We start from the raw sequence: 144,179 nt of genomic DNA, 5'->3' as shown, positions 1-144,179 counted from the left end.
ATCTGTGCACAAGGTACCTTCTTTGAGTTAATTGATTTTGTTCTTTAATCAAATTTTTTCATTTTGTAGATTACATTTCCCGACACTTACACAAATGCATGTTGCAGTCATCCATTATATGACATTGAATTGGAAAGGGAAGAGCCTAATGCGATTGGCGTACGGAGAGCAGCGCAACGACGACTCAACTATGAGCTTGGCATACCAACGGCACAAATTCAGCCAGAAAACTTTCACTTTTTGACGCGCATACATTATCAAAACACTGGAGATGGCGAGTGGGGCGAGCACGAAGTCGATTATATACTGTTCCTGCAGAAGGACGTCGATCTTCATCCAAATGAGAATGAAGTGAGTGAAGTGCGTTTCATTAAACGAAATGAAATTGACACCGCTGTAAACAAATTTGAGGCACCATTGACACCGTGGTTTAGGTTAATCTTAAAGCATAAACTCAAAGAGTGGTGGGATAACTTACATCAATTAGAGAGATTTGAAGATGACAAAACTATATATCGCTTCTCTTAAGCTATGATGCAATAACAATTGAGCATGCTCATAAGCAAAGGAGGAAATAATCTTTCATCAGCGAATGGAACAAGGGAATTACACCAAAGAAATTTTCAACGGCACTTTGACCGAAAGGGGTTTTGTTTTGTTATTTTGGTATAAGAAATGGGATTCACTTGTAGAATTTATAAAATCAGTCATTTTCAATTTTTTTTTCTGCTTTATTTTCGCTTTTTGTTTTTGGTTTATTTATGGTTGTAAGCATACATTTGTATATGTTTATTGGTATGTATATAAATAACAATAAAATATAGTAATGTAAAATGATCACATTTACTGTGTTAAGCTAGCCACTAACGTATGATATGTTCGCGCAAATTCGCGAAATTCCATAAACATGAAAAATGTGGGACGTTAGTGGCTGGCTTAATCATGCACATTACTTTTGGCTTACAGGCTATTCATACAGCTAGTGTTTTATGTATGCATGTATGTTATTAGTTGGCGAAGCACAATAAACATTTCGCAACACAACAAGAAATAACGAACAAAATGAATAATAAATATTTACAAGTTTTGGCGTAAAAAATCTTATGAAATAGTAAAACAAATAAATGAGAAACTATAATCAAATCAGCTGCAGCTTGACTTGGTTTTTCTATTTATTTAAAACTTCAAAGCATTTTGAATTGAATGCGTAATTTACTTCGTTCAATAGCTTTAAATGAACGTTTTGGTCCGTGCGCAAATTTGTTTTTTTTCTTTCTTTTTAATGAAAATACTCCATGGGACGAAATGAGATATTTCCATTTACTTTTTAAAGTACATACATAGCTTTTTCTTCACACAGAGGTTTTAGGAGAGACGGGGACAAGTTCCATACGCGGCATCACAATAGGCTATGAGCCTGAGTACGTCCCACAGGACAACCGCTTCAGCCTAACCTAACCTAGCTATTTCTTCTATCTTTGGATCAACATCCATATTCTGTTTCTAGTCTAGTCCATTATGCCACTTTATAATGTGTACTTTGTTTTAGTAATTATTCTAGGATATCTAGGATAGATTGTATGTAGTTGCAACTAACACTAAGGCGATTCGAATATTTGTATTCGAATCATTCAATTGATTCAATATGAGTATATTACAGATAGGCATGCGCTTTAAAAACACGTCGTTGTTAGTATTCATGTATATATATATGTGTATATAACAAATAGTAAGTGTCGATTTCGTAAAATATTTTCTCTTTAAGGATTTGTTTTTAAATCGTTTGTATAGTATTTGTCGATTTTCACACTTGATTTAAGGCACTTTGAAAGTCTTGTAGTTCATAGTGTATGTATATAGGAATTCACGTAAGACACTATATTACCACATAAAAAAATTTGGCACTTTCATATTGAATTCCTCTCTATGCATTCACTCCTTATTTTATGATTGAAAAGCATGTGCTTTAAGTGTTATTTGGTCGCACTAAGCAATTCTATGACAGTCTACAAAAGTAAAATCACAGCCATTGATTTTTAGGATAGCCCAAAGAGCTTCAATGCATTGAATGCGGTGGCTAGAGCTACTTCATCTGGTGTTTTCTTCATAAAAGCAGCTATCATTTCCACTATGGCGGGCAAACTACAAGGCTCGTTACGCTGAAAAGTGCAGTACCTGAAAGAATGAAGAATACAATGTTTTAAAAGTGCAAACAAATTTATACAATGTGCTAATGAATTTATGTCTACTGCACCCACCTATGTAAGTATAATAGCGAACGTTCTGTAATTCCAGTCTTAACATGTTGCGGCAGCTTAGAAGCTCTTGTATTTGGGTACATAAACGGCGAGTCCGTTTCGACCAGCAGTCTATCGATCGGAAGAGTTCCATTTTCTAAGAGTTTGCGTACTCCACTATCCGATTTGTCCTAAAATACATAGCCATGGGTAATATTACCATCATTTTTTTTTTACTATGTTTTCAATGGGCCCCACCTTGCATAAATAACCAGTTAAACTAATATAGAATCTTCTATTCAGATATTTGACTGCTTCGTCGGCCGTTCCCATGAATCCACGTATGATCACAGGCGGCAAATTCTCAAACCTGCAAGCATTTTATGTATACTTAGTAAATTTTCATATATGTTTTTATATAAAGCTTACTTGTCCAGTATGTCGAGAACATTCTGTTGCGCGGAACGTTCATGTATAAGCAGTGATTTGTTTAAATTACAAGCTAAATGCAACTGCTTTTCAAAAATCTCCTTTTGTGCCTCAGGGTCGGAGAAGTCCCGTTGATAATCTAAGCCACAGGGGCCAATAGCGACGCATTCCTGCGAAGCCGCAATATGTTCGAACTCGAACCAAGTATTTGGTTCCTCAATGATCGATTTGGAGTCGTGTGGATGGATGCCAGCAGTCGAATAAATTATATCGGGATAAATGCGTGATAAACGGAGCGCTTCTTTACTAGATTTTACTGAAGTACCTGGAACCATAATTTTCTGAACACCTGTCAGAATATTTGAAAAAAAAAAAAAAAAAATTAAAAAAATTAATAAAAGAATAAACTTAGTTGTACATAAAACACACTGCCTGTGTCATCAGGGAAAATCACACCACGCCTAGATACGATTTAGCTATAGCAACTTTGACTTGACTCAGGTCAAGTTATGCATTTACACAAAAATAATTATTTATTTGAATGTATGCGCATAATAATGGGTGTGAGAGCATTTTCGTACGTATGCACATAGATAAGAGTGTGAATAGTCAAAATAAGACAAGGCGTTGTCACATCCTTATCTAAGAAAATCGAAAAAGTTTTTCATCAAAGTACTATTGTGTCTTCAATTTTATGCGCATACATATGAAGTACATAAATTATATACACTTGTGCTCATATAAATAAGTTACGCTATAGTGCTACACTAAATTTGACAAAAATGCGAATTTGATTAAGGGACAACGGGAAAAAGTTGAAAAATTAAAGCAAAGCGATTTGTATACAACTTATTGCTATGAGTTTTTCTAGTTCAAGTTGATCAATAAACTTTTAAGAGTAAATCAATTTATTCAAATACAGATTTTCTTCTCATATAATTAAGTCATCTGAAAAAAAAATGGGAATTTGCAAAATCCTTTTGTACATGAATCCAGTTATTCTGTCTTGAATTTGTACCACCAAAACCCACACCATAACTGATGAGCTACCCTGCTTGGTGTTTTTTTTCTTTTAGTGTACTTGGGATTTACTTCTTGCAGTGGGTGTCTCACGTAGGGTATCCCATCATTCCTACACCAATTAAATTTGGACTCTTACCCATTAATTTAAAATTAAAAAATTATGCAGCGAATGTTGTAAAAGCACTGCAATCAAATAAATAAAGTTTTGAAACATAAAAAAAAACAAATTTACGATTTTCAAATAGGGCGACTCAATTATGTGACGTATTGATCTTTCGCGGAACACTCACTTTGCTACAAAACTTAGAAAATAGTAAAGCCTATTGCGTGCAGTATTGCTGTTAAAAAAATTAGGCCGTTATGTCAAATATGTTACTTATTTTTCAATTTTTACTTCCTAGCGACTTAATTTTATGAGCACAAGTGTAGGTATATTGCCCTTTCTTATATTGTCATCTGCCTTACCCGCATCTTTTGCTCGTTGTATTACAGATTCCAAGTCGCGACTATATTTTTTGTTTGTCAGATTAGCGCCTGCATCTATCACAATGAGATTTTCGAAGCAATGCTTCATATCTACTAAATCTATATCCACACCGACGTCCAAGCCTCCGCTAGTGCTTACTGGGATCGTTACACCAGCGCCAGCGCTACTGTTGCCGGAAGAGGCTGCACCAGCTAAAGATTGAGCCATATCGTAGTTGCTTGGTGTTTTGCTTAATTTCGGCAATTTGAAGAAATAGTTTTCGTTATCTGTATGTTGAGTGTGGCCTGCACGATTATTTATGACGAAAATAGGGATGACGAAATAACAATACCAATACACAGAAATCTTGCAAATGTAAATAGTGAACGTTGTTGACGGGTAGTCTAGCCGTAATTGCCACGCTATTGATATAAAGATCAAAATTACAACGCTAAGTCAAGCACCTTTAAAGCGTTAGTTTTGTATAAAACAAAAAATTAAAATGTTTTAGAAATTTTCCACGACTGCTGGCAGCTGGCGGTAAAGAAAATTAGTAAAATACTAGAATTACAGTGTTGCCGCTAAGCTGGGAAATATTTCAATAGTTGGAAAACTCGAAAATAGAATACACAGGGTGCAATGAAAACGAAAAATATGCGAAATATTAAGGTTGTTTTCTCAAGAATGATAGAATACAGATTGTGCCCTCCTTGCGTCGTAGAGCCCATTAATAAACAATCAAAAGGAAGGGCAATTACTTATTTGTGGAGAAGAAGAGTAGGCGAAAGCAAGGGAAAGAACCAAACACAAAAAATTATACGCCCACACACATATTTTTTTGTCACGGCGTCTTCCGCATAAAAACGTAAATGAACTGCGTTTGGAGGCTTTATATTAATTTATGCTTTCACAATTTAACACATGGCACATCGCTTTTATTAGTTTGTTGTAATTTAAATCTCACCATATTACCAAGGCATTCACTTTTTCCCATGCATGCATTTGCTCCTCCTTTTGTTTGTTTTGTATTGCAAAGGGAGCTGACGTCAGAATTGTCAAAATCGCGAAAAATGAAGTAACTGTTTTTTAAAGATGCCACTTAAGGTACCAATTCGCCTTGACGCATTATGGTAGAATACCAGTGAGGCGAATTGAGTGTCGAAGGTGGCGCCATTAAAAAACAGTTACTTTATTTTTCGCGATTTTGACAAGTCTGACGTCAGTTGCCTTCACAATACAAAACATACAAAACAAACAAAACGAGGACGCCGTAGCTAGAAAGTGTGTCTATGTGCCTATAATTTCTTGTGTTTGGTTGTTTCCCTTGCTTTCGCTCACTCTTCTTCTTCACAAACGAGTAATTCTCCTTCCTTTTGTTTGTTTATTCATGGACTCTTGCGATACAGTGAATTTGGAAGGCGCAATCTATTCCTCCATCATTCTCGATATCACGTCTTCCGAATTCGCTGCCATGTCATCGCTTACGAGTATTCAAGGCGAATTTATTACAGGTGACAGCAAACACATATAAGTAAAACCCTACATGTATTTGTTGTTGCGTTTGGTACAAGCATCACGTCAAAATCAGTAATCAAATGTAAACATACGAATGTAAACATACCAATCCATACAAACAAAGCATATCATTTTGACGTAAGCCATACCTACGGCGAAAAATTCAGCTGGGTGAATGCTGTCACCTTAATAAATCCACCTTGCGAGTATTCAAACAAAAGGAATGGAGATCAGTTGTTTATGTAGAGGAAGAGTAAGAAAGGGTACTCATTTTCCTGCTTTCTCCCTTTTTTGGACAAGAGAATCCCTCGTTTCTTAACGATACTTGAGCATGAGGAAAAAAAACAATAAAGCAAAGTTATTGAATTTATGTGCATAAATCTTTTTAGTCCTCGAACGTACACATGTTTCTCCATGATTCCGATCTTTTGCGACGAGCATTCTTCCTCTAATTATTTAGTGTGCTTAAAAAATACGACTTTATTTAGTGTTTGGCCCGACGGAAGGAATAGCACTATGCCCTGCAAACAGTTAAAGAAACTTGATTTTAGATAAACTTTGATTGAAGTACCATTTCTTTCATAAACTTATACCTGGTCTTTCATAATATAATATCTTGCATTTTTGTGGCGATAGCAATACGATGCTGTTTTGCAAAATTTCATCACATTCCCAAGATGTCAGCCATGTTATTTTAATGCTGCAAATTGAACGTAATTGCAATATAACTGCCTTCTTTTCTCGAACTATTTCTTATTTTTTAACTGCTTTGTATTTATCTTAAAGAGCCTTTCTCTTACTACAGACTACATTGAACTTATTTCCCTTATATATCTGTTTGTTAGTTTTCAGTTTTAAGTTTAAAATTTGTGTAACTTCCATTTTGAAAATGTATTATAGATGTATTATAATTTATACAATAATTCATTTAAATACAATATATAAATACATAAAGAAAGAAATGCATGGTTTTTTAATAAAACTGCTACCACCTTTTTTGGAATTAGTGTGTTACAAAATACTAGGAAACAAAAACAACATTTATAGTATAACAGAAGAATTTGCAAGCAGCGAGCATTTAAGAGCAACATCTAATCACTTTTTCCCTCACTCTATTTCCCCTTATGATTTGGAAGTTAACCGTTAATAACAATAACAAGTTTATTCATTTCGATAGATTTGTATTCGTTACTTTCTTTATTTTTCTGTTGCGTTGTGGTTTGCATTCGTTAAGGTTAATTTTGTGAGTAAAATTTTTATTTTGTGAAAAATGCGAAAAATTAATAATGAAAAAGTGGTAAAAGCTGGAGAATTAATTTTAGAAGGCAAATCAAAGAGACAAATTGCTTCTGAGCTACGGATATCTCAAGCTATGGTGATGAAAATTAAAAAAAATAAAAATTTGAAAGGGCCAAGTGCAAAAAATGGCCGCCCTCGTATCCTATCTGACCAAGATGCAAGGCACATGGCCAGAAGTTTAATGGCTGGAAAAACCAAAACACCAAAAAAAGCTGCTGAAAGCATAGAAAATAAGGCTCCTGCTTGGACCGCGCGTCGGGCACTAAAAAAAGTTGGATGTTTTGTCGCCCAAACTTTCTGTCAAAAACAGAAAGGCTCGAATGTTATTTGCCTTAGCTCATCAGCATTGGACTATAGAAGACTGGAAACGAGTGATATGGTCTGATGAATGCAAAATTAATCGGATTAACTCAGATGGCATACGATATTTTTGGTCTGACACAGGAAGAGCCACCCAGAGTCATCAGGTAATAGAAACGGTTAAACATGGTGGCGGATCACTGATGGTCTGGGGATGTTTTTCCTATTTCGGAGTAGGACCGTTAAAGCTTATTAGAGGAATCATGACGAAAGAGGTGTATCATCAAATTCTGTACGAAAATATGCCGGTAGCTTTGGGTCAAATGGAATTTCCAGAGAATGAAGTAATTTTCCAACAGGACAATGACCCCAAGCATTCCTCAAAGCTCGTCCGAAATTGTCTAAAAACCCATAATTACGAGACCATTGAGTGGCCATCTCAAAGCCCTGACCTCAATTTTATAGAAAACTTGTGGTCTATAGCGAAACGACGGTTAGGTAACTTTGATTAGGCCCCAAATAGCATTCATGAACTGTGGGAAAGAGTTCAAATAAGTTGGGAAGAAATACCGGTAGAAACGTGTCAAAACTTAATAGCAAGCATGCCGAAACGTGTGAGTGCAACAATAAAGGCAAAAGGAGGAATAACGAGTTAATAAAATTTTAACTATGTATATTTAAATTTCAATTTCGAAGCGAGTGCAATACTTAACACATGTACTTTTTTGGTTTTTATTAATTAATAATATAGAATGTAATGTTAAGTTTATAAGTATAATGTAATCAAGTTCATACACCTAAGTATAGTAATATAATATAAAAAATAAATAATGCTAAAAACTTAAAAGCGGTATTAAAATTTCTGCTGAATCTTTTTAAATATCTTTTTTGTGCTTTTTTTTGCTCCATAGTGTATATAAAGCAAGATAGTCTTTTCCAATTGTGGGCACTAAGTATATCTATTACTTCTGCTTCATTTATTTTATTTATTTATTTTTTATTTATTACGGTCTTATAGACCTAGATAATATTGGCAAAATTACATTAAAACTACTAAAAGATATAAAGTATATACTGAACAAACTTCAAGTATATAAGATGGGTATTATTGGCACAATAAATTTCAATTATATATTTCTAACTATCTAAATGCTATGGAAAGCTTAGAATACTCATATAAAAGTTTCTTAAATATTTCTGGACTCTCACTGTTTTTTAAGTGTACGGGTAATTCATTATATGCTCTAACTCCTCTACAGTACATATAAGCTCCTCCTGTCCAATTCATTTCTGGCTATTGGGACGTGAAAATTATTTCTGTTCCTTGTTTGGTAGTTGTGAATTTCACTATTGTATATCATTCTATTACTTAGATATCCAGGTAGATTGCCTAATTTTATATTATGTATGAATTTCAAAGTGTAGTATGTCACTAGTTGTTTCACACTGAGCCAATTCAATTCTCTAAGCATTTCTAGAATTGGCGTGTCGTATCGTTTTCTTAAAATAAAACGCATCGCTTTATTTTGTTTCTTTTGTAGATTCGAGATTTGAGTGTCGGTGAACGTAAATAGAATTGTCGGACAGTAAATGAAGTGAGGCTCAATCATTGATCTATACACCATAATTTTGTATTTCTTGCTGATAAATTTACATGAGCGGAACATAATATCTATTTTTTTACCTAGTTTCGCCTCTGTATATTTCAAGTGCTCATCGAATTTTAGCTTATCATCAATTATTATTCCCAAATACTTTATTTTATCAACTCTTTGCAAGGGATTATTTGCAATATTCAGTGTTATAATGTCTGGATCCACTGTTCTTCTTGTCATCAGCATATATTTTGTCTTATCGATGTTAATTTTCAGTTTGTTGTGGCACAGCCATATGTATATCATATTTAAATCTGTTTGCACTTTAGATATAGCTTCTTCCATTGTTGGAGCACTCAGAGTTAATAAGGCATCATCCGCGAATAGACGAATTTTACAAAATTTTAGGTATTTAATAACATCATTGATGTATACTATGAATAATATTGGTGCGAGCACAGAGCCCTGTTGCAATCCTATTGGAACATCTATTTCTGAAGAGACAGCATCTCCTATTACCGTTTTTTGTCTTCTACCGCTTAGATAACTTTCAAATCAATTTAAAGATTGGTTTTGTACGCCAACATTGTGTAGCTTCTTTATTAAATTTTCTGTGTCTACGGTTTCAAAAGCTCTTTTCAAGTCTAAAAAAACTGATATTGTGATCTCCTTCTTAGACAAATTTTCTTTCCACTCTGTAATTACCAAGTTTATTGCCGATTCACACGAGTGCTTAGATCTAAACCCAGATTGTTCCTGTATTATAATTTGATGGTCATCAAGATACTGTAGCAGTTGGTCTTTGGCTATTGTTTCAATTATTTTTTCATCACATTGCAATGTGTTTATAGGACGCAGTTCTTCTGGTTTTGTTGTTCCTCTAATTTTTTCCACTGGAATAACTACAGAGATTTTCCAGCACTCCGGGAAAATACCTTGAGAGAAGCTTTCATTGATTAGGCAGGCATATGTATATCCCAAGTACTCCATAGAGTCTTTTATTACACCTTCCGTTAACATTTTTTTACCACCATGTTTATTTTTTAATGACGAAACAGTTTTAATTATATCATCCGTGGTGACCTTCCTAAATTCAAATGTGTTTCTGTCCAAAACTTCACGCTCTTCATTCATTGCAATGTTTTCGATACTATTATGAATTGACATGATGCTTTCCACAAAATATTTATTAAGCTCATTTGCTATCTCATTTTCATCTTCGATCCACACGCCATTTAGTACCACTTTCTTTATTTTAGTTGTGTTGGTGGTCATATTAACAGTATCTTTGAGACATTTCCACATTAGTTTTTGGTTGTAGGAGTTCATAGATATTTTGCTTTCCATATATTGTGCTTTCTTTAGCTTTACCATTTTCTTATAGTGTCGTTTTAATAAATGATATTCACACCAGTCATTACTTCTTTCAGCCGTTTTAAAAAGTTCAAATTTTAATTTATTAAGCTCCGTAAGTTCTCTATCATACCATTTATTTATTAGTTTAATTTGAACTAGTTTGTCATATGTTAACTTTGACATGATATTAATCAGAATACTACTTAGCTCTTTAGTTCTAAGACAGATATCAAGATTATTCAGCCGAGCCAAGCTGTAGTTGCGCAGGTGTTCAACAAGATTTACTTTGGAATAATTTTCCCAACATTTTCGGATTTCAAGGATTCTCATCTTGTATTTTTTCTGCACAGGCAGTATGAACTGTATGGTTTCGTGATCGGATATTTTGTATTTATCTAAATTACATATTTGTATTTCGCTCCTATTAGAAAATAATAAGTCAATTTTTGTCTGAGCTGATTCAGTGATTCTTGTATTGAAGGAGATTCTTTGGTACATTGAGGAAGGTGGGAAAATACTAGTTAGATGGTTCGTATATGTTGATTGATTGTTCATATTTATATTAAAGTCACCAATTAAAACATTGTTCTTCGATTTAGCTTCGCTGCGTTTAGGTATCCTGTTCTGATCTCCTTCAGTACCGAACATCTTCCTAATAAGTGCTGCATATCTTCTTTCTCGTTTAAATTGCAGAGAGTGCATATTTTCTGGGTATTTCCATACGTGGTTGCATTTAGCTTTAGTAAACTACATCTTGCTTTGAAAATTGTTGTAATGTCAGCTAGTCGCATATATTCTATAATATTATATATGATTCCCCTTTTGAGTAGTCTAAATGTTTATAAATTCGCGTCGCCCTTGACTGTGCTTTTTGCCTGGCCATGTTGAGATCTTTTATTTTCATTTTGGTAAAAAGTTGCACAGTTGCGATCGCCAGTCTATAGCGGTGATGTTTTCTTCAAACTTCAGACCGAAAACTCCATTCCCATGTTGTTCAGATGCTTAAACCAAAACACATTTTTGACGTGATACCGTCTTATAATTCGATTTAGCCGGCTGCACGTACGAAAAAATGTGTCGTTACCTTGCTCATTAGTGTTACCTTGCTTATTTGTCGTTACCTTGCTCATTTGTCGTTACCTTGCTCATTGCCGTTACCTTGAATGAATTGCAAGCGAAAGCGCGGAGCGAACGACAAAGCAAACAAAGCAAACGAACGGCAACGTTCGACATCTTGCTCTCTCCTACTTAAGTGAGCGTATATATGTATGTATGTATATGCGCATATGTACATATATAAATTGACGTATTTGTATTTGCATATGCCTTTTTATTGATTATTATTAATTTGATTTACTTGAAGAATTTAAAATAAAACCAAGTTTGTTAATAATACCTGTTGTTTTAATGTTATTATTAATTTTTTTATTATATATGAAGGAAGAAATGTATGGTAATATTTACCATATACCTTATAAGATATGTTGTATACTAATATATGTATATAAACATGCATATACATATACAATTTCGCGCAATTTTCAAAAAGAACAACTCTATATGTAAAGATGCATACAAGTCATATGGACATATCAAATATACGAATCTATTCCGTACGCAAGCAAATGTAAGCTAATGTGCTTGAACTGCAAGCGAGAGCGCGGAACGAACAATAAAGAGCACAATCGGCCCCCGCGTTCGGCAACGTTCGACATCTGGCTCTGTCCTACTTGAGTGAGCGTATATATGTATGTAATATATATGCGCATATGTAGGTATATAAATTCACATACTTGTATTTGCATATGCCTTCTTCCTGTGTGCATGGTAATAAACCATTTCTCTGTTGAGAATAGGACGATGATAGAAAAAGTAGGAAGTGAAAGGGAGTGTTTCGAGTGTAAAGTGTCTTGAAGAAGGCAAATCGATGATAGTGCCTCTTAGTGTTGTTGACTTATTAACGTCTGATGCACAATCGAAATTGAAGATATCTTTCATGAATTTGATAAATTTTTCGTCATTTTTCACGTTTGTGTAAATGTAACTTGACCTATTCCATTGCGATTCCATTTACCTCCTCTTCTATATCCATACAAAATATCTATCAAACAAATAAAATTAAAATTTTGTTTTGAAAATTGCAACCATTCCATCAATATTTTCTTATGACGTTATCACGTTAAACTATCGTCAGTAAACCGACTTTACAGACAACCTCTGTTTTTTTACTTAAGATGCCTTGTGTTAGTTTGTGTGGGAGTCTGTTGCAATTGTATTTATAAATAGTTTTCCAGATATACTTCAAGAATACATGTGGCTATCTTCTAAATTAGTTTCTAGTGTTATTGCATAATTCGGAGAGAATTCGGGTAGTTTGAGGTTTCTTTTAATGAAGTAACGTTGAAGTTTATTTACTTCATCGAATAAGGCATACCCCTAAACTTGCGCTGCGTAGGTTTGCATCGCTCCGCATTCCGCTTGGAACAGCTTCCATTTTGATTTTAATGAAACGAATGGCTTCCCTAAAAAATCGTTCCATGTGCAATTAGTACTAGCTTTTGCTGAAGTACTATATTTCTGGCTTCTAAGTGCTTGCCGAATGCCATTTTGGGTGTGAGAATGACACCAAAATATTTATATTCGGCCACCAATTTAATTTCTTCACCTTCGTACCACAATTTTTCTGCCTGCGAAAGTCGTCCCCCTCTTCTAAAGACCATCATCTCCGATTTATTTGGGCCCTCTTCCATATTCCTTTCAGCGCAGTATTTTTCCAGGTTCTTAATCATGGATTGCATGACTTTAGGGTTATCCGCCAGGAGAACAATATCATCGGCATAAAGAAGAAGAAGTATATTCATGCCCTCAACCAATAGTCCACTTTCCAAATAGTCGGGCAAATCATTTAGGTATAAAGTGAACAATAATGGCGCTAACAACAAGGATGTCTTGTTTCACACCAGTGCAGGTTTCAAAATAGTCGAACACTTCTTTGCCCGTCCAAACCGCAAACCTATGTAGTATTCTCGTAGATATTTTCCATCAGGTTCGTTATTTTACTATCTGTCGAAGTTTTTAAATCAACGTTGATTTGGTTGGTGGTTGGTTGGTTTAAGGGTGACCCCGCATCGGAGTGCCACATAGACCGCAAGTTTGGTCCGTTGTGTTGCCCTAGAGCTCATTATGTTATATGATTTCCCCACCTAACCGAGATTTTTATTGTAGATTTTGGTCAAAGATATTAATTCGTTTCGAGAATTTGATGAGAGATTCGATTTTCAGGTCCGAGAGCACTGAAAGATTGTCAATTGTTGGAGAGCCTAGAAGAGCGAGTCGACTTCTGGCTAGACCGGGACAACTGCACAGCAAATGCCTGCTCGATACTTCCTCATCTTCATCCTCGCAGTATCTGCACAGGTCATTTTGAGGAACCCCGAGCCGACGTGCGTGAGTGCCCAAAAGGCAGTGGCCGGTGATAAGAGATATTATATGCCTTAGTTTGTGTTTCGAAAGACTTATAAGGGATTGTGGGTAAGTTACTAACATTTGATTGCGCAGCTCCAGCTCTTGCGAGCTCATCAGCTTTGCAGTTGACTTCGAATCCATTGTGACCCGGTATCCAGATAACTTGGACAGAATTCTGAACACTTATCTCGTTAAGAGATAAGAGACAGGATCGAACCACATCTGAGTGGGTATAAGAGGAGCTGAGTGCTCGAACGGCCGCTTGACTGTCGGTGAAAAAGCGGATATCCTCTAGTGATATTCTATTTTCTAAGAGAGTTTTCGCAGCATATCAGATAGCGCATACTTCCGCTTGGAATACGCTACAGTAGTCGGGTAATCTAAATGATAGATTGATGTGAGGGGAATTGAAAAAGATTCCAAATCCCATTTTGCCGTCTTGTTTTGAACCATCTGTATATATAATCAGAGGACGATCGATTTCGGTTAGATTTGTCTTCCATTCTTCCCTAGTTGGGAGTGAACAGGAGAATAGCAAGGGTGGTGATGGAAGACTTACATGATAGTCTATGTCGGAAGAGATAACAGTGTTCCAGTTCAGTATGGCCAAATGGCCAAGATTCTTATTCCATTTCGATATAGCATTCATGCGTGTCGCTGCTTTCGCTGCAATCGCTTTGCCAGCCAGATCGATAGGGAACAAGTGAAGCAACGTATTTAGAGCCTTAGTAGGTGTTGTACCTAAGCATCCTGTTATCAGGAGGCAGGCTGTTCTTTGAGCTCGATCAATGGTGGCTACTCTACACCGTTTTTCGAGTGCTGTCCACCAACGTTGATTTAGATTAAAGTTCTATATATACCCACATATCTTAAATAAATAAAATAAAAATAAAATATTCACGCATAAAGGGCAGTTAGAGTTTAGTAAATGAACCCACAGCCTTTCTTTCAGGATGGTAAAAACTGCTTTTTTTCTGCTCCTCAAGTTCTTCGCCTTCTCTCTCTACTTCTACTCAATAACCATTTTTTTAATATTCGTTTAAGAAAAAGTCAAAACCTTAACATTTCAATTATTTTTGATTTATTTGGGTATTTTTCTATTATCTATTTTAATGTAGTATGTACTTTGGAATATCTAACGATGATAACTTCTTGAATACAGCATGGCAATAAAATCGGTTATTTTTAGTATTGTACGTATGTTTTTATCTTTTATGTTTAATGTTTCATGTGGTTTTTGCGTTAACGCTTACATTGTATTTATGGCATAATCTGCTGCATATTACTTATGTAGGTATTTATTTGTTTAAATTCACCTCTTTTTGGTCAGCTCAAACTTAACGTTCTTCTTAGCAAAGTAATAAAAAAAATGTTCTGCACTCCCGCTCTCTTATTAGTAAAAATTATTGAGTACAAATGTGCCTGCACGCATATGAATTTGCTTGTGAGGTTTATATGCACAGACATACATACATATTTCTCTATATATTCATATTACTGCAAATTAATATAAATCATATACTCTATATTGTTCCAGGTGTGCATTTAGAAAATATTATGTTCTATATTCCTCGAAGTAAGTATGTAGTGCAATGTTTTGTTCTTTCACACATAACTTACATACATATGTACATATTTGACTGTACATATGTATGTGTATTTATAAATCCATAATTTTTTTTAAGTTTGTATGCACCTTAGGTTGTCTGGGTACATTTTTAAAATGTAATACTTTGTTGAATGCGTCATATGAACAACGGTTTATTATAGCAATTATCGATGCATACGAGGGTGAGCCAATAAGTCTCTCAAAATTAGTAACTATGGCAGGCTTTGCCATTTTTCTTATCAAGAATTATCTGCCTAATAGTTTTGTTTGATAGCGTTTTGAAATAGTTAGCAATAAGAATTTTCCTAAAAATTGGAAAAATTAATTTATATCATTACATTCCATCAAAACAGTAACGCAGAAGCAATCGAAACAGTGGACTTCTTGTGGTAAATGGGACGATGAAGGACAACGACAGTCGGTTCTACGTTAACGAAACGACCCGGACTTGTATCCGGCTAAGGACTGTAACTTCAGTAGCATTTCCTGTACATATGTACGTGGGGAATGTGTATGCTGCTACAACAACAACAACGAAGAACAACGTTATGGGTATATTCAGAAACGCATTATAATGCGCAACGTACTTTTGCAGTGTTGGCAATGCGTTCAGAAATGCAAATATGGCAGTACTGCAAATGCATCGCGTTCCAAAACGCCATTTTTGTATCAAACGTCACGCATTATTTGCAGGAAAAATTTTAATACTGCCGCTGATTACGCTAATATGATGTCTGATGAAAAGTGAGTATAAAACTAATTTTTTTAGCTTTTAATGCAAAGATATATTAAATAAATAAAACAATATTTTATTACATTTTTCTTGATTTTAGCGATTATCTAAGTCCATCGGAAGTAAAGTTGCTTCTCAGAGTCCGACTGAGCATGGAAAGTGAATTTGCTTCAGGGAGGAGGAAAAAGAGTGTTTTGTGGAATAAGGTGGCGGAAGAAATAAAAAAAGTGAATAAAGATTTGAAAATAGACGGGCAAATCGCGCAGCGAAAATTTTCTAATTGTTTCAAAAAAGGATTTTTTTTTTTTTTTTTTTTTTTTTTTGAAAATTGGAAAAGTAATGAATTACAATCACAATAAATTAAAAAGTATTAGCGACTAGGAAAAAAAGATTTATTTTTGGGAATGTTTCGTTTTAATGAACATCTTACTATATGTGATCTTCTTTTTAGCTTTACACGTCTTTTTTTTCTTAAATTTAGCAAAAAACTATCACTTTTTACTTCAAATATATCGTCAACAACTAAACTCAATAATACTTCCATTTTAGTGTAAAACGCGTTCATAAATGCAACAAATCTTTTTGCAAATCGTCAACAAATCTATCAATTGCATCACTTGTCACATTGGCAGTGTTGCCTGCGCATTTATAATGCGTTTCTGAATATACCCTATAGCGACAGTTTTTTAGAATTTGCGTTATATACAGTCTGGATCAGAAAAAAATAACCGGTTTTTTTCTTGTAATTTCAAGATATATTTCGTTTTCCTTTTTGCTGCATAATACTCGTAGTCCCATTCAAGGGTTACGACGCCAGTGCTAACTCAGGTTAGTGTCGTTCGAAACTTTCCCGTAAACGCAACCAAACAAAAATGAGTGAGAAGTACGCGAAGCGTTTTGAGGCGGTATTTTTATGCACGCATTCAAAAGGGCCGAAATTATCTTACGTCGCACCTGTGAAAGTGATTAAAAAAACAAAAAAGTTTATTGTGATGTGGAATCAGCGGTATAAGGTGTACAAAAATCTTGATGACTTGAAGCGAGTGACGATAAAAAATTGATCGCCCAACTTTTTAAGCGGGACCCTCCTTTGTGACTACCCCAAGCACGATCTGTTCATGCTAAAAAGGGAATAGATGCGAGTATCAACACCATCGAACGTCGACTGAAGGAGGCGAACATATCCTACCGTCTCACATCAACAAAACCACTGCTCTCAGAAAAACACATTGAGAAACAACAAAACGAGAAAATGGCGTCACAGTGTTGGACTCGTCTTCCCAGTCCCCAGATGCCAATCCCATTGAAAATGTGTAGGGAACCATGAAAACACATCTTACCGGAAGGCCAGTCTATGATTTAAAGCAACTCGTGTGTCAAGTTCGCAAAATCTAGTCCAGTTTGTCGACGAGCTACGCAGAAATCTGGTTCAAAGCATGAAGAAGATGCCAGGCTATATTCGACAACGATGAAGCCTACACGGCTTATTGCGTAATCGCGACTCGTAGTTTTGTACATACTTTCATGTGAAAAAAAAATTTAAATATATATTTTTTATACTTCATGAATAATCGCGGTTCCTTTTTTCTGACTCAGACTGTAATTAACATCGATTCCCTTGAAAAGGTAAGGCCATTTGACGAAGATTTCAAGCGCCATCGATTGCATTTGGGTAAAATTGCATGAATTAAGTTAAGAATTGCTTCTACATTCAGAAGAACTTCAGATTTAGCACTAACTTCAGATTCAGCACCTTGGGATTATTTGCTGTCTCCAAATATGAAGAAAAGATTGAATGACTCAATGAAAAAAAACGCCTATTTTCAGGGCGGAAAGAAATCTTATTATTTGGCGTGCAAAAAAGGTAGAGGAATTTCATGAAGTGTATCGAGCAAAAATAAAACCAATTTACAAAATAAAACACTTTGCTGTCGCGTAGAGAGGAGTGTTGCTTATATCAGTTTGTAGAGAAATATTGACCCATCATCGTACATTTAATTTTCTTGTATATGTTAGCTGATAAAGTTTTGATTTTAGCAATGAATTTAGTACACACATTTCCATGTATGTATGTAGGTATGTTATTGATGATTTTGTTATTGTATAATTAGTATATGTTGTTAACATCTAATAGTTAATATCATACTTTATGTATTAAATACGAACATACAAAAGCGGCTAAGTACATACATACATATTTATATGTATGTAAATATATGCAGTGTGTTGCCTTTTATTCAGTTGAATTTTCTTTCTTTTACTTTGATTAGTTCTATTAGTGTTTTACTATTTATAAATATTTACTATCCTCTAAGTAATCTTTGGTATTTATTTCAAGTATTTGTATTGTTTTCCTTGTTGCTTTTTCGGTTCAATGAACGGTTTGCAAACTATATATAAATATATATATAATATACACATACATACATATATAGGTATATTATATATATACTACATACATATATATTATATATACCTTTGTATGTATATACTTTGTTACTGCATTGATGCAATTACGTGCACATGAAGTCTAGTAACTTTTATAAAACTTTGAACATTTCGTTAGACTATTGTATTTTGTGCCGAATGACAACGACGATTGCGTTTGATGTCTTTAATTTATGATACTTAAATATATATTTTATATTAATGTATACTTCGTACATACATACATATGTACGTGCATGAGTACACTAAAGCACAATTGTGAGGCATATGCGCTTTCAAACATACTCGTACGTACACTCTCACACTAACGATGTGTGGCGAAGCATTCACGAATGGGTGTGATCGAGCTGGGGAATAATTACCGTTTGCTGAGCTGTTAGCTAATGCTGAAGTTATTTTGCATAGAACGAGATTTTTTATAAGATGAAAAAGAAGCTTGGAAAACCTATTTAATAAGTAAATTATAATAAAGTGATAATAAAATGAGATGTAGGGAAATGGTAGGACGAAGATGGAAATAATTTATTCTAGCGTGCGACCATGCTTAAACATTTTCTTTGAAGTTGCACCTTTCTAGTAGTAAAATCTTAAGTAACATGACCATTTCTTTTTCGGCAAAAGTGGGCAACTTTTTCTATTAAAATACAAGATGGCGCAAAATCAATCACTCTAAGAGAAAATTTATAATTTTTGCCAATTGTCGTACGCCAATAAATATTTGACACTTGTGAAGTAGACAGTTGTATTATACAAACAGAGAACCAATGAAGCGCGCAAAGCTCAAAAAGATTAAAGATGGAGATAAAGATTTCTAACACTCACAATATTTTTTATTTTTATTATAGTGGAAACGTTAAAAAAATAAAAAAAAGATTTATGTTACTCCACCTTGTAGTACACACAAATATTTTGAATGAAACAAAATAAACTTTCAAAACGAAAAAAGATGTATAATATATCACTTCAAATAAATTCTTAAATATTTGTTTGGGAAAATGGTTTACAACTATTTTGTGGTCGATCTTTAGCTTCTGGGCGATGCCATGACTACTAGCATGTCGTTCGACTTCGATTATTTCAGTTACATTATCGATATTTATAAAATGGCTTGCATTTTTGCCTTTATTAAGGGGTTACATACGTCCAGAAATAAAATTTTTTTTTTCTCGATATAGTATAGTATCTTAATAATTCCCTACAGCCCATTACCTAGGTAGACAGCGGTCCGCGCGCTCCTCTACCTCACATTTTAAACTCGTTTTTCTCGAAACTACTTTTTCCGGCACGGTCTGCATGATAACTCATACAGTTTTTAATATTTTTTGATGCGTTTTTTTTTAAATATTCGCAAGTGTTCTCGTTATAGACGTGATTTTTGATATTTTTATTAAACAATTTTATTTTATTAAAGTGTGACATTTATGACGTAAAACGTATACTTCTTTTAAAATAGCCGTAAATTGCAAAATTTTACGCAATTCAAAAATCCGCCTCGACAAAATATAACTACAATCTTATTTTACAAGAATTTTTAAACTTTTTACAGATTCATCAACATTTCAAGGAGGGTCACGTGATTTTTTATATAAAAAAATAAAATAAATATTTTTATAAAGTATAAGTACTAATAAACAATGCATATAACTTTTTTATATTTATTTCTATTCTTATTCCTTCTAAAAACAATTTTTCTTTTAGCGCATTTTTGGCGCTGCTGGACGAATGTAACCCTTCACAGAAAAACAGTAAAATGTACCTAATTTTCTCTTTGTTGACTTCCATTGTTACCACCCTGTAATTCACAACTGAATAGAGCAAACAAAAAACAGCAAACGAATTTTTTTAGTCTGAAGTGACACCTTGACAACGAGCATAAACTTTAAAATGTATGATTTATACTTTGCAAGATATCGATCATTACACAAAAAATAATGTATTTTTTTCCGCAACCTAATTTAATATAAAGAAAGAATTAGTTAATATACAAATTGTGCTTACTTTTCGTCCACCATCTGTAGTGTAGTGTTGTGTTATTAAAAAAATTTGATTTCAGAAGTATACCTACATCTTGGCAGAACGTCCGATCAGTCACGTACCAGTACATCTCACTGATCTGTTATAAAAGACTGGTACGTGAACGAAATCCAAAATAAGCAAGACTAGCGTCATAAAAATGTTTTTGATGGCGCCATCTTTTTAATGAGTTAGTGAGTTGGAGGTTACATCCCTAGCTGACATCCAGTGAAAATGAAAGAAATGAACAAAATCATTAATCACCCAAAACTCCATCGAAATTTTTAGGAAATTTATCAGAAATGAACCGAAATCATTGCTGAAATTCATGGAATCGGAGTTGAATATCTCCAAAAGATCGATTTATCGCATTTTAACTGATCATTTAGACTTACGATCCGCACAAGTGAACTGAGGAGCAAAATTTGCTCAGAATTCAACATTCGAAAGACCTCATTAACGAGGCGCGAAAAGACGAAAATTTCCTTTACAACATTGTAACTGGTGACGAAACGTCGTGTTTCCAACATGAACCTGAAACTAAGCGTCGAAGTGCCGAATGGAAGGCCCCAGACGAGCCACCATCCAAAAACTCACGTTTGGAGAAGTTAAAAATCAAGTCGATGCTCATTTATTTTTATGATTCCAAGGGAATTGTCCACAAGGAAATTTCTATCTTGGCGTTTTGAAGCATTTGTTGCATCCCATTCGTCGAATTCTCCCTGAATACCGCGAAGTAGGAGGCTGGCGCTTATTGCGTGATAGTGCACCATCTCATCGATCGACTCTTGTAATCGATTTTTTGACTAGAAATTGCATTTTAACCATCAATCACTCATTGTATTCGCGTGGTATGGCTCCTTGTGACTTCTACCTATTCGGAAAATTGCATTTGGCCATGAAAGGAAAACGCTTTGCGTCCGTAGAGGCCATACAAAAGGCTTGTAACGACATCCTGAAGAACATTCCGGAGTCCTGTCAATTATCTAAAAACCCCTTTCGATAAGCTTTTAGATCGCGCAAAACAATGCATCCATGCCAGAGGGGACTAAACTAGAAGTTATCAGAACAAAGCTCCTGTCGTTTCTGTTTTAACTTAGTCTTGTTTATGTTGGACTTCAGTTGCATTAATTTAAAAAACTTGCATTTTCCGCATAAATGATGAAGTAGGGGAGGGGGCCCAGTTGTGACGCAGCTAAATATTTTTGACATGCGGTATGAAAATGACAGTTTGAGCCCTGCCAATCATGTTCGTTTGACGTTCAGCAGTTTTTGTGCAGACACCAACGTTAGTAGTCGCATTGTGTATACATGCACCAAACATCGTGTTGAAAATCGTGCGAAAAAGTTATTTTGATTTTTTTCAAAGTACCAAAATTTTGTGAAATTAACAGTGAAAAGGCGAGTGTAATGCATCAAAATATTGTATTTGCCGTATATTTTGTGATTCTATATGGATTTATGTGATTATGTGGTGTCTATAAAAAACTTGCTTGTCATACACAAAATAGCATCGTGACCCGGTTGTGACTCATATCATCATTTGCTTAAAGCTGTTGCCGCTGAAATTGACCGCTGCCAACTCGATCAATTGCAACGTATGCAAGCGTCCAGTTCATTTGAAGTGCGCCAACATGCAGGCAAGTTATTTCACTTGCAAACACTGCGAAAGTGACGTGGACGACGACTAGGAATATTTAGATGACGATGATGAATAAAAATCGTTGTCATTTATGGCCATTGAAGGACATTTTCTTTTGTATTTTTCATTATTTTTGCCATTGAAAGCCTTCAAAATAAATAAATCATTAAATCACAACAATTGGTGTGACATTCCTTTCATATTTTCTCATTTCCAGTAAATTTCTTGAGGTGCGTCACAACTGGGCCACTTTTTTTTGTCCTAAAAAAAATTATACTGAAAAAATTTGTTCCAAAATTTTTTGAGTAACTCAAATAAACATACTTTCTTTGGAGAAAAGTTGCGTTTGGTTAATAGTTAAATGTTAAACTTCTTCATTTTTCAATTTGCGGAACTGAGGAAAAAATTTTAATTTTTTTCAAAACCCGCGTCACAACTGGGCCCCCTCCCCTACCTATTTTGAGGACTATATGTGTATATATGTATATATAAGGTGTGCGTCTTGATGTTCTTCCACAAATGGAGGGACCTACAGTTTTAAGGCGTACTACTTGTGCATGTGCCTCAAAAATGTGCATAGCATACTTGTACAGTGTACACATGTATGGGTGTGAATCTAATTCACTTTTATATATAAGTATATCTGAAAATACTAAATATATATTAACAAAACCTTATGCCAGCTTATTTCTTTCTTTTATATTACATACATGAATATGTCACTTTCAGTGAGGTTCTAAAGTAAGCTTAAATTTTTAATGATACAAAGTACATAACATACATAAACATATAATATAATACTTTTTCTCTAGCAATATTTATTTGTTTAACGATACTTGTAACAATTTATAAATGTAAAAGTAATAACAAGAAGTGTAACATGAAGTATAATGCAATATAAAACAACTACTATTAATGTAAAAATGTAGGTATGTATGTAAATAGGCATTATTAATAATGATTTCATCCAATGTTTCTATTCATGTGGGTATGTATGCATGTATGCATGTATGTAAGCAGTTAGCTATGAAATTGTTAGACAGAATTATTGCTTTCTTCCAAATCAATCATCAATATAAATATATAAATCTTAAGAACGTTCTTAATACAAATTTTCTGTTAGTAGGTACATTGCATTTAGACCTCGGTGTGATTCAAACATACATATGTGTGTGTATGTATGTATGCATATTGGACAGTTTTAATCCTTTTTCTATTCAGCGTGATTTCTGAACTCTGATATACTAGTATGTATGTTGGTTTGTGCTTGTGTGTGTGTGTGTGTGTGTTGAGTTAACATTGCCTATTTATTCTTCTTCGATTTTTTCCTGCCTCCTGTTACACATACGATTTACTTATATGCTTGTATGTATATTTTTGATTTGAAATTCCTTCAATATTCTTTACTAAAATACTCATAAAAATACAAATTTTAATTTTGCATCACTTTCATTATCAAACATTTCGTTTCAGTAAGTCTGCATCTACAGTATAGCAAATATCATAACAATCATTAAAACATTAAATTTGCATAGTTATACATATGTATGTACATATATCCGAAACTATCATATGAAACTCGTACAAAATTCATATCACCCATCATTACTTACCGTGTTTGGTGTGATGCCCGCCCCGAGAATTAAAAACAGTACTTAAGTTTATACGCACCCATAACTAAGCTAGACTTACGTACATACACATTTACAAACCTGTGTACATACACTACATACATACATATGTATGTACATATGTGTATTTGCGTACAATAGGCATGCTATGTGCAGTTACTATCCCTTATCCTTACTAACAACATACGCCCTTACATAAGTACGTATATCAAATGTGCGTCCTGATTACTGGCATTAGCTGCTTCACTTTTGCTCTTCGATCTGTCAAACTACCTATAAGATATGTTAGATACCACAATCAATAGCGTGGTTTCGTTACGCCTGTGTGCACATCTACATACTTACATATACATATGCATATGCATACGCAAGTATGTAGGTATGAGCACCATTGTCAAGTGTAATTAGTATAAATCTGTTTTCTTTTTTTTTGTAGATATAATGTATAGAAATTTGTATGAATAATCATTTATGAAATGGCTACTTTTGTTTGATTGATTATTTCGTATTTTCTCTTTTCATTTACTATAAGTATGTTGGTATTTAAAATTTGTTGTTGTTGTTTGTTAATTATTGTTAATTGGTATTATGCTTCTAAATTCAATTATTACTCAAATATTTCTATATTACGTCTGGGCGATGTAAGTGCATTGCCAAGCGAACTTTCAGTTTTCTTTAGTATTGAGACATGATGGCCGGTACCGTCGCCTGTGCGATTATGGCATGCAATTATGGAGTCTTGCTTGTTGAGCATACCTCTGCGTTGATCGGCGAAAGATATAACAGAATCCTGCTTTACCAACTGATGACGTTTGGGTTCTGCAAGAAAAAGAGTCATACTTAATGAGCGAAATTAACAGTTGTCTATTAAAATTTATTTGCTCTTTAAACACATTTTTACTTCCTCGGCTGCCGGTTATTATTTATTTACTTAGTTTCATTAAATTTTTAATTTAAGTATCACACAATTCCCAGAATATGATGCAATAACCTGAATTCTACAACATACATATTTATATTTACTAGGATCGCCCTTACGTCGAAATTTCGACGTTATATAAATACGGAGAGCAAATTCTAGTCATACCCTTTTTTTAGTATTTATAGTCATAGAAAAAAATTGAAACATACATATATAAATGGATAGCTTATGTTGAAACTTTTTACATGATATATGTGAATAGATGTAGTAAAATTAAATGTGAAAAATATCCCATTTTACCTGTATTAAGTGATCCTATATTTGTGTATTTCAAATATCATAATTTTTTTTTATTCATGAATTGGAAAAATTTAATTTCTTGTATTACTGAGAAAAAAAATTAATTTTGTTTGAAAAAGCATAATAAAAAACAATCATTAATTAATCCATGACCAAATTTATAATAGTATTGATTCACAATATATAAGTTTCCAGTTGTTTCATTAACTTTTATATCATGATACATATTATAGCATGATATATCATAATACAGGTAAAATAGTGTGATTAATTTACCTGCACCTATTCACTTATGTATTTATTTTAATACATTGTGCAAACATATGCACAAACATATGTATATACACATATGCTATCCATTGGTGTATGCTTCAACTTTTTTCTCTGACTATAAATACTAAAAAACGGTACGACAAAGTTTTGCTCTCCATATTAATATATAATTATCACAGATTTGTCTGTTATGTGTACAGACATACGTGGTGGAGAAATGTTAACAGCCAGTTTCTGCAGAGAATTTTAACATACTTTGGTTTCTGCACCGATTAACATTCCCTACTGTAACAGCGCCCTCTGCTTTGTTGGTAAACAGAAAATAGCTTATTGACAGGTTTATTTTTTTTCAATGGGAATATTTTAATACAATGAGTTGCATGGAACTCCTTTGTGCTCCTCATTCACAATTTTTCTACATGCATTCCATTTTACCATTTCTTATTTTTTTTATTTGAAAGCAATTTTATTTTTATTTTATTGGGTAGTTGTTCAAGAGTTATTCTGTTACGAATTCGACATTCACTACCCCGACAGAAGAGACTGGGAATCTTATATATGTTTAAGCGCTGAAAATTCACAGGACTGAAAACGTATCCGGGCTCTCTAAAATGAATATGTTAAAGCCTAAACAGATGGTGGCGTTAATCGCGGGATTAACGACTTAATTCGGAATTATGTCAGGAATTAAGTGCAACTAATGAGGATTGAAAACTATACTTAATTCTCATAATTTAAGCGGATTAAGGGAATTTTCAATGACCACATTGCCGAAAAACGACAGTTAATATCTATTGTGAAAGAAAAAGAATAAATCTCTTTAAGAGAAGAGCAAGAAAGACTGTATGCAATGCTAGTTTGCGCTAACACATTCAAAATTACATTAATTGCTTTGATATTTCAGAGCAGTTTGAGAAATTACAATTTAAGATTTTTTTGAATAAATAATTGTTTCTTAGTATCAGAGCAGCTATACCCGTATTTGTTGCCAGCGTTCCCTCTTTTAATGACAAAACTATCCCATAGGCAAATCAACTGTTCACTAATTGGAGTAACAACCGTCCGTCACGCAACAAGTTTATCATCAGAATTAAAGGCTCCGGTAAACCCGATTAATGCCACTGTCTGTCAGGTTATAAAATACTAACTACTAACAGGACTATTGGATATATTGTTAACATTGTCAGAGCTTCGCATAACGACTTCTGTAGGAGCTGTAGAGGCGAGTTAAAGTTAAAATCCATTCAACGCTTCCTGTACCGTTGCCCCGCTCTTTAACGAATACATATCCGATTTCTGAGAAATCAATTATTTGACAGAGTCTTGCTGGAGAGCTGATTGGACTTACCAAAAAATCGGGATGTTTTAATGACGAATCGAATTTGTCTGAAGCTAAAAATAATATGTAATGGACTTCATTTGGAGCTTTTGCATGATCCTAAGAATTTAATTACTTTACGACCTTTGAATTATTTAAATGTATTTTAAGACTCGCTTCGAGACCCTTGTTCTTTTCGTTTTGGTTAGATTCATTTCCTGTAGGAAAACATCTAGGAAAAACTCGTAGTAACGCCTCTAAGCCAAGGGTGCGCAGTACGTGATGAAACGCATTTAACAGAATAGTCTTTTTTAAAATTACCTACCAAAGGTTTGGTTTATGCTTTATATCTATGGCAAACCTTGAACCTAGGACGAATCGTGTGTGCGTCTTGATGTTGTTTCACAAATGAAAAGGTACAGTTTTATAGCACCACCGAAAGGCTTTTCATGCGAAGCTTTTTGATTGCATAAATATACTCGCAGGTTTGCCATTGCTTGCCGAGGGGCGTCTGCTGTCGATAAAAACTTTTTCTATCATTTGGTGTTTCATGACATTAAAGTGGGTTTCGAGAACAGGCCCTACCGGCCGAGCTCCTCCTCCTATTTGTGGCGTGCGTCTTCGTGTTGTTCCACAAATGGAGCCTACCGAATGATAATTCCGCTTAAATCTACATAGTACTCGGCCACTAAGAAAGTGTTTTACCAACCAACTACAGTAGTAACACATGGACTGAATAGTCCCGGACCAAACACATAGATGACACTAGTTTAATTGCATTCACCACTTTTTCACTTAGTACTAACCTTAAAAGACGGAGTAGGGGCAGGGATATATTGCGCAGAGCTAGGCATCAGGCAGCCATTTAAGCTTCCTAACCACAGCAGTATCTCTCAAGCAGAAGCCTTTGCTGTAGGTAAGGCTGCGGAAATAGCATTCGCAAAGACATCAAGCAACGCCAAAATAAATATATACGTTGACAGCCAAGCGGCGATAAAATCAATAAACTCATATGAAATTGTAGATGAGATTGCCAAAAGCGCTGTTTACAGACAATTCGATCAAGAAAACGACATACTGAAACCTTTAAATACGGTATAAACTGACATCGCTCCGGACATGAAAATACGGATAGATAGGCGGTGGAATAATCTAGCCACTTGCAAAACCGCGAAAATCATATGTACACAGAATGCAGATAAATACGTCCGATTCGTACTAACTCTGTCTAGAAAGGAAAGCAGAACTATCGTGGGTATACTGACAGGGCACAATCTGTTAGCGGCACACGCATACAAGATAGGAATTGCAAACAATTATAGCTGCAGATTTTGCAATGAACTAGAAGAGAGGGAAGCTCTTGAACACCTTCTATATTATGTTCTTGCCCTGCGTTAGCTACAACCAGATTAAAATGCTTAGGAGCTTTACATATGAGAAGTCAGAATGCCTCTCGGGGATAGAGCTCCAGAGTTTACTTAGATTCGCAAAAGACGCAGACGTATTACAAGATGTCTACTACAAAGAAACGTAAAGCTCTAGATCCAACTGGTAACACTAAGGATCAATAGGTCTATGTGAGGGCTTTCAGCCAGCCAGGTCAACCTAACTTAACCTTAAAAGACAACAAATTTCATATTCTATTCATTAGTCAATATTTATTTTTAAGTCCAGTGGTTTGGGAGGGGTCGAAGAGAATCGACTTGAAGACTCAGAATGGCATACCATTCATTTTTATTGTAATTTAGGAAAGTCGAAAGGATCGGACTGTCGGAAAGTGAATGGAGGCAATCGAATGCATCAAAACCAATCTTGACCCAAAGTGAGATCACCTCGAACTGATGCCTGATAAGTACAATGCAGAAGAGGAAAATTATATTCTACAATTCGTGGTTACTTACCAGGTCTTTGATCAACAAAAGAAATCACCGAATCTTGTTTAACAAACTTTTGTCGTTTATATTCCAACATGGCGGCACTTGTACTGGGCGAACCGTAGTTGTGTGGTGTGTCCAGTTTAAAACTTGTGCCTCGTCGCGAATCAATAGAGATTGTATCCTGTGTGGAGTACGCGTCCTGAGATTTATCCAACTGCCCGTTACGCCTTGCATCCATGTACGATACAATCGAATCCTGTTTGGTTAGCGAAACTTTCGAGCCGTTGCTATCCTGTTGACAAAGCATTCGACGCGATCCATCACTTGAGGCGCTCTCTTGCTTGATCAAAAATTGTCGAGAGCCATGAGAGTCCTGCTTCAAGAGCATCTGCTGTGATAAATTACTATCCTGTTTCAACATAGAATTTTGATGATGACGTCGAAGGGACTGGTGCTCATAAATATATGAAACAGCATTAGTTTTACGCAAACCGGGGCTGCTAGGGCTCTTGCGTGAGCTGTTGTGGTGATAATGCGAGGACTTACGGGTGCTGGTTGTAGAAGAGGCAATCGCTACATTGTCATAATATCTGTAAAATGTATTTGGAATTTTTTTATTTATTTATTTATTTATTTAAATTCCATAAATGTGCATCATAAATAACCTTAAGCGACCACAGCATGACCTGGATTGCATAATAGCGGCAAAACCGCGTCGGTACTTCTTGTTGAAAAAGGCGTATAAAATTGGGTTGATGCAAGAATTGGATGAACCCAGCCACTGAGCGAAGGGAGTTACTTTATTCAGTATCTCGCTTTCTTCCACCGAAATTTCTCCACCTAAAAAATATCAAAAGTTAATTTTCTATACATATAACTGTTTACATTTGTATGTACAAACCGAATTTAATTCTTGCAAAGATCACATAAAGCGGCAGCCATGACAATATAAATAGTATAACAACTGCTACCAACATTTTGATAACCTTCACCTTCGACTTCTGTTGCATACGATCCATTTGTGCATCCTTCGAATCGCCGGGGATTGAGCGTGTTGACACTTTAATCCAGATCAACACGTAACACAGCGTAATCAATGACATGGGCAGTAGATAGCAAGCCACTAGATGGGCTAGAAGAAAATATAAATTGCCATTCGTGCCAGGTGGCCACACCTCTTGGCATAGATAAAGATTTGGTGCCGCTGGGAAGGACTCAGCAGCCGGCACGAGTTCGAAGAAAAGCACCCACGGTATTGTTGAGCCCAAGGCAATCAGCCAAATGCATAAAATCATAAAACGTGCGCGACTTTTTGTCATCTGTTTAAGTGGCCACCAAATCGCTATGAATCTGAAAATATGCGAAAATTATGTACAGACAATGAGGTATCTATAAAAAATGCATTTAAGAGGCTATCATTGAAGTTTAGTAGAATATTTTTTATGACTAACCACTTTGCACTTTGCACTCTTCGCTCGTAGTGGCTGCGCTGTTTGCTCAAACAAGAAATTTGCATATTTCCCAATTGTATTTCATATTTTAGCACATGCTGAGACTTTCGCCAAACGCTTCCTCATGCCGTGCCCACAGTTTGCAAATGGTATTTATACATTGTGTCTAAAAGGCGCCCTAAATTTCAATAAATGAATTTTCGTCGATTATTAATTGATTCCCTTTAAAGTAATCTTCTTCGTACCCAACAGATCGACTTGCAAATTACCTCAGCGCTTTCAATTTCTTTTAAGAATTCACCTACGCTTTCCGCGTTGTGATAAGTGTTGAATTGTGGGAATCGGTAAAGGATGCATACTGGTGAATATGAAACTTATGGAAAGGTATTAAAGTGGGTTTTCTTCAAATAGTCACTTGTAAGATGATATGGGTGAGTCGGAGTGCGATGAAGAAATCACAATGCCGTCCTCTTCTGGCGCACATTTTCTCCCAAATACTTTCGTCCGCCCTACCACACTATTTCAATAAAAGAAAAGTGTCAAAACCGTAATCATTTATCGACTTTTGTTTGGGTTTTATGGATTTCACAAAGAAAATTGCTTCTATTGGGACAGTAGTGCAAAAATATTAGTACTCTCGACTCAAACCGCGAATCGGTTTATTTCATTCGCAAACATCGTCCATGAAGCTCTACACTGAGCAGCAAGAAACCAATATCGCCCGACATGTCGCTAACGCGCATTCGACAATCTTGGCGATATATTTTTTTCTTTTTTTTGGAATTTTTCGATGTTTTCTGCCTTCACACAGGGCAGAAGGTCGGAACGAGGTAAATCTTAAAATACAGATGGCCCCTTTGCACCCGTATGTAGGAACGTTTGAGTTTTCGTCGTTTATGTTTTTAAGGTTCCTACTGTCGTTCATATTTGTAAGGCTTTTGAAAATGATTTTCGTGAGAAACTCCAAAATTCGGATAAACTGATTGTTTGCTTAGCTGAATTCGGTATAGCAAAATATTCAGAATATACCAAGCCAATACTTAGAAAGCTTTAACACACACATTTTTTCATCTAGGGATGGCCTATAAACGACTGACACCTGTTTTAAACTAACAAAAAATGATTTTGATAATATCTCAAGTATAATTTTACACGAAAAATTCCGAGTACAATGACGGGAATAGAAGAAAATGGGATTTAATTTACGATCTTTATAAAGACATGTGCAAGGTGGCGCAAAATTAATCACCCCATAGGAAGATTTATAATTTTTGCAAATCGCGTTTTACGTCAATCGTATTTGAACTTATAAACAAGACAGATTCAGTATACCAACATACGTTTGTTTCCATTAAACATTTTTTTTTAATATATTTAGTAAAAAAGTTGTTGAAAAACAAAATTGGATGATTGATTTTGTGCCAGCTTCCACAATGTATGGATGAGTGGAAATTAAATTTAAGGGGCCTCCTTTAAGATTTTAAATAACTGGCGCAATGTAAGGAAGGAACTTTTTATTCATGGCCCAAAGCAACAACCGCCCGATTACCGACCGTGCGATAAAAATCAAGTTTTTTTGTTACCTAAGAAAATTTCATATGCACGTGAAACCCTAGATTTTGTATAGTAATGTTACAGATTCACAACTTTCAGGTATCAAAGGGAAAAACGTAAACAGAGGTACCCGTTGTGATCATTTATTTCGCAGGAGGAAAGTTCAACTTTTTTTTGACGTTTTTATAAAATAGTAAAAAGAACTGAAGTTCTTGCAGTATTGCATACCTCAACTTTCCATTTTTTTTTTTCAAAATAATATAACTCATTAGGAAATTTGGAGAATATTTAAGGACACAGTTTTCAAAGGACATTATTTGCTTTATTTGTTCTGGTGAAAAGTAAACAATTTTTTTTAAAAGCTGGATAAATTCTCTTTCGTTTGATATTCATAATAATATCATAGAATGAATAGATCAGATTAGATTTGTGGAGGGCTGGACAAGTCCAAGCACTCAGTAAGTAGACCATTGTACTACACCCGGACAGATATCAGTAGAAGGAATAGAGATAGGAAAGATAAACGGTGGATGGTAAAAACGGATAAATTAGTTTGAGGTCACTCTTCCACAAATCTCTTGGATTCATTGATGAATTTTTAGAGATCCGGTAGAGGAAGAGTATGAACTTTGTCCATACTCAGTGTATCGCAACCCAATATCCTAAGTCTGATTCTGGAAAATGCAGGACAGCTACAGAGAAAATGCTCTGCAGTGTCGTCATTCTCAAGACGGGATATGGATATCGGGCTGTCCACGACCCCCATGGTTGCCATATGCTGACCACAGACGTTGGGCCCTGTGATTACAACCACCATAATAAAGCATTTGGCTACTCTGCACGAGTTCAACTCCGACCAACGACCTCTGTGGGTAGACCTAATGAAGTCCTCAATCTAGGGTTGAATCGATGCGGAATTGACACCTAGAAAGGGAATTGACACCTAGTGGCATACTTGCAGAGCTTTCATTTGCCAATTTATCAGCTAACTCCTTCCCTGCAATACCACAATGTCCAGGCACCCAAATAAGGCTAACTTTGTTGTGTTTTGCAACTCTGTTCGGTTTTGTCTTACATATATAGAGGTATTCAAAATCATTTTTTGAAAATTTAGTACTTTGAAAATTTATCTTTACTTTAGTTGAAGCAATAATGTCAAAAGGGAGAAATTACACCCCAGCTCTACGAAAAGCAGTCATAGAGTTGCAGAAGACCGAATTATCCCAGAGTGCTATTTCAACACAGTTAAAAGTTTCATAAACAATGGATTTTAATGCTTTGAAATATGTTTCTGAGTGTCAAATAGCACAAAACGTTCTCAGAATAAAGAAAGCGCGAAAGGCTATTCCAGATTGATAGGGTGATGGTTAGATTGCCAAAACAGGAACCCATTGAGAAATTTTTGGTCACTTGGAAAAGCCAATAACGAAAAGAACAGTTGCGCTTCGATTGGCAAAAGCAGGGCTTCGCGGTCGACTGGCACGAAAGAAGCCATTGGTAACAGCATCACAACGACAGCGCTGAATTGAGTTTGCTTAACTCAAAATCAGTGGCCTTATATTTTATTTATTATTTCTCACATAGAGTTGGTCTAGATGGTAGGGCGTACATGCGGCCAAAATGTGCAGCATTCGACACCAAGTTCTTCTCCCCAATCAATAAGCACGGGGGAGGCTCAATAATGGTGAGGGGTAACTTTTCGCGGAACAGTGTCGGGCCAATTCATCGTATTGAAGGTAATATGGATGCGAGCAAGTACAGATACAGGGTGGCTGATGAAAGCCGCTACCAAAAAAAAATTGAATAACTTTTTTTCTTTTTAAGTTATCTGTTCCATTTTTATTTTAATTTGCAGATTGATCTTTAAAATTTATTAAAATGGATAACTGGGACACGCAAACAAGAATTTGGATAGTCCGCCGCTATCACGCACTGGAGTCCGTAGTTTTGGTACAGAGAGAGTACAGGCGGATGTTTGGCGGCGATCCCCCGAGCAGATGGATCATAATGAGACTGGTGAATAATTTTGCTGAGCAAGGAACAGTCGCAAGAAGGCCTTATCATCGAAACCCACCAGTTCGGACGGAGGAAACGATCGCTGCTGTAGCTGCAGCTATACAAAGCAATCCAAGGGTTTCAACAAGAAGCTTATCTGCTCAACTTGGTGTCAGCCGACAGTCTTTGCAAACAATAATGCACAAAGATTTAGACTTATTTCCCTACAAAATTCAAATGGTTAACAAACTGAATGCAGCAGACTTGCCGATTCGCTTGGAATTTTGCCAGAAGATCCTGCAAATGGTGGAAGAAGACCAAAACATGTTAAACTGCCTTTTCATGGCTGATGAGGCCCATTTCGATATAAACGGCAATGTGAACAAACAAAATTGTCGAATATGGAGCACTTCTAACCCACAGATACTCCACGAGACGGAATTGCATTCTCTTCGCGTGACAGTGTGGTGTGCGGTTTCTTCACGCTGTATTGTCGGGCCTTATTTTTTTGAAGAAAATGGTCACACCGTTACGGTTACTGGAGACCGTTATTTGAAAATGCTGAAAGAATTTTTCTATCCAGAACTACGCCGAAAGAGAATTCCTTTCAACTCTGTGTGGTTTCAACAAGATGGGGCAACGTCTCACATAGCCCAGACTGTTATGACAGAGTTGCGACGAAAATTTCCCAATAAACTGATTTCAAGAAACTCCGAATTTCGTTGGCCCCCCAGGTCGCCTGACCTTACTGCACCTTACTTTTTCTTGTGGGGTTTATGTAAACAAGAAGTTTATAAAACAAAGCCAACAAATTTGGATGAACTAAAACAATCCATTCGGGCAACAATTGCGGCTATTCCTGTCGCAACTCTCAAGGCAGCAATGAACAACTTTTTACTAAGATGCCGCACTTGTGTCAACGAGCATGGGGGCATTTAAATTCAATTATTTTTAAAACTAGTTAAGCTACATTTAATAAAATTTAATGACCTTCAACTTGAAAAAAAAATAAATGAATTCCATACACTAAAAAAAAAGTTATTTGAGTTTCTTAATGTAGCAAAATTCATCAGCCACCCTTCGAAATGTAATGCTTCCTTATACGCACGAAAATTTAACGGTAATTTAGAAATTTCAACAAGACAATGATCCGGAGCACACTGCTCGTGTGGCAAAAAAGTTTTTCGAAGGCAATTCGATCACTGTTCTGGAGTGGGTAATTTCGAGAGCCGACTTAAATCCAATAGAATATTTTTTGAGTGACATAAAAATGCACACAGGAATCCAGTCCTGTTTACCATTGTAGAGGTTTAATAATGTCGATGCGCAGGCGCTGTATAGCAGTAATAAAGCAGGAAAGATTTGCAACAAAATTTTAATGTACAATTTTCCCTTTCACCTGCATTTTTTATGGTTTGGCTATTATAAGGTTGTCATAAAAGTCTTGCGGTATTTTTATTGAATTTTCAATTGTTCATAAAATTGGTTATAATAATGCGGTTTAAGTCAAATATGCGCCGTTTTGTTCGATGACGAGTTCCCAACGAGATGCCAACTTCATAATGCCCCTCTTATAGAAGCTCGCTTCCCTATTGTCAAAAAACTCGGAGAGCCAATTTTCACAGGACTCTCTTGTGGACAACTTCCGACTACCAAGCTCGTTCGCCATGGACAGAAATAGGTGGTAATCACTTGGTGCGAGATCCGGAGTATACGGTGGATACAAAAGAACCTCCCATCCGAGCTCCCGGAGCTTCTGGCGCGTCACCGAAGATGTGTGTGGCCTGGCGTTGTCCTGATGGAAGACAATTCGGCCTCTGTTGATCAAAGATGGCCTCTTATGCATGAGTGCTGCATTCAAGCGGTCCAGTTGTTGGCAGTACAGGTCCGAATTGAGCGTTTGGCCATAGGGGATCAGCTCATAGTGGATGATTCCCTGCCAATCCCACCAAACACACAGAAGAACCTTCCTGGCCGTCAATCCAATCCGTCTGGGCAGCTTCACTGCTTTTCGACCACGACTGTTTGCGCTTCACGTTGTCGTAAGTGACCCAATTTTCATCGCCAGTCACCATCTGCTTCAAAAACGGGTCGATTTTGTTGCGATTCAGAAGCGATTCGCATACATCCATACGGGCAAAAATGTTTTTTTGCGTCAAGTCGTGTGGCACCCATACATCGAGCTTCTTTTTGAATCCAAGCTTCTTCAACTGGTTTATAACGGTTTGATGACTCATGCCCAGCTCTTGGCCGATGCTACGGCTGCTACTATGCCGGTCTCTTTCGATCAATTCAGCGATTTTATCGCAATTTTCGACGACAGGCCTTCCGGACCGTGGCGCATCTTCGATCACCTCTGCACCAGAACCAAATCGTTGAAACCATCGTTGTGCGGTGGAAATGGAAACTGTATCGGGTCCATAAACTGCACAAATTTTATTGGCAGCATGAGATGCATTTTTGCCTTTATCGTAGTAGTACTGTAAAATATGCCGTATTTTCTCTTTATTTTGCTCCATGTTTGTGACGCTCTAACTCACGAACGACTAAAAGCAAACAACAATTAATCAAACACGTGTTAGCACGTGAAAAGAGTTTTCCAAAAAGCTCTAGCGTGAACCGATGCGACGAATACAACTAGAACTACGCGCTTGCCAAAACAAGCTTGCGGAAATACCGCAAGACTTTTCTGACAGCCTTATATATTATAATAATTTTGCCTGGTTCTTAAGAGTCTTTCTTGAAAAATTTTCGAATTGTATTAACTTTTGTGCATGAAGTAAAAAAAAATTATATTTGTCTTAGAAAAAATGACTGGTACAGACTGAAAACAAATATTTATGCGATTTTATAGAAAAAAGTCTGAAATGGAGAAAATTGGGTGACCTTCTTAAGGGGTTAGAGGTAGTCAAAGGTCTGAAAAATTTATGATTTTCAATATTTATTTTTTTGCTACAAAAATAAAAACATAGCATTAATACGACTTTAGCAAAATTTCAAAAAAAAAAATAATTATTGTAAAAGTTATCGCTGTGTGTGTGGAACCCGTTTCCCTTGGAGTCCCTTGCGAAGATCATCACAAGTCCTTGGAGATTCACCTAAAGTCAATCGGCAAGAGAAATTAGTTTTATTAGTAAATAGATAACCTTGTGTCTAATCATCGATCTCATCTGCGCTCAGGAAATATTTTTGAGATTTTCGAGAAAAAAACCGACAATTAATTGTTAAAAAAAAATTGAAATTTTTGAAAAAAAAATGCTTTGATCAGGCATGAGTTTTTTATGTTTTTCAATAGCAGTATAAATTTTATTGAAATCTACCAAGCGGTTGATCACCAGTTCAAAAAACATACTTTTGCGAAAAACGCATTTAAAGTTTTGCCATCGAGCTCCGGATCGCCCGAGCCCCTTTGTTAATTGTCGAATAACTCGAAAAGTATTTGTCGGATTCACTTTAAATATTCACACAATATTTTTAACATATTATGCTTTAAGAAAATGCAAAAAAAAAACCTGTTGTATGTACGTAGTATATACAAGGTGGCGCAAAAGTAATCATACAATTGAGTTTTCGAATAACTTTTTTACTAAATAAAAAAAAAAAATATATTTCGTGTGATGAAAATCTTTATTTTGACATTTACCAAGACTTAGTGTCTGTGTTCTGCAGCTGTTTACTCACAAGTGTCAAATATGATTGACGTACGACGCCAGTTGCAAAAATTATAAGCCTTCCAATTGGCTCATTAACTTGGCGCCACCTTGTACATAAGTTTAGCTACAAGAACAAACTTAAATTTTTCTGATATCTTGAAACACCCTGTATAACAAAATCATACATGGGTAAGACTCCGTCAGAAAATATGAGATTTGCAAGTGGTCTTTCGATTTCTTTGAAACTTTGGGAAATATTAGTTCTAGGTAAGATACATTCGAGCCTAAAAGGATTTTGAAAAATTTTCAAAATTGAGTCATCTACGCCATGTTGAAAATCGGGACCGTGTTTTTTTCAAAAATCAATATTTCTTGAACCGTTGGATGGATTTCAATGCAATTTACAGACAATATAGAAACAAATAAGTAGTTTAAATTAGTATTATGTTAAAAAAAAAATTTCGAATTTTTGACCAAAAAAAAGTCAAAAAAATTTTTTGAATCAATTTTTAGTTGATTTGGCCAGTTTTTTAGATTTTCTGTTATACACGTAACGATTCCTTATGATTTAACCTTTATTTAAAAAAAAAAATTTTATGGTGTCTATAATAGTTCTCGAGATATTGCGATTTTCGTGGAAGCGCGCACGCACGGTTCGCGTACGCACGCACGGTTCGCGTACGCACGCACGGTTCGCGCTGCGTTATGTGTTCCTGTATGAAGTGACTGGAGCAGACTGCTGCAGGCCTGTGCGAGTTTTTCTACTCCCGCGCTGCGTAATCGCGAACTTCACGGTGCGCGCTTCCACTAAAATCGCAATATCTCGAGAACTATTATAGACACCATAAATTTTTTTTTTTCAAAATAAAGGTTAAATCATAAGGAATCGTTACGTGTATAACAGAAAATCTAAAAAACTGGCCAAATCAACTAAAAATTGATTCAAAAAATTTTTTTGACTTTTTTTTGGTCAAAAATTCGAAATTTTTTTTTTAACATAATACTAATTTAAACTACTTATTTGTTTCTATATTGTCTGTAAATTGCATTGAAATCCATCCAACGGTTCAAGAAATATTGATTTTTGAAAAAAACACGGTCCCGATTTTCAACATGGCGTAGATGACTCAATTTTGAAAATTTTTCAAAATCCTTTTAGGCTCGAATGTATCTTACCTAGAACTAATATTTCCCAAAGTTTCAAAGAAATCGAAAGACCACTTGCAAATCTCATATTTTCTGACGGAGTCTTACCCACATATGTAAATAATTTAATTTATAATTTCAGAAGTATCAGCTGACACTGTAGGAATTATAAATTTACTCTCTCTGCTGACCATGAGACTCTGTTGCTTGAAAATATACTTGCATATAAATATACAATACCAAATATACATACATACACGTATGTGCATACTAGTATATGCAAAAACTTAAACTCAAAACATACCTACACATCATACATCACATGGTAAAAAATGCCGAACTACCTTACGAGTACTAACTGCTAGTAGAGCAACTGGGCTAGGAAAGCAACAAGATTTATGAAAATGCTGAACTTGATCTTATTAGCTATCAATAACAGTGAATGAAAATACAGCACAGTCACAGCATTGAAGCAGTTGCTGCATCGATCATCGATAAAAAGTGGCATCGAGCGAGTGTCAGGCCAGTCATTCCTACATATACTAGGCATGTTCACATACAATGTATGTATGTATTTATGTGTGTCGACATATGCACAATCCGCTTGCGCCGTTAGCGCCGGTGCCGCTATCGCTGTCGGTGTTTGAACGAATACCCGTACATTTGGTATTGCCTCAGTTGCCAAGTGCAACTTTTTAAAAGTTTCATTGAATAGTGTCAATCTCGTCGGGTCCCACAGCAAACTAAATGCTTTGCCGTGAATATGCCATCACCTCCACCACTTCTACCACTTCTACTACTCCTATGCTAACAACCAACTTTCTAGTTCTAATCTATTGACCGCGGCCGTCCAGTTTGCCGCATTTAAACTCTAGTCCAGCGCGAAAAATCGTCAAATTAGTATAAAAGCATTTGAGAATTCGGTACAATACAACAGTCAAACAAATCCCTCCGTTGCAATAACAACACTCCTTTCAATACTTTCAGCAAATAGTTTCTATTTTTAAATCCTTTCTAATAAATTCAAAAATGTACAAAATCGTAAGTGTAAAAGGAGACTGTTGCAGATAAGAAAATTTAAAATTTTTCAACTTTTCCACATTCCACATTCCATGTTCCATATTACAGGTGCTTGTCCTCTCAGTGATCGCTTTCGCTTGCGCCGAGCCTGGTGTGGTGGTAGCTCCAGCAGTGCCCGTGTCCCCGATCGTGCATCACGGCGCGCACTCTGTGCACTCGTAAGTACAAATAGTGGTTGCATGCCAGACAAAAAGGCATTGAAATAAGTAAAAAATAATTAAATTGATACTAAATACACTGGCATACATTTTTACATTTTACACATTACATACATCAACCCATGAGGAGTCAATGTCGCATTGAGTCGTATGTGCATTGAGCTTTTATCGTTATTCTTCTTCTTTCTTGTCGTCTACATACTAAACTATTATTGAACATTGAACAAAATTGTATGGCGGCTTTATTTTTATTTTTCTTGTCTGTTTGCTATTTTACGCACTCCTGATTCTTGAGCATTTCGGTTTCTATTGCAGTCACGTAATCCATCATCCCGCTCCAGTAAAGACTGTTGTAACACCAGTTATTGCCAAGCAAGTGGTGCCGATCGTAAAACCGGTTGTGCCTGTAGTTCCAGTCCATCATGCCCATCCGGCCGTTGTTGTGCATCACTGAGTTGCGGCGACGTTGCGCCGGCAGTCGCCCCACGTCCATGACCGATGATGAACGAAAGGACTTCTCAAGTTAATCGAATGCAGCAATGGCTTAAAGCGCTAATATATAGATTACAAGCACCCTCTACCCCATCCTTTCATTTCTATAATACTTTAATACTTTACTACTTACATACTGTATGTATACTTCTTCTCTACCAAATCCCCGAAATTAAATACAAAAAAGCAAAACCAACAATAAATTGTGCAAATCATTTAGTTCGTTGTGTGATAGACAATAAAGTATGGAGTGCGTAAAGTACAGCGAATGAGAAAGAGGCAGAAACAAAGAGGGAGAGCGTGACAGAGAGAGCTTACAAGGATTTAAGCTTACACATTTACATACAAAAATATGTGTAACTATGGAGTTTCGGTAAAACCACTTATGTGACTTTAACAGGTTTTGCTTTAAGCTGAATAAATTCTGTTCTATCTCAGAAAAATTTAGTGTTTTACGCAACTTTTATTAAGATGGTTACTGAAACTAGGGGTATAAATGATTAATTGATTAAATATTTGGAGCAAAGCAAGCAATTTAGTGACTTACATAAAAAAAGTGTAAGTTAACTTATGTAGTTTTATCAAAAGTATACAAATTTACATATATGTATGTTGAAATGTTAGCGATTGCATTACCGTAATCCTGCAAGACCCTTTTTTATGGGATCTAAATACGTCAAAGATTTTGAGTAATACATTTTTGAAAGAAAATTTACAGATGTTACCTTTTTATCATGCAAAAAAGTAGTAAAGGGTGATTTTTTAGCTATTATCTTTTTAAACAGTTGGTTTAAACAGCTGACGCACGTTTCGTGTTTTGTTTCACTGTCAAACAACTTCAGTTTGGTCTATAATTTAACCATGAATCGTCTTACAAACGAACAACGCTTGCAAATCATTGAATTTTTTTATAAAAATGCGTGTTCTGTTAAGAAAGTTTAAAGTCCACTTTTTTATCGAAAAATTGTGTTCAGCGACGAAGCTCATTTTTGGATCAATGGGTACGTAAATAAGCAGAATTGTCGATTTTGGAGTGAAGATCAGCCAGAAGAATTGCAAGAGCTCCCAATGTATCCAGAAAAGGTCACAGTTTGGTGTGGTTTATGGGCTGGAGGTATCATTGGACCGTACTTCTTCAAAGATGCGGCGTATCGTAACGTAACTGTGAATGGTGAGCGCTACCGTGAAATGATATCCAACTTTTTTTGCCCAAAATGCAAGAGCTTGACTTGCATGACATGTGGTTTTAGCTTCAGCAGACGGTGACACATGCCACACAGCACGCGTAACAATGGACTTGTTGAGAGGCGAGTTCGGTAAACATTTTATTTCACGTTCGAGACCTGTCAATTGGCCACCCAGATCGTGCGATATAACACCTTTAGATTATTTTTTGTGGGGCTATGTTAAAGCTCATGTCTATTCAGACAAACCTGCTCCAATTAACGCATTGGAAGACAACATTAAAGCAGTTATATGTGAGATACCGGCCGAAACATTGGAAAGAGTATGCCAAAATTGGACTTAGCGGATGGACCATTTGAAGCGCAGTCGCGGTCAACATTTGCATGAAATAATCTTCAAGCATTAAATTATATGGACTGTACTATCGATTTAAATAAAAAGTTCATGCATTTTTCTGAATTTTACGTGTGTTTTTTGAAAAAATTTCCTATAGCTCTTAAAAAGTCACCCTTTATAAGAATGTAACATTGCGAATTCCAGAATATACAATCCGTTTCACTCGATTAGAGGCAATACATTTTATGTGATAAAATGGTTATAAAAGCAACCGTGTTTGATCTAGTAATCCAAGGTTTTCTGATAATTTAAGCCATGATTTTACTTTGCTCGAAAATGAACATGCATCAGAATATCATTCCATCTAACGGTATTTCGCAGCAGTAAAACTTACACAGCTGTAATATTGTGCTTGATTCATTGGATCACTTGAATAGAGGCACTCAGCTGGCCTACATTATTTGCGCATTGAAGCTGTGAAAAGGAATCGTTTTTAAACCGCCATTATGTTTGGTCGAAAATTTCTTAAATCTAATAAAATGGGAAAGCACAAAGGTTTAACAGATCGGGGAAAAAGACAAATCGCTATCTTAACTTCAGAAAGGCTTTCGAATCGCCAAATTGCCAAAAAGATTAGTCGAAGTCCAAATGATGAGGATCGTTAAGGGGGGGCGGGGGGTAAGGGATAAAAATCGATTTTTTTTTTTGCATGTTATTGTAGTAAAACATTTCAAAAATACCGTGTTAAAATTTTAAGTCAATCCGAGCAAAACTTTTTAAGTTATAGAGCATAAAGCCGAGCCGCCTCAAACATCTGCCGAGACGCAGCAGTTGCGCGCGTAGTCCGTTACAAACTTTAAACGCGGTTTTCTCGAACCTTTTTTTTTAAAGTGCGTAGTCATTGGCATTTGAAAACTACTCAACCGATCCTTTTGAAATTTTGCACACATATTTTACATATAAAAAACCTCCCTCCAACGTTTTTTTTCGCCATTTTTTTTTATATTAAGGGTGTTTTACACCTACAAAATGGCGGCATTTTTTCGTCAAAAATCACTTTTTACTTCAAACGACTACCAAATGGCTGAAAATGAAAATAAATCGTCAAAATAAACGTTGGGGGGAAGTTTAACTCATACTTTAACTAAATTATTCGATTTTTTTGATTTCAGATGATTCTACGCTGAGATATGCTGACTACTGCAAAATGTATTTTTGAAAAGACGTCTACGTAAATGTGCTCTCATTCGCTCATTTTGCAATATTTTTACATGAAAATTTTATCAAATATTCTTGAAATGTTACTTTATAATTTGCAACAACTTTTAATAAACTGACTTGAACCGTTTCGCTACAATAAATTAATGAAAAAAGTGTTTTTTTTTAGCGTTAATCCCTTACCCCCCCCTTAAGTGAAACAAGGTGGCTCCTGTAGTAAGAACTACAAAGGCAGAAATGCGATGGCTTTAACACAGAAGGAAATAAGCAAAATCCTTAGGATTGCAATAAAATCCTGCCCACAGCAAATCCACTGTTCGAAGGGATATTCTAAAAGCGCCACATCTGCAGCACAAAAAAAAACACCTTTGAATAAATTTCGCAAAAACGTTGCCTCGATTTTGCAAGAGACCACGACCATGTGGCTTTGAGTTCTGTTACAAATAGTGATCCTGGTGAATGGAAAAAAGTAGTATTTAATTAGGAATCAATCAGGATTATAGTTGATATTTCCATGTACAAATCCAAGGTTCTCTGATAATTCAGTGAAGGCTGTACTTTGTTCGAAAGTAAACATGCATAGAAATTGCATCAAAAATTCCATCTAACGGTATTTCGCAGCAGTAAAGCTTCAAAACTAAAACGTAGACGGCCGCCATAGCCAAATGAGATGGGTGCGTCACTACCATTCGGGAGTGCGTAGGTTCGAAACTCCGTGCATGAACAACGAATAATAGAAAAAGTTTTTACTCTAAGCGGTCGTCCCTCGGCAGACAATGGCAAACTTCGGCGTGTATTCCTGTCATGAATAGGCTCCTCATAAAAACCATTTGCCGTTTGGAGTCGGCTTAAACCTGTAGTTTCTCTCCATTTGTAGAATAAAATCAAGACGCGCACCACCAATAGAAGGAGGAGCTAGGCCAAACACCTAACAGAAGTGTACGCGCCACTTATTTTTTTATTTATTTAAAACATCAGCAGATGTAATATTGTGCTTGATTTATTGCTCCGCTTGAATAGAGGCACTCACCCAATAAGAAAAAAAAAAGAAAAATACACAAATTTTTTGTTTATGCTGCTACCTCTTTTATAAATTACTCTGTAAATACGTTGATGAATGGATTTGTGCAAATTTTCCGGGTAGCCTGGTGAATTTGCATATCAGTCCTTGTCTTCAAATTGTTGTCTACTCTCATAAACCTTACGAGCAAGCCATCCCAATAGATTTTCAATAATTTTCTGATTAATTTCAGATCTGGGGAATACGGAGACCATTGCTAAAGTTTCAACGTTTTGGGACGCAATCCAAGTTTTGACCACACTTGATGTGTGTACAGGCCCATTATCCTGTTGAAAGAGGCAATTGATAGGTCCAAATGTTTCAAAAATCGCTGGAAAAGATGATCGCAACAGAGTTTTATAGCTGTTCACCGTTATTTTGTAGTCCACGATTTTCAATTCGAACTCGCCATAGTACGATATTGCTCCCCATACCATAACACCATCGGTGTCGATTCAAGCACCTTTCCTCCTTTCTTAAGTCATGGAAATAGTACCTGTATCCATCCGGCTCATCCTGCTTGATTCCTTACTAAGTACTACTTTTTTTCTATTCACCGGGAGCATTATTTGTAACAGAAATGGATTACTAGATCAAATACGGTTGCTTTACTAACCGTTTTCTTCCACAAAAATTATTGCCCATAATCAACTGTATATATAGGGTTTTTCAATAAGGGTGGGTAGATGTTGAAATGGAATAAAACAACAACTGCTGTGTGGCACGTCTGGGTCCATATGGTTCAATATGGGCCACATGTCGTCTAGGTCCATATGGTTCAATATGGGCCATAAGAAATTGGTTATCATCGTTGTGTAGCGCTCGCTGTTGACGGTGACCGCCTCACCAACGTCGTTTTCAAAAAAGTACGGACCAATGACGCCGCCGGCCCAAAATCCACACCAAACGGTAACTTTTTGAGTATGCATTATCACCTGGTGAACCTCGTGTGGATTGGTGTCGTCCCATATACGGCAATTTTGTTTGTTAACACAGCCATTCATCCAAAAATGCGCCTCGTCACTAAAGATGATTTTTCGCCCAAAACTTGGGTTCTCTTCCAAACGATTCGAAGCCCAGTCAGCGAGCAAACGGCGTTGTCTATGGTCATCAACTTTGAGCTCCTGGGTCAGTTGGATCTTGTACGGGTGTAGGCCCAAGTCCCGACGCAAAATTCGTCAAGTTGAAGTCTGCGAAAGGCCAAGTTCTTGTGCACGGCGAGGAATAGACTATAGACTGCCTCGGGTTCTGCTGTACACTTTTTCGGACCGCGGCAATGTTCTCGGCTGATCTTGCGTTCTTTGAACGTACGGGTGTTGGCTGATTATTTACTGACCCGGTCGTCTCAAATTTGGCCACCAAACGTTGAAGAGTCGACTTTGAAGGGCCACCACGTCTACCGAAAAACCGGCGCAATGCGCCCAACGTTTGCGTTAATGAACACTGATTTTGATAATAAAGTTTTATCATTTGAACGTGCTGCTCAATCGTGTAACTTGCCATGATGATTTGGCATAAGCAACTGAATAATAAACAAAAGATTTAACAGATGTCACCAAAACAAAATGGCTGCCACAGGGCGCCAAAATCGACCCGCGCCAATTGAAAAACCAAAGGGAGCTCCCTCTCCAATTTGTGATGTGCGTCTTGATGTTTTTCGACAAAGCTCTTCTTACTTACAAAGTGATACTTTCATTCGGCAGGTTTTTTGTGTAATAAATTTAAATTACGGAGAGAAGACTCAACTTAAAGTATTTTCCAATCTTTCAGGCACATTTTAAATCTAATATTTGAACCAGGAGTTTCCAATTTTATTGACGTCTACTAGTATTTTTAATGCAAAGAGAAATTTAAATAAAGAAGATAAAACATTTCCATATGGCCAAAGCTCGTGCACTTAAGTGAATACCATTTAAAAAATGTATTAAGGGGTTAGGGGTAGTCAGAATTTTCAAAAAATCGATTTTTTGACGTGATAACGTCTTATAATTCGATTTAACAGGCTGCACGCACGAAAAAATGTGTCGTTACCTTGCTCATGCGTCGTTACCTTGCTTGAACAGGATGTTATGTTATGATATGTTATGTTATGTTATGTTATGTTATGTTATGTTATGTTATGTTATGTTATGTTATGTTATGTTATGTTATGTTATGTTATGTTATGTTATATGTTATGTTATGTTATGTTATGATATGTTATGTTATGTTATGTTATGTTATGTTATGTTATGTTATGTTATGTTATGTTATGTTATGTTATGTTATGTTATGTTATGTTATGTTATGTTATGTTATGTTCTGTTATGTTATGTTATGTTATGTTATGTTATGTTATGTTATGTTATGTTATGTTATGTTATGTTATGTTATGTTATGTTATGTTATGTTATGTTATGTTATGTTATGTTATGTTATGTTATGTTATGTTATGTTATGTTATGTTATGTTATGTTATGTTATGTTATGTTATGTTATGTTATGTTATGTTATGTTATGTTATGTTATGTTATGTTATGTTATGTTATGTTATGTTATGTTATGTTATGTTATATTATGTGATGTTATGTTGTTATGTTATGTTATGTTATGTTATGTTATGTTATGTTATGTTATGTTATGTTATGTTATGTTATGTTAAAGTATATTATGTTATGTTAATGTTAACTCATTCTCTATATCCATACAAAATATAATATCTATCAAACAAATAAAATTAAAATTTTCTTTTGAAAAATGCAACCATTCAATTAGTATTTTCTTATGACGTTATCACGTTAAACTATCGTCAGTAAACCGACTTTACAGACAACCTCTTTTTTTTTTGCATTTTCTTAAAGTATAATGTTTTAAAAATATTGTGTAAAAATTTGAAGTGAATCCGACAAATACTTTTCAAGTTATTCAACAATTAACAAAGGGCGCTCGGCCGCTCCGGAGCCGATAGCAAAACTTTAAATGCGTTTTTCTCAAAACTATGTTTTTCAAACTGGTGAACACTGTAACTTAAAAACCGCTACGTAGATTTCAATAAAATTTATACAGCTTTTGAAAAACATAAAAAACTTGTGCCTGATCGAAGGATTTTTTTTTTTTCAAAAATTTCGATTTTTTTTTAACAATTAACTTTTGGTTTTTTTTTCTAAAATCTGGAAAAAATTTTCTGAGGCCGCCATTTTGTTCATTTTGAAAAAAAAAAGCTTCGATCAGGCACAAGATTATCTATTAATAAAACTAATTTTTCTTGTCCGATTGGTTTTAGATGAATCTGCAAGGACTTGTGATGTTCACCGCAAGGGACTTCTGGAGAAACGGGCTTCACACAAACAGCGATAACTTTTGCAATTATTAATCTTTTTTTTTTGAAATTTTGGTGAAGTCAAGTTAAAACATGATGTTTTTATGCTATGTTTTTATTTTTGTTAAATAAATTAATTAAGTAGCAAAAAAAAAATTCGTGAAAATCATCATTTTTTCGGGCCTCTGACTACCCCTAACCCCTTAATCTATGATATTGGATGCATGGCCTTATGCTCTACTGGGCAAAGAGGATAACAGGAAGTAAGTTCCTGCTTTAAGAATTGTCTGGTTGTCTTGTTTTGAGCTAAATCTAAATCTAATATCTTAGTTTTCAGCAATTTTTCCACATTATTTGATTTTAGTTTTTCACAAAATGCTAAATTTTTTTACTTAATTTGAGCAAGTTGTATCCCGGATTTATATTAAATATACATCCGGGATCAACAAACACAGCCCATATTGGCATCCTTAACAAATATTAGCATGAACTCATAAAAAGCCAACAGCGTAGAAGGATTACGATGTGATTGCGCCAGCTGATGGTTAGCGAATTTCAAATACATAATAACTCATAGTTTGCGTACTATTTTGACTATTAAGAAAACTAGTTTCGTTGCACCGTTGTGCATAAAGTCTTAATTAAATTCCATCAAATTTTAAAGCGTTTATGATTGAGGAATAAACAAAACTTCAATGACGTCTGAAGACTATTACCTTTAAAAAGTCAGTTAAGCTTCTTTTGTTAGAAAAGTGTTTAGCTCAAAATATGGCGGAATTTCCATAAATTTAAATTAATATTGGACCAAACTGTTTGAAATCGCCTATCTTAGTATGATTGCTAGACGTTGGGTTACCAAAACAAAAATTGTTTTTAAAACTTCTGTAAAATAATCAAATCACAAACATATAAAAGCGATAAGAGAAGCGACTTTTTGGTTAAGTAGATTTTCCATCTTTCACTGCCTATCAAAATACACTCTAATAGCCAAGTTAAAGTCGTTAAAGAATCTGGCTGCGAACTAGGCCGCGTGGATAGTATATGGTCCGCACTCGAAGTGTAGCCAATTTCAGACCGCTCGCGCAGCAGTCTGCACTGGCATCAGCTGTCTGTTAGTTGGCCAAATGATAGTCCAGAGTATTGCTTACAAGCGCGTGGAAGCATTTGGATCAGTATTGGATTTCAAACGTAATAGTGTGGTTGCATTATATTTGGCTGGAAAATCACAACCAGCGATTGTTCCTGAGCTCGACCACCTTAAAGCAAATGGTGGCATCGCGAAATGTCATGGAGGTAGTCATCGAAAGACTGCAACGTCACGCGAAATGGTTCAAAAAGTGAAGAAGCGACTTGAGCGAAATCACCGACGAAGTGCCAATCAAATGGCGAAAGAACTGAAAATAACTGACCGTAGGTAACATCCGCTGCATATTGAAAAATTATCTGAAAGGCAAGCTTTACAAGATCCAAAAGTCGTATGATCTCACACCAAAGCAGCAACAAGTCAGACTTGAGAGAGCGAAGGAGTTGTTTCGCTTGGTCGAAAGCGGTAAATTTTCGAACATTGTGCTTTCTGACGAGAAAATATTTTAAGTTGAGTAATTCGTAAACTCCCAAAACAATAGGGTTTATTTGACCTACCGTTCATACAAGAATTTAAGTCATCGTTTAGCCAACAGGAGGCAGCACCCGCCACAAGGAATAGTTTGGGCCGCAGGTGGGCGCTCTCCCATCGCTTTCATCGAGTCTGGCTTCAAGGTAAATGCGAAATATTATCGGGAAAGTATTCTGGAGGCTGCTTTGAAGCTGTGGGCAGGCAAACATTTCGGCGGCAGACCATATGGACGTTTCAATAGGGCTCGGCACCGTCTCACAAAGCTCGAGTGCACCAAGAATGGCTAAGAAAAACCGTTCCGAACTTCATAACGTCCACACAATGACTCTCAAATTCACCAGATACGAATCCGATGGATTACTCTCTTTGGACCATTTTGGAGAGTAAGGCCGGGGAAAAAAGATTCACCAGTCTCGAGGCGCTGAAAAAAGCCATTGTCCGCGAGTGGGCCAAAATGTGTGCAAGTCACATTCAAGCAGCTTGCGATTCATTTTTGGACTATCTCAAGGCCATAATCAAGGCAAAAGGTGCTCATATCGAGCAAAAGTAAATTGATTTTTAATTTTGTAGTCTTAATTTAGAAACTGATCAATGAAAAAAGATTTAATTTTATAATCTCATTACAATCTCTTTTGACGCAGCTACAGCAATGAGAAGGTGGCGGAAAGCATCGAGCATAAGCTCTGCCAGTGGCATCACTAGCGCACATTTAGAATTTTCAGCGTTTCATTAGACGAAAAAAAAAACGTAATGGCTTCACATGGGGAAGAAAAAGTTCACCCACTTGGCATCGCTATGGCCCATATGACCTAACTGTGAACTCCCTCTCTCTGCACTCTGCGCCTAATAAAGACGATTAGATGTCGTTGCTCCCTGCATTTTGTATTTAAAATTTTATAGCGAAAAAGAGGAACTTTACATATGCAAATTATGTAGGGATTTCATTAAAAACTTGTATCAACGTACATACATATGTACATATGTATTTAGCTTAATTCGCGTTTATCTAATTTATTAATTGTGCTAATGAAGTTGGCTTTCTTCAAAATACACCGCACGCAAAAATCATAAGACCAACTGAATTTCTTATATTTTTGTTATCAGTTTAGGTTGAACAATTTATGTTTTTCATATTTAAACTTTAAATGATAATGGTTCTAAAAATATTCTGAAATAAGCGCACGTTTCTCGAAAATTAAATGAATTATTAAGAAAAAATATTTAGACGGAAAAATAATACCCAATGTATATTTAAAATAAACAAATAGAATCGAATATAATAAACTAACCCCAATATAATTTGGAGTTTAGTAATTTTTGTTTGATCCCTCTTTCATTACACCTTGTTGAAGTCGTCGAGGCATCGATTTGATTGGGTTTTTTATAGTATTAGTTCGAGGAAAAAGGAAAGAATTCATTATTTCTGCGTAACATTTTTGCGTAAATGGTTTAAAACTGTTTTATGACCGATCTTTAGCTCTTGAGCGATGCTACGCCTACTAACATGTGTATCGAAATTTCTCTTTGTTGACTCCCACTATTAACACCCTGTAACTCATAACTGAATGGAACAAACAAAAAACAGCAAATGAATTTTTTTAGTCTGAAGTGTCAAGTTGACAACGAGCATAGAATTTAAATTGTTTGATTTATACTTTACAAGATATCGATCACTACAGCCATCTACGGAAAAAATAATGGATTTATTTTTCCCTAAACTAATATTTTGATCAGCTTTTTTTCACTTTTAAAGCTTTTAGCATTTTTGAAAACCGATTGAGAAAGTATTGCCCATACATTTTCCATTGGGTTAAGGTCAGAGCTGCAAGCAGGCCTTCTAAAATTGATATTTTTTCGCTGCCAAAAACTCTTTTGTTGCTTTGGTAGCATGAACGGCTCCGTTGTCATGCTAGAAAATCCACTCTTCATCGAAATAATCATCAAAAAAAGTAATAAGTAATTCGTATAGTGGTTCTATGTACTTCACACTATTCATTTTATGAAACTTATAGGCGTTTTGCCTTAGACATTAACGGCTGACCAAACCATGACAAAACCGCCTTGGAAATTGCGAGCCATTCTCGCCTCCTTTTTCTTTCGTTTATCATGGCAGTACATTTGGGAACCATCTGACCCGTCCAGATTAAATTGTTTTTCATTTCATCAAATTTGGTACTTTTCTGTAAATGTCAAACTGGCCTGTTTTCTTTTTTTGGTTTTCTACCACTTTTCTTGGTAAATCCGTACTTTTCTTTTAAATGGAAGTAATGCAAAATCACAGTTTTATTTATGTTTAATTTTGAAGCAATCTCTCGCATTATAAGGCCTCTCTCTCAACCTCGAAATTATAGCTGTCAACAGTGACGTGGGTGCCGATACATAAGTGCGCCGACTTGATGACAGGAGGTACTTCGTTTTGTCCTCGTTCACCACCAGACCCATTCGCTTTGCCTCTTTATCCAGTTTGGAGAAGGCAGAACTAACAGCGCGGTTGTTAAGGCCGATGATGTCAATATCATCGGCATACGCCAACAATTGTACGCTCTTATAAAATATTGTGCCTGAGCGATTAAGTTCTGCGGCTCGTACGATGCTCTCCAACATCAGGTTAAAGAAATCACACGACAGCGAGTCACCCTGTCTAAAACCTCGTTTGGTATCAAACGGCTCGGAGAGGTCCTTCCCAATTCTTATGGCGCTGCTGGTGTTGAGCAACGTCATCTTGCATAGCCGTATTAGTTTTGCGGGTATACCAAATTCAGACATCGCGGCATACAGGAAACTCCTTTTCGTACCGTCGAAAGCAGCTTTGAAGACGACGAAAAGATGGTATGTGTCGATTCTCCTTTCATGGGTCTTTTCCAAGATTTGGCGTATTGTGAATATTTGGTCAACGGTAGACTTTCCAGGTCTGAAGCCAATCAGTTGGTTGACGGTGGGCTTCAGCCTTTCACACAATACGCTCGCTAGAACCTTATAGGCGATATTTAGAAGACTAGTCCATCGGCCGCCGTAGCCGAATGGGTTGGTGCGTGATTACCATTCGGAATTCACAGAGAGAATGTTAGTTCGAATCTCGGTGAAACACTAAAATTAAGAAAAACATTTTTCTAATAGCGGTCACCCCTCGGCAGGCAATGACAAACCTCCGAGTGTATTTCTGTCATGAAAAAGCTCCTCATAAAAATATCTGCCGTTCGGAGTCGGCTTGAAACTGTAGGTCCCTCCATTTGTGGAACAACATCAAGACGCATACCACAAATAGGAGGAGGAGCTCATCCGTACACCCTGTACGCGCCAATTATATAATATATATATAGGGCCCGCCATCTATCGTTACGGATTTGAACTAGGTATTATTTGAAGAATGGTAAAACTTAGCTGTCATCTGATTTGACAGAAAATTAGTTTTATTCTTCCGCTGAACGAAAATGGGAAATATTGCGACATTACTGTGAAAATCATGGTGATGTTGCAGAATGTGTACGAAAATTACGTACGGCAATGGGAAGAAGAAAAGCACCGAATGAAGCGTATGTGCGTTACTTTGCGAAAAAAGTAAGAGAAACTGGGTTGCTTATTGACAAACCAACGCGTGACCGACCAAAAACCGTGCGTACACCCGAAAATATTGCTGCTATGGCCGAGAGTGTTCGTGAATCACCAGGAACATCAGTTCACCGTCGTTCTCAACAATTGGACATTTCGGAGACATCATTGAGACGAATTTTGCGTAAAGACCTTGCTTTGACGCCGTATGGGATGGTGCATGGCTAGCCGAGGCAGCCATACGAATGAAGTTGTGTTCCATCATTAACCGGAAGGATTGTACTTCAAAATAAAAAAAACAGTTTGGAAAAATATTGAGTAGTTTCTTTTTTATAGCATGTTTAATTCCGTAAAGTTATATGGCGGACCCTGTATATACAGGGTGGCTGATGAAAGCCACTACCAAAAAAAAATTGAATAACTTTTTTTCTTTTTAAGTTATCTGTTCCATTTTTGTTTTAATTTGCAGATTGATCTTTAAAATTTATGAAAATGGATAACTGGGACACGCAAACAAGAATTTGGATAGTCCGCCGCTATCACGCACTGGAGTCCGTAGTTTTGGTACAGAGAGAGTACAGGCGGATGTTTGGCGGCGATCCCCCGAGCAGATGGACCATAATGAGACTGGTGAATAATTTTGCTGAGCAAGGAACAGTCGAAAGAAGGCCTTATCATCGAAACCCACCAGTTCGCACGGAGGAAACGATCGCTGCTGTAGCTGCAGCTATACAAAGCAATCCAAGGGTTTCAACAAGAAGCTTATCTGCTCAACTTGGTGTCAGCCGACAGTCTTTGCAAACAATAATGCACAAAGATTTAGACTTATTTCCCTACAAAATTCAAATGGTTAACAAACTGAATGCAGCAGACTTGCCGATTCGCTTGGAATTTTGCCAGAAGATCCTGCAAATGGTGGAAGAAGACCAAAACATGTTAAACTGCCTTTTCATGTCTGATGAGACCCATTTCGATTTAAACGGCAATGTGAACAAACAAAATTGTCGAACATGGAGTACTTCTAACCCACAGATACTCCACGAGACGGAATTGCATCCGCTTCGCGTGACAGTGCGGTGTGCGGTTTCTTCACGCTGTATTGTCGGGCCTTATTTTTTTGAAGAAAATGGTCACACCGTTACGGTTACTGGAGACCGTTATTTGAAAATGCTGAAAGAATTTTTCTATCCAGAACTACGCCGAAAGAGAATTCCTTTCAACTCTGTGTGGTTTCAACAAGATGGGGCAACGTCTCACATAGCCCAGACTGTTATGACAGAGTTGCGACGAAAAATTCCCAATAAACTGATTTCAAGAAACTCCGAATTTCGTTGGCCCCCCAGGTCGCCTGACCTTACTGCACCTGACTTTTTCTTGTGGGGTTTATGTAAACAAGAAGTTTATAAAACAAAGCCAACAAATTTGGATGAACTAAAACAATCCACTCGGGCAACAATTGCGGCTATTCCTGTCGCAACTCTCAAAGCAGCAATGAACAACTTTTTACTAAGATGCCGCACTTGTGTCAAAGAGCATGGGGGGCATTTAAATTCAATTGTTTTTAAAACTAGTTAAGCTACATTTAATAAAATTTAATGGCCTTCAACTTGAAAAAAAAAATAAATGAATTCCATACACTAAAAAAAAAGTTATTTGAGTTTCTTAATGTAGCAAAATTCATCAGCCACCCTGTATATAATTCAGCGGTAGTTGGCACAGATTGCAGGATCACCCTTCTTATGGATTGGGCAGAGTACACTTAAATTCCAATCGGCAGGCATGCTTTCATCCGACCATATTTTGCATTGAAGCTGATGCATGTACCTTACCAGCTCCTCGCCGCCATGTTTGAATAGCTCAGCCGGCAGTCCGTCGGCGCCCGCGGCTTTGTTGTTCTTTAGCCGCGTTATCGCTATTCTCACCTCGTCATGGACGGATAGCGGACCGACAATTCCGTCGTCAACGATTGGGGTATCGGAATCTTCACATTCTCTCTGACATGCGCAGCTATAACTGTTTAACAGGTTCGAGAAGTGTTCCCTCCACCACTTAAGTATGCTCTGGATGTCAGTTACCAGATCACCGTCTTTGTTCTTGCCGGAAAACGCCCCGGTCTTGAAACCTTCTGTAAGCCGCCGAACTTTTTGGTAGAATTTTCGGGCGTTGTTCGTATTGGCCAGCATCTCAAGCTCCTCGCACTCACGCGGTTTAGATACCATCATAATCATCCAGGTCTTATAATCTTTTTGTGCGCTGTACATTTTGGCTGTGAACCAGAATAATTACCATATAATTAACCGCTGTGGACTCAGTAATGCTTGTTAGCCTTTTTTGTATCGTTTTTTCTTTATTTCTGCGTAGGTTAGGAGCAAAACAAAAATGCTGTTGAAATTGAAATTTCACTTACATACTAACAATCAAGGGCAACAATGCTAATTTACATGTTAGACGAAAAAACTAAATTAAGGATTTCTAATGGGCTAAGAGTATGGGTAAATGTTCCACTTACCTATCTAACGATACAGCAATTAGACTATAGACAGATGCAGCGACGGATACGCCTTGTATATATGGCACTGTCTTACACATCAGCCAACCCAACATCCAGGCTAAAAGAAGAACATTAAAACAAAAGCAATTAATTAGAGTAACGGACAATGAGACAGACAATTAACATAATGGGCACGCTGACACACACATATACTTGTATATACATATGTATATACACACACATAGAAAACTTTCGGCTTTTTTTCTCTCTAGTTAGAGAATAGTTTTAATTATATGAATTTGATTTTAATGCTTCTAATCAACGCATGCCGATTGTTAAAAAAATATATAAACTTTTGTCTGAATACATTTTTATGTGACTTTTCCAAGTATTTAATGTAATATAAACGCAAACAAGTAGATTAGTATCTGCTCATCTGGTGACACAATTTATTTAGCAAATTAGTAAAATGTGTTCTGCAGATGGTAGTGGGAAAATATATTTTATGCCGATGTTGCAAGTCATTTGGGAGTATCACCCAAAGAAAAAGTGAAAATACATATCTAAAATATTGTATAAACACTTGTAATCTCCCGGTTTGGCCTTCAGCTATAGTGAAAAGCGAAATGGAGTGAAAAACATCGGCTACCACGTCACCGGGTACTCAGCAGCAAAAATCTGCTCGTTCATTTCACACGTATTCCTCCACTCTCAGTCTCAATCTATGATGAAAAGGTTTCGAAGGTGAGCTCTTTAACGTACCGTTTTTCGGCTCTGAGCGATTTTGACAGGAGCAGCTGATGGGCTGACGTCCCTTGGGGTGTTTAAAAAAAAACAAAAAAACTCGAGACACTTCAACCAATGGCACTTCGTTGCGCTACATAAAAAGAAATTAGCGCAGTTTTCGCTCATGTTGCTTAGTTATTATCTGGACAATGACTGAAGGGACGAGTGGGTGAAATGATCGTGCAGAATTCGGCTGCCGAATCCCCAAGTGATGTGGTAGCCAAAGTTCTCCTCACAAAGTTAAAGAGTAAACCTTGAAATCTATCATACTTGGCCCCAATCAGTTGTTGTTCGGACGGCAGGAAAGCAACATGAGCTATGGCTGTCTTGATTTTTTTTCGTATACAACTTACACAATCTTATTCTTGATTCTTCCAAATTTGCTGAGAGCCGGTCAACGGTCTGATATTGGCCACACCTTTTGAATTTTTTCACCATGATTTCATGCTACCTACACAAAGCACTGGTGAAGTTTTTCACCATATCTCATTTATAGTAATATTGAAATTATAACTAAATTATTGCACAATATAAGCATAGAAGCTATGTCAACTTCGGCCCAAGGGGTTATATACAGAAGGTTAGAAGGTCGAAAAAAGCGAATTTTCCAGAATTTTTTCTGAGAAAACTTTTAAATTTACTGATCTAAAAATTTGTGCTTAGTATTAGTTTGGAAAGGAGCTACAGCTGATCTCCGGGAGCTCCTCTCAAACAAGACGTTTTGCGGTGACCACTAAATCTCTGAACTGGATCCTCTGAATTTAAAAAAAACCAAACAGATTTTAAAGTAAAAGTAATGTTAAATCTAGTAATTAATCGAAGGAATAAGCAAAATAAATTAATTTGGCGCCACCTTGTATATACGGTTTCTTTTTTATATGGAGTTATTCCCGCCAATGTCCCAAGTGTCAGTTGCTACTGCATCACTAAGCATTTAATTAGCGAATAGTCTAACCAAGCACTTTTCTAGGCCAATATATTGCAAGGCGAGAAAAGTTTAATTGATACTCCTGAAACTTCAACGTATGCCGCTTATATGTATGTATCAGCGGCGCTCTTAGAACCACACCCTCTGATGTTCCGATTACACTGTGGAACAAATTCAGGTTAGCAAAAGTTAGGTCCATTCTGAGAGTGGCGGGTGAAAATAGAGGCGAAATTAGAAGACCCGTATCGCGGCGTTTGTTTATGTTAGTTCGAATTTTTTTTTAATCGGCCTTCGAAGTTTGCAGTCAAATGCCGATTTTCAGTATATTGTTTATATGGTTTTTTGGCTATAACTCGTCGACTAATTGATATTTTTTCAATCTGTAAAAGCCAAATTATTGCTAGAGACCTGTGCAATAATTACAATTTTTGAAAAAATTGATTTCGAAAATTTTTATGGTACTTATGAGGCAAAATGTTGGAAAAATTATTTTTTTTTCATGTTTTTTGAAAATATTTTCAACAAAACTAAGTCTTTTTTACATTTTGTGTGGTCTATAATATGCTTCTCAGTTTCTTAAATAAATGTAATTTGAAAAGAAAATTACGGCATTAAATACTTTGGCAGCTACTTTGACGAAAGTCACAAAATGTTCGAAAAATTAACGTTTTCCTTATTATTTCTTAATATCTGGCAAGCAACTCATTTTTTTCGCTTTTTTTCTTATCTAAAATATAGTTTTCAATCCATGACATAAATATCATGGAAAAAAATATAGTATCAGTCGAAAATTTGTGCGATATACACACATTCATTACATAAAACTAATGTAAAAAAACCCAAAATTCCTAGTAAACACATAGTAATTAAAAATTCCCAAAACCATTAAATAAATATCGATTTCGGTAGAAGTAATTAAAAAGAGAAGTTTCAAGAATTAGGAACATTCCAAAAACAATTAAAGAAAAGGAAATGCTAAGTATGGATTAAAAAAGGGATTTTCCGAGAAGAAAGCATGCTCCAAAAATAATTAAGGAAAAGGAAATTCCCAGAATACAATTAAGAAAGGGAATTTCCAGGAACAATCAATAGCTATTAAAATAATATTTGTAAACATTTGTGTTGCATGCGAACTAATTTTAAAAATAAAGATTCAGTTAAGACTCGAAACTCAGCCGAAGCTGATGTCTTTTAATTTTCGCTCGGTCGTGATAAAATTTGCTATTCATTCTTTTGGAACCTATTTCATTTATTGAGTGATTTAAGTTAAGTGTATCAGTTTCATAAAATTAACAAAAAAAAACATTCTATAATATATATTGTATTAAAAATGTCGGAACCAACATGTAAAATGAACCATTTTTGTAATATTTGTGGACGTTTCATAGTAAGCGATGAAAAATGCGGCAATGTGACTGATTCTTTTTTGGAAATCTATAGACAATATTTCTCGCAAGAGTTTATCAATGACGTAAACTATGCCCCTAAAAAAGTTTGCTTTAATTGCTATTCAATTCTTATGCAATGGAAAAGTGAAAAGAAGAAGGCTATGCCTTTTGGTGTACCAATGATTTGGTCAGATAATAGCCCACATCAAGAAGAAAATTGCTATGGATGTACCAACTACAATAAAACTTTGAATAGAAGGAAAACAAAGAATAAAACTTATGTAGCAGTGTCAAGTGTCCAATTACCATTACCGCACTCAGAATTCGTTCCAGTACCAACATACCGAAGTACTGATCTTCAAACAGGTATCAGTACTACAACCACCCCTGCCACACCCATGGATTTCTCCTCAGAATTCAACCCTGGTGAAGGTACATCAAATAAAACATCAAAGGACCCAATCCTAATAACACAAAACCAATTGGATGGAATTGTTGCAAATTTGTGTTTGACTCAGAAAAAATCAGAACGACTGGCGTCATTTTTGAAAGGAAATAATTTGCTGACGAAAGGTACAAAAGTAACAGCATATCGAAAACGCCAAAAAGAGTTACAAAAGTTCTTCAATGTCAATGACGCAAAAAATTTCGCTTATTGCAACGATATTGAAAAGTTAATGGAGGCGATAGGGTTAACCTATAAAAAAGATGATTGGCGTCTCTTTATCGATAGTTCACTAATCAGCTTAAAAGTTGTGCTTTTGCACAAGACAAATAGAATGCCTTCTGTTCCGATTGCGTATAGCACTGACACTAGTGAAACTTTCGATAAATTGAAAGACATTCTGGAAGTAGTCGAATATAACGAACACCAATGGCGCATTTGCTGCGACCTCAAAGTAGTTTCCTTGATTACAGGCTTAACAGCATCTGGCCGTCCAAAATATCCGTGTTTTTTGTGCGATTGGGATTCACGATACGGAGAAGGTATTAAAGGAAGAAACCAGTACAAACAACATAACTGGAGTAGTCGAATTGGGCGAAAATGGCCTAATGACAATAGGCTACACGAAAGTCTTGTTCCTGAAATGAAAATTTTGTTGCCGTTGCTCCACATTAAACTTGGCATTGCTAAAAATTTTTTGAAATGTATCGCAAAAAGACCAGCAGTATTCAACCGCTTGAAAGATATTTTCCCAAGACTAAGTAAGGCCAAAATTCAGGAAGGGGTTGTTAATGGTCCCGACATACGGAAACTAATGAGTCGTCAAGATTTTGAGCAAGTTCTGACAGACCGAGAATTAAATGGATGGCTCGCATTGAAAGCAGTCATCAAAGGACTTTTGGGTAAAGAACGTGAAGAAAACTACAGGCAATCTGTTGCAAACATGTTGGCAGCTTTCGCTGAAATTGGGGTTAATATGTCATACAAAATTCATCTCTTGCATCAGCATCTTGAAAAACTCGCTCAACAGTTGCCAACTGAATCTGATGAGCAAGGCGAACGTCATCACCAAACTGCGCTTCCATTTGAAATAAGGTAACTATAGAGTGTGCATATTTTGAATTCCTAGATTTTTCTAATATCTTGGTCAGAGTGCACAATTTAAACATGTTAACGATTGAAAACTATTTTCGTTTTAGGTACAGAGGAAAGAAATCTCCAGATGCGATACTCGCTGAAATTTGTTGGTGGTATAAAAACACCTTTGAAGAAGAGGAAGACGAGGAAACAGAGGAAGAAGGGGAAGACACAGATGAAAATCCAGAATATCTGTTGGACGAAATAATCGATCTCTCTGATGATGATGACGATGACCAAGACATTAGAGAGAGCAGTGATGTTGATCCACAGCCGCCTGCTAAACGGCAGCTGGCCAAATTATTAATTTAATTTATTTTATTTTTCTACTTAAAACTTTTCATTATTAACATTTCAAAATTATATTTTTTTCCATATTTTTATATTTTCTTTTTCTATGTTTCTTCAAAACCAACACTGAACAAAATTGGTAAATAAAAAATGAGAAATAAATTAATATTAAGCTCAAAAAACCCAAGTTTTGTATTATGACTGTATGCCTAAAGCGCAAATTGTCGACTAAGACAATTTTTTTTCAAATTACATTTATTTAAGAAACTGAGAAGCATATTATAGACCACACAAAATGTAAAAAAGACTTAGTTTTGTTGAAAATATTTTCAAAAAACATGAAAAAAAAATAATTTTTCCAACATTTTGCTTCATAAGTACCATAAAAATTTTCGAAATCAATTTTTTCAAAAATTGTAATTATTGCACAGGTCTCTAGCAATAATTTGGCTTTTACAGATTGAAAAAATATCAATTAGTCGACGAGTTATAGCCAAAAAACCATATAAACAATATACTGAAAATCGGCATTTGACTGCAAACTTCGAAGGCCGATTAAAAAAAAATTCGAACTAACATAAACAAACGCCGCGATACGGGTCTTCTAATTTCGCCTCTATTTTCACCCGCCACTCTCAGAATGGACCTAACTTTTGCTAACCTGAATTTGTTCCACAGTGTTACTCTTTTCTTCTTACCTCCCCTAGGCATGGTTGGTAAACATCCATTTGATATGGGTGTGAGGGTACTGTGACATACCAAGCAATTGTAAGGCAGATAAATTAACGACAAAGGGACTTACTATTCGCCTTTCTACTTAAGTATTTGGCGCCGCTTTTTTTTTGTATTTGTTGTTTTGTTTATATAAATAGCATTTAGCTGTAAATAATAAAGGATTTTCCAATAAGAGGTGTTATTTTGATATTCAAAGAAAAATGCTATTTTTTAATATAAATGTTCGGATGTTTATTTCATTATAAAGTGGAAGGTATGCCATTAATAGTGGAAAATAACATCAGGCAAATGACCACCACGACTACGCTTACAGGACAATATCCTTTTCATGAAGTTTTCCATAACCGAATTGCAGAGTGCCTGCCCTATGTCCTCGATAGCCTCACGAATTCCATCTTTGAGGTCTTGAATCGACCCTGGGCTGTTGGCATAGACCTTCTCTTTCACGTGACCCCAAGGAAAAAAGTCACAAGGTGTTAAATCATAAGATCTCGGTGGCCAATTGTGATCACCTCTTCACCTCTTCGAGAGATAACAGGGTGGAAAACTTTTCCCGTAAAAGGTGGTTAAAAATGGTTTCGTTGCTTGTGTGGCACGTAGCGCCGTCTTGTTGAAAATAACCGTTGTCCAGATCAATATCTTCCAATTCCGGCCATAAAAATCGTTAATCATCTCTCCTGTTTAACAAATAACACCTGTTATTGGAAACCCCTTTATTTAGCTGTGTTTGTATTAATGAAATTATAACAAAACAATGAAAATCAAAAAAAAAAAACGTCTGCAATATTTTAGGAACAATAAAATTTGTTTCTTCCAGTATAAATATTTCATAGTAGTATTAAACGTAAGAGGAAATTAAACCAAAATTAAAAATGTTTTTGTCTACAAATACAAGTTTTGCAAGATGCGAAAATGTCCCATGAAATGTTTATTGCTCAATATGCTGCAAGATTTCCACAGTATGTATACATTCTATAAAAATTTAATATAAAGGCTTTTTTGTAAAGATTATTTTAACTAAAACCTACCAAAATTTTATGTTTCGTAGAAATATTAATGATGGAGAAAAAATCAGAATGTTTTCCGCTAAATGACTTTAGTGAGCCATATTTCTGGTCATGCACCAGTGGGCGCAAAATTAATTATTCAATTTTGTGTTTCAATAACTTTTTTACTAAATAGAAAAATAATTTTGAATGATGGAAATCTTTATTTTGACCTTTACGCGCTCGAAGACAAGTGGTTGTTTGTATACAGCAGCTGTTTAGTTTACAAATGTCAAATGTGATTGACGTATGACGCCATTTGCAAAAATTATAAAATTCTCCCGATTGGGTGATTAATTCTGCGCCACCTTGTTTATTGCGATTCGAAGGTGACAAATGTTTCAAACAATGTTCTTTTTGTTCTTAGAGTCTAGTATAAATAAATAAAAAAAAAATTATTTCCTTCTATCAAACAATTTCAAAATTTACTTTCAAATTTTGGGAAGCACAATTTTCAGAACCAACCGAATGCATTTGAAGTATTGGTAATGCAGATCTGTTCAGGTAGCCCGGTAGTAAAAAAAATTGCAAATGTAGTTCTCCTACTGCCCTTTCTTAAATTTGTACACATTTGAAAGCTAAATACCTACCGAAGTCTCGTGCCCATATCTAACTCATACATACCATAATTATTTGTGATTCTGTTTATTTGCAGATCCAGACTTATGTATGTACCTACACATAAATGTATGTATACGCAAATACTTGAGAACATTTCTTTCTAAACGCATTATCAGCAAAATAGTAACTGGAGCGCACTTGACTTTGCACCTACTTGCGTATATTTATTATGTGTTGTACATACTCAAACACATAGCTACTCTTTCCTCAAGCCTCCTTCAGTTTGCCATTCAGCAAATGATGCGTATACGCCGTGAAGGACAACCGATGCTAGTGCAATGGCATTGATAAGCCAAACATATGAATACATACAAACATACTGCTGAATATGCATATATGCATATACATATATACATACATATTTAGTATACAGGTGAGAAAAATGTCATTACCACCAAAGTGAATTAAGATGGCGAAAGAAGCCCACATACGTTACACTTAATTACACTTGAGGTTAATACGTTCTAAGGATGTACGTACTTGTGTGTCCTTTTTATGTCCCTATTTATTAAACACCTATTAAATCTATGTGATAAATGTATAGTTCAGCACACGTTTGATTTAATGTTGTTATTGGATTATAGCTGACACGTGCAAGAATAAAAGTTTAACTTGAAAAGTACCCAAAAAAATGGGACGGGGTTGAGAGTGTGCTTATTGGATACTTGCAGTGACAGTGACTACAGAGAGTTGTAATGTTTTCTATGTGCGCTTGAATTTTTTTTTATTGTATATTTCTATTACATTGTTTGTATTATCAGGTCAGTCCATAAGTTCGTGTGTATTTTAACCATAATTTCACTTTTGTACGATTTTTGCATACAAAAAAATATTCGCGGAATATAACGGAACTATTTATATTTTCTTTGATATATTGTGCATTCATCAAGTGATTTTAATCGCGGATAGAAGCTCGAGTTGTTAAAAAATAAAATGGAATCTTCGAACGCCTATAAAAGGCATATTTTGTGTTTTTTTTATAAAAGTGGTAAAATGCAACAACTGCTGCTGCAGAAATAAACACTGTTCACGGAGAGGATACCGTGAGTGTATGGACTGCGCAAAAGTGGTTTTCAAAATTCCGAAGTGATAACTGCGACGTGAGGATGCCCCGCGTGTTGGTCGTCCTGAAGTCTTTAACTCCGACGCCTTGCTCGAACTCGTGGAAGCTGAGCCAAATTTGACAGTCGATATGATAGCACAGAGGTTAAATTCAGCGCATGGAACAGTTCACAGGCACCTGGTTCAGTGGAGAAAGGTTTCAAAGCTGGAAAAATGGGTTCCGCACAGACTTTCCGTCGCCAACCTCTACCAGAGAGTGAATGCGTGTTCTCAGCTGCTGCAACGGCATGAAAATGAAAGTTTTTTGAACTGTATCGTTACTGGTGATGAAAAATGGGTCCTTTACAATAATCCTGTTCGCAAAGGTCAATGGTTAGATAAAAATGAAACACCAGAACCGACCCCTAGAGAAGGGCTTCAGCCCAAGGAGATTCTCTTGTCTATTTGGTGGGATATGGCCGATCTTATTTATTATGAACTTCAGGAACCAAACTAGACGATAACTGCTGATTGTTATTCCCATTGGCTATCAAACCTGAATGAGGCACTTAAACAAAAACCGACCGTCCTTAGTGAATAGACGCAAAGTTTTGTTTCCCCACGACAACGCAAGACCTCATACCGCAAGGCAAACATTAAGCAAGCTGAACGAGCTCGGATGGGAGCTAATGCCGCATCCACCATACTCTCCGGATTTTGTACCTTGTGATTATCGCCCTTTCCGTGGACTTCAATCCCATATGAGTAACAAGAACTACTCCTCAAAAGAAGCTATTGGCTCCAAATCGAAGCGTATTTTGGTTCAAAGGACAACACATTTTTTGAGCAGGAAATTAAAAATTTGCCTAAACGTTGGGAAGGCATTTTAAATAATGAAGAAAAATATATTATTGATTAATAATACTTTAAACACATTTTTTATTAATTTTAAAACCACCTTTAAAAAATACGCACGAACTTATGGACTGACCTGAAATATACTATCTATAAGTGTCCTAACCACAGTTAATTCGTACGCTTATGATTCCTTTTCGTTGCTATTTGTATTTCTGGTCTTGAGCACTTCTAATATTGTTAGGCGTTTGCTGAGATTTCCATTGAAGAGTTTGACATACATACAATATTTTACAATAGACATACTCAGAGTGAATTTCCTCGTGGCCGGTGTTCTTTTTCTTCTTCATTGGTGCGATAACCGCTTAAGCGATTTTTACCGAGCTTAACGAGTGGTCGCTCACCGACAAATTCCGGGAAGTTAGTCCAAAATCAGTGGTTGTACCAGAAAATATCGACGCCGAGCGCGAAATATGGAGCAAGATTTGTAGGATTTTTTAATAACAAAACCATTTTCAACAACGATTCTTCATTTTTCCATTGTGAGGCCAGAAACATAAACAGAAACCCTCGTATACACTCCGTTGCAAACTTTTGAATAAATTACTATTTTTTTTTTTAAATATACCATCTTGATCGAAAAGTTCCCGTAACAACCGCCAGGTGGCGATTTAAGTCAACTGATTGCAGTTCTGTTTTATTTGTTAGGTTGCCTACCAAAATCCTATCGCCATTGCTGGAAATTTGTAAAAGTAAGTTGAGTAAGTCTACCACTGCACGTATTTTTTACAGTTTCAAAAATGAATTTGAATTTACAACAACGAGTTGTAATTAATTAAATTAAATTTTGCGTCAAAAATAGATTCAATGGTGCGAAAACTTTAGAAATGTTGGGAAACTATTTCGGTAATTATACTCCAAGAGATCCCGAGTACATCGAGGATGACGAAGGTAGTGGCAGGCCGTCGACATCGAAAACTGATGAAAACATAGATAAAGTGAAGAAAAATTGATCAATAACTGCGAATTAATTATGCGAGAGCTGGAAGAGGGCCTGAACATTACTTATGGATCCGTTCAGGACTTTGCAGTTAATGATTTGGGCTTGCGCCGCGTTGCTACGAATTTGGTCCCCCAGGGTCCTTACTTGAATTTAATGCAAAACTGGCACTACGTTGATATCACCAAAGACATACTTTCCAAGTGTGAATCTTCAAATGCATCATTACTGGAGACGAGACGTGAGCTTATAAGTACGACACACAATCCAGACATCAGGCGCGTGAGTGGCCATTTTACCTCCAACAGCCATCGAATTCACCTGATATAGCTCCCTGCGATTTTTATCTGTACTTTTGGTATAGCCATCACAGCCGTTTACGATTTTTCCATTACTTCCTTTCGGCTGTTAAAACGCGTTCCAGTGGTTTTTGGAAACAGTGGAAACAGAAAAAAATCACAGCGGGCCATATCAGGGGTATTGATGGCTGTTGGATGGTATTCGCTTCGTTTTTGGTAAAAAAATCACCAATACTGATGGCACTGTGTGACGGTGCAGAAACTACGAGTTGTTTTCCCACATATTCTTTCTTTTTATGGCGAATTGCTTCATGTAAACGTCTCATAACGCCCAAAAAATAGTCCTTATAAATAGTCCGACCTTTTGGCAAAAATTGGTGGTGAACATCGCTTTCTTCCGTGACTAAAAAGCTGTTTTGGTCTTGGCTTATTATGGGCTCTCCACCCACTCGCCTGATGTCTGGATTGCGCGTCGTATGCAGCAGTAACTAGCACTCTACAAGGCTCTCATCATGGCCGTCCTAAAGTATGGCGCAGAAGCGTGGACGATGACAACATCTGATGAAGCGACGCTTGGAGTATTTGAGAGAAAGATTCCGCGTAAGATTTTTGGACCTTTGCACATTGGCAACGGCGAATATCGCAGGCGATGGAACAATGAGCTGTATAAGCTTTAGGAGGACATAGACATAGCGCAGCGAATAAAGATCCAGCGTCTACGCTGGCTGGGTCACGTCGTCCGAATGGATACAAACGCTCCGTCTCTGAATCTATTCGATGCGGTACCAGCTGGTGGTAGCAGAGGAAGAGGAAGGCCTCCTCTGCGTTGGAAAGATCAGATGGAGAAGAACTTGGCTTCACTTGGTGTGTCCAATTAGCGCCGGTTAGCACGACTGGCGCGCTTTGTTAAACTCGGCCAAAATTGCGTAAGCGGTTATCCCGCCAATTAAGAAGAAGAAGAAGGGACCAACTTTGCAGCAACACGGTGCAAGCCCAAATCATTAACTACACTGTTCTGAACGGATCCAAGGTTCAATGTTTTCATCAGTTTTCGATGTCGATGGTCTACCACTACGTTCACCATCCTCGACGGGCTCCCGATCTCTTCTGAAGCATTCATGCCACTGGTAAACGGCTGTTTTCTTCAGAGTACCATTACCGAAACAGTTTCCTAAACCATTTCTAAGACTTTCGCACCATTTAAACTATTTTTAATACAAAATTTAATACAAACTTGTTATAGCAAATTTAAATCCATATAAAAAAAATCGAAAACTCGTCCAGAGATAGATTTACTCAGGACGGCGTAGCTTTTACAAATGTCAAGTAATGGCTGTTGGCAGGAATGTTAACCACAGACAAGAATGATAGAAAGATGTTGGGCCCATCAGAGAGTACGTGATGTCACGTTTTTCCAAGTTGCCAACCATTTGCTCTTCGCAATAAATTTAGTGCTTTTTTATACCGAAAATGCGAAAATTTTTAAGTTTCGTGTTTGTTTCTTTTTTTTAATTTAAAGCTACCGAAACTTTAAGTTAAAAAAAACTGTATTATTATACATAAGAAGGTCAAAAAAGGCCACTCTGAGAAGATTTTAGTGCTAGTTTGATATTTTGAATATGAGAATTTAATTTTTTGCTCCTCTTAAGGTTATGTAAGAATATTAAATACCCCTCTCTCAACTCTTCTTAAGATTCAAAACCTTTTTACACATTGTAAAAGGCGTTTGAATTTACTGAATGCGGATTAAAACCATAGAGGTATAATCGTTTCTTCCGGCCATCAATCCTTAGTGGGATATAGGGCATCAATACGTATATTCATTGTAAAAATAAGCCACAAAATACCAGAAAATACTAAAGAAACCATACTGACATTTTTACAAAAAGAGTACCTTATCTAGTTACATAACCTCAAATTTAGGAAATAAGTCGTTCCCTTAACAAAATAGTCTCCCATAACAAAAAAAAAAACTCATAAATTAAAGTGTACATAAGCATAACACATTTATTTAAAAAAAACGCACATTCTAAAGACAATTTGTCATGCATCCAAAGTTCTTTAAGTGATTCAATAAAAATTTGGTGTTTTATTTTCTTTAAATGGGCATTTAGTGCGTTTTTATATCCAAAGCTAGGCAACCCCTCAGTAGCGAGAGAGAGATTTGACTGCCAAAAGCAGAAGAACACCAACAACACCTGCAATCGCGGACAATGCCACCAGATGTTAAAAAAAGTAAAGCTAAATGAAACTGAGTGAATTATTTAACTAATTATTAAAAAATTTATATTTTAGAAAATTATAAGCATTACATTTTAATTGGAACAGGCGAGAAAAGTGTCATGAAGAAAGAACTAAAACTCCGAGACTAAATAACAAAAAAAAAAAGCTAAATCAAGTTACGAAAATGGTAATCTGGCCATACTGGAGCTAAAATCACATAACTCGTTGTCAAATTCGCTGAGAGCAAAGTAACGGGATCACGATAGGCGCCATTTCATTATTCTTTCCATCATGAATCACAGATGTGGCAACCTAGCAAATAAAAAAGAACTCAAATCCGTTGACGTAGAGCGTCATCTGCCGGTTATTCCTGGAACTTTTTGATTAACGTGATATAATAAATTCAAGTCCAATTTCCAGTTTTGAGGAGTTTCTTATATGGAAATCATCCTTTCACAGTTTTTAAGTGGGTGTTTTGCAAGGTGAATCTATTAAAGGTAGTATCGGTAAATCAGCTGATATGTTTTTTTTTCTTTCGCCGTGTCTATGTGGCTGTCAGCCCAGTATGAAACAAAGCGAGTTCATTCTTTGATTTCTCTTTTGCCAATACTTTGCTTTGACAATTAAATGTACAACACATTGTTGTTGGCCTAGCGCCACCACCTTTAATGAACGCGGCTTGGTGCTGTGTTCCAAAAAGAGTGAATGTTTTTGGAACTAAATGAGATAATAAGAGTCCGAGGCGCAAATCGCTTAAATTCATCCCTCCGATATATCAACAATCAATACTATCAGTAATACCTCCAATGGGAGCAACTGCATCGTAGTCTGGTATGACGGCCAGAATGAGTCGGCATTTCTAATGTAAAAAAGCTTCAAACATTTAGAGGAAACGGTTTGTCGATATGCAATACTATAGGAACAATATCAAAACGCGCGCCACAAATAGGTGGAGAGGCTTAGCCAAACACCGAAAAAGGGTATAAGCGCCAATTATATATACATATGTACATAATTATATACAGGGTGGCTGATGAAAGCCGCTACCAAAAAAAAATTGAATAACTTTTTTTCTTTTAAAGTTATCTGTTCCATTTTTGTTTTAATTTGCAGATTGATCTTTAAAATTTATTAAAATGGATAACTGGGACACGCAAACAAGAATTTGGATAGTCCGCCGCTATCACGCACTGGAGTCCGTAGTTTTGGTACAGAGAGAGTACCGGCTGATGTTTGGCGGCGATCCCCCTAGCAGATGGACCATAATGAGACTGGTGAATAATTTTGCTGAGCAAGGAACAGTCGCAAGAAGGCCTTATCATCGAAACCCACCAGTTCGGACGGAGGAAACGATCGCTGCTGTAGCTGCAGCTATACAAAGCAATCCAAGGGTTTCAACAAGAAGCTTATCTGCTCAACTTGGTGTCAGCCGACAGTCTTTGCAAACAATAATGCACAAAGATTTAGACTTATTTCCCTACAAAATTCAAATGGTTAACAAACTGAATGCAGCAGACTTGCCGATTCGCTTGGAATTTTGCCAGAAGATCCTGCAAATGGTGGAAGAAGACCAAAACATGTTAAACTGCCTTTTCATGTCTGATGAGGCCCATTTCGATTTAAACGGCAATGTGAACAAACAAAATTGTCGAATATGGAGTACTTCTAACCCACAGATACTCCACGAGACGGAATTGCATCCTCTTCGCGTGACAGTGTGGTGTGCGGTTTCTTCACGCTGTATTGTCGGGCCTTATTTTTTTGAAGAAAATGGTCACACCGTTACGGTGTGCTGAAAGAATTTTTCTATCCAGAACTACGCCGAAAGAGAATTCCTTTCAACTCTGTGTGGTTTCAACAAGATGGGGCAACGTCTCACATAGCCCAGACTGTTATGACAGAGTTGCGACGAAAATTTCCCAATAAACTGATTTCAAGAAACTCCGAATTTCTTTGGCCCCCCAGTAACCTGACCTTACTGCATCTGACTTTTTCTTGTGGGGTTTATGTAAACAAGAAGTTTATAAAACAAAGCCAACAAATTTGGATGAACTAAAACAATCCATTCGGGCAACAATTGCGGCTATTCCTGTCGCAACTCTCAAAGCAGCAATGAACAACTTTTTACTAAGATGCCGCACTTGTGTCAAAGAGCATGGGGGGCATTTAAATTCAATTATTTTTAAGCTACATTTAATAAAATTTAATGACCTGCAACTTGAAAAAAAAAATAAATGAATTCCATACACTAAAAAAAAGGTTATTTGACTTTCTTAATTTAGCAAAATTCATCAGCCACCCTGTATAATACTATAGGATACATATTTTTTCGCACAAAATTTTCGGTGATTCGAATAGTATGAAGGGTCTTTGTTCACGAGACAATTATTTCCCATAACTATTAGTTTTTATTAAATCTATTCAGAAAATAGCAGGAATCACCACCACATTTTGTTACATTGGCATCCTTATAGCATAGACTACGTGGCAACTGCTCATGTCAGAGGTTATTGCACATAAAAATTTTTACTGACATTTAACCGAACGTTTTTCCTTTACCCGCGTCATAAGGAAGTTTCTGCTTATATTTACATGAGCAATAGAATAAAAACCCAAGCGCGTATTCTCGTTTGTTTCTTTTATCCATGCGAATCGCATGTTAATGTATAGCGGAATCCAAAAATTTGCTTCCGAAACAGTTTCCATACTCCTTCCTATTGCTTTACAAGAATTACATGTCACATTTTTGCGTAAGTTTATTCATCTGAGTGCCAAAGTCCAAATACATACGAATGTATGGATGTGTACTTGCATATATGTACATACTTGTATGTACGTATTTTGGGGTATACACGCACGTGATTTTGGGCATAACTTTCAATGTAAATACAACAAATATTTATTAAATATCCATATCACATTAAAATCTAATCGAATGCGAAATACGTGAAGTGAAATTCAAAGCTTACTTTTGTCGCATTAAGCATTGAATGAAAGTTTAAGTAGAAGCGATTAGGGAGTAGCGTTGGAAAGTAAAATCGTTGACATATGTATGTATGCACATACATTTTCATAGACACTTCTTTGCAAAAGTAAAGTTTCGGCTTCTGCGGCAACAATCCCTGGGGGGTACTTTGTGCGGTTGCTTTCTGCTACTCAGCGTAAGCCATACAGCAGCTAGAAACGACAGAATATTCACGGATTTGTGTACATGCATACATATGTATATGTGTGGTCTGTTTGAAAGACGCATATATTATCAATAAATATTTTCGGTATAAACATTAATGTTAGTATGGCGGGGGCAGCGCACCTTGGAACTTTTCGCGCGCTTATAGAAGGACTCTTTGCTCGCATCATCCCTTCTTTTCTATTGGAGTATGCACACAAATGAGAGAGTCATTGAATAAACGCGCTTTGATGCGGATTATGACGTGATAAGCCAAAATAGTGGAAGTCTCTTATCTCTCCAATACCGAATTTTCACTCCTTTGGGCTGCAATTTGTGGTACCGTACCGTAGCCGTAACCGTAACCACAGCAATCAGCTGTTCTGATCAAACAGCACTGTAAACGATTATAGGTGCCGCACCATAACGCCGTAACCATAACCGTAGCCGTATGTATCTATTGAATTTCGGGTTTTCCCTGTAACCGTAAGCAGCTGTGAAATTTGTTTTGATATTTGCGATAAAAATTTAAATATTAGAAATGTCTGCAATCGACTATCGTTAGACTTGATTTGTTACATGAGCTCGCTAGAGAGGGTGCCTTGATGACAGTACAGATTCGATACCATTGGGTTTGATATGTCACCAGTCGTTGAATGATATATACAAAGTGAAGTTCAAAATAGACAAGACTGGCGTCATGAAAATGTTTTTGATGGCGCATCTTTTTAATGAGTTAGTGCGTTGGAACTTACAACCCTAGCTGACTTCCAGTGAAAGCTTGGTGACATTCGGTGACATTTGTTTGTGCCATTGGTACGAAAATTAGCTTCAAACAAAGAGCTAATAACAAATTTTGTTTTAAAATCGGTAAAACATTTACCGGAACATTTGAATTGATGAAAAAAGTTTATGGCGGTGATTGCTATCTTGTGCCAGAGTTCATGAGTAGTTTACACGTTTCAGAGTTGGTTGTGAGGGCATAAATGACAATGCACATAAGGGCCACCCAAAATCAGTAATCACCAAAAACTCCATCGAAATTGCTCGTAAATTTAGCAAAAATGAACCGAAATCATCTTTGAAATTCATTGAATCGGAGTTGAATATGTATCTCCAAAACATCGATTTATCGCATTTTAACTGATCATTTTGGCTCACGAATGGTCTGTGCACGTTTCATTTCGCGAGAGTTAACTGAGAACCAAAAATTGCCCAGAGTTCAACATTCGAAAGACCTCATTAAAGAGACAAGAAAATACGAGAACTCTCTTTACAACATTGTAACTGGTGATGAAACGTGGTGTTTCCGATATGAACCTGAAACTAAGCATCAAAGTGACGACGGGAAGGGCCCAGACGAGCCACCATTCAAAAAATCGCGTTTGAAGAGTTCAAAAATCAAGTCAACGGGCCAAGTCGTTAATGCAGTTTTCTATCTTGGCGTTTGTTACATAGCATTCATCGAATCCGCCTTGAATACAGCGAAGGAGGAAGCTGGTGCTTAGGGGCTATCCAAAAGGCTTGTACCGACATCCTGAAGGACATTCCAGATTCCGGTCAATGACCTGAAACACTCTTTAGAAAAACTTTTAGATGGTGCAAAACTGTGTATCGAGGCCAGAGGGGACTATTTGGAATAAATAAACTCGAAGTTATCAGAACAAAGCTTCTTTCATTTCTATTTCGCCTCAGTCTTGTTTATTTTGGACTTCACCTTGCATATGACCTTAAAAGAGCATCCAATCCATTAACGAAGTCCAAGAATGAACAAATGGAAAGAACTTATTTCCCGGCTAAACCTTTCTAATTAATAGGCAGAGCTCAGCAATAATTATTTATTATACATAGCAGCTTCTTGAAAGTATGTAAGTTTTCGCAATTTTCAAATCTACGATCATTTCTTGTATGGGTGAGTCATAACGCTTATTCAAAATGAATCGCATAGCTCTGTTTTGCATTTTTTATAGGTTATAAATTTATATATTATCAAATTTGAACGTATTGTCGATGTACACTTGCAAGAAAAAGTATCCCTACACAAAGAATTGAAAGCAACATATTAAAAAATTCATTCGAAAAAAACTAAAACATTTTAAAATTTTATGAGAAATGCTTAGTCAGTAATTTTAAACCAGGAAATCTCACTAGACACCTCAATATCCTGAACAGGGTTGAACATGTAGCATGCATGACCCAGGCGAATGACCGTACAGAACTCGTACTCAATTTTACGAAGAGATTCAAGATTATCTTTCCATCTAGGGAAGAGTGGCACACTAGTCCAACATGGATACATGGTATAGGGTGGCCTAGAACACGCAAATTTTTAACACTCAGTACAGGTACTACAATTTTCCACGCGGAGCTTTTCGTCAAAAGGCGATTCGAAAAATTAAAAATTTAAATACTTTCGGGCTGTAAATCGGTCGTCAAAGCCTTAAATAGCTTTACGTTTAACCCGAAAGTCCTTATAGAGTGGAACAATGCACTCAAAACAAATTGGCGACTCTTATTGGGTTTTCTTGATTTGGGTACCAGGACATGAGGGCCACGAAAGAAACGAGAAGGCAGACATGTATGCTAAAAAAGAGGCAAAAGGACCATTTATTGGATCAACCTGATTTTTCGGCTTTAACGACCTACCAACAACCCAAAATAGGAAACCAAGAAATACTACATAGAATGGCACAAACGGCCTTAAGCAGTCCAAAAAGTTCCTTAACTTTAATACCCACAGAGAAAAACCTGCTCTAACCCTACATAGATAAAAATAGCCTCACATCACTTTGTGGAGCACTTACAGGCCACTTTGCCTGCAACAAACATTTCACTACAATAGGGTTATTTACCACTAGTTTATGCAGGTACTGCTGTGATGAAGAGGAGTCCATGGAATACTTAATTACGAACTGTGAAGCATTAGGTAGCAGAAGACATAGAATTCTGGGCTCTAACCTACTAGAGGATGAAGGCTTACAAATGCTCCCTCCTAAGGAGCTGGTTCCATTCCTCGAAATACTAACGGGGTTACTATTAACTGCTCTGGACAGAGTCATACAATTTCTTTGTATTTTCCATTTAAGTTTATTTTCGCGCAACTATTTGTATGATCGTCCTAGCCGAATGGGTTGGTGCGCGACTAGCATTCGGAAGTGCATAGGTTCGAATTTACCGGCATGAAACATCAAATGATAGAAAATGCTTTTTCTAATGGCGGTCCCCCTTCGGTAAGCAATGGCAAACCTCCGAGTGTATTTTTGCCATGAAGAAGCCCTTCATAAAATACCATCTGCGTTCGGAGTCGGCTTAAAACTGTAGGTCCCTCCATTTGTGGAACAAAAACAAGGCGCACACCACAAATAGGAGAAGGAGTTCGGCCAAACGCCCAGTAAAGGCTGTAAGCGCGAATTATATGCTGTATCAATATTCATGTATCATAAAATAAATAAATATAGGTACAAACATATATTTGTGCATTGCAAAAATTCAAAACATATATACATACATAAATGTAAATAAATAATGTGGCATATCTTTTCTTAAAAACAAGCACCTTCGTTTTTCATTATAATCCGTAGTAGGCTACACCTTGTCGACGATGCTGTCAATGTTGACATTAACATGCAAGTGATTGTTACCCATCGTTCGTTGTTGCTCTGCCGGGTTGCATTGGCTTGAACAGCAACTGCAACGCGAGTGCTCGAATATAAATAACCCTGACGATTAGGTCATTGAGCAAAATATTTAGGTCAATTTAACCAGCCGCAAATAGCCTTGGATTCACCAATAACCTTTCACCTGCCCGCCATCCCGTCTGTTATCCCGACAATTTGCTCAAACACACACGCATACATATGTATGTGCAACTATGATTGGGCACATCACTACCTTAAATATGGTTACCACCTACACAGCTATAATAAATGCCTTCAAGTTTCATACTATGTATACATCAAGTGATTCCGCTTGAGGGGTGCTGGCATCCAAAGAAACATTTTGCAGACAGCTGCCACACATAAACTGTAAGTTGGACGCTTCTTCATTTACTGCATATATGTATGTAGGTGTACCTATGTTTGCACAGTGTGGGTATACTTTTATTTCAACATAACATTCATCTACTCTACTTGCACTCACTCTCAAACACCTGATTGTTGTCTGCTGTGGTAGGAGGAGTGCAGACTTTGTTGCCCCGTTTATTACAAAGAGTGGGGAAGTTGGCGAGTGCAAGTGTTTTACTGAGACCCCTTTCTTAATTTTATTTCTCATTGAGCACGCTATCATTCGCGTTGATTTTCATTGCTTTCAATGCTCGTAAACGCCAAGGCGCGTCTAGAGTATAGGTGAATGATGTGCATACACCCTTACACATTTACATATATACATAGTATTTATATATATAAATACTTATATGCAGTAGTGTATAAGACAACATAATGTACGATATAGCAAAGAAAGTTCGTATCATTTTACGGTTAGCATACTCATACTTGTAAGACCTTCTCTGTCAACCGACTCCTATTAACAACTGCCTGCATAGTATTTGACCTCCGAACCTTTTAACCATCAACCTATTATATAATAGTCATCAGCTATCAACAAAACGGCTGTCGAGTCTGAATACGAGACGGTTAGGTATCGTTACTTGAGTTTGTATGCAAATTTGCAATAACTTATGTATATGCATGTGCACACAATTACATACTTTTGCACTTGCGGGTTATTATGCACATTTCAGAACAAATAACTAGAGCAGATACGGAGGGGGAGCCCGACAGAATGTTGATACCTTTATTGAGTAGTGTGAATGCACTGTATCTAGGTATATCAGGAACATTTAGCACGGCAAAAAGCTTTAGCAGTTTAAAGTATAGTAGTTTGGTGAACTCCTTTTAGGATTTTCTAGGCTAACACAGGCGTATCTACACATTTACTTTATAGTAGTGTTTATAAGCTTTTCGCCTAAAGGATTTTGTGCAGAGTTGTCATACTGTTATATGCAGATTGTTTTTTTAACATATGTAAGTTCTGGTTATTCAGTTGTAGTATTTAAATATACGTAAGAATTTTACTTAAGTTGTTATTTATTTTGTAGATTATTCCATAAAATGAAGTAAATAACTAAGAATGAAATTAAGATGTTTTTAAAGGTGAAGTTAAAATAATATAAATAAATAGTGATTTGCTTTGTAAGATCTGCTATGTAAGTGCGTACAAATTTATTTTTTATTATAATTATTTATTAGCTTTAATTAGTAATTTTGAGTATTTTTTAAATTAATATATATACGAGTATATTAATAAATTTCAATCACACAGATTTAAAGAAATATTAAATTTATCTTAGTTAATAAAAAAAATAGAAAAAAAGAAACAAAGCACCTCATACAACCATTTGCCGTTCGGGGTCAACTTAAAACTGTAGGTCCTCCATTTGTGGAACAACATCAAGACGCACGCCACAACAAGAGGAGGAACAAAAGTTTCCTTCAAAATTTCAAAAAGTGTTTCTGAAACTATTTTGTAAACTTAAAATGCATTTTACACTAAAGCAAAATTTTATTAAAATGAATTAAAAATCAGAAAATAACAGTTATTACGCGAATTTCGTTTGATAATAATTATAATTATTTTAATAATTATAATAGATGCTTTCCATTTCAATTCAACCGGGTTATTCGGGACATGTTCTTCGATTTCGATGTAACTCAAATATGTTGGTCTCTGGTCAAAATAATGAGACACGTATTTTTTTGTTAGCCCGAAAAAAATTGTTTTCAAGATTTATCGGCAATTTTGTTTTTCGGCTCAAAATTGCTTTTTTTAATTATATAAGAACATTTTATTTTAAATGCTCATAACTTAGTGAAAAATGAATCGATTTTAATGATTTTGGGTTCAAAATGATCGTCATTACTTACACGAGCGACTTTATGTACAAACAATAGCAAAAAAGTAGTTGAAAATTTTTTATTTTGCAAAAAACAAATGTGCATACAAATAACACTGTGGTACAAAAAAAAAAGTTGCAAAAAAACTTTGGATCGGACATGATGAGGGTTGTAGCTTATGAAAAACTGAAAATAATGGTATAGTTGAAATTTCCAATACACCCCCAAAATCTCATTTTATGGCCATAAAACCGTTTTTCAGTAGGTTGATATGAACAATCACTCCTAACTTCGCCAATTTCCATCCGATTTCGAATTTGCTTTTTTAGTTCGAAAGAACAAAAACAAGCCTTTTTGACAGTGTGTTAACATTTTTTCTGAAATGACAACTGACGAGACTGTAGACGGAAGTATTTGGAATTTTTTTATTTTTTCTCTATTTTTTCGACTTTGACACAATTTTTACGATATTATCCGATATTGAGGATTTTTTTTAGTACACTACTGTTATAGTAAATTTAATTTTGCGTCGAATGAGCTATATTTGACTGTAATTGAATTAAAATTAATAGAGTTGTGTGGGTTTTAAGATTTTTTCTTTTTTTACTACGAGATTTGGTATGCGTTTCGAAGCATGAAAATAATAACAAGTGTCATTATAAACGCATAATATTTATTGGAGTATTGTGCAGTGCAGCACTGTACGGTATGGTACGGTGCAGTACACAACGGCACTGGTTCCAAACTTAAAAATGCATTGGAAACGGCCCTTTGGAGTTTAGTATGGTACGGTACATTTGTCATTTCTTCATCAGTTTTGAATACTTCTCTGTAAGAAATTCGATCATCATCATTCATCTGAAGTCGTCATCAACTAAATTCCATTGTTTAAATCGAGAAGCGAGCGTTTCAGATTGTTTTCCCGATAGAAGTATGTAAATCACGAGAAAGTTCCTGAAAATCTGAATTTGATACAATGTCTCGTTCTGAAAACTTAGAACCAGACGGAAAGTACTCTTCATCATCAGGTTTATTGTTATCAGTTTGATCATCATCAGCAATGAGTTGAACTTCCTTCAGTTCATGACCTGCAGTTGAGTCAATCATATCGTCCAAGACTACGGGGTTCTTAACAGTTGCAACATCAGCATACTTTATGTGCTTTCGAGTTTTATAATGATGACCGTTTACGTCCGTTTTACAAAAATAACAATCATCTGGTTTATGATAAGGCTGATGATGCCATATCATCGGAGAATATTGAGAAATTTGACTTTTCTGGCAACGTTTTGATTTATATCTTTTGAATTTCAATGAAACAAACAATAAAGCTTTGACGTTTTAATAAGGTTAAATTATAATAACAAACTTCTTTTGTTAATCAATGTACAGTGTGAACTTTGGCACACTTGGGAGCTTTTCCATATTTCTATTGAAAAAAATTTGCTATAATATGTCAGATATTTTCGTAAGTTCTAACCATTTCTGTTGTATGCAGTACAGTGTACTCTTATGTATTCATATATACTCCAATAAATATTACGTATCTATAATAACGCATCAAAACACGTCCTTATTCCCATTTAGCGTAAGCTATACCAACATTCCAAATTAGTAAAAAAAAAAACAAAAAATCTTAAAACTCGCACAACTCTACTAATTTTAATTCAATTACAGTCAAATATAGCTCATTTGGCGCAAAATTAAATTTACTATAACAGTAGTGTACTAAAAAAAATCCTCAATATCGGATAATATCGTAAAAATTATGTCAAAGTCGAAAAAATAGAGAAAAAATAAAAAAATTCCAAATACTTCCGTCTACAGTCTCGTCAGTTGTCATTTCAGAAAAAATGTTAACACACTGTCAAAAAGGCTTGTTTTTGTTCTTTCGAACTAAAAAAGCAAATTCGAAATCGGATGGAAATTGGCGAAGTTAGGAGTGATTGTTCATATCAACCTACTGAAAAACGGTTTTATGGCCATAAAATGAGATTTTGGGGGTGTATTGAAAATTTCTCCTATACCATTCTTTTCAGTTTTTCATAAGCTACAACCCTCATCATGTCCGATCCAAAGTTTTTTTGCAACTTTTTTTTTTGTACCACAGTGTAATTTATAGATCTTAACTTCGATCTGTGATTCAAGGCGCCGCGACACCCTGCAGGACAAGAGCATATATTTGGGTTTGCCCCCGTTTAGTGCCTGACCTAAACGTGTGCACTCCTTTTCAATAGCCGTAAAAGCAGCGGCGGCATCCCGCTTGGTATGACCGATGATGTCGAAGTCATCAGTATACGCAAGGAGCTGAACATTTTTATAGAAAAAGTTCATTTTCGTTCTACCCCCAAGTTCAGTCAGCATGGCTCTATAGAGCTCAACATTCACAGTACCGGGTGCCCCTTACTCATTTTGATAGAAAGAAGGACCGATCATGCCTCCAGCGCTCTATGAACTTCGCGTTCAGATTTATTTTTTTTTTCAAAGTACATTTCCACAATTTGGAAGCGTGGTTCTGGCGTTAAGCGATTCATGATGACTTGCTAAACCATACTGAATAGAAATGTCAACACAGTTTGAAATTCTCAGCTGTCAAACCATAGCTATCGATATCGATAGTTCTCATGCAGCTAAAAAACACACCCTTTGCACACATTTGAAGAACACTGCAGTTGTATGCTGCCTTCGGAAGGTAAATTATTTTCAGAGCAACATTTTAAAGCAGAAATCAGCAGGTTTGCCTGTGGCTAATTTGATACTATCATTTAACCTTTGACATTAGCCCACTTTAGGACTAACGCGATTTTAGTATTTGGTTTTTAAGTGACCAAGGGAAATTTCGCCAAATATGCATAAATATGTAGTAATCAGACAAGTATATTCTTATGTATATCTTTTTTAGCAAATATTTGTTAGAATTGTTTTATTAACTCTTTCGTTCTTATATGCCTGCACATACCTGTACAGTGTATGGGTATGTACCTATGGATTTGTATTTTTATCTGCAGATACATATATATGGGTATGTAAATATATATATATATATATATATACATATATATACATATATAGTTTTGGCGAAACATGAGACAATCACGTAACACCCATAATTCATTTAAACACACCATTGTCTGCAACTTAGCCTTCGACTGCCTACTATCCTACCAACATTAATTCCACACATGCTGACCACCATTATGCCAGTGAATGTGCCTTTTCTGCACACACATTCACACGCCACACATATCTACATACATATGCATTTACGTGGAATCTTATTTCCCATCACCTGAAAACTATCGACCCAACACTGTCCGCCAACATTTGTACTCACCATTCATTTTTTTTTACTCAGTAATCAACAAAAAACCCACCATTCCTCAACTACATCCATACATATGTATGTGTATGTACCACCAGCCAACATTTCAACTTGGCAAAAGTGTTGAATACATTCCGCTCACTCTATTGACCCACAAAAATGAGACACAGACTCACAGATTGCCACAATTTTCTGCTCTTACTCTTCGTTACAGAAAGTTACGCACATACATACATGTATTTGTACAGCCCAACAACATTTACAAAAGCAAATAAAGCGAAGAGCAAAACAAATAAACTTTCACTTTACATAGATGAACATATGAAATTAGGTCAGTGCAGTGTCGATGATCCTTTGGCCTGCGCTCTTCACACAACTGTTGTTAGTTTTTTTTGTTGGTTTGCTAGTATTACTATCACAACAAACATTAAACGACAACTATGCGGACATGCACTAACACCTGTATATAGATATTATTGTATAATAAAGGTGTACTCAGCCAAAACGAAGGTACGCTCACATTTATGATAGGAGGCAAAGTAAGTCTGTTTTTTCACTTACAAACGCAAATAAAACTACACATTCCTATATACTCGATTGTGAATATGTATGTGTGTATGCAGTTATTCGATATCAGCAAACAGCGTATGGCTGTACACACACACATACATATTTAAAAAAACATTTAAAAATCAAGTACACTCACCCATAAAAAGGTAAAAACTGCATAGAGTCGAGCCTTTGATATCCAACAACAAGAAAACATTGAAGCGAAACTAAATCAGTAATGCTAAACTCCACCCACTTTCCTTCATCATCGCAACCACACCACATCACACCATTATTTTGAAATAATGTTAGTGTACTCATTTTAAATTCGGTCTAGGCAAATGTCACTAAAACCGACAAAGACGCAGTTTACGAAGGCAGTTTATTGAAGAGGGTGAAAATATGTACTTATTAATATACACATACATGAATACTTATTTATATAGCTGCAAGCAGCGGTTAACAGCAGTACTTTTCATGAGAAGATGATTAAGTAAGTAAATCTTTGCATTTTATGGAGAACGACCGAACTGCGGCTTACACTTGGACCACAAAAGTTGAGTTCGGTTTTCGTTCGGCTTCGGCCAACTTATCAACTTTAGTTTCTGTAAAATTTTTCGAGTACTGGTATCAAATCAAATTTTCTGTTTTATTTTTTTGAATTGCTTTCAAATATCATCTGCTCCTCCATCGGGTGTGGCTAGTGTGCAAATATTCAGTGCTGTAAGTCAGTTCTTTACTGATAAACGGTGCCGCTGACATGGTGAAAATGACCAAAAGCTGTGATTTCTACATTACAATATAAAATTTCTCAACTATATGAATTAAATAATTTTTTTTGTTGCGATTTTTACAAACATAAATCTAGGATATTATGAGTTGAAATGCATCTTATGCTATTTTATTGCATTTTTGTTAATAAAATTACTGGATTTTTTAAAAATCTTGATTGTTTACTACTTGGAGTCTTTAAAATGTTCGGCTCAGCATTAAAACCAATGTGCGGTCATTCTCTAAATGTTGTATTTTTTTTTAAACTTACTTATAGGATAAGTAGGATAGTACAGGATAAAATGCTGACCACGCGAGAGGCCCCACTGGGGCAAAGAATCAAAATTCGTGCAATGTGATATCATAGGGGAAAATGCCATACAGGAGAAAAGAACCAAACAGATGGAAAAAGGCAGCAGGGGCTTTGGATGAGAGGATAACGACCAACAGTGGCTAATTAGTGAGTGATATTTACACGCGCAATATCCGCAGGTTTAGCAAAAACGTAAGAGCACAAGTGTCTAAATCTTTGTCCGACAAGAGCAGGGCAGCTGAGAAGAAGGTATTGAGATGATTCCACCTCATCCTAAAGACAGCTTTTACAGAAAGAACTTGAAGCAATTTCAAGTCTCACCGCATGGACTCTTAGCGGACAATGCCCGATAAGGATACCCACCAAATTCGAGATCTGCCGCTTTGTTAGCCTTAAAAGTTCCCTCAAGCGCGATTCTCGCGATTTTGCGCATTTGAGCACTAGGTCAGTGCTCGCTGAGTTGGCGCGAGGCCCATCTTTCCAGGAGTAGACTGAAGGTTTTCAGGATAACCTTAATTCTTTCATTTTGCAATGAAACCGTCTCTAGGGTCGCCTGTCTAGCCGGCTCATTAGTTCAGCAGTTTCCTTCTATGCCGCTGTGACTGGGAACCCAGATGAACTTAACATCGAAGTATTTGGATTCAGTCGAGAGAAAAGTCAGTCACTCCTCAGCTAATTTCGAGCGCACAAATAACAAGCTCAAGGCCCTAATTGCCGCTTGGCTGTCGGAGTAGATATGTACGTCATTTACAGTAATTACAGAAGTAAGTAGCCAATCCACTGCTTACTTAATTGTGGCTACCTCCCCTTGGATAACCCTACAGTGGTCCGGAAGCCTAAATTTGAGATTGATGGGGAGCTTCTCGCAGAATGTACCCCGCAACTCCCCCTCCCGTATTTTATTCTGTACCAATGCTGGTAGCTCAGTCTTGACTGTTGGTTCCAAGATGGAACTGGGAGTTGGAGCAGTGATTTTCTCTAAATCAGCCCATTTATCTGTTTCCTTAAAACTGCCGAATACTACTAGTGCTTTTCAGGAAGAAGTCTTTGTGATCCCAATGGCATGCAGAAGGCTTAGGGAATGCGGCAGCGAGGGAGATATTAAAATTTTTTCCGATAGTCAAGCTGCAAACAAGGCTCTGACGACGCCGTGATGCAGATCCAAACTGGTCACCTCCTGTTCCATTCAATTTCCAAAGTTGTAACTGTGTTTACAGGTCATTGGATTATCGGCACATACGCAGAAAAGCAAGGATTTAGTCCATTTAGTCCCCATTGCAGAAGTTGTGGGGATCTTTCAGAGAAGGAGAACAATTAAAGTCATTGGGTGCTCCATGGGATTTTAAAGGCCTCTATACTAGAAAATTTTTATATAACTTCCTAGTTCTTTCAAAGCTCGAATATGCATCTTTGGTTTGGAGTCCAATTTATGCCTCTCATTCAAGCACATAGAATTGAAAAGGTACAATGAAATTTTATTCGATTCGCTCTGCAACCTCTTGATTTATCTGATCCACTACTACCCTATAGGGCTCGGTGCATGTTAAGAAGTCTGGGGTCCCTTGCCAATAGTCCCTTGCCATTCGTAGCATAATGGGTTTGTACGTGACTACCTTTCGAGGGTGCGTAGGTTCGAATCTTCGAGCATGAAACCCTAATGCGGGTCTCGGCATGCAATGGCAAGCCTCTGAGTATAACGCACCTAACGCGTTTTGTATTTAAGTACAAGGAAGTTGATGGGCTCAGACAAAGTAACGCGAGACGAAATTTTTTAACGACTTTCTCGAACACTTTGGTCCTTGCAAACATCGAAAATCGTATGAACAATTCAGCCTTTACTTCTCAATTCACTATTCGTTTGGCTATGGAACCATTTGAACCCGTTAATAATTTTTTTTTCCTTGTTCACACTTCTCGGGAGCATAGGGCCTCGACAAGACTTTTGTCTTGCTTTGGTTACGTTAATCTATTTGGTTTTTTGATAGGGTAGGTGATTAGCATACAAAGCATGTAATGCTAATCTAAAAATGCTTAAATCTAAAACATTATCGCATGAGCCAACATTAAGAATGTATAAAGCACTGATACGACCTGTGCCTTTATATGGCTGTGAACTATGGATGCTCAAAGCTAGTGAGACAAAACAGCCAAGTGCTTTGAAAGAAGAGTGCTCCGAAAGATCTATGGTCCGCTAAGACTGGCAGATGGCATTAGGCACAATGCCGAACTGAAAGACAGAGTTAAGAAAAACACTATAATAAGATGTATTAAGTCTCAACGACTTAGATGGCTGGGACATGTGGTTAGAATGCCAAGGGAGCGATCAACGAGAAAGGCACGAGATCTTCGCCCAATTGGAGAAAGAAAAAGGGGATGCCCGAGGAAAAAGTGGCTAGAAGAAGTGGAAGTTGATCTGAGGAAAAGCGCGTGCAATGTTGGAGGAAAGTGGCTGTAAATCGAGATCGCTGGCAAGAAGCTGTGAAGGAAGCAATGGTTCACCAAGGACTGTGACGCTAAGAAGAAGAAGAAGAAGAAGGTGATTAGCCTGCCGCTAATAAATATCATTACATATTTTACCGTAAATTTCATTGTAATCAACTTTCTTTTCTTCAACCTTCTTCGAAACCAGTCAAAATGAAGAACAAAATAATAGAAAAAATCCTATTTTCAGCGATTATTTTTGCTTCTGTAAAATGCATGCAAAAGCCAATGAAGGAGGTGAGAAATTAAAAATATATACTTGCGATACTTAAAAATGTATTAAAAATATGGCATATTTGCCATATTATCTCATACAAATGCATGTAAATACATAGCGGTCTGGTCAGACCGCAACCGAAGGATTTGAAAAAGGTATCTAACGGAGGGTTACACAAAGCAAACTTTATTGAATAACGAATTCAACAACAATAAGCAAATACTTCTGTGGCCGCAGAATCTCATTGCCACGCACGTTTTTTTGTGATGATTACTTAAAGGTACAATATTTCAGTTTGCTGACTACACATTTTCTTTAGAAAATCCGCAATAATTAGAATACGCATTTAAAATGTGCGACGAATTTACATAAAAAATTTGAAATTTGTACATAACAGGTGGCGCTAAAGTAATCCTCCTATCAGAAAATGCTATAAATTTTGCGATTGGCCACTAATGTCAGTTCTGTTTTGACATTTGTGTAGTAAACACATGCGAAATATCCGATAATAAACAATGTTACGCTACACTGCTCCAGAACGCGGAATATTGCTGACTATTTATTTGACCAATAATCGGTCGGTGACTTTGGCACAACGTGCATTTCGTCGCAGATTTCCTCGCCGTCCAACGCCTACTGGTGAACACTGCGACGTTTAGCCGCTCGCCTCGAAGAGACTGGCACAACACGAGATGCTGCCAGGCGTGGCAGACCCCGGAGTAGCCGTTCTGCAGAGAATATTGCTGCTGTAGCCGAGGATGTCATGGAAGCGCCGTCGACATCGACCAGACGACGTGCCACGCAAATGGGTATCAGTTGACGGTCTTTACAGCGAATTTTGGTACACGATTTGAAGATGTTTCCGTACAAAGTCCAGACGGTGCATCAGCTGTTAGCTGCTGACCACCAATCGCGTCAAACATACGCTCAAGCCATCCTTAATCACCACCAAGAGGAAGATGATTTTTCATCAAAAATAATCATGAGTGATGAGGACCATTTCCATCTTAGCGGGTACGTAAATAAGCAAAATTTACGCTTCTGGGGCACTGAAAATCCGCGTGTAACCCATGAAGAGCCATTACACCCGCTCAAAGTCACTGTATGGTGTACAAGAGACTATGCAAAATACTTCCGTGAGTGAACTGTATATCTATGTATCTATGCACATACATATATAATATGTATGTACATATATACAAATGCAAACAATGATTTCAATTCTTGTACTCCAATAGCGCACCGAAATATAGAAATATATACACACATATACATATGTATTTATAACCGCACGAAAATAGCGAAATGAGTTATGGCTCTTTGAAGTTTTCAAAAATGTGTAATGAGACGTGAAATTGAAAAATAAGTAAAGGCATACTTCCAAAGGATGTGTACACATTTAATTTTTACGTATGTGTGTATGTATTTATGAGTACTTGTATACTCTTACAGTAGAGGACTTAAGTCTACATACAGCAGCATATTTTCTTATTTCCCAAAAGGTATCAAATAAAATAATTTAAAAAACTGGTGATGTACTTTTTTCGGAATTCACATTTATTCATAAATTTGCAGAATTTAAATTATTTCTTGTTAAAAAGCAAGTAACAAAAAAAAAAAAAATTAACAAAACAACAAAAAAGCGGTATAACAAAAGTCCACGTACAGTTCAATTATTTATTTATTTTTATTTTATTTTATTATTAAAGTCAAACATACAACCATAGGTTATTTCTACAATGATTGACCTTCAGAATAGTTTACATATATTAAAAGGATTAACAGTAAAATCAAAATTAAAATTACAGCTAGTGGTAAAGAAATTGAAGTTGGAGAATGTATTAAAAAAGGAAAGTAAGGTAAAAGCAGAATGTAGTAGCAGGAGTAGGGATTAATTGGAAGAGATTTAAATAATGTGTAACCATTTGAGTACATTCAGCAACTTTCGGCAAGGTAGCGAAGCAATTTATGTTTGAAGCAAGAGCTTTCTTTTAATTTTGTAAGGTAAGGTATTCCATAGACGGACAGAGAACACAAAGTATTGATGTTCAGCCACCAAACAACTATATTTCATCGGGACTAAGTTTAACGAACGGTAGGACTTTGAAAACATAAGTCGATCTTTGAAGTATCTGGGTTCCTGAGTGTTTATGATCTTCTGGAGTAAAACTAAACGTTTAAACCTAAGCAAGTCGTAAAAAGATACGGAAGCAACTTTTTTCGCAAAAACAGAAATACTATATGGTCACAACGTTTTTTACAGTAAACGTATCTTGCAATGTTGTTATACAAAACATTAAGCCCAGCAAAACCTGCGTGACCGAAACTCTAACACAATTACACTTTTTTGTATGTTACTAACACATATGAATCGTATTTGTTTGGAAATCGACTTTTTTTTTTATTCTCCGTCACCTTTGGAAAATGTGTAAACAGTAAGCAAACTTTATTCAAATATTTTCCCTCATTTTTGCATCAGTAAAATTAAACAAACGCCGTAGCCGAATGGGTTGGTGCGTGACTACTATTCAGAATTCACAGAGAAAACGTCAGTTCGAATCTCGGTGAAAGCAAAATTAATAAAAACATTTTTCTAATAGCGGTTGCCCATCAGCAGGCAATGGCAAATTACCGAGTGTATTTCAGCCATGAAAAAAATCTCCTCATAAACATATCATAAATTAAAATGAAATAAATGTATAAAAAAAAAATTTTTTTTGTGATTCGAACCAAGGATTTCGGATCGGAAGCCCACATTGCTAGCCGCTGGGCTATCGCGCTGTGCTGTCGCCGCTGGCCTAAAAGTTATTTTGTTCGTCGCTACGTTTATATGAAACTGGCACTGGCAAACGAATCCATATGTATGAAAGGGATAGAAAATCACACGTACACAAAGTTTTTGGCACGATTTTCCCAACGCTTTTAACAAAGTGATTGTAAAGGGGCGTGGTTAGTGACAGTTTAACGGCCACGCGTGGCGGTTACGTGAAGGGTAACGTGACCGCCACTCTTCTTGCTGGGAGCTTACTACGGCACACACTATCACGAGGAGTGTATAACTCACAACCATACAGTAACGTTGGTAACAAATACGTTTTAACTTGCCCATTAATTTCGGAACATACCATAAACATTGCCTATGGCAATAAAGATGTGGTTGCTCCATGTGAAAGTTTTATTAAATGTAACCCATACATTTTTAACAATGTCCACATACGAGGGGTGACTTTTATATGTCGGGATTAGAGAACAAAAACAAATTTTAATCATCGAAAATCACTTTATTGTTTTTCAAAATATTCTCCATGAAGATCTATACACTTTTGCATGCGTTTGAACCAATTGTCGAAGCACTTTTGCCACTCTGAATGAGGTACCTCCAAAACATGCATTCTGAATGCCGCAACCGCTTCTTCAGGTGTCGAAAAACGTTGACCTCTCAGTTTGTTTTTTACGTACGGGAATAGAATAGAAGTCATTCGGTGCTAAGTCAGGACTATACGGCGGATTACCCATTAATTCGATGTTTTGGGTGCTCAGAAATGCAGTTGTTTGAGCCGATGTTTGAGAGATCGCATTGTCCTGGTGGAGAGTGATCCGTCTTTGGCGATTGGTTTTCCTAATTTCTTGGAAGACAACTGGCAAACAAATGGTTGTGTACCACTCAGAATTTACTGTTCTGCGTTGTTCTAGTGGTGCGGTTGCGACATGTCCAGTTTTTCCGAAAAAACAGGCGACCATTTGCTTGGAAGTGCTTCGTGCGCGAACAACTTTTGTTGGATTTGGTTCATCTTGAAACACCCATACAGTCGACTGCTGTTTACTTTCGGGCTCATACGCGCAAATCCATGATTCATCACCTGTCACGATGTCATAGACGTGTTTCGAAGCCCCGCGATCGTATTTTTTGAGCATTTCCTCCGACCAATCGACACGAACCTTTTTTTGAGCGATTGACAAATTGTGTGGGATCCAACGCGAACAAATTTTTTTGATAGTCAAATGTTTATGCAATATTGAATGTATACTGGTCCCAGTAATGCCTAAGATTGTCTCAATCTCACGATAGGTCACATGACGATCTTGCAATATCAGTTCGCGCACAGCATCAATGGTTTTCGGAACAACAACTGATTTTGGACGACCTTCACGAAATTCGTCTTGGAGTGAACTACGACCACGATTGAATTCACCATACCATCGATAAACACTGGTCCTTGATGGAGCTTCATCGCCAAAAAATGAATTAAGTTCATCCATGCAATGTTGCTGAGTTAATCCACGTCGAAAGTTGTAAAAAATAATCGCACGAAAATGTTCACGATTTAATTGCATTTTTGGACCGAGATGAATCTTTTAAGTTACTGTAAACAACACAAATAGCGCTGGAATTTCAAAACGTTCTGAGTACGTAAAAGCCAAAAAATGCCAAACTTTGCGATACAGTTGTCAGTTGCCAGATTGCAACACTAGGGTTGCCAAATCCCGAAATATAAAAGGCACCCCTCGTATTTATTTACAGCGTCATTTAGTTTGACTTCTGTATAGCCATCGAGCTTGATATATTTTTTGTATATAACGATATAGAGGGACTTATCAGGATTGAGAATTAATCCGTTGTCAGAAGCCCAGTTGCTTGTGAGGCGCAAGTCAGAATTCAAATTAATGATGCAAATATCAATACAGCTAATGGGACAACTAACATATAATTGAACGTTATCGGCATATACATGGACATCACTATATTTAATTACACTGAACAAATCATTAATGTACAAGACAAATAAAAGAGGGCCAAGAATAGAGCCTTGAGGAACACCTCTGGTTACAGGTAGAAAGTTAGATATGGCATTATCACCACATACTGCTTGTAATCGGTCACTAAGATATGTTTCCATAAGAGTTAAAGCCGACGTTGAAAAACTAAATAAGTTCTTAAGCTTCAAGATTAAAAATTTATGATCTACGGAGTCAAATGCCATGGAATGCTCAAGTAGAGTTAGAAAAGTCATATGCTTTTTGTCAATGTTGAGCCTTATGTCATCAGACACTTTTAGGAGTGCTGTGATGTTGCTCTCTCAAGAACTTTAGATAAGAACGGCAATATTGCATCGGGCGGTAGTCTCCATTCGGTTACTTAATTGGTATGATTTTGGCTTTCTTCCAAGAGTTGGGAAAGATTGACGTGGTTAAGATGGTATTCAGAGCATAGGTACGATATTTTAAGATCTTTGGTAACAGGCATTTTAGAAATTTTGTATGAAAACCATACAGATCGGCCGCATTCGACTTGACACAAAGCATGGACTATTCTACCTCGCAATCAAAAATGTGTAATGAGACAATTAAAAAAACAAAAAAAAAAAAAATTTATTCATTTTAAAACCAGCTTTTTTGAACACTTTTCGTGCTTTAGTAGGTCCCCCACCGTTATAAACTTCAGCTTGAAGGCGTCGTGGCATTGATCCAACTAGTTGGGTAAGCTCTTCCCGTATTATTTTTCTTTCTTTAACGATTTTGCATCAGTTACTATACTTTATCGAATTTTTCCAACCTTGCACAAGACCTAAACATTCTACTGATGGCTTCAAATGTTGATCCAACATGTTTTTATATTTGTGTCGGTCTGTAATAGCTTCAATAAAGGTCATCTTTCCAACGCCAGATGCAGCTATAGCTCCACAAACCACTACACTAGCATTACGCCGTGCTGTACAGTAGATATCACATTTTTTAACTCCATATCCACATTGCTTTTCCTCCATATTTTAGGCCAGCCATCACTTATAAATTACATAATTGAATTTTGATTCGTCCATAAATAAAACCTTAGTTCAGAATTCCATTCCCATGCTAATATGTGCCCGTGCAAACTGAAGTCGAAGGCGACGATGTTTTTCTGATATCAGAGGACCAATTTCGGAGCACTAATTCTCGGATTTTGGTAAATTTTCCTTAAAATGTAGCTTACATCACCTCTGGACAGCTTCTTGGGGCGGTTGCTCGCTTTTTATTTTCATACGAGTTTTCATTCTATTCCATTCACTTCATATCGTGTATCCTTGAATAAATGGGCCAAGCAAAGATTTAACAGCTTTGCAGTTTGGAAATTTTTGAATCAGCATTTGATAAGAACCCCTCAATGTACAAAATACTCTCACTTAATAGCACATACAGGTCCTGATTTTGTATGAGGATTCGAATTTCATCATTGTTTTGAAAGGAATGTAAATATGGTATATACAGGGTCCGCTATATAACTTTACGGAATTAAAAATGCTATAAAAAAGAAACTGCTCAATATTTTTCCAAACTGTTTTTTTTATTTTGAAGTACAATCCTTCCGGTTAATGATGGTTAATCATTCATATGGCTGCCTCGGCTAGCCATGCACTATCCCATACGATCGGTCCAATTTTTCAACACATTTTCGATTGTATGCGGCTGTATTTCAGCTATGACATCGCGTATGTTGGTCTTCAGTGCATCAATTGTTGCTGCTTTGTTGGCATAACACTGGTCTTTGACGGCAACCCAAAGATAATAATCCAACGGCGTCAAATCGCAGGTCCGAGGCGGCCAAACGATATCAGAATTTCGGCTGATAATGCGATCTTCGAAGACTGTGCGCAAAATATTGATCGTAGCATTCGCTGTGTGGCAAGTAGCGCCATCTTGTTGGAACCAAATGCCACCAATATCCTCCTCTTCAATTTCTCGGAACAAAAATTCGTTCAACATGGCCCGGTAACGCTCTCCATTGACGATTACGGCCACTCCTCGCTCATTTTCGAAGAAAAATGGACCAATGATGCCTCTCGACCAAAATCCCCACCAAACAGTGACTCGTTGTGAGTGCATCGGCTTTTCTTCGAGTGCGTGCGGGTTTTCGCATTCTTTGAGCGTATACACAACCATTTTCTTCAGCGGAAAAATAACTCATTTTCTGTCAAATCAGATGACAGCTAAGTGTTACCATTCTTACCATTGTTACCATAATACCTAGTTCAAATCCGTAACGATAGATGGCGGGCCCTATACATAGCTATGGTATTCTTTCTTTACTATATTTGTGTATTTATATAATTGGCGCGTACACCGTTTTTGGCTAATTAGCCGAGCTCCTCCTCCTATTTGTTGCGTGCGTCTTGATGCTATTCCATAAATGGAGGGACTTACAGTTTCAAGCCGACTCCAAACGGCAGATATTTTTTATGAGGAGCTTTTTCATGGCAGAAATACACTCGGAGGTTTGCCATTGCCTGACGAGGAGTGACGCCTATTAGAAAAAAACTTTTTCTTTATTTCGATGTTTCACCGACGTTCTCTCCGAATTCCGAATGGGTGTCACGTACCAACCCATTTGGCTACGACGGCCGGGAAATCAAAAATATGCTGCTGTATGTAGACTTATGTCCTTCACTGTATAAAAACGCATGCATACTTGTGTGATTTAATAAAAATATTTCAATGATGCTAATCCTATCAAAGGATGATAACGCTAAAAGTATTTTCTTGAATATTCACTCATAAGCCATGAAATTGGAATTAGTTGTCGTTGTAAAATCATATACTTTTGAGGAGCGCAGCTGAATTAACTGGTGGATGGTTTCATATGTAGAAGTCCTCGCAAGTGGGGAAAATCACTGATTGCCATTCACATGCGAGTGGCCAGGATGATTCTTCTACGTATGGTTCAAGTAGCTCACATCTTCCGGGCTTAGACCAAGTATCCTCTGAGTAGCTTCCGAACACCCGTTCAAGAGCCAGCTAATGTGAGAAGACGAACCACCCCGGGATAGCTGGTTGTGCGTTGGGTTTGGGAACCGCTACGTAAAACTCCCTCCCCAATGAAAGCCTCGGATGAGAGCTTCCTATACTGATGATAACCCTTGCAAATGAACTGCAGACTATGATTTGAGGGCAGGAACTGGTTTCTGCCCGGGGAGAGTAAGGCTGACATCATTGCCACTCAAGATATGCGATGGACGAGGTAAGGAAAGAAAAACATAGGACCTTGCGACGTCTACTAGAGCTGCCATGTAAAGGAGCACAAATTCGGGTTTGGATTTATTGTGGGATAGAGACTCCGTCGCCAAGTACTGTCGTTCATTCCGATGGACAAGCGTCTCGCAATAATCCGCATTAAAGCGAGATTTTTCAGCATCTCGCTTATTAAAGCCCACGCTCCGACGGAAGACAAGGACGATGCGACCAAAGATTCCTTCTATGAGCGCTGCCACCGCCACGACATAAAAATCGTGCCTGGCGACTTCAACGCCAGGATGGGCAAGGCAGGAATTTTTGGTCCCACAGTCAGAAAATTCAGCCTACACAACGAAACATCGGGTAACGGGCAAAGGCTGATCGACTTCGCCGTACTTAATTACGCAGGGAACACTTCTCTAACTTGTAAAATAGTGACAGCTGCGCAGCTGAGAATGTGAAGAAGAATTAACTTCTGTAGGGGCCGCACTTAAGATAAACCAATTCGTACTCAAATACTCTGACCAGACTATAGCGTAAAATATGAAGAAATAGAGTTAAAATTTAACGGTCTGGTAGCAAAGTATAGTTAATAAATACGTAATGGAAACAAATAAAAATTAAATTTCAAAAAATTCTATAAATGAACGAAAAGTGTAGAATAATTTTTACCAAACTCATAGAATTAGTTTCAATAAGTTTTGATTTTAAAAGTTTACCAATAGTCATTATTAACAATTTATGAGATTGAAAATGAAAAGTTTTTTTTGTCATTGTTGTATATTAAAGGTGGTAGCGGCAGACCAGCTGATTTGATATTCTTTTGGTCACTCGGATGTCACCATAAAATTAAATTAAGAAACGTGTTGGTTGGTTGGTTGGTTAGAGTGGTGATTCATCCAGAATCCAACTAGCGCTTCCGCACCATTTTGTTGCCACATCCTCGTTACCAAATTGTTTAACAGTTATTTGCAGCAGGACTATATCCAGTCTGTGCGGTTTAGGAACCTTATTAGGTTGTTGACGTTTACGCCAGACAGTTGCTCGAGACTCTCGAACAGCGGTTTGCCCAGGGTTAACATTCTGTCCTTCCATAGGGCAGGGCATTCACAGAGGAAATGGAAGATTGTTTCTTTTTCCTCCGGTTGTTTACAACTATGACAGTATGTGTTGTGAGGGATACCCATTTTGGCGGCTTGTTCTCCGATAGACCAGAAGCCAGTTATGACTGCCGTAAGTCTGCAGGTGTCCCGTCGTTTCATGTTTATTAATGTCAACGATTGCTTGAGGTTGTAGGTGGGCCATAACGTTCTGCTGATTTTGCATTTCGTCTGGTCTCTCCATCTACAATCTGCAATTCGAAGGTATTTTAGGGAAATTGCATTCTTGACCGCACCTAGTGGAGTGAGTACTGGTACTGCAAGAGCGCTATTCATGGCAGATCCCCCTCTTGCCAGTTCATCAGCTTTTTCGTTACCTTCTATGTTCCGGTGTCCCGGGACCCAAATCAAGGTTACTCTATGGTTTTCACTCAAGTTGGTGAGGCTATTCCTACTTTGCTCCACCACTTTAGAGGTTGTTATAGTCGCGTCCAGCGCCTGGATTGCGGCTTGGCTATCCGAAAGAATAGCGATATTGCCCTTAAAAGAAAAATCTGCGATTAGTAACCTACAGGCTTCCCCAATTGCTAGTACTTCCGCTTGGAAGACGCTGCTGGTATTAGGGAGACGCACAGATTTTTCAATTCCAAGTCTATGAGAATATATACCAGCTCCAACACCACAATCCATTTTACTGCCATCTGTATAGACTGTGGTATCGAAGTTGTTTAGAGAGAGTCCCTTATTCCATTCTTTTTTAGATGGAAAGAGTGTGGCAAAATTCCTATTGAACTTTACCATCGGGACGATGTAGTCAGTCCTCACCGAGGTTAACTGAGTTTGTCGCAATAATAGACTAGCGTGACCATAAGTTTTTTCTTTCCAGCGACCCGCTTCATTTAACCTAAATGCACTCATGGTTGCCGTCTTCTTTATATGTAGGTCTATGGGAATAACGTGTGTCAGAGCATTGAGAGCCTCTCTGGGACATGATCTGATTGCACCGACCGTTATTGCACAGGCTGATCTTTGTATTCTGCCGAGTAATTTGGTATTGTACTCTCTCCCTAGAGCTTTCCACCATACTACCGAACCATACGATAGAATGGGTCGTATAACCGCCTTATACAACCATAATGTATTCCTCGGTTGAAGACCCCATCTTCTTCCAAGCATACGTTTGCAGGCATATAAAGCAATTTCTGCTTTCCTTACCCGTTCTTCGACGTTTAACTTCCAGCTAAGTTTGGAGTCCAGAATTACTCCTAAGTACTTTGCACTGGTTGATAGTGACAGAGTTTGTCCGTTGATGTTTGGTAGGGTGAAAGTTGGTACCTTGTATCTGGTGGTAAAAAGCATAAGTTCTGTTTTACGCGGGTTTAAACTTAGCCCACATCCTGTGGCCCAAGAGTTAAGCTCGCCTAACGCCCTTTGGATGATCCCACTGATCGTATTTGGACACAGTCCTGACACCATTAACACCACATCATCAGCGTACGCCACCACTTTTACCCCACCTCCGTCAAGTTTTGTTAAGATTTTGCTGATCACACATAGCCAAAGAAGTGGAGATAATACTCCCCCTTGAGGAGTGCCCCCGTGGACCTTCTTGGTTATGTTGATATTACCCATATTAGCTTTGATGATCCTCGAAACGTGTTATTTGTATACAAATTTGTAGTTTGTTTTCAGCTTTGACGTGGCATTTCAATGTACAAAATGTTTTTGTTGGCCTAGTGCTACCAACTGTATTTAATTCACTTTGTATAGAGTTTTAGGAGAAATTATAAAAAAATGCGAATATTGTTTTTCCTTCAAATCCCCCTGCACCGCTAAGATTTACCAACTTATTTTACCATCCTATTCTGAAACCAATTACAAGCTTCATCGTATATCAATCCATTTAACTATCATACTACATTGTATCTTAATTTAAGCTATAGAGTAAAATAGCGAAAAATTTGGAAAAATATGTAGATAAGTGTGAATCCAAAATCGTCGATATCTTTTATATATAAAACTCAATGAAACCTGAAGCAAACTGCTAAATATTGCATCAATATTTTTGAGTCCATCGGTAAGTTGCTTAAAAATCATTTAAAAATATTCTACGGAATTCTCGTACTAATAACAAAGCCAGTTGATATATTTTACATATATGTAATTACGCACACTTTATTTGATACAGATACGATTTTTTGTAAAGTGTATTAGATTTTATAATATTTTGTGAAAATAGAAAAACAGAGTAAGCAGATATTTTATTTATTTTGTTTTATTTCATTTCTCAACATAAAATATGAAGAAGCGTCCATTCATTTCATTGTGATGCAAAAAAAGGAAAAGCTCAAAAATACAGTGAATTTACGTCGCAGTTTAAATGATACAGTTAAAAAAGGACAACTCTTTCTTTCTATTTTTTAAGATTTTTAGGTATTTAGCACTTTGTTGCGTATCTTTTATTATAAATTACAGCTTCAAGTTTGCGTGGCATGGAGTCAAACAATTTTTTGGTGTATTCTGGACTAATTTGGTTCCACTCTTCAAGTATCGCCTTTTTTGTTATGGATGCCATATTTGCTTATATTTGTGTTGAAAACAAACCACACATTTTCGATGATGTTCAAATTCAGTGGTTGTGCAGGAGTTGCAACATTGTGGGGACATTTAAACTTTTCCATGTTTGTATTATTTGTAACTTGTGCTTAGGGTCTTTATCATGAGTGGTTTACTCGTTTCAGAGATGGTTGTGAGGACATAAATGACAATGAAAGAGACAATACGGGCCACCCAAAACCAGTAATCACCGAAAACTCCATCGAAATTGTTCGTAAACTTATCAAAAATGAACCGAAATCATCGTTGAAATTCATTGAATCGGAGTTGAATATCTCCAAAACATCGATTTATTGCATTTTAATTGATCATTTGGGCTTACGAAAGGTCTGTGCATAAGTTAACTGAGGATCAAAAATTGCTCAGAATTCAACATTCGAAAGACCTCATTAAAGAGGCTAAAAAAGACGAGAACTTCCTTTAAAACATTGAAACTGGGGATGAAACGTCGTGTTTTCAACATGACCCTGAAACTAAGCGTCAAAGTGACGAAGGAAAGGCCCCAGACGAGCCACCACCCAAAAAATCGCATTTGGAGAAGTCAAAAATGAAGTCGATGTTGATTTGTTTTTATGATGCTAAGAGCATTGGCCACAAGGAGTTCATGCCAATGGATCAAACCGTCAATGCAGTTTTCTATCTTGGTGTTTTGAAGCGTTTTTTGCATCGCATTCCTCGAATTCGCCCTGAATACCGCGAAGGAGGAAGCTGGTGCTTATTGCATGATAATGCACCATCTCATCGATTCACTCTTGTGACTAATTTTTTGACTAGAAATTGCATTTTAACCATCAATCACTCACCGTATTCGTCTGACATGGCTCCCTGTGGCTTCTACCTATTCGGAAAACTGCATTTAGTCATGAAAAGAAAACGTTTTGCGTCTGTAGAGGCCATCCAAAATTCTTGTACCGACATCCTGAAGGACATTCCGGAGTCCGGTCAATGACCTGAAACACTCTTTCGAAAAGCTTGTAGATCGCGCAAAATAGTTTTTTGAGGCCAGAGCGGACTATTTTGCATAAATAAACTCGAAGTTATCGGAACAAAGCTTCTGCCATTTCTATTTTAGCTCAGTCTTGTTTATTTTGGACTTCACCTTGTATTCCTTGCACTTACGAAACGGTTTATTATGACCTATTCTACCATTCAAATTTCGTTCTCTCAGCATTTTTCAAACATTTTCTGCATGGAAATTCTTATCTAAATCCTTTTTGGCCATTTCAGTTAACTTTGGAGCGCTTGTTGCTGGATTTTGCTTCACTTGGCCAGTGACACTCTCACTCTGTGAAAGTTTTAAGTCATCCATTATTTACCACACGATTTTCATGCTAAAGCGTTCAATAATGTGCTGAACTGTTGACGAAGTTAAATGCACAATTTCAGCTATTTTACGATGAGACATTGCTTTTTTTTAAATGCTCCAAAACTAACTCCCGCTTTTCTATCGAAGTAAAAAACAAGCGTACATAAAATTTAATATTGCATTATGTCCAACTCACTCTACAAACTCTCGCATACAACTTCGTGAGTTGAAACTTGCGCCGGGAATAGCGGTACTTTTAACTGTAACTTTATGCTGCGGCGTGAATTCTCAGTGTTTTTTTTTTTTTGCATTATAATGAAATGAGTGGACACTTTTTTTGTATTCTATGCGTAGAAATGAAATAAAAAAATACTATATTTTTCCATTTTTGCAAAATATTATGAAATATATTATAGAATCTTATCTGTAGTAAATAAGGTGTGAGTGACTTTATATGCTTTTAACATAAACATAAGCTTATTCATTCTTTTCTGAAAGTTACAAAATTTCAATTTTTTATGCGGAGAAGAACGATATTCCACAAGAAGTCAACGTGGCGTATTAGTGATTTTTGTTTGGCAATATTTCGTTACAGTCGCCTCTCGTTAATTCGAAATTCGAGGGACTCTTAAAATATTACGAATTATTGAGTGTTTGAAATATTAAATGGTTCGAAATTTTTGAGAGAAAATAAATAAAACTTCGAATTACACTATGTAACCCTTGTCATGTCGGTCTCCTTGCCGCGGGGATGAGGCTTAAGTGGGGAGTTAACCCCATTCTATGGAGATTAACTTACCACGAACTAAGAGGGCAGCTCCACATAGGAATTGGGTATCCACTCAACCGCGGAACGGCGGAATTGGTGGCCACCCAAGTACTATGTGGAGAGTACCGTACCGACAACCTGGCAGGAGGTATAAAATGCATTTTTCTACAATGTGGAGGCTCAACAAGGATCTCTCTGCACGAGGTAACCCACTTCTGGGAAATCCTCTCGTCGAGCAATCGACGGCTCGGGCATCGGATGTGCAGGCCCGAACCCCACATTCCCCTATGACCGGAACTGACACCCAGGGTTCCGGAGGAAGCGAACTACTAGTGGTGAAACATGGCACATTGGCTATGCCAATGGAGAGCCGAGTGAGTGTGAGTGATACACCGCCGTCGAAACGATCTGAAGCAACTGAACAAGTTGTGGAGGATGTGGAGATGGCGGACAATCTCTCAGTAGACTCAGACGGATCTCTGGTACCGAGTAAGTCTTTGATAACGGTTAAACCTGGTGCGAATCAGGTAAGTACCGGTAAAAAGACCGAAGTTATTGGAGATTCGAACGCAGGTGTTGGTCTAACCGCAAGGCAGATCAAACGAAGGAGACAGAAGGCGAGGCAAGCCGAAGCACTAGCTAAGGCAAGGACTCAAGCTCCGTCAACTTCGACACCTGTAACGGAAACGGGAAAGCGTGGCAGAACAGAGGATTCCTCTGTAGCGCTGCGCTCTTCCGGAAACGAAACGGGGTCTGTGCCAACGACAGGGAAGAGGAGAAAGGCAAAGAAGAGGAAAGTCGAGAGACGGAATTCGGAAATGCCTGCATCCTCGACCCAATCCAAGGCAGACAAACCTTTGCCTGACAAGGCAGAGGCTAAGGGACCTCAAATGTCGAATGACACTCTTCCGTCAACGTCTGGCGAATCATTCGCGAGAATGGCAGCAAAGGCAATGACGGTGGAGATACATACCGACAAACAAGATGGTCTACTGTCCAAAGGGCAACAAGACTATCTTGACAGCTATCTTTGGAAAGCTATCGGTGAGTCGAAAGACGCGCCGACGTTCGAGGGGAAAAGCGTGGTGGACGGCATCGTAAAGGTGCACTGTTCCAATGCTTTTTCCCGAGAATGGCTAGAAAAAGCTATAGCAAAGATTCCAGCCTGCGAAAACAGCAAGTTTATTCTTGTTGAGAGTAGCAAAGAAAGGCTGGTACGAGCGAGTGTCTGGATTCCGGGTCCTTCCTGTAATTCAGCAGAACTCCTCAAACGCATCCGTGTTCAGAACAAGGATCTTGACACGACTCTCTGGAGAGTATACTCCTGCACCAGGCAGAAATCCGCTACCACTTCGGAGACGGGTTCCCACCTGGTACTGGGTATCGATCTTGGGTCCCTCAAGGTGCTTAAGTCGAAGTACGGTTGCCGTCCTCACCTACATCTGGGGCGGATCCAGTTCCGCGTCCAGGATAAGGTGGAGGACAAAGCGTAAATATACTCAGTCTCATGACTGAAGTAATATTTACACAGATTAATCTGCAGCATAGCAAAGCGTCTACGGCTCTCTTGTGCCGTAGGCATGCAAAACTGCAAACAAACCCACACATAATACTTATACAAGAACCATGGGTATGTCACAAGCGTATCTGTGGTCTAAGTGCTATGTCGTGGGGACAAATACTTCATTGTGAAGGGAATGTGAGACCGCGAGCATGTATTATCATGCCGAGGTTGATCGAACACACGATGTTAAAAGAGCTATGCTCTGGAGATATCGTTGCTGCAAGTACTGGAAAAGTGGGAACAGTGTCGAAGCTATCATAGTTTCGGCCTACCTACCCTATGACTCTGTACAGCCACCTCCTTCGAGGGAGCTAAGAGAAGTGGTCAAGTACGCAGAATCCAATAATCTGGGGCTAATAGTGGGCTGTGACGCAAATTCACAGAACATTGTGTGGGGAAGCAGCAAATGCAACCCCAGAGGTCTCAAGTTACTGGATTTTATCCTGTCATCCGATTTGGTCATTCAAAACACTGGTAACAAACCAACTTTTGTGACCAGAAGGAGACAAGAGGTGATTGATTTAACACTTACCAATAGGTCAGTTGGAAATCAAATCAACCGATGGCGAGTTTTGGAAGAGGACTCTCTTTCTGATCATCGTCTTATCGAATTCCGACTGGGAATTGACACAATATCAATACCTTCCGGTAGGAATCCTCGAAATGTGGACTGGGACAGGTATGGTGAGCTTGTAACAGAGCGATTACTAAACCTGAAAAAACTCAAATCAGCAGAAATGATTGAAGATGCGACTAAGAAATTAGAAGGTACTTTAATCAATTGCTTCGAGGAACTGTGTCCACTCAGGCAAAGCAGACAGGGGAAAGCGGTTCCTTGGTGGAACCCTGAACTGTCGAAGCTTCGTGTACGGTCCAGGAAACTTCTTAATAAGGCCTTGAAGACCAAAACAGAAGAGGACTGGGCCAATCATCGACTTACACAGAGAGAATATAAGAAGAAAGTACGGCAAGCCAAACTTGAATCCTATAGAAATTTCTGCAGTAACGTCGAAGAAATGAGGGAAACAGCGAGACTTTGTAAGGTCCTTCATTTAGACCGCTCAGTAAGGCTGGATTCCATTCGAAAACCTGATGGTTCATACACCATTTCCAAATCGGAAACGTTTAATGCTTTACTCGAAACCCACTTTCCGGGTAGTAGAACTCTCTCTGAAGGTGAGAGTGGCATGAACAACAACGGTGGCAATGGTGGAACCTCTAGGTACAGCTGGTATATTGCTAGTCGGATAGTGACAAGGGAATCGATAAGGTTTTCCTTATCTTCCTTTGAAAACTTTAAGTCCCCTGGACCTGACGGAATATATCCAGCAATGCTTAAAAAAGGAGGAGACAGGCTGATTGAGGCCCTGAAAAGGATCTTTACAGCCTGTCTTGCATTTGGTTATATACCATCCCAATGGCGACGCGTAAGAGTAGTATTCATTCCGAAACCAGGAAAAGATGACTATTCCCTAGCAAAAAGTTTTAGACCAATCAGTTTGACATCGTTCATGTTGAAAAGTCTGGAACGAGTGGTGGAGAAACATATTCGAGTGGGGGTATTGCCGAGAAGTCCACTTAGTAGAAATCAGCACGCTTACCAGAGTGGAAAATCATGTGAATCAGCCTTACACGATCTTGTTAGCAAGATTGAAGCTGGGCTGGAAGCTGACGAATACACAATGGGCGTGTTCGTGGACATTGAGGGGGCTTTTGATAATGCCACTTTCGGCTCGATATGTTCTTCTGCCGAACGACACGGAGTTAATCAAGCCATTATAAAATGGATATACTCCATGCTCTCTGAGAGGCTGTTAACCGCTGGTGGGAGCGATGACGAGCAAATCACAGTCAGGGCCAAGCAAGGATGTCCCCAAGGGGGTGTTCTTTCTCCGCTGCTGTGGTGCTTCGTCGTAGACTCCCTATTAGTGGAGATGCAGGAACTCGGCTTTCATGTCCAAGCATATGCGGACGACGTCTGTGCGCTAACATCGGATAAATCCTTAAGGAGGCTGTGCACGAAAGTGCAGAGGATTCTTGACAAAATCGATGATTGGTGCATGAGACAAGGTCTTTCCGTTAATCCGAACAAAACAACCATAGTCTTGTTTACGAGAAAACGGAAATTGGATGGACTCAGTCTTCCAACACTGAAAGGTGTGACACTTGGTCTTTCCAACGAAGTTAAATATCTAGGAGTAATTTTGGATAAGAAGCTGACTTGGGAGACACACGTTTCACTGAAGGTGAATCGTGCATTGAAGATTTTTCAGCAATGCCGTAGAGCCTTTGGCAAAACTTGGGGTCTGAAACCTGCTGTGGTCCTATGGATATACACGGCACTTATCAGACCAATCATCACTTACGCTTCTGTGGTCTGGTGGCGACGGAGCATGGTTAAGTCCACAATCCGGGAACTATACAGGCTGCAAAGAAGTGTATGTTTATGCATCACGGGTGCCATGAGTACAACCTCTGGAGATGCCCTAAATGCTATGCTCGATTTGCTCCCCCTGGATCTTAAGATACAACAGGAAGCAATAAAAGCAATGTGCAGACTACATAAATATGGTCTCTGGCACGAAGATGGAACTTCGGGACACAGAGAAATCTTTAAGTTGCTGTCGGAGCAGTGTCCACTGTTTTTGGCACCTAAAGATGACCTGATACCCACAGTTTCATTCGGAAGGAAATTTGATGTCAGATTTCCATTGCGTGAGCAATGGAGCAATCCAGGAGGCATGCAGGGAGGTTTGACGGATATTTTCTTTACCGATGGGTCCAAGACTGAAATAGGGTCTGGAGCCGGATGGTACTTAAACGATAGTAATAAGTATCACTACGCTATGGGGGGAATGGCAACTGTTTTCCAAACAGAAGTTTTTGCCATCCTAAAAGTAGCCGAATGGATAATCGAGAGGAGATGGAGCGGGAAACAGATTGGAGTCTTCAGTGACAGTCAGGCTGCATTGAAGGCCCTGGAGAACGCGAAGCAAACCTCAAAGATTGTTCAAGAATGTAAGAAGAAGCTTAATTCTGTCGCAAGACAAAACAGGCTTGTACTTATATGGGTTCCGGGACACTCCGGTGTTCAAGGAAACGAAATTGCCGACGAATTGGCCAACCGTGGATCAGCGGTGCCCCCACAGGGGCCAGAGCGAATAATCGGAATCAGTCCCGCAGGAATCAAGAACTGGATCAACGATTATGTAGGCAATCTACATAAAGAGCGATGGTCCGGTCTAGAACGCTGCAGAACTGCAAAGTGTTTTGTGACAAGTCCGAACAGAAAACTGTCAAACTTTCTACTAAAACTTAGAAGGAAAGACATTCGGTTGATGGTCGGCATCATTACAGGACACAACCCATGGGGTCAGCATATGACCACCATTGGAATCATCGAGGACCCGGTATGCCTGTCATGCTTGGAGGAGGCGGATAGCACTGAGCACTTTCTCTGTGAGTGTCCTGCCTTTGCTAGAGCGCGACTACGGGTATTGGGTTCCGATGTCATGGGAATGGGTAATATTCGTTCTCTAAAACTGGAGGATATTTACAGATTTGCCAAAGAATCTGGAAAATTCTCACAGGACTAACTATCTCTATCTCTGTCTCTATTCTTTCCTATCTCTTTCTCTGATACTTTTCTCCCTCCCTCCTTGACTATCTACCCCCTTTCCAGAGCTTTAAATACAATGGGCTTTTTAGCCTGAGTGTTTTAGGAGCCACCAAATCTCCTGGTGCTCCTTGGCTCGACCTTTTCAAATTCAAATTCAACACTATGTAACAAGATTTTTGTCCATGGGTTGTAATTGTTATTTCCTAGTCAGTTAGGTCCCAAAAGTATAGAAAACAGCTATTGGGACTTTGGAAGGTAAGACATTTTAAAACTATATTGTTTTGTTATGGGTAAAATAAGTGTTTCTATTAACTTTTTTATTAGACGGTACTTTTCTTTTCTAATTTTTTTTTTGCAGGATGGTACAGAGGGGAAAAGAGAGCTATGAAGTTTGCTGTGCCAAGAGTTTGGAGAGAACCCACTGACCATTCAAGCAACTGCTTTTTCTGCATGGTGGACCCTTCCAAACGTCGGACTGGCAAAAAAGCAAGTCCAATCATGTATCCTGACATTCCTTCATCCATGGCTCCAGTTCCACACAGCTCTGGCCTCCCCGTTCCTACTCCTCCAGAGAAAGAGCAGGTGTCTTCCTGCGAGAGCCCTGATTCCAAGAGTGAGGAAGACAATGAAGGTGAAGGATTTAATTTACTAGCTGATAACAGAAACCCATACTATCCCAACGAAAAGGACATGAATGATTTGATCAGAGATCTTGGTCTCACCAAGTCCAATGCTGAACTTTTGACGTCCAGACTGATGCAGTGGAATTTGCTGGATCCTAGTGTAAAAGTCTCATGTCAGAGGAAGCGTCACGAACTATTTTCCAACTTCTTCATCAGCGAAGATGGGCTCTGCTTCTGCCACGACGTGACCGGTCTGTTCGAGAAAATCGGAATTGATTTAGACCCAAAAGAGTGGCGCCTCTTCATTGACAGCTCATGCAAGAGTCTCAAAGCCGTGTTGCTCCACAATGGCAACAAGTATCCGTCTCTTCCTCTGGCGCATTCAGTATCTCTCAAAGAGAACTACAACAATGTCAAGAAATTGCTGAACGCATTGAAGTATGAGCAATATGGCTGGGAAGTGATCGGAGATTTCAAAATAGTGACATTCTTAATGGGCCTGCAAGGCGGTTACACCAAGTTTCCTTGCTTTCTTTGCCTGTGGGACAGCAGGAACGACAGTGCACACTACAGTAAGCGTGAATGGCCACAACGAACTGAATTCACAGTGGGGAGGAACAACGTGAAGTGGGAGCCCTTGGTGGACCCTCAAAAGGTACTGATGCCACCACTACACATCAAACTGGGTCTTATAAAGCAATTCGTCAAAGCTCTCGACAAAAATTCTTCAGCGTTCAAGTACCTACAAGACTTGTTCCCTAAGCTCTCTGAGGCGAAAGTTACAGCCGGTATCTTCGTTGGACCACAAACAAAGAAAATCTTCGAGTGTGAGGAATTCCCCAAGAAGCTCACTCGTGTTGAGAAAGCTGCTTGGATGAGTTTTGTGTCAGTGGTACAGGGGTTCCTAGGCAATCACAAAGCCGCAAACTACGTGGAGTTGGTCGAAAGTCTGGTGGAGAACTACGGCAAAATGGGCTGCAGGATGTCTCTCAAACTCCATATTCTGGATGCACATCTTGACAAATTCAAGGAGAATATGGGAGCATATTCAGAGGAGCAAGGGGAGCGCTTCCATCAGGATATAATGGATACCAAGGACAATACAATGAGAACATGATGGGAGATTACATTTGGGGATTGATAAGAGAAAGTGACTCGCAGTATAAACGCAAATGTCGAAAAATCACCCACTTCTGATTTACTTTTATGTTTTTGGTTTTCTGAAGTTTTAATAAAATCTAGTTTTGATTTATATGTGCTGTTCTGTATGAAGACTCAAACACGTTTTTCTCATAATTTTAGCATATTTTAATGAATCTCATTGTCCTGGTGACAAAAGCAAAGTTTCCGAGGAGTATTAGGTGGTTTCTATAATAATAATAATAAATAAAGGGTGATTTTTTAAGAGCTAAAGGAAAGTTTTTCAAAAAAACACACGTCAAATTCAGAAAAACGCATGAAATTTTTATTTAAATCGATAGTACAGTCCATATAATTTAATGTTTTAAGATTATTTCATGCAAATGTTGACCACGACTGCGCTTCAAATGGTCCATCCGTTTAGTCCAATTTGGGCATACTCTTTCCAATGTTTCGGGTGGTATCGCACATATAAATGATTTAATGTTGTCTTCCAATGCGTTAATTGAAGCAGGTTTGTCTGAATAGACATGAGCTTTAACATAGCCCCACAAAAAATAATCTAAAGGGGTTATATCGCACGATCTGGGTGGCCAATTGACAGGTCCCGAACGTGAAATAAAATGTTCACCGAACTCGCCACTCAACAAGTCCATTGTTACGCGTGCTGTGTGGCATGTGTCACCGTCTTGCTGAAGTTGAAACCACATGTCATGCAAGTCAAGCTCTTGCATTTTGGGCAAAAAAAAGTTGGATATCATTTCACGGTAGCGCTCACCATTCACAGTTACGTTACGATTCGCTGCATCTTTGAAGAAGTACGGTCCAATGATACCTCCAGCCCATAAACCACACCAAACTGTGACCTTTTCCGGATACATTGGTAGCTCTTGCCATTCTTCTGGCTGATATTCACTCCAAAATCGACATTTCTGCTTATTTACGTACCCATTGATCCAAAAATGAGCTTCGTCGCTGAACTCAATTTGTCGATAAAAAAGTGGATCTTCGGCCAACTTTCCAAGAGCCCATTCACCAAAAATTCTGCGTTGCGGTAGGTCGTTTGGGTTCAATTCCTGCACCAGCTGTATTTTGAAAGACTTCACATCTAAATCCTTTCGCAAATTTTTCAGCGTTGTTGAGTAACAGAGACCCAATTGCTGCGAACGGCGACGAATCGATAATTGATGGGCATCATTGGCCAACTGCGATATTTTCTTCAGTTCGCACTCTACGTAAGCGTATTGGTGGTTTGAAGTCCAATAATGTAATTTAGTCACAATAACTCGAATAGCCGCTTCAGTGGGTCGATTAAACTGACCATAAAATGGAAGAAGCGCACGATAAACTTTCTTAACAGAACACGCATTTTTATAATAAAATTCAATGATTTGCAAGCGTTGTTCGTTTGTAAGACGATTCATGGTTAAATTATAGACCAAACTGAAGATTTTTGACAGTGAAACAAAAAACATGCGTCAGCTGTTTAAACTAACTGTTTAAAAAAAGAATAGCTAAAAAATCATCCTTTAGAACTGTCAACCTCTCTTTACTATGTTTTCCCCCATGACACTTTTCATCTTTAAAAGTAAGTGTCTTGTCCGGTAAGCATTTGAAAAATAGGCCAGTTTCATCAGTATTGAAAATATCTCGGGCATCATAGTTTTCAATCAGTGTCTTCAATTGACCATGCCAATCTGAGCAAACAGCTTCATTAACAATTCCACTTTCTCCGAAAACTTTTTGAAATTTGTAAGCCACCCTTCACTTGCCGCAAAGTTTTGTATGTTTAGAGTAGACGCGAACTCTTTTGCTTTTTCCTTTAACAAAGTTCCGCTAATAGAAACTTTTTGTCCTCTACACTATCTAAGCCAAATGACCAGGCTTTCTTTGAGACGAGGAAATTCACCTTTAGTTCTTCTTTTCCGTGCTCCAGCAGTTTGAGCAGCAGTAACTTTCTCTTTGCTCTTTATTATGATTGACAGAGTACTGAGAGGTATCTTAAATTATTTTGCAACATCGCTTTTCTTCTCACCTCCTTCTACTTTTTTAATACATTTCTTCTTTTCAGCAATTATCCAACATTTATACTTTTTAGGACTCATATTTAATAAAAAATTTTAATCCGTATACCAACGAAGCGATTCGGGCGGAAGCGTGCGTCAAAATGTGCCTATGATTTATGCGTAACGCGCAACCACACACAGTAAAGGTATTTTCAGGGCAGTCCCAAATTCAAAGTTCTTACTAACACACCAAGAAACTTTGCAAATTAGAATTGTTGAGTGTTTGACCACATGAGTTCGAATTACCGCTTCGTAGCAATGATTTTTTCGTTGGAGTTACCGAGTGCATAAAAATGTATGGACATAATTCGAAATATAAAGAGATTTTGTAGGGGACTCGTGATAACTTTGAATTAAGGAAAGGTTCGAAATATCGCAAGTGTGAATTAACGAGAGTCGACTGTATTATGATTAGAACATAAGAAAAAATTAGATTTTTTCCCCTCCAACATATTCGTCTCTTCAATTTTCTGATGGTGAAAAAAAAACTTTTTTTATTTTCAAGTGGAGTGGAAGGTTTAAAAGTCTTAGGTGCGTGTTTATATTTTTCGCGCATACAAACACATGAACATATATAGTGAGCGTCACGGGGAATCGCACAGCAATGTTCACTTTTTGTTACTTTATTAAAAAATATGTTTTACACTCTAATTCATACGCATTTACGTTCTCTGCTCGAATAAGGGCAGCGTGAATCATAGCCTCAGACTTTTTGATTTTGTGGAATTTTCATAGTATGCCACTCTATACAGGTGAGTAGAAAAGTATTGCAATCATAAATGGAAGAATATGAATTTTTAAACGAAATTATTTTTTTTTTCATGTAATCTCCCTTAACTTCGATATTCCATTAACTTTACACTATCTTTATAATGATTTTCCGGAAACAAATTTCCCAACTGCCATGCTTCAAGTAAAATATGGAGTACTCCTTCTACTGAGATTTTTTTTCAAAACAATATCATATACATATGTTACATACTTATATACGCTTGCTCAAAATAATTTCTGGTGTTGCTGCACTTTTTGGACGTTCACTGTTCATCTAAGTGGTTCATCTTCAACGTTTGTATCAGCACTTTTAAGCTTTAAAACCCATCAATAAATAAGTAGTTGAAAATGAAGGAGCAGACTCATTCAAGACTTTTATCATTTTTGTATGAATGGCTGTTGGTAAACCTTCCAAAACAAACAATTTCAGCACTCCACGGTATTCGGTTCGGATTGTGAAAAAAAAACACTGGCGTGTAACATCCAAACGACTTGTAAACAAAGATTGAATTGGACGATTAAAATGAAAATAAACGATAAACTGAAAGATGAAATATTAAAATGGCACACAAAATGGCGCACATTTGAAGAGCAACTCTTGACAATTTAGATGTGACAGCCTTGCGAAGCACTCGGTACTCGGCCGATTGTTGTGGAATATAGTGAACGGCGGTGTTCTCCGTGTTAGGATTCCAGAGGGAATGAAAATAATTGGCTTTGCCGATTGCGGTTATAGCCAATTTATTTAGCCGATATCCGCAATAACGCGGGTCATGCCATCCTGAGCATGCAGTCTTGGCTAACAAAAAGTACTTTAGAAACGAAAAATCAAAACCGTTTTTATAAAGGGTGTTTTTTTTAGAGGTTAGGTTTTCAAGATGAAATAAAACGTATATAATTTAATGTTATGGCCAAGAATTTAGCTTTATTATAAAGATAAGGGTTTGCCATTATGTTTTAAAAATGATTTCGAGCAAGTGGCCGCCGCGGCTGGCTCGAATAAATTCCAGCCGAGAGGCCCAATTTTCGACCACTTTTTGCAGCAATTGGGGCCGTATGTCAGCAATAACGCGCCGAATATTCTCTTCCAAGACGTCAATCGTCTTGGGCTTATCTGCGTAGACAAGCGACTTCACATAGCCCCACAAGAAATAGTCCAGCGGTGTTATATCGCACGATGTTGGAGGCCACGCCACAGGTTCACGGCGCGAGATAATGCGCTCACCAAAAGTTTCCTTCAATAAATCGATTGTTGCGTTGGCTGTATGGCATGTAGCGCCGTCTTGTTGGAACCAAAGGTCGTCCACATCAACATCGTCCAATTCAGGCACGAAAAAGTCATTAATCATGGCTCTATAGCGCTCTCCATTGACTGTAACATTATGGCCGGCTTCATTTTTAAAGAAATATGGACCAATGATTCCCTCTGCCCATAGAGCACACCAAACAGTGACTTTTTGAGGATGTAACGGCGTCTCAGCAATGGCTTGTGGATTATGTTCACTCCAAATGCGACAATTTTGCTTATTGACATACCCATTCAACCAAAAGTGAGCTTCATCGCTGAACAAAATTTTCTTGTGAAAATCGGGATCGGTGGCCATCTCGTTAGGGCCCAAATTTGCACGATTTGCAAACGTTGTTCAGGTGTAAGTCTATTCATTATGAAATGGCAAACCAAACTGAGCATAAATCAAGTGACAGCTGTCAAAAAGGCCATCTACGAAAAAAGTAGTGCCAACTTGAAAACCTAACCTCTAAAAACGCCAATAGATGTCACTGCTGGAATTGGAGACTTCAACGTCTTAACCGCTCCCGCAATGAAATATTAGGATTGATTGAGAGGATTGGAGTTCCCTTGAGAACCTGTAGTATACTCCAGTAAAGATGGGCCTCGCGTCAACTCAGCGAGTACTGGTTTAGTACGCAAACGGGCAAAGTGGCGGTATTCTTCTGCCAACGACTATCGGGGCGTTCAAGGGAACATTTAAGGCTAACAAAACCGCAGCTCTGGAATTGGTGGGTGCCCTTACCGTGCAATATCCTTTAGGTATCCATTCGGTGAGACTTGGTATTGCTTCAAGTTCTTTCTGCAGAAGCTGTCTGAAGGATGAAGTGGATCATCTCAGCACCTTCTTCTTAGCTACCCTGCTCTCGTTGGGCTAAGATTCAGACATCTGGACCCTCATTTTTTTGCTACAACTGCGTATATATATATACACCTTAATTATATATAGAAATATCGTTTTGGCGCTTACAAATTTTTTGGATGTTTGGCCGAGCTCTTCCTCCTATTTGTGGCATGCGTCCTGATGTTCTTTCACAAATGGAGGGGCCTACAGTTTTAAGTCGACTCCGAATGGCAAATGGAGATTCGCCTGTCGAGGGGCGGCCGATATTAGAAAGTACCTTTTCTTCATTTTAGTGTTTCACGGAGATTCGAACCTACGTTCTCTCCGAATTCCGAATGGTAGTCACGCGCCGTTCCATTCGGCTGTGGCTGCCGCTGCTACACCTGCGGATATAGCAGAATGAAATATCACACACCTGGTGAATCTCATCAGTAGCTTGAAGCGGTTAATACAAATGCAATTAGCCACCGTTTGTTGTCATCCTGCAATCCAAAGCCCCATCTTTCTTTTTCCCCCCTTTGGTGCTTTTCCCTCTGTCTTTACTTTGTATGGCACCACAATGGACGAGTTTTGGATGTGGGCGGCTTGGCTTATGTCGTCAAAAGCAAAATTTTGAGCGACGCACCTATTCGGCTGAATAAGACTCAAAACGTGCCATACTTTGTAATCTACCTGCCGGTTGCGTGCATTACGCACATGCACTGCATTTAAAATTGTGACCCACGATGCAGTCCTAGAAATATTTTGCATGTACGCTTCACACACACCAGAAACGGAAGCTGCCCAAATACCAAACACCAGAGGCATGTAAGCGCGTCTGTTCATGAGTGTGATAACTCTAAAAACGGCCGTTGGAGACACACAAATCTTCTTCTTCTCTCTTTTTCAATCTAAAGCTTTGGCTAACGAGAACACATTTAGAAGTAAACTTTTACCTCACCAAATTTGTGAGTGGCTCCGTCTCTGAAAGTATTCGATGCGGCGCCAGCTGGTAGTAGTAGAGGAAGAGGGAGGCCTGCTCTGCGTTGGAAAGACATGCTTGGCCTCACTTGGTGGGTCCAACTAGAGCTGGTTGACAGGAGAAAGAAATGAATGATGCGCTTTGTTAAACTCGACCAAAATCGTATTAGCGGTTATCGCGACAATCAAGAAGAATAGAAGACGAAGTTCGTGAGAGAACACGGCTGCTTCAAATCATATTTATACAATTCCAACTACGACTACTACGTCAAACACGTTATAGAAGATGTTCACCACATATACTTCATATGGTCGCGCTTCCGTTCTGTAAAACACGTTTCTCCTTCGCCGGAAACACTCGTACAACAAATACTGTGGAATACGTCATACGACCAGGTGGTGGTCCAGATTATGAAAGAGATGAGACGTTTTAAAAGGCTGAAACACAGCAGAGGCGGCTAATCAGTCTCTCTTAAGATGTATTACTGGAATAAAGCCCTGTGGGGAGAGAGCTGTGGATGAGTAGGCTTAGTCTGAAGGATGATAGATTAACCAGATTTGGTCAACAACTATGGTGAAAAACAAAATTGTGAGGGCAACTTCGGCTGCCACGTCACGGTGGATTCTCTAGACGAATTCTGTATGATCATTTAACATGTTTTCACACACTCGTCCAATAAGTTGTTGTTCATACGTCCACGAACTGACATTGTGTTGATTTTATTCGTATATCACTAACAAAATCTTATTTTTTTCGTAAATTAACGACTTAGTGACCTCAGTTAAGTCAGCTGATTCTGTCGTATTCGCTGAGATTCGAATAGCGATCTGCTATTGGACACACCTTCTCAATTATTTTCACCATGGCTTAGCCTGGTTTGAGAAGGCCAGTAGAGGGTAGTGCGCTACTACAAAATTCTTAACATTTTGATAAAATTTCTTCGGTTTTGTATTTTTTTTTTAAGTTTCTAACTTTTATTTATGCTGTTTTTATTATTTTTCATAAAAATAAAAGTTAACTTTGAGATGCTTGCAAAAAGAAGTTTTTAAATGACGCTAACTGTACATAAGAAGCTGTCTATTTTGAGCTTAGGAATATTTCAAAAGTTTCTGATTAGTACATACTTCATTTTTTCCAAATTAATGCATACATACATATACATATACATACACATATACATTAGGGCGGGTCGATTTAAAAATCGCTCATTGCTCTGTGAAAATCGTATTCTAGGGATCAAAACAAGAAACTTTGCCGAAGGAACCATACCTCTAAAACGAATTCTGATGCCCTCCTATTTAATAATATCACCATTTTTGGCCTTTACATGAAAAAATCAGCTAAATGGCTATGTTTTTTTCTTTATTTTTATATATTTATAATAATTTTTATTATTTATTTATAATAATATCTATTTTTTCTCTTAAGAAATTTATTTAGTCAGAACATATGTATGAAAAAATTAATTTAAGTGAGTTATAGAAAAGAAACTAAAAAGTTCGACCCAAATTGGGGGGCATCAGAATTCGTTTTAGAGGTATGGTTCCTTCGGCAAAGTTTCTTATTTTGATCCCTAGAATATGATTTTCACAGAGCAATGGGCGATTTTTTTGCCTCCCCACAAATCGACCCGGCCTAATATACATATATATATTTTTATGCAAAATTTACTACTATCGCAAGGAAATTGCAAAATGAAAATTGTATTTTTTTTTTATATTTATGTTCAATACTTACGCACAAAAATGTTGCTCATCAAAGTTGCGGGCAAACAAAAGACGATAACCAATATATCGGCAATAGCAAGATTGACAATAAAATAATTGGTGACAGTACGCATTCGTGGCGCCCTCAATACGACGGCAATGACAAAACTATTCCCAACCAAACCGACCAGAAACACAATGACATATGCGATGCAATAGACAATCGTCATTAGCAGCGAGTGCCGATAGAGTACATCGAAATCAGGCGCACCAAGCTCCCAATAAACGCTGGTATTCTCGGAGTTAGGCATCATCGCTGCAGTTGGTGGGGAAATCGTGTCCGCTGCTGTTGTAATAGTCGATGATGGTGAAATATCTGCTAATAAATTAGCATACAAGCTCGTTAAAGTTCCACTGCTGTACGTATCCGGTTGAATGTGGCTAAGAAGCAGACCTTCCGATTTGATTGCAGTTGTAGAACCGGTTACAGTTGCAGTGGCGGTTGTCATCACAGAACCCAACAAAGTATCAACCACTAAACTGCTCGGCGAGCTTAAACGTAAAAGGGTTTCATTTTTCGCATAAATGGGCGAAAGGGCAGCAGGAGCAGCATTGTTACTTGTGCCCAGTGAGGGCAACGACATGTTAATATCAACGATCGACGACGATTCATTCGAAGCATGCAAGAGATCGTTATTCATTTCGGTAAATTGTTCCACATACTCGGGATTCAATAACAAATCTAAAAAATTATTTGTAATATTCGGCTGTTGATCAGCCAAGTTGGCTATATTTGTTGTAGTGGTTGTGATATCCACCTCGCTGATTTGTTGTTGTAGTGTAGTGTCAAACTTAGATATTGAAGCTCTGCTGTGATTGAGGGTGTCATGCTTGGACGCTGTGGTTGGCGTTCGATTGCGTAAAGGTTTCAACAAATTTGTGCCATTTAGCCGTTTGTACTTTTGCAGTTTCTGAAGAATATTTTGTGGATCGGCCGATGACACCATAACTGGGCTGACCTGTAGGCGGAAAATAAAATAAGTAAAATATTTAGAAATTTAAGGAACTTAATATGTAGATATGCGTAAAGGGCGATCAATTTAGAGGTATCGGATTTTAAATTGAAATAAAGCAACGAAAATTCAAATTGATTGGGCGATCTTTATTATTTTTGTGTAGAACCATTCATGCAATTCATTTTTTAAAGATAATCCCTTTCAAATGTTGGCCGCAACCGCCACTTAATTCGGCTATCCGTAAACACTAATTTCGAGTGACTCGCTGAAGAACTTCGGTCGGTATCTGGTGAATAACTTTAGTAAAGTTGGCTTCAAATGCCTCAATCGAAGCTGGTTTATCCAGAAAGTATTTAGACTTTACATACCCTCATAAATAAAAGTCTAAAGGTGTGATATCGCACAATCTTGGTGGCCAATCCACTGGCCCGAGATGAGAGATACTATAAATCGCTCACCGAAACGACGACGTATTAAATCCATTATTTCACGAGCTGTATGACAAGTAGCACCATCTTGTTAGAACCAAATGTTGTGGAATCAAATGTTAATTTCCGTCATCAAAAGGTCGTTTAACATGGCGCGATAGGGTTCGCCATTCACTGTTACATTGGTACCAGTCTCATCTTTGAAGAAATATGCGCCGATGATTCATCCAGCCTATAGGCCGCACTAAACGGTTACTTTCAATGGATGTAATGGCTGTTCTTGTGAACTTGGTTTGTATTAGAATGTACCACACAAAACTTATAATCGTTCGTTAACTGCTGTCTCAGAACAATCCTGACAACTGGGTTTCGAACGAACCACTCCTCGTAAGAAGCGGACAAAAGCCCATTGCTATTGCTACATACCAGTCGTAAACCAGCTAATGAAATAAACAGAATAGCGTTAGACTAGAACCCTCAAGAACATCGCCGCAAAGCACATTCTAACGGCCTTTTTGACGAGTTTTTAGGAGTCGACGAAAACCTAAAGTGGTCCCAGATCAAGGCAAAAGCGAATAATCGTCAACATTGGCAATCTTTTGTTTCGGCACTATGCGTCTCTAATCGGCGGGAATGGCAACAAATAATAATAATAATTGAGGCTCTTAATCAGGCACAAATTATGAACCAATTCACAATTCGACAAATAAAAATCCATATCAAATGTTAAAGGATGGATAAGAAGATTAAGGAAAAAATGCTTTAAGAAATAATTTGAAAACCTTTTAGGCTTTGCTAAGATATATATACCCTATGATTAGAAAGTACCGGGAATGTCTAAATAAAACAAAACAGAGTAAAATTTCAGACAAATTTATTTTATCTCCTTCAAAATATGACCCGTCTGAAGCAACACACATGTACCAACGTTTAACCCAGCCCTCCATACACCCTTGGTAGACCGACGAAGGGATGGCCTTCAGCTCCTTCGTCGCATTCTCTTTGATCTCCTCTATCGACTGAAATCTCCTTCCACGAAGTGGTAACTTCAACTTGGGAAACAAAAAGAAGTCGCATGGGGCATATCAGGTGAATACGGTGCTTGCACGATTGTATTTACTTGGTGTTTGGCCAAATAATCCAGCACAATTTGGGCTCGGTGCGATGGCGCGTTATCATCATGCAAATTCTCAGATTTGTTTGCCCACATTTTTGGAGGTTTGCGACGTACAGCATCTCTCAAACGCTTCAACGCCACTCATGGAGCACTACGCCTTGGCAAAACAAGAAAACGGTCAACATCACCTTCCTGATACTTTTTGATCATAGGGTATGTACATATGTATTTGGTTGCTTTTTTATACAAATAAGAATACGAATGCGAATAAAATACCAATACAAATATGAATTGAAATAAGAATATGAATTTGAATACGACTAGGGCTACACATTCGAACACAAGTTATGAATATATAATTTAGTGTATACTTTATATATATACTAGTATACATATACATACATATATATGTATGTACTTACGTTCAATTTGTGAAACAATGAATTCTGAGATGAGCACTCCTTCTGTCCGCTCCTTTCAAAGTTACGCAGCCAACATTTGTCACTGTCACATCAAATTCTTGTGTGCGATTGTCAAATGAATCTATTATCTAACAAAATACTGGACTTCCACACCAATAGGCTGTAGGTTAGGTTATGTGGTTGCCCATGCGAAGGTCCACTTGAACGAGCACTCCACAGATCGCCTTTTTTGATGCCTTGTTGAGAGGATAAAATGGGAAAGACAGGAAATAAAAGGTACGGTAGAGGGGCGTAGGCGCCAATTATATATATATGTATAACTATATATAAGAGGGATTTTGTTTGAGGGGCATGACATCTAATCAACTATATCCGCAGGCGTAGCAAAAAAGTGAAAACTAACTAAGTGTAGAGAACACAGATTTTAAAGTTGCTATCTGAGCAGTATCCACTGTTTTTGGCGCCTAAGGTTGACATCATACCCATAGTTTCATTTGGAAGGAAATTTGATGTCAGATTTCCACTGCGTCAGCAATGGAGCAATCCAGAATGCATTCAGGGAGGTTTGATGGATATTTTCTTGACCGAAGGGTCCAAGAATGAAATAGGGTTTGGAGCCGCTGGTACTTAAACAAAAGTAATACGTATTACTATGCTAAAGGGGAAATGGCAACTGTTTCCAAAACGGAAGTTTTTGCCATACTGAAAGTAGCCGAATGGATAACCGAGAGGAGATGGAGTGGGAAACAGATTTGAGTTTTCAGAGATAGTCAGGCTGTACTGAAGGCCCTGGAGAATGCGAAGCAAACCTGAAAGATTGTTCAAGAATGTAAGAAGATGCTTAATTCTGTCGCAAGATAGAACAGGCTGGTACTTATATGGGTTCCAGGACACTCCGGTGTTCAAGGAAACGAAATTGCTGATGAATTGGCCAACCATGGATCAGCGGTTCCCTCACAAGGGCCAAAGCAAATAATCGGAATCAGTTCCGCAGGAATCCAGAATTGGTTCAGCGATTATGTATTATATATAATTTACATAAAGAGCGTTGGTCCGGTCCGAACAGAAAACTGTCAAACTTTCTACTTAAACTCTTTCCAAGACGTTCGGTTGATGGTTGGTATTATTACAGGACACAACTCATGGGGCAGCATATGAGCACCATTGGAATCAATGAGGACCCGATTTGCCTGTCTTGCTTAAAGGAGGCGGATATCACTGAGCACTTTTTCTGTGAGTGTCCTGCCTTTGCTAGAGCACGGCTACGAGTTTTGCGTTCGGATGTCGTGATAATGAGTAATATTCGTTCTCTAAAACCGGAGGATATTTACAGATTTACCAAAGAATCTGAAAAATTGTCACAGGATTAACTACCTCTCCTTCTCTGTCTCTATTTTTTCCTATCTCTTTCTCTGATAGTTTTCTCCTTTCCCCGTTGACTATCTACCCTCTTTCCAGAGCTCTAACTACAATGTAAAAAGCCGCATTTGAATCCACAACATTTGGTTCCAACAAGACGGCGCTACTTGCCATGATGCTTTCCATTTCAATTCAACCGGGTTATTCGGGTCATGTTCTTCGATCTCGATGTAACTCAAATATGTTGCTCTCTGGTCAAAATAATGAGACACATATTTTTTTGTTCGCCCGAAAAAAATTTTTTTCAAGATTTATCGCAAATTTTGTTTTTTGGCTCAAAATCGATTTTCTTTAAGTATAAAAGAAAATTTTTTTTTAAAGGCTCATAACTTAGTCAAAAATGAACCGATTTTGATGATTTTGAGTTCAACAAAAGCGATTTCATGTAGAAACAATTGCCAAAATATAGTTGAAAATTTTTTATTTTGCAAAAACCAAAAAGTGCGAAACAGGTTTTTTACTCAATAATCCATTACTCAAAAACAACTCATTTTAGCTACTGGGCATTCAGCTCAATTGAAGTTTGAGTTGTCCTCTTGATTTGGAAAAAGTTAAAAAAAAAATACACTTTTTGAAATATTGAATTTCGAAAAAATTTCGAATTTTTTTTTGTTTTGCAAAATAAAAAATTTTCAACTACTTTTTTGCAAATTTTTTCTGCATGAAGCCGCTCGTGCAAGTAATGACGATCATTTTGAACTCAAAATCATCAAAATCGGTTCATTTTTGACTAAGTTATGAGCCTTTAAAAAACAAATTTTCTTTTATAATTAAAGAAAATCGATTTTGAGCCAAAAAACAAAATTGCCGATAAATCTTGAAAAAAAATTTTCTCGGGCGAACAAAAAAATACGTGTCTCATTATTTTGACCAGAGAGCAACATATTTGAGTTACATCGAAATCGAAGAACATGACCCGAATAGCTCGGTTGAATTGAAATGGAAAGCATCGTCGTTTCGGTGAACGATTTATCTCTCATCTCGGACCAGTGGATTGGCCAACAAGTTCGTGTGATATGGACACCATTGGACTTTTATTTGTGGAGGTATGCAAAGTCTAAATGATTTGTGTATAAAACAGCTTCGATTGAGGCATTCGAAGCCAACATTAATAAAGTTATTCACGAGGTACCGACCTAAGTTCTTCAGCGACTCACTCGAAATTCGTGTTCACGGATGGCCGAATTAGGGCCAACATTTGAAAGAAAGAAAGAAATGTCATGAATGGTTCTACAAAAAAAAAAGTTAAGATTGTCACATAAACTTGAATTTTCTTGTTTTATTTCAATTCTATTCTTTTCTTCTTTTATTCTAAATTGATCGCTCTTTATATTATATTATATATGTATTATGTTAAGCAATTGCTTATTAAATGAATGATAAAAGTTGCTATGAGAAGTAACTGCTCTTCACGATCTTTTCTATTTATTTTAATTTTGTAAACTTTCGCGAAGTAATTTCATTGAAATTTGTTATTGTTGTTATTGAAGTGCATTTACCGCGTTGTTGAGCCGATTGCACAACCTTTCCCGCCTGTGCAACAACTCAAGGTCCACACTACTATGTATACTTGTATTCTCTGCCAGAGGACCTTGTGCAGATATTCACGTTAAGGCCATCGTCCAGATTACTACATAGTACACACACAGACACATACATACATGTGTATGCAGTATGCAATTATAGTTGTTGCAGTGGTTCATACGAATACCTATAACCAAGTGAAAATATTACAGGCACAGCGCTTGAAAACCAATTTCGGTTTTTGTTTTGAAGGTTGAAACTCGAAAATTTCACATTTCACATTTCACGAGGTTGAGGTGCTTGGTGCATGGCGATTGTGAAGGTGTGTTTATGAAATTACATAAAGTAAGCACATACACATGGGCATGTGAGTTTATAATTTTGATATGTGTGCTTTACTATTAGACATTTGGAAGCGTACAATTACAAGTACACACACACACACACTCGCGCACACAATGTGTATTAAAATCAATCACTGCAATGAAACGAAATTCACAATCAGTGTCGAAATTATCTACAATCTTACTTAAGTGCTATTCTTGCCACAAAGCCAACAAAATTACTGTGTCTACACCGAATTGTGTGTATGCACACATACATGCATATGTACACAATTATATACGCATTGCTTACAGCTTGTATTTATACGGCTTAAATAGAGCAGTAGTAATTGCTGATATTAAGAAGCTTCCCAAGCTCAACCTTCGCGCACAATTGGCCAGCTCAAACACTCACACACACGAACACGCACACAAACACACAGTATGAGTAGCGATGGAGCGATAAAAAGTTTAGTAACAGACAACAAGGCGACAATATATGACTTGGAAATTTATCTGACACTAAAAGTGCGGACAACCGTTTCGTTTGAATGCCTGCTGTCACTCGCACCCAAAAAGAGCAATGGCTCTGCTGTGTAGGTTAGTTAGTGCGCCCTCTCCGCCCCTCACTAAATGCTTTGTGCTCAACTTGGAAGTAAATTTATAACTGCCAATTTTTGTATGAATCTGTGTGTGTGTGTATGTATGCGTTGGCGTGAATGTGCGTGTATTTATATAGCCGTTTTATCCATTTTTGCTTTAATTTCTTTCTATTCTTTTGTCGTCGCCGTTGCTGCCTGAAGTTTTGACTCAACGTTGGGACACCAACTCCATATAAATGGCACAACCCACAGCAGCAAAGCAATAAATGAAATAGCACAAGTGCTCCGCATGACAGGACTCCAGTTGTGACCCTACACTTTTATGCGCGCACAATACATACATACCAGTATAAACATAGATATGTATAAATCTATGTGTGCAGGTGAGTGAACGAATACCCTGCAGGCAAAATATGAATTAGCGTTATAACTTTTAGATCAAATCTAATACGATTTGGCCAATTAGTAGTCAAACTGAGTGGTGCGAGCTGCCAGTGGCGATATCGGTCTTCAAAGTGTAACAGTGTCAAAACCGAAAAGTAAGCGATAATCATCGCGAAGTTCGTGACATCCTGCGCCCAACTATGGCAACTGATGCGAGGCGCGCTGAGGCATATTGGGTATGGGGCATGTTGGATGTTTTCTATGTAGTGAAACAAATGCAAGTTATGTTATTGTGTCATATTATTAAATTCAGAAATTGTGTACGATCATTAAAAAAATAAAAATATTAAAAATTAGATGTATTAGTTTGGGGAAAAAGAAATCCATTATTTTCTCGGTAGATGGCTGTAGTGATTGATATGCCGTAAAGTATCGATCAGACAATTTAAAGTCTATGCTCTTTGTCAAGGTGACATTTCGTATTAAAAGAAAATAAAAAAAATGTGTTTGCCTGTTTTTGTTTGCACCATTCAGTTATGAGTTACAGGGTGTCGATAATGGAGAGAAGATTCGGTACATTTACAGTTTTTCTTTGATAAAGGCGAAAATGCAAGCCAAGCTGCTGAAATTGCGAATGGTGTTTGTGGCGCCGATACGGTAACAGTTAATTACGTGCAATTTTAGTTTCGTCGATTCCGTTCAGGCTTTTTTGATGTTAAAGAAAATGTCAATAAAATCACAAAAATAATCGATGAAGAACGGCATGTTAGTATTTGTAGCAACGCCAGGAAGCTAAAGATCGACCATAAAACGGTTGTTAATCATTTGCGCAAACATTTTACGCAAAAATAGTAGATTTGTTTTTCCGCTGATCAGATTGGAGGTACTTCTTCCAAAAGGGCTTTTTTGACAGATCACGCGTGACTACGCTCCAACACACCGTGGAAGCCTTCCAGCGAGTCATTTTGGTGTTTTGGTGTTTACGGATGGCCGAATTACGTCGCAATTACGGCCAACATCTGAAAGGGATTATCTTTGCAAAATAAATGTCATAAATGGCTCTATACAAAAATAATGAAGATCACCCAATCAATTTGAATTTTTGTTTTTTTATTTCTATATAAAATCCACTACCGCTGAATTGATTATCCTTTATTTGATTCTCGAAGCAGCATTGCATATAAAATCGTTGTTAAGTGCTCCAAAGTTGTGTTCAGTCGGCTATTTTCACAGAGTTTTATGTCTCACAGATATAATTTTTCAACTATAACATTGACTCTGGACTAAGGAAGATCGCATCTGCCAAGTATTGCCAGTACTCGTATCGAAAAAAATTATAGAAGTTCGAACAATTAACACTTCCTAGGGCCCAGGGTCTGACTGTGCAAAATTCGCCAACCACTTTTAAATTCAAGCATACGAGTTTGGTATTCGTGGATTTCTCTGCAGGGCATGCACATCCATATGTGGGCGAATGGGCGAATAAATGTGGCTTTAAAAGGATAGGATACGAAAAAAAACAAAAAAAAAATTAAATAAAAAACAGCCCCAAAAGGGTCGTGAGACTATTGTCGGGTAACTTTTGAAAATATTTAATTATAAACAAGTGAATAGACCTAAACAGCGCAACCGAAATAAAATGCGCCACATACGTACTTACATATACACACACATATACAGTACGTAATAAGCCTTAACGCGCTATGGGTCACGGGCTATGGACGCAATCAACAACTTCAAAACGGATATTGCACCGTACTTAAGCATGAAAATAATTCGCATACTAATCACGCACAAAAACCTGCATACACAAATCCATTTTACACGTACACACTTTGGCACATATTTATTTTTACCCAAATCCATTACACCGTCATTAATGCACGTCTTTTATTTTGTTTTCATAGCTTTTATGTGTCAATATACTACAACAACATTTCTGTGCACACTTTTTATTATGTTTACAAATGTCTGATCACTTAAGTCACGCACTTTTCCACAGCATCCAAACTTAATTAGGTAAACATTTGAAACCCACTAATCCATTCATACCAATTCAAATTCAACTGAATCATTTTGAATAACCGTAAAGTGCACAAAATCGAAGTATTGGAGTGTTCAGTGTAATGCACTCGTTCGTGCTCCTTTCCTTCTGCAACACACACACACACACACAGTCAAACACAAGAAATGTTGCAGCAATTTCTGTTATGTTTGTAATTTTACGTGGTATGCTGCATGTATGGCATACATCTATGTATACATATGTATGTGTGTATATATGTATGTATGTATGGTATATAGTTTTAGTTCTTTATCACAAATTTTGTTTATTTACTTATTATTACGAATATGACTTGCGTTAATTCATTTGCCTCCTTGCCTAGCGCGCGTGTGTGTGCGTTTATGTTTCGCTATGGCTTTTCTATTTTTAAATTCCGTTAGCGCACTGTCGTTGTTAACGGTTTCGTGTTCAAAGCCATACTGTTGTCAATCGTTTTGTGTCAGAATATTTCGTAGTCCAAATTCATACAATTCGCTTCCACTAGGATATGTGCATGTATATATGCATGTGTATGTATATGTGCGTGCCTTTGTGTACTCTGTGTGGCACAGTTTCGCGATTTGCAATCTGCTTCGTAATTTGATGTACGAAACTTTCAGACTCACTACCCACTACGTACATACACTGCAAGCACTCACTAACCATTGCCGCCGTTGACTGTGGTTGGGTTAATGTTGTTGGTGCTGATGCTCCTGACTGAGAATTCTACTTTCGTTGGCTATCCTGCTTCGTGATACACTCTCTCCGATTATAGAAATGTATATACGTACGTACGTATGTATGTGTCTATAGACCTACATAAGGAAATGTTTGTTGCTGAGTGTTGAGTTGCGAATGTAGGTCCTTCGATACCTTGCTGCGCGCTCTCTCTGCGCTCGCTCAACTCGCATGAGTATTACAAGTGTTGGCCTACTAGCGCCCAACTTGCGTCCTTGCATACTTTGCATAGGTATGTATGTAAGTGTATCGATAAAGTTTGAAGATTTATATGCACAGTTGCCTAAGAGCGTATCGGAGATACCATATCCGTTCGAAGAGTTGCTCAAAATATTTGGCTTTAAATGCCTCGAAAAGCGCAAAACTGTAGCTGAACTGAAATCTATAAAATCTATTTGTGCGGCGTTAGGAGCACTCGATATAGCATGCAAATATATAAAGGGTGATCAATTTAGAGGTATCGGATTTCAAATTGAAATAAAACGGAACGAAAAATTCAAATTGATTGGGTGATCTTTATTATTTTTGTGTAGAGCCATTCATGCAATTTATTTTTTAAAGATAATCCCTTTCCAATGTTGGCCGCAACTGCGGTGTAATTCGGTCATTCGTAAACACCAATTTTGAATGACTCGCTGAAAGATTTCGGTCGGTATCTCTTGAATAACTTTAGTAATTTTGGCGTCCAAGCCTCAATCAAAGCTGGTTTATCCACAAAGTATTTAGACTTTACACACCGCCAAAAATGAAAGTCCAAATGTCCATATCACACGAACTTGATAGCCAATCCATTGGTCCGAGACGAGAGATAAATCGCTCACCGAAATTACGACGTATTAAATCCATTGTTTCACGAGCTGTATGGCAAGTAGTGCATTGCCGTTTTGTTGGAACTAAATGCTGTGGAGATCACGGATTTCAATTTCCGGTCGTTTAACATGGCGCGATAGCGTTCGCCAGATTCTGTTACATTGCCGCCAGCCTCGTCATTGAAGAAATATGGGTCGATGAGTCCTCCAGTCCATAGGCCGCACCAAACGGTTGTTTTCAATGGAAGTAATGGCTGTTCTTGAATGACTTCAGGTTACTCTTCAGCCCAAATTCAACAATTTTGTTTATTGACTCAAATGGGGCCAAAAATGAGCCTCATCGCTATAAACTATTACATGAACAATTTTCACAGAGCCTTGATTTTAATAATATACATAATTGTACGATTTGTAAATATTGTTGAGGCGTAAGTCTTTCCATGATGAAATTTCAATGAATACTGAAAAAAATTATACATTTAGTTTGACAATAGTCACGCGTAATCTGTCAAAAAAATCCTATTGGAAAAAATACCTGCAATCTGGATCACCCTTCACCGAATATCCGATACTATCCGAATATGGCGGTGGAGCAAGGCGTAAAGAATTTGCAGAAGATGAGAGGCGTCGTTCGATTGCCCACTGGCAAGGCCCTTGGAACACATCTCCTAAGGGTAGCTGGGCACATGAGCTAATACCCAAACTTTCGACGTGATTAGAAAGGAACCATGGCGAAACAAACTACTACAACCTAACTCAATTCCTTTCAGCGCAGGGGGTATTTAGAAAATACCTCTATAGTTTTCACCATGACAGTTCACCAAATTGCCCAATCTGCACGGAGAAGGGAGAAAATGTTGATCCCGCCTTGTTCCATTGCGCACGCTATGCTCAGGAAACATTTAAAATCTTAAACGGGGAAAATATTATAGACTTTATGCTGAGGCCAGCTGATAATTAGAAAGGAAGGAAGGAAGGCGTCATCCCGAAAAAAAAAATACTGGAAAAACGTGTTTAGGTTAGGTTAGATTGAGGTGATGGCCATTTGGTGGCGATTTTTCATGTGAATCTAACGAATCTATTGTACTTAAACCAGTTCATGGAGTCAACGAAACATAGCAGCTCTAGGCTTATCTATACTAATATTATAAAGAGGAAAACTTTGTTTGTTTGTAATGAATAGGCTCAAAAACTACTGAACCGATTTTAAAAATTCTTTCACCATTCGAAAGCTACATCATGCACAAGTAACATGGATTATATTTTATTTTGGAAATAGGGCTCGAGATATAGGTCAAAACGTGGATCCGGGTAACCTTCGGATGTGTATGTACAATATGGGTATCAAATGGAAGCTGTTGGTGAATGCTTTAGTCCAGAGTATTTTTCATGCCGCTCCGTGACTAGGGTCTTGAGATAGAGACCAAAACGTGGACCCTAGAATGTGTTTGTACAATATGGATATCAAATTGAAGCTGTTGGTGAATGCTTTAGTACAGAGTATTTTTCATGCCGCTCCGTGACTGGGGTCTCGAGATATAGGTCAAAACGTGGACCTGGGTAACCTTTGGTTGTGTATGTACAATATGGGTATCAAATGAAAGCTGTTGATAAGTGCTTTAATACGGGGTAATTTTCATACCTATTGATGACTAGGGTCTCGAAATATATGCCAAAACGTGGACCCGCCGTGTCTTTGCACCGAATTAAACCAAACTTACGCACATTGTTAAGTAAGTATTGAAAATGGGTTTCGTAAAGTTTGGTTGTAATTCGGAGCACTGGCAACGGGTACAGCGGTCTTTTGAGCCAGCCATAATGTCGCTTACTTTTTTAACGCTTGGGGCGGAACTGAACTGTCAAATTGACAGTGTGAGTTACAATGTGTCAATATTTCTTTCTGATTTGGATGCCATAAGGAAAAAACGTAAGTGCAACATGTAAAAATTGTTTGTGAATTTTTTTGGAGTGGATTTTGGAACAGTGAATAATTTCTTACGAAATTTGAGAATTTAATGTGAAATCCGAATGAAATTATGTGTTCGTGGAAAAAATTTTTGTTTCGTTTTTTTTTTTGAAAAATATAAATGGATAATGGTTAAAAAAGCTCCAATGCTTAATAAAACATATAAATTGAAACGAAAAATTCATGGATGATCAGGAAAAAACACGATTGTTTATTCATATGCGCTGATTTGAAATTTAAAAACAATCTTCTTTTTTCCTGATTTTCAATTTATATTTTATATTTACTCAAAAACAAATAGAAAGAATAAAGAATAAATAAATAAATAATATGAAAATCATATATTTTCTGTTCTAAACCATATCTATTCTATTTTAGTGTGCCCAGCGAAGGGGACCGGGTTTGCTAGTATAACATAAAACTACTGTACTTATAATGCACGGCCGTCGCACAGTAGAGGACTGAAAATTTTTAACATTTCTTTATAATAACAATTTAACAAAAAAGAGTTTCCTTCTCACCCATTTCTCCAAAACTGCAGCATATGTTTTTGTGTGGTATGCTTAACATCGCCGCGTGCTATCCTACCTTCCAGTGTCCTGTAAGAACCGTCTTGAAATTTCGGGTCGACCATACCCAAGCAATTGTTTGGTCTTTTACTGCCTCTTCCGGAGTCCCTCTGTGCAGCATTTTGGGCCGTTTGTTCTTTGTAGTTTTTATTAATGATATATCTGAATGTTTCCATTTTTCTGGGTTTCTTTTATATGGAGACAATTTAAAAAATTTTTAAACTGTAACGCCTGAATGATTCATACGATCTTCATTTACTAAATAGTTCCGAAATATGTAGATACATATAATTTTTACTGCTAGTTCTATGTAGTCTGTCGCCGTAGGGTTGGTGTGTGACTACCATTCGGAATTCGGAGAACGTATATATATATATTTCTATGTTGTCTGTTAGAAACCTCGTATATCACTTGAATTATTTTGCAGCTCACCCCTGAATAAATAAATCTATCAAATTAAAAAAAATAATTCACGAGTATGGCAACACCTGAGTAGAGTGACTTGATTTTTTTACTGTAACCATACTATTCGTATACTACCATCGATGTCCCTCAACTACAATGACAAACTTTGGACACCATCCGTTGCGCTCTCCACACTCTACATTTGTAATATTCTTCCATTCGCTCTTTTGCAACCTTACAGCATAAATTAGCTAAGCCCTTAACAACCAGCAAGTGGATGTCTGCCAGATCTAAGAAGTGGTACAATATTTATGTTTGGACGTCGTACAGGCTAAATTGAATACACACATCCATATATATTGTATTTGTACTCACATATAGGCGCACGCCCTTTAGGAAATGCTAACACTTGTGAAATAAATCTCAGGTTCGACATATGTGACACGGAATAAACATTTTTTTTGGGATAAAATAATCAGAGGTTAAATCTTCTTACCTTTCGGCATAAGGGATGAAAACAAAAGTAAGAATAAAAAATGTTAAAGGATTTATATCAGCCTTTTATTGTAAAAAATTTACTCATTTAAGAAAATATGTAGATATTTAGGACTAAAACTTATATTAAATTAAATCTTAAGAAAATAATATAAAATATTATTTAATAGCTTGTATGCCCTCCGTTATTTATTGTAACTGTTACTAGTGGTCGTGGCATTGAACTTACGAGTGACTTAAGGACACTAAGATCGATATTTGCCCATTCCTTGAGAATAGCTTTTTCAAATGGCAATGGGCTATTAAACTGACATCCGCCTTTATAAACTTGCTTGCTAAGAATGCTACAGAAGCTCTCTATTGAATTTAGGTATGGATTAACAGCGATACGATTCTTTTTTCGACATAAAAAACTTCTTTGTATGCTGTAGTTTGCAGCGTTGTCCTGTTGAAACGTCCAAGACTTACCACGAAATTCTTCAGCAAAATTCAATAAAATATTATCCAAGACGTCTACCTATTCTTATGCGAAATTAAGGGGTTAGGGGTAGTAAGATGCCCGAAAAAATGACGGTTTTCAATCTTTTTTTTTTGCTAGGCATTTGCTTTATTTTAAAAAAATTAAAAATAGTAATAATACATCATCTTTCGACTTGACTTTACCAAAATTTCAAAAAAAAAAAAAAATGTAATAATTCTAAAAGTTATCGCTGTTTGTGTGGATCCCATTTCTTCAGAAGCCCTTTGCGGTGAATCTCACAAGTCCTTGGAGATTCATCCAAAATCAATCGGACAAGTGAAATTAGTTTTATTAATAGATAATCTTGTGCGTGATCGAAGGTTTTTTTCAAAATTAAGTTAGAAATATTTTTCAGATTTTCGAGAAAAAAACCGACAATTAATTGTTTAAAAAAAATCGAAATTAAAAAAAATCCTTCAACCAGACACGAGTTCTTATGTTTTTCAAAAGCAGTATAAATTTTATTGAAATCTACGAAGCAGGTTTTAAGTTACAGTGAATACCAGTTCAAAAAACACAATTTTGAGAAAAACGCATTTAAAGTTTAGCTGGTTGCTCTCGAACGCTCCGGAGCGCTCGAGCGCCCTTTGTTAATTGTTAAAGAACTCGAAAAGTATTTGTCGGATTCACTTCAAATTTTCACACAATATTTTTAAGATATTATACTTTAAGAAAGTGGAAAAAAGTCCAGTTTTTGAAAATTCTGACTACCCCTAACCCCTTATACAAATTGAGATATTGCCGCTGTGGAAATTTGGAGAGTGACGCGTTTGTCATGGCTCGAGAATATTTCCTCCAATACTTCTGACAACCATTAGGCCTATCGGGATTTAATTTTTTCACCATTAAAAATGATGGATTGCCATTCATCATCCCAGAACTTATGATTATAGGCGAATTCAAGTCTAGCTATTTTAAATTCGAATTTTTACTCAAAATTTGTTGTACGCTTCTCTTCGTAACATTGAGAGCCAACCGTCTTTTTTCTCTCTTACATCTGTCGTCAATCTTAGGCTTTGGGACAGTTCTATTAATTCTTCCATCAATCAGGAATTTTCAAAAAATTGTGGTTGATACTTTTATTTCGACTTACGTCTAACGCTATTTTGCGATTTGAGACTTCGGATTCATTATAAGCTAGTATATTAGCGCGCTCTTGGGTAGGTAGCTGTGTTCCTCTTGGCATAGTGTGCTAAAAAGATATTATCCCCGCATGAAAATTATTTTTGTGCTAATGGAAGCTACTCAACTTACCTTAAGGAATCTTTTAAGTTGTGGATTGTGTATAAAATTATAACGAAAGAACTTGTCTTTTATGACTTTTGGCTTCAATAAATTCAAATTTCAAGCAACGTTTAAACGTATCGGGACTTGAAATCAAAGGCAAAATAATTTAAAATTACGCCCACACGTATAAAAACATTATAAGGCAACTCAAGGAAATATTATATTATGCAGCAATTTTAGAAGAAAAATTATGAAATTGGTTAGTTCCATTTTGCTATTTATTTCGCTTAGTGTAATTAGATTTGCTAGTTTGCTTTTCGTTGCTCATGACATGACTTTCTGGCTAAAAGTAAGGCATGAAATCGCTGCTCTTGCATATTACGAACAAGACCTTGCTGGTTGCATACGTTTTTGATTTACCAGCAGTAAATACGAGTTGATATGAAGCTTTTTTAAATTTTAGCAAAAATTATAAATAATAGTTAAGAGTAGTAAAATGATAATATATATGTTTATTTTTGAAGTGAAACTTCTTAGGCGTCGATGGACGAGCGAGAATGGAGAGTAAAATTTCAATGCCATGCACGTTTTCGTTCCGCGAGAGAGAAAAAAGATATAACGTAGAGGAAAAGGAGATAGAGAGCTATAACTTATATATATCTTAGATACACTTTAGGCTATTTTTCCTGAGTTTTTCCTTGTGGTTGATAATTTCTAGTGAGAAATAACACTGCCTACTTTTTGGCGCTCGTTTGTTGGTGCAAACTTGTAGGAAATATATTTTTATTACCTACTTTTGGGCGTTATATTTCCTTGATGCCTACTGTTTGCTGCGTTTTTTGGTCCCAGTTTTTTTGGCGTTTTTTGTTTTGGTACCTACTTTTTGGTGCTTATTTCCGTTTCCTGGCTAGTGCTTGTGCGTACTATAAAGTGCTATCCATTCCGCCGTCGGATTTATTGGTATTGCCTTGCGGTGATTGGTGCCGTTGCTGCGGTCTTGGAATCGCTGCGTTTGTGCGGCTGATAAACGCTCCGAGTAGTGCGCCATGTTGCCACGGTTTGTGTCCGGCGTTTACCTACACCGGTTGACCCTTCTCCGTTTTTAGTAAATTTTGCCTATTTGTATTCTATGCAAATGTTGTGAATTTATTTAAATATACATATATTCTTTCTCTCTCTCTCTCATTCTCTTTCGGGTCTCTCCCTCTTTCTTCTTCTGCCTTGAAAGTTTCACTTCTGTTATATGTACAGGTAAAATTTGACAAACAGTCGATTCATGAATGCCTATGTTCAGCAACACTGTGCGCTACAGCAGCAATATTTGTAACAGAACGTCTAGTGTTCGGTTTGCCAGTTTTTTCTATAGCCTTAATTCTAGAGCCAATTCAGCTACCTTTGTTGCGGCATAGATTTCAGCTTGGGAGTCTGAAAGACTTTTCCAGATCAAAATGCGGACAAAAGACAGCCGCTTCTACTCCGTCCGCCATTTGGGCCCATTTGTAAAGAAATTGAAAGTCACATTAATTTTGTACCATTTTGTGCAAATATTTTTAAATTTATTGCTTGTTCCTACTGGGAAGTTGGTAGCTGCTACCAAGAAGTGGTATTTGTTTGAGTTGTGATATTTTTGCACTCTTCTGCAAAGCAAAGAAATACAATTTTTTAAAAGTGTTTGTAAATAGGTACAAATCATTGATTCTTGCGAGAAAATGCCTATTGCAAGTGTGTATGTTATATATACATACATACTAGTGTAAGTGCATTAGTAGAAGGGCACACCATACTTGGGCGAGGAAGAGAGCAATTCATTGACCTCAAAAATCAACATGCTGAATGTCATAAAAGCATTTTCAATAAATAAACCATTATCAGCAGATAGCCAATATAATATTGAACTCTTTTAACATCACTCACTTTCCTAAATTCTTATTCCAAAGAAAGTCAGCAAAAGTAAAAGTATGCGTAGCTATGCATTCACATATGCAGATACTCAAGTACTTACGCACTCATACCAAGGCTGTAAAGCACATATCTACGGATCACGCTCCACCAACATTCAAAAGAGAGATATAAATCCATATACATAAACACATACATATCAAAGCCTTAAAGCCAGTAAAATAAAAAAAAATTGTGGGTCTGGATTTTTATTGTTTTAACTGCGACCAGTTAGGAGTAATGCTTTATCCCTTTGAGAAAAAGGATGATTTGGAGTAGATTTTAATGGCTGTAAAAGCAAATTGAATAAGCCTTTGAACCCGCTCCGTCACTGGCTAAAGATTAAAAAAAGGAAGATTTTATATATGTATAAGTAAGTAGTGTATATGTACGATATGTAGGAATCACTTTTTTATTTTGTTAACGCCCCATTGTCAATTTGACAAATACCAACAACACCCCAAATTTAATGTTGCTCAGAGTTTGATTGAGTTTTAAATTGGCAGTAAGACCTTTTTGCATATTTGGAAAAAAAAATGTTGTTTCTGAGTTAATTTGAATGGTTGTTAAAACAAATCGAATGACGAAAAATTAAATAAAGAGAAGTTGTAAATTTATATATATACATATATATATATATAATTGGCGCGTACACCCTTTTTGGGTGCTTGGCCCAGCTCCTCCTCCTATTTGTGGTGTGCGCCTTGATGTTGTTCCACAAATGGAGGGACCTACAGTTTCAAGCCGACTCCGAACGGCAAATGATTTTATGAGGAGCTTTTTCATGGCAGAAATACACTTGGAGGTTTGCCATTGCCTGCCGAGGGGCAACCGCTATGAGAAAAATGTTTTTTTTTTTAATTTTGGTGTTTCATCGAGATTCGAACCTACGTTCTCCCTGTGAATTCCGAATGGTAGTCACGCACCAACCAATTCGGCTACGGCGGCCGCCGTAAATTTGTAAATTTACTTCATACAAATATAACTTATGCTTACAGTGGTGTGCAAAATTTTGCGACTTTAGGTTGCGTTAGGTAAGGTTATGGTGGTAGTCAGTTTGTACGACCAACTCACTTAGACCTTACAGGTCCGTTCCGACACGGAAACCTCATTTATTTTTCTTTCGTTGAACCATTTTGTGGCTCTTTTGAAGCGCAGTATTGCTTCCATTCTGTAAGAGAGTTGAAAAAGTATTTACCTAGACAACCTGTGCTGATTTTAGCTAAGGCTGGACAATTACAAAGGAAGTACTCGAGTGTTTCCTCCTCTCCCTCATCTCTACAACTTCTACAATATTCATGGGAGAAAACCCCTAGTCTCTAGAAATACCTGTTAAATAGCCAAGGGCCTATTATGCAAGCCATGACCTTCGAGACCTTCCTCTCTTGAGAGACTAAGTACAGTGAACTAGCCTTTGTCTTTTTCTTGTTTATTTGCAGCCATAGTAACCTTGCCGTCTTCATCTCTCCATACCATATTGGCCTCTTGGATAATGTTATTCTTAATTATTAATTTGGTCGTGGCCATAGGTGTCCCAATGGTACTTCAATCACTGAACAGCTGGAGAGTAGTGCCTTTCTTGGCTCGATCATCGGTTTTAGAGTTTCTCTCAATATCTCTGTGCCCCGGAACCCAAATAAGGCTGACCTTGAATACGATGCTAAAATCATTTAGGGCCGCATTCGATCTTAGTATACCAGTATTTATTGATTTAATGGCCGCCTGGCTATCCGATAATATATTCATGGTAGTTTTTGTTACGTCATGCGACATCTTTTATAGCTAGAACTTCTGCCTGATAGACGCTGCAGTAGTCTGGTAGTCGGCCGGATAGTTTTAGTCCTAATTTCTTCCCACTACGACTTCCCGACTCTCAGTCCAGCTTCTAAGCGTGGCCATGTTAGAGCGCAGAATATCCATAAGGATGTTGGGATATTTGCCTTTAACAGCAATTACGAGATCATCTGCGTAAGCAATGATGTGGCAACCACCTCTCACAGGGTCAGCAATAGATAGTTTACGGTTAAAATCCAAAGAAGAGGGAAGATGACGTCACCATGAGGTGTGCCTCTGCAGACCTGTATACTTAGCGTAGTGCTGACTAATTTAGTCGTTACCTTTCTTCTGATGAGTATAGCTTCTATTAGGGCAACAACGTGGGGTTTAACTACAAAATCTTCTAAAGCATTTACTATAGCGCTTGCATTTACAGGGTTTGATTGAAAAGTAATGAGCCTTATTTTTTAAAGCAGTTTTATTAAACCTTTTGGCTTATACAACTAATATTCTTCAAAATAGGACCCTTGAGCGTCAATACACCGCTGGTAGCGGTCCTTTCACTGCAGGAAATATTTTTTAAACTCATCCGCCGGAATCACGTTCAATTCGGCTGTCACAGTTTTTTCGATCGCCTCGATGGAGTCGAAACGCCTCCCCTTCAGCTTTCTTTTCAGGCGCGGGAACAAGAAGAAGTCCGGGAGCAGATCTGGGCTGTAGGGAGGTTGGGGAAGCACCGGAACCCCCATCTTGGCCAATGCAGAGCTGCAGAGGAAGGCGGTGTGCGCCGGCGCATTGTCGTGATGAAGGGTCCAATTGTTGACGAGGTCGGGTCGAACCCGGGCGACGAGGTTTTTCAGCCGAAGGAGTACTTCTTTGTAAATTGCCGCGTTTACAGTGCTTCTTGGAGGTACAAACTCCTTGTGGACGATGCCTCGAGAGTCGAAAAAGACAACGATCGCTGCATTTTTGCCACTGCAAAATCCTAACACATTTTTAAAACAGCTTTCAGGCGCGGAGCGATGTTGACTGCACCGCTGTTGCCAGTGAACTGGGACCGGTTTCTAGTGGAAGGGGAAGATCCAACGATCATTTTCCTCCACCAGCCGATTCGGTTGATCGCTTGGCAGACACTCCGCGCGGGAAGGCTCATTACTTTTCAATCAAACCCTCTATACTGTTGAATGCGCATTGTATGTCTACGTAAGTAACCAAGGCAAACTCTTTGTCTGATAAACTTGTTTCCCGACGAGTGGGTGTAAGGCAGTTTCTGTGGATTTTCCCTTAGTACAGGCATGTTGCGCCGAGCAGAACCTATTTATAGGTACAACGACCTACATGTATTCATCCATTATTCTCTCTAGAATATTGAGGAGAAAAGACGTAAGACTAATGGGTCTGAATTCTTTGGCGTTAGTGTGTAAGGACCTACCTGCCTTGCTCTTTCTTCTGATAATAATTTTAATAAACGGTGAGACAATTTTCCGTGATTGCTGCAGTTCAACAGGATAGATACCGTCTAGTTCTGGCGATTTATAGGGATCAAAAGTGTTAATAACCCATTCAATCTGACTGTAACTAATAGACTTCCTAATTTGGATTGCATTTCATTATGGGAAGTGTATGTCTAGCAGAAGGCCTAATGGTTCCTCTCTTGACGTAGTCCATGTATTCCCTTGACCCTGTAGATAGCCTAAGTTGCATGGCGTCTTTGAAAGAATTTTTCTTAATCTGGCCGCTTCTGAATTTTCTTAAATTCCTTTGCTATAATTTTGCCAAAATTCACTCAGCATGAACAATATGTAAATTTATTCCTTTTTAAATAAGCTGTTTATATAAGTAAGTGGCGACAATTGAAGCGATTTTCTACACAATATTTCTTTCCATAGGTGCTTGTGTATGTATGTACGTATGAATGTGCTTATTTCTTTCTAAATGTATTCTAAATTCATTGCTCTCATCAAGTACACACACACACACACACCGCATCACAACGAATAGAACTTATCACTTATTATGTATGAAGCTTTATCGCTAAATTGTGGGTTTATGTTTAACATTTTTAGTTTCTCATTGTGTTCCCACACTGATTATGACCATCCAGGCTCTTTAAAATTGGCGCCATATAAATTATTTATTTTTGTTACAATGTTTGATATTGGGAATAAAGCGAAATACAATTGCATACGAGTGTATCTGCTATTTCCTTATTAGAATTGTTGGCAAAGCGACAATCTTTCTTGTCCCATCCATGGGGCGAATATACAAAAGGCTCTGACAAACGTGCACGCAATTCATTAATCATAGCATACACAAATATTTGGTGGTCACTATCAATTAAAACTCTTTTTAAGTAAAAAGTTTTCTAATTTTTTCGTGAAAATCATTTTACCTCCTCGCTTTAATGCCTCCCTAATACTAAATTAACAGTTGGATATTAATCTACGACAACACGCTCATGCATTTGTTGTCCAGCAGCTTATGTGTGTGCGTGTCGGGTGCATGACGCTTTCCCGCGAAAAAATCTAAAATTTTTGATTTTCATCATGCAAAAGCCGACAACAAGTATGTGTGACACGCACACATACATACAAATAAGCGTCTGGACAGCAAATGCATGAGCGTGTCGCCGGAGCTTTACTCCCCACCACACATATAGTTCAACAAACCACAAAATACCATGTACACAAGCTATGTATTCAATTTCCTCAGATGGGAAGAAGAAAATTATTTATTATCGCGTTAGAAAGATAAAGACTACTTCTAAAAATTTATATAAATTGACCTCCTTCTCGATGAAAACATATAGTAAGAAAATAACCACAGTTTAAAACAGCAGTTGCTCTGACTCAAATATATTTCGGTGTGTACCATATAAAATCATTCGGCAAGGATTTTCAAGAAAACAATATTACCGCCTATCCAATATAATTCCTTAGCAAAAATATTCAGCTTCAACATTGTTTAAACAGCAACACTATTCATTAAGGGTATTCATCTATAATATTTCATATGTCGTCATTTCTCTAATATCCCCATATTGCAGGCATCTTCTACTGATACATTATGAATCAAGCTCTAGAGGATTTAAAATCGGCAGGCCAGGAAGCAGTGAAAAAGCCAATATTGAAGGCGCATCAAATACCAAATCGAAAAAAATTCAGGATATTGAAAGCGTTGAGGGTGAACACAAAGTTTGGAGAGAAGGTAATGTTAGAACTAGACGATAGTGTACTGTTACTTCCGAGCTGCTACAATACCATACAAGATTCGACAATTGAGGCTATGAATAGCAATACTTTTTGTATAGAAAATATCAAACCTGGTGAAAAATATACTTCACCATTATTTGAATTTCACACGGAATTGAATAAGCGTAATAAAATAATTTATTGCGAGCTGTGTAAAAGTTAAGTGTCAGAAAATGTATAAATGTATTGGCAGCTCACACGAGAACAAATATACACAAAAAAAAATTGTAAGTATACTATAAATAATAAAGTTAAATGTATTAATTCCGTGTTTAAGAACTGAATTGGGACATATGTTTTTGAAAAGGATCACTCTAGTGATTTAATTGTTGACAATTTGTTTGAAAATATTTATAAAGTAGCCCTAAGCCATATAGACGATAAGCGAATGGTACAAGAAAATCATATTGATACTTATGCTTACAGACATTTTGAAACACTATAATTAAAATATAAAATAAAAAAAATACATTTTACGTTTATTTTTAATATAATTTTATTTTGCATAACCTGTGTGGGTGGCTGATGAATTTTGCTACATTAAGAAACTCAAATAACTTTTTTTTATTGTGTGGAATTCATTTATTTTTTTTTCAAGTTGATGGTCATTAAATTTTATTAAATGTAGCTTAACTAGTTTTAAAAATAATTGAATTTAAATGCCCCCCATGCTCGTTGACACAAGTGCCGCATCTTAGTAAAAAGTTGTTCATTACTGCTTTGAGAGTTGCGACAGGAATAGCCGCAATTGTTGCCCGAATGGATTGTTTTAGTTCATCCAAATTTGTTGGCTTTGTTTTACAAACTTCTTATTTACATAAGCCCCACAAGAAAAAGTCAGGTGCAGTAAGGTCAGGCGACCTGGGGGGCCAACGAAATTCGGAGTTTCTTGAAATCAGTTTATTGGGAAATTTTCGTCGCAACTCTGTCATAACAGTCTGGGCTATGTGAGACGTTGAACCATCTTGTTGAAACTACACAGAGTTGAAAGGAATTCTCTTTCGGCGTAGTTCTGGATAGAAAAATTCTTTCAGCATTTTCAAATAACGGTCTCCAGTAACCGTAACGGTGTGACCATTTTCTTCAAAAAAATAAGGCCCGACAATACAGCGTGAAGAAACCGCACACCACACTGTCACGCGAAGAGGATGCAATTCCGTCTCGTGGAGTATCTGTGGGTTAGAAGTACTCCATATTCGACAATTTTGTTTGTTCACATTGCCGTTTAAATCGAAATGGGCCTCATCAGACATGAAAAGGCAGTTTAACATGTTTTGGTCTTCTTTCAGTATTTGCAGGATCTTCTGGCAAAATTCCAAGCAAATCGGCAAGTCTGCTGCATTCAGTTTGTTAACCATTTGAATTTTGTAGGGAAATAAGTCTAAATCTTTGTGCATTATTGTTTGCAAAGACTGTCGGCTGACACCAAGTTGAGCAGATAAGCTTCTTGTTGAAACCCTTGGATTGCTTTGTATAGCTGCAGCTACAGCAGCGATCGTTTCCTCCGTCCGAACTGGTGGGTTTCGATGATAAGGCCTTCTTGCGACTGTTCCTTGCTCAGCAAAATTATTCACCAGTCTCATTATGGTCCATCTGCTCGGGGGATCGCCGCCAAACATCCGCCTGTACTCTCTCTGTACCAAAACTACGGACTCCAGTGCGTGAAAGCGGCGGACTATCCAAATTCTTGTTTGCGTATCCCAGTTATCCATTTTAATAAATTTTAAAGATCAATCTGCAAATTAAAACCAAAATGGAACAGATAACTTAAAAAGAAAAAAAGTTATTCAATTTTTTTTTGGTAGCGGCTTTCATCAGCCACCCTGTATTTACTAAATAAAAATTGTAGACGTAGTTGACCACAAATTTAAATTTAAATTGAAATTTTGAAAAGTCGAACCAAGAAATACCAAGAGATTTGGTAACTCCTAAAACACTCAGATTAAAAAGAGCATTGCATTTAAAGCGGCCGCCGTACCCGAATGGGTTGGTGCGTGACTACACCGTGAACTGAATAAAACGTTTTTTTTTCTCATAGCGGTTGCCCCTTGGCAGGCAATGGCAAACCTCCGAGTGTATTTCTGCTATGAAAAAGCTCCACAAGGAAATATCGGCCGTTCGGAGTCGGCTTAAAAGTGAAGGTCCCTCCATTTGTGGAGCAACAACAAGGCGCACACCACAAATTGGAGGAGAAAGAAGCTCGACCAAACACCCAAATAGGGTGTAATCGCCAATTATCAGGTCAGTCCATAAGTTCGTGCGTATTTTACCCATAATTTCACTATTGTACGATTTTTGCATACAAAAAATTATTCGCGGAATATAACGGAACTCTTTATATATTCTTTGATATATTGTGCATTCAACAAGTGATTTTAATCGCGGATAGAAGCTTGTGTTGTTAAAAAATAAAATGGAATCTTCGAACGCCTATAAGAGGCATATTTTGTATTTTTTTATAAAAGTGGTAAAAATGCTGCTGCAGAAATAAACACTATTTACGGGAGGATACCGTGAGTGTATGGACTGCGCAAAAGTGGTTTTCCAAATTCCGAAGTGGTAACTGCGACGCGGAGGATGCCCCGCGCGCTGGTCGTCCTAAAGTCTTTAACTCCGACGCCTTGCTCGAACTCGTGGAAGCTGAGGCAAATTTGACAGTCGATATGATAGCTCAGAGGTTAAATTCATCGCATGGAACAGTTCATAGGCACCTGGTTCAGTTGGGAAAGGTTTCAAAGCGGGGAAAATGGGTTCCGCATAGACTTTCCGTCGCTCACCTTCAGCAGAGAGTGAATGTGTGTTCTCAGCTGCTGCAACGGCTTGAAAATGAAAGTTTTTTGAACCGTATCGTTACTGGTGATAAAAAATGGGTCCTTTACAATAATTCTGTTCGCAAACGTCAGTGGTTAGATAAAGATGAAACACCAGAACCAACCCCTAGAGATGGCCTTCACCCCAAGAAAATTCTCCTGTCTATTTGGTGGGATATGGTCGGTATTATTTATTATGAACTTCAGGAACCAAACCAGACGATAACTGCTGATTATTATTCCCATTGGCTATCAATCCTGAATGAGGCACTTAAACAAAAACCGACCGTCTTTAGTGAATAGACGCAAAGTTTTGTTTCACCAGGACAACGCAAGACCTCATACCGCAAGACAAACATTAGGCAAGCTGAACGAGCTCGGATGGGAGCTAATGCCGCATCCACCATACTCTCCGGATATTGTACCTTGTGATTATCACCTTTTTCGTGGACTTCAATCTCATATGAGTAACAAGAACTACTCCTCAAAAGAAGCTATAAAAAGGGATATCGAAGCGTAATTTGGTTCAAAGGACAACAAATTTTTTGAGCAGGGAATTAAAAATTTGCCTAAACGTTGGGAGGACATTGGAAATAATGGAGGAAAATATATAGATTAATAAATACTTTAAGCACCTTTTTTATTAATTATAAAACCACCTTTAAAAAACGCACGAAATAGCGTTTTAATATTTTTTTCTAGTTTACACTTAACACTTAATTCCTGTGGATCTGCAGGTTAAATACATTGCTGCTCAGAGTGCTATTAGGCTAAAGGAGTTTGGCCTTTGGAAACAACTTCCTGTAGGACATAGCAACATCTTGAAGCAGATCTCCCCTTCCTTCTCTGATATTCGCACCGACCTCTCCATCCGCAAACTGTGCTTTGGGGGTTGTGCTAGGGCTATCTTTCCGAGCAGGCAAGACTGGAAAGAGGGGAGAGTTGGTGCGAATATAGATGCCTCTGTTTTCACTGCCGGATCCAAAATGGAGTCTGGAGTGGGAGCGGGGGTCTACTCTAAATCTGCCAGCATCTCGGTCTCCTTTAAACTGCCGGAGACAAGCAGCGTCTTTCAAGCAGAGGTCTTCGCGTTCCTGCAGGATTGCAAAATGCTTCGGGATCGCTGTTGGGAGGGAGACATTAATATTTTTTCCGATAGCCAAGCTGCAATCAAGGCACTGTCGTCGCCATATTGCAGCTCTCTTCTCGTGAACTCCTGTAAGGAGGAACTTAAACGTCTCGAACGTGCAGGAAACATTTCCCTCATCTGGGTTCCTGGGCACAGGAATATAGAGGGAAATGAAATTGCCGATGAGCTTGCCAGGAAGGGGGCGGCAGAACCGGATCCAGCTGCCCCCTTCTCAGACATCGGTATCCCCTTGGCCGTCGTTAAAGGGAAACTACACAACTTCTTTCTAAGGAAAACGCAAGACAGATGGAGGTCTGTCTCATCGTGTGCCATTTCAAAAGCACTGTGGCCTCAATACGATATAAACAGAACGCTTAAGGTGATGGGAACCCCCCCGCCATTCAATTTCCAAACTCATTGCGGTGATCACGGGTGACTGGGTGATCGGCACTCATGCGGAGAAGCTTGGAATTCCGTACAACTCCCATTGCAGAAGCTGTGGGGATCCTGCAGAGAAAGAGACTGTGGAACACTTTCTCTGCAAATGTCCGGCTCTGGCGGCTAGGCGCTTGAGATTCCTCAGCGTCCCCTTCGGAAATGACTTGATGAAATTCTCCAGCCTAGATCCCTTTTCTCTCCTCCGCTACATCAACAGCACTGGATGGCTGTAGACGGTTTTATTTCCTCCCTAAATCCTATCTTGCCATCTTACCTACCTACCTACCTTACATCGATATGAAGCAAGTAAAGAAGTGGGAGCTCCAGGAGATACGCCAAAGTCGGGAGTCCAGCGAGATCTTCATCCAAAGAATATCATGATGTATGTTTGGCGGCATGCGCGAGCAATGGAGCAACATTTCTCGTTCCCTACGTACCGCCGCCGAAGAAGAAATCGGATTCCGGCGAGCCCGAAAAAACAATTGGTACGACGAGGAATGTCATGCTGCCGCCGAAAGAAAAGATGCCGCCTATAGAGCCACGCTGCGATCGGGCGCAACGCGAGCCATGTGTGATCGCTACAGAGAGCTGAAGAAGGAAGAGAGACGTATTATCCGACAGAAGAAACGAGAGGCCGAAATACGTGAGTGCGAGGAGCTTGAGATGCTGGCCAATAGGAACAACGCCCGAAAATTTTACCAAAAAGTTCGGCGGCTTACAGAAGGTTTTAAGACCGGGGCGTTGTCCTGTAAGAACAAAGACGGCGATCTTGTGACTGACGTACAGAGCAACCTTAAATTATGGAGGGAACACTTCTCGAACCTGTTAAACGGTGACAGCTGCGCATGTCATAGAGAATGTGAAGATCCCGATACCCCAATCGTTGACGACGGAATTGTAGTTCCGTTACCCGACCATGACGAGGTGAGAATAGCAATATCACGGCTAAAGAACAACAAAGCCGCGGGCGCCGACGGACTGCCGGCTGAGCTATTCAAACATGGCGGCGAGGAGCTGGTAAGGTGCATGCATCAGCTCCTATGCAGAATATGGTCGGATGAAAGCATGCCTGCCGATTGGAATTTAAGTGTGCTCTGCCCAATCCATAAGAAGGGCGATCCTGCAATTTGTGCCAATTACCGCGGGATAAGTCTTCTAAATATCGCCTATAAGGTTCTAGCGAGCGTATTGTGTGAAAGGCTGAAGCCCACCGTCAACCAACTGATTGGACCTTATCAGTGTGGCTTCAGACCTGGAAAGTCTACCATCGACCAAATATTCACAATACGCCTAATCTTGGAAAAGATCCATGAAAGGAGAATCGACACACACCATCTTTTCGTCGACTTCAAAGCTGCATTCGACAGTACGGAAAGGAGTTACCTGTATGCCGCTATGTCTGAATTTGGTATCCCCGCAAAACTAATACGGCTATGTAAGATGACGTTGCTCAACACCAGCAGCGCCGTCAGAATTGGGAAGGACCTCTCCGAGCCGTTTGATACCAAACGAGGTTTCAGACAGGGTGACTCGCTGTCGTGTGACTTCTTTAACCTGATGTTGGAGAGCATCGTACGAGCCGCAGAACTTAATCGCTCAGGCACAATATTTTATAAGAGCGTACAATTGCTGGCGTATGCCGATGATATTGACATCATCGGCCTTAACAACCGCGCTGTTAGTTCTGCCTTCTCCAAACTGGATAAAGAGGCAAAGCGAATGGGTTTGGTGGTGAACGAGGACAAAACGAAGTACCTCCTGTCTTCAAACAAACAGTCGGCGCACTCGCGTATCGGCACCCACGTCACTGTTGACAGTTATAATTTTGAGGTTGTAAAAGACTTCGTGTATTTAGGAACCAGCATTAACACCGATAACAATGTCAGCCTTGAAATCCAACGTAGAATCTCTCTTGCCAACAAGTGCTACTTTGGACTAAGTAGGCAATTGAGCAGTAAAGTCCTCTCTCGACGAACAAAACTAACACTCTACAAGACTCTCATCATGCCCGTCCTGACGTATGGCGCAGAAGCTTGGACGATGACAACATCCGATGAAGCGCTTGGAGTGTTCGAGAGAAAGATTCTGCGTAAGATTTTTGGACCTTTGCACATTGGCAACGGCGAATATCGCAGACGATGGAACGATGAGCTGTATGAGCTTTACGACGACACAGACATAGCGCAGCGAATAAAGATCCAGCGGCTTCGTTGGTTGGGTCATGTCGTCCGAATGGATACAAACGCTCCGGCTTTGAAAGTATTCGATGCGGTACCAGCTAGTGGTAGCAGAGGAAGAGGAAGGCCTCCTCTGCGTTGGAAAGATCAGGTGGAGAAGGACTTGGCTTCACTTGGTGTGTCCAATTGGCGCCGGTTAGCACGAGAAAGAAACGACTGGCGCGCTTTGTTAATCTCGGCCAAAATCGCGTAAGCGGTTATCGCGCCAATTAAGAAGAAGAAGAAGATGTTTGGTGGCACTGGCAGGGCATAGTGCACTAGGAAATGCCCGAAAATAATGCCACTGTCAACACGGAGCTCCACATTGCCCAGTTCCACCGCGTGAATGAGGCTATTAACTGAAAATACCTGATTGATATGGTCAAACCATACTCCGTCGCGACAACGCCAGGCTCCATGTTACACAAGTCGTCAAAACCACACTCCAAGAGCGCGTGTCCTCCGGGCCTTGTACCATCCGATTACCATCTTTTCCGCTCTCTGGCAAACCATATGAAGGGCGTTGCCTTCGATAACAAAGACGTATATTTTATTTTTTTATTTATTTATTTATATTTATATAAGCTTATACAATGTAAATTTACATATGTACAACCTAAAAAACATGCAGCTCTAGCATCAGAGGCTATCAGCTGGCCGTTGAATGAATGATTTGTGTTAAATTCTTCTCAATAGGTCGCAATCTTTTAGAAAGTGATATATGGTTTTTATGTTTTCCTCAGGTGGGCTGGAAAGGAGGGAAATAGGATCCGTATTAGAATAACATTCTCTTTTATCTCGAAGCATTGGGCAAAATTCTAATAGGTGGAGGACAGTTCTGGAAAGTGAAAGGGTAGATAATCAAGAAGGAATGTAGAGAAGTAACAAATGGAAAAAGATGGTATAGAATATAAAAACAAATTCTTTGGTAAATCTGAAAATATCCTCCAGTTTGAGAAAACGAGTTTTCATGAAATCATTACCCAAAATTCGCTGCCTTACTCTAGCAAATGTAGGACACTCACAGAGAAAATGCTCAGTGCTATCAGCCTCCTCTAAGCAACACAGGCAAATCGGAGCCTCAATGATTCCAATGGTGGTCATATGTTGACCCCATGGATTGTGTCCTGTAATAATATCGACCATCAACCGAACGTCCTTTCTTCCAAGTGTTAGAAGAAAGTCCGAACATTTTCTATTCGAGTTTATCACAAAATACTTTGCAGCTCTGCAGCGTTCTAGACTGAACCATCGACCACATATTACTGTGGTGAATCTTTGTTTCCGCTCATAACTGTAATGTATGGGAGACTTTAAGTAATTAATAAGTTCCATTGGCGGTTGTAAATTTCCAAAGCTTTCAAAATATTCTTTACAATTTTTATTTTTAAAATAAGCTACCCAATAAGTACCAGAAGCATCAGTCAGCATCATATAAATTAACAATTCCACATTCCTGAGATTTCGGTTTATTCAGTAAGGCATTTCGCATAAAAATTCCTCTGAAATGTTTCAAATGATTACAATATTTCATTAAATCTACTACGTCTGACAACGATTTTTTGGGTAGGTTTTTTATGAGTTTTTTGGATTAGGCCGTACAAATAATCCGTAGCCCTGTTTATATGGCTTAAGGTATTCCCCATAGCGATTGATTCCATATACCTATTATTCTGAGGGCTGGCCTCTGCCAATTGTTCTTTTCCATTCCTGATATCATTTTGTACGATTCACTAACGGTTCGACAATTGTTATTTTTTACTACAGTATTTGCCGTTTGCATTCACGAATTTGCTATTCACAGACTTATGTTGACTAACACTCAACAGCAGCCTTCTTCTATTTATTCAAACTGGGAATGAGCGAATAGTTGTGTGTTTGAATGTTTTTTCAATTATATAATATTTGAAGAAAGTAAGTAAAATAAAATATTTCTTTATTTGAAATTAATATTTACTTAATATTATTGGTACATATGCACATACATATATTGCTTTAGGATATCCAAAAA

General features: G+C 37.6%; 4 protein-coding genes across 4 annotated transcripts in view; 2 read left to right on the top strand and 2 right to left on the bottom strand.

The window, feature by feature from the left end:
* LOC129236411 (isopentenyl-diphosphate Delta-isomerase 1) overlaps window positions 1-1,143 on the top strand; it is a 1,528-nt gene extending 385 nt beyond the window's left edge. Inside the window, exons 1-2 of the mRNA XM_054870786.1 lie at window positions 1-13; window positions 70-1,143. The exon at window positions 1-13 is cut by the window's left edge and continues 385 nt beyond it. Of these exons, the coding sequence (XP_054726761.1) occupies window positions 1-13; window positions 70-528 (472 nt within the window). The 3' untranslated portion in view covers window positions 529-1,143. The remainder of the gene's footprint in view (window positions 14-69) is intronic.
* Window positions 1,144-1,257: 114 nt separating this feature from the next.
* On the bottom strand, window positions 1,258-4,717 carry LOC129236410 (3'-5' ssDNA/RNA exonuclease TatD). Its single transcript, XM_054870785.1, has 5 exons — window positions 4,155-4,717; window positions 2,667-3,015; window positions 2,496-2,607; window positions 2,259-2,428; window positions 1,258-2,175 (listed from the first exon to the last, which is right to left on the bottom strand). The coding sequence occupies exons 1-5, from the start codon at window positions 4,381-4,383 to the stop codon at window positions 2,037-2,039; spliced, it is 999 nt and encodes a 332-aa protein (XP_054726760.1). The 5' UTR covers window positions 4,384-4,717; the 3' UTR covers window positions 1,258-2,036.
* A 19,615-nt stretch (window positions 4,718-24,332) lies between these two features.
* LOC129236407 (neuropeptide SIFamide receptor) lies at window positions 24,333-122,250 on the bottom strand. Its single transcript, XM_054870783.1, has 7 exons — window positions 122,176-122,250; window positions 112,634-113,621; window positions 54,751-54,850; window positions 29,353-29,801; window positions 29,117-29,291; window positions 28,476-29,041; window positions 24,333-24,580 (listed from the first exon to the last, which is right to left on the bottom strand). Exons 2-7 carry the CDS (start codon window positions 113,607-113,609, stop codon window positions 24,369-24,371), a joined length of 2,478 nt encoding a protein of 825 aa, XP_054726758.1. The 5' UTR covers window positions 113,610-113,621; window positions 122,176-122,250; the 3' UTR covers window positions 24,333-24,368.
* LOC129236408 (uncharacterized) lies at window positions 39,193-40,135 on the top strand. Its single transcript, XM_054870784.1, has 3 exons — window positions 39,193-39,291; window positions 39,379-39,488; window positions 39,804-40,135. Exons 1-3 carry the CDS (start codon window positions 39,280-39,282, stop codon window positions 39,940-39,942), a joined length of 261 nt encoding a protein of 86 aa, XP_054726759.1. The 5' UTR covers window positions 39,193-39,279; the 3' UTR covers window positions 39,943-40,135.
* Window positions 122,251-144,179: the final 21,929 nt, after the last annotated feature.

Source organism: Anastrepha obliqua, chromosome 1, assembly GCF_027943255.1.
Source record: "Anastrepha obliqua isolate idAnaObli1 chromosome 1, idAnaObli1_1.0, whole genome shotgun sequence".
Taxonomy (NCBI): domain Eukaryota; kingdom Metazoa; phylum Arthropoda; class Insecta; order Diptera; family Tephritidae; genus Anastrepha; species Anastrepha obliqua.
The sequence above is the reverse complement of the archived record's forward strand: the minus strand, read 5'-3'. Positions and strand labels throughout refer to the sequence as shown.

What these genes read in the sequence shown, in the direction of transcription:
- LOC129236410 (XM_054870785.1), bottom strand. Translation starts at nt 4,383, where the DNA reads ATGGCTCAATCTTTAGCTGGTGCAGCCTCTTCCGGCAACAGTAGCGCT. An exon ending in ACAACGAGCAAAAGATGCGG is followed by an intron (nt 3,016 to 4,154) that starts GTAAGGCAGATG and finishes ATATTCTGACAG; the next exon opens with GTGTTCAGAAAATTATGGTT. An exon ending in GTTCTCGACATACTGGACAA is followed by an intron (nt 2,608 to 2,666) that starts GTAAGCTTTATA and finishes AAATGCTTGCAG; the next exon opens with GTTTGAGAATTTGCCGCCTG.
- LOC129236408 (XM_054870784.1), top strand. An exon ending in GGCGCGCACTCTGTGCACTC is followed by an intron (nt 39,489 to 39,803) that starts GTAAGTACAAAT and finishes TTTCTATTGCAG; the next exon opens with TCACGTAATCCATCATCCCG.
- LOC129236407 (XM_054870783.1), bottom strand. Translation starts at nt 113,609, where the DNA reads ATGGTGTCATCGGCCGATCCACAAAATATTCTTCAGAAACTGCAAAAG. An exon ending in GATGAGCAACATTTTTGTGC is followed by an intron (nt 54,851 to 112,633) that starts GTAAGTATTGAA and finishes TTCTTCTTTTAG; the next exon opens with CCTGGATGTTGGGTTGGCTG. An exon ending in TCATGCTGTGGTCGCTTAAG is followed by an intron (nt 29,042 to 29,116) that starts GTTATTTATGAT and finishes TACATTTTACAG; the next exon opens with ATATTATGACAATGTAGCGA.